Genomic DNA, 121,896 nt, shown 5'->3' with positions numbered 1-121,896 from the left:
ATTCCAGGTCACTGGGGTGGGTCAGGGAGCAGGGCCCTGCCCTCCCCCCCTCTGCTCCCTGAGTGCCTTAATGGGCCTGGAGAAAGGAGCAGGGACAGGGGAGAAGCAGGAGAGAGAAAAGAAAACATGTTAATGCAGACCCAGACACAAACAGATCAACATTCCCATTGTGGGTTGGGAATCCGAGCCCGGGAACAGGCCCCCAGTGAAAACAGGTATTGCTGAGGCTCTGACAGGACTCATGTTTCCCTGGCCAGGGGTGGGATGGAAAAGCTCCTTTTTTTTTCTCCCCCCTCTTTCAGCTGGAGCTGAAAAAAGAGCTGCAAGAATAACACAGGGTTAGTTTTCTCCTGAGGAGGTATCACCAACTTATTCCTCCTCTTCCAAAGCCCTTGTGCCACCCTACAAAGCCTTGTGTGGGGAGGAGGGGGGAAAAAAAACAAACCAGAAAACCACCACACACACACACACATTTTTGGGTTGCCACAACCAGATTTCAAAGGAGGGAAGAGCTGATTTTGCAAACTCGTTTTCCACTGGGTAGTTCAAGCACCCAAAGCACAGAGGAGCTGGAAATCCAGGGATTTTGGGTTTGGCACTTGGCTGAGTGCTGTTGAAAATCTGCCTCTCGCTGTGCCTTGAGCCCTTAAAGCAATTAAAGGCACCCAGGAATCTGTCAACCTCAATCTGGGAAACACAGCTGTGGAGTGCCACAAAAAGTGACACTGTGCAAGAAAATATCCACACCCCAAAGGCTCATAGAAATCCCACTTTTAATCAGGGACGAATTTACTTTCAAGTAAAATTAACGGTTTTTAAATAAAATATAAATTAACAGATCAGAGGACTCGGAGAAAGAAAGACACTGTGCATGAAACAAAAAGTTTTTCCAGTTCTCTTCCCCTTCCTGGAGTCTCTGGGAGATCTCTGCATGATTATGGAAGAGAAATAAAGGATTAAAAAGCAGTGGCTCGTGCCACCATGAGGATAAAGCTTCCAAGAGAAAGGGGGGAAGTGTCACAATGGAACAAAACTGACTGAAGCAGGTTTTTGTTTTTTGGAAGCACAGCTTTGGGTGCAAGAGGTTTTTCTTCTCCGTCACAGGACTGAATCCAGAAGGGAAAAAAAATCAGAGAAAACTGTCCTAAAAGGGGGTTTTCTTTCTGCTTCTGAAAACCCTACACTTCCTTTCCTTTGACTGAGACTCAGGATTGAGAAGTCGAGCGACGCCAATCCTGGAATCTGGAAAAGGAAACCCAGGCAGGCCTCGCTCATCCCGGGATTTCCCAGCCTCTCCCAGAGGGGGAGGACTCACATTCACTCTGCTCTCAAGCTTGAGCTCGTCCCACGACACACAAAAGTGCAATAGTCAAATAAAAGTCATTTTTGGCAGGAACTGTCTGGTGAGACCAAACCACGGGACTCCGTTTTCCCGCGTTTCCTTCGGCTTCTCCAACGGTTTCGAGGGACAAAAAAAGGGAGGAACCCTGAGGCAAAAATGGCTTTTTTTGTGTAACAAGTCCAAGAAAAAAACCCAAAAAAATCTCTCCATCCCAGCATCTCACAAGGGCCCTGCCATCTTCTGTGGTGGGAGGCCTTCCTCGATCCAGAGGGAGGGAGAGGAGCCGTTGCGGAGCATCCGCCTGTGGATGCGCCGGAGCCGGAGCAGGTAGAGCAGGATGGAGAGCAGGACAACCAGGAAACAGGCAAAGAACAGGTAGTGATTGTAAACGAAGGAGAAGCTTCTCCAGTGGGAGTGACTTCCACGGAAGTTTTCTTGCTGGATGTCTCTGGAAAGCAGCAGAAGGGACACCCCGGGAATAACTCGGGAGGCAAAATTCCACGTGCGACTTCTCTCCCCGCAGGAATGGGAGCCCATTTTAATGGCACAGTGTTTAGAAAGCACAATTTGAGGTCCCACCACGCTCTTCCCCACCCCAAAACTCCCACCCCAAAGGGCTCTTCCCAAGTATTTGAGGGAAGAAGAGGTACCTTAGAGGGAGGAAGCGTGTTCGGTACAGGATGGCCCCCAGGGTCCACTGCACCTCCTTGTCATAAACCTGCAGGGCTGTTTTCAGGTTGCTGTAACCCACAGGGAAGGAGAAGCCACTGTGGAACACCTCGTACATCCAGGCTGACTTAAAGCACTGGTACCTGCAGCAGGGAGAGCAGGATGGGGTCAGGAACAGTCAGGAACAGCGGGATAAGCTCAGGGGAGCAGTTACAGCGCCCCGGGGGCACCGGGGAGCACAGTCAGCCCCGCAATTATCAGGGCTTTTTAAAGGCTTTATTGGCACTTGCAGTGATTTATTCTTGCCCTCCAGGGCTGGCCTGGCAGCTCTGCAGGAGGGAGTTTGCTGGGCAAACACAAAACACTCACTTCAGCCTGTGCAGGTCGGCGTGAGAGGCGTAGAGACCACGGTCGAAGCGCTCCCGGAGGACAGACCACTTAGTGGCACAATAATCCTGCAAGGGAAAGCAAAAAAAAGAGGCAAAGAAAATCAACATTTCAACGGTGCTTCTGCCTCCAAGAGGACAGACCAGTTAGTGGCACAATAATCCTGCAAGAGAAACAAAAAAAAGGCGAAGAAAATCAACATTTCAACAGCGCTTTTGCCTCCACGAGGTTAAAAAATGCCACGGGGTGAGATGCTCTGAAACACCTGAACAGCTTCCCTGGCACAGATCACAAATTTCAGGAGTATTTTCTTTAAATTTGTAACCCAGAGTTTGGGGTTAAATTAATGTTCAGTACCACTTAAGCACTTTGGAGGTGGAAAACAGACAAGCTGTTTTTAAGGCCTCAGATAATTGTCTTATTCCTCTGCTTTATGTTGTAGTGTTACCTGTCCCCAGCAGATTGATCCCTTTGGGAATAACACCTGGAAAACTGGCACAAAAGGTATAAAGCAGGAGGAAAAGGATCTTTTTTTTTAATGATTAAGGCATTCCTAAAAAGAAGCAAGGACGGATTTTCCCATTATCAGCAATTCTGCTGGAACTTGATACCACAAATCCCATTCCCTGTAAAGTCAATTTTACTATTGTGACTTAAAATAAATCTTCTAAAAGAAAACCCAACCATGGAATCCTGGAATGGATTTGGGTTGGAAGGGACCTTGAAATCATCCAGTTCCACCCCCTGCCACGGGCAGGGACACCTTCCACCAGACCAGGAAGCTCCAAGCCCCGTCCAACTTTGGATGAGGAATTAAGAGCCCTGTGAGGGTTCACTGCAGGGAAAAAAAAAAAAGGATTTGGGATCTTTGAAGGAAAAAGTTTTGTTGCAAGACTTTTGGACCAAAATTCTCCTCGAGGGTGGATGTTTTGAATTAAGAAAACTAAAAATGATCTCCGGCACATTTTACCTTGGCAGCTTTAGTGAATTTAGCAGCGTTGTAATCTCCTCCCATCCTCAGCACATCCTCTGTGCAGTAGTAGAACTCAGAGAATCCATAGAATTCGCTGTTCTGGAAGTGCACAGCAGGCTGGTAAACCCCGTTCAGGGAGGTCTGGGTCTCGTTGGTCTTGTTCATGAAGGGCTGGATCAGCTCCCGGCACAGGTGGAAATCTCCCGTTCCCCGCAGGTGCAGGGACTGCCCGTTCTGCTGGATCTCATCCTGAGCATCCAGGGGCAGGCAGGGATCCAGCACTGGGGAATCAGAGCTCAGGCCAGTCTGTCTGCCCAGCAGCCTGTGGGCAAGAGCAAAGGGCAGGTCAGAGAGATGGAGCTCTGAGACCCAACAACAGCACCGACCAAACACCCCCTGAGCAAGGAAACCTCAGGGTGGGAATTCAGCTTTGTGTCACTGGTGAGCCCAGAACCCTCATCCCAGAATGGTCTGGGCTGCAAGGGACCTGAAAATCACCCAGTGCCACCCCCTGCCATGGGCAGGGACACCTTCCACTAGCCCAGGTTGCTCCAAGCTGACCTTGGACACTTCCAGGGATGGGGCAGCCACCCCCTGCCAGGGTCAATCCCCCAGGTACCTGTTTTTAAGCACTGTGCTGGCAAACAGACTGTCCTCGTATCTCTGCCGGGCTGCATTCCCTCCAAATCCAAGGAATGTGGCCACGTAGACCCTGTACACGTGCTCTGTCTGATGGGCATCACAGCCCAGGTTGAACTCTGCCAGGAGGTTCTTGGCCACTTCCTCCTGCAGCAACACAAGCACCAGGATTAGGGGTGAACAGGGTGAAAAGCAGGACCTAAAACGAGTTCTTTGCACAACTGGGGGTCTGGGACATCTTTTGACTTCACCCCTCACTCATCTGTTCTGCTTCTCCCAGGTCAACAGAGAATCCCAGGGAATTAAGGTGGGAAAAGACCTTTAAGATCATCAACCCACCACCGTGTTCACCACTAAGCCACGTCCCCAGGTGCCACATCCACATATTTCTAACACTTCCAGGGATTAGGACTCCATCACTGTCCTGGACAACCCTTTACAACCCCAATATTTCCAGACTTTTCCTCAGGGATGATCATCTCCCCCCTCATTTGTACCAAACCAAGGGAATCACCTTCTGCTTCACAGGGAAAGCAAAATATTAATTGCAGAGAACTGCACTGGCACTCCTGGCACTCCAGGAACTCCAAAGAGCAGGAACAGCTCCCAAGGACCCTGAAGTATCTTCTCCCATAAAAAAAAATGTGTGTTGTGGCCACTAAACTCAGTGTTCCCACCCCAGAGTGAGTCCCCCCTTTGCACTGACTGCCAGGACAGGTTTAATGACCAAAACACCCATTTTATAGCAGTTTATGTTCAGACAGAGCCATCAATAGTCACCAAATTCCCAGCTCATCTTTGCCTGCTCTGGATCTAAACACTGAACAGCCCCAGTTCTTTGTTACACCACCTGTCTGGAGTTATTAAAACCTGGAACCACGAAAACACATCATTTCACAGGGAGGCTTCAAAAAATCAATATACAGATCATTACAACAGTGCACTGAGAGCCAAAACACGGGGCTTTTCTGCTGCTATCACTTTTTAACTCTCAGTTAATTTAATGGGAGGTTCAACCTTAAAAATTCAGGATTTGCTTAGAACTCAGTGGAGCTGGAGCAATTTACATTCAATTTGAGACTTGTAACAAAGCAATTTGCTTCCTGCAAGAGCTGAACTGTGCTGAGGGTGTGGGTGATATTTAAACAAACCTGTCACCCCCGTGTCCTGTGACTTCAGTCTCTCCCAACACAACTTGAAGGACAAAGTCACTCTTATATAAGCTCTTACATAAGAGCCACCACATATTTTTGGTTCCTGAGCTCCAGAATACCAGTTTTTTTACTGCCTAACAGATTTAAAACTAAGCATGCACACACACACAAAGAATAAAACTCCAAAATGAGTGGCAGATTATGGGAGTGGAAGGGTGAACAAAACACAAATGAGTTCTTAGCTGGTGGAGGATTCCCGTCATCGCCTCTGGCCTTGCCTGGGGAATGTGATGGGATGGAGGACTCAAAAAAACGAAGAAAACAAAGAGGAATATGCATTAAAATAACTTCCAAAGGCAAAGAGGAAAGTTGCACAGATAATAACCTGCTGTGAGGAGGCAAAGCTTACAGTTTTAGGGACTTCGTACGCGATCTGGGTGGACACTCCGCCCATGTCCAGGATACCCACAGTCCTCTTACGGAATATGGACTCCTGGTGCTCACTGCCTGGGATGTGAACCTCCACCATGGCCTCCTCCTCTGCAGGGAACAGGGAAAAATCAGAGGGATGCAGCTGGAGAGGGCCCAGAGCTGGAGCTGCTGCTGGGGAGCTGCTCGGAGGGAGGGCGGGGAAGGGGCACGTGGGAGTCGAGGCAACGCGGCACCCGCACGTGGGGTAGGGACAAACAGCTGGATGGGAACAGCCCAGGGACAAACAGCTGGATGGGAACAGCCCAGGGACAAACAGCTGGATGGGAACAGTCACTACAGCTGGCTGGGAACAGCCCAGGGACAAACAGCTGGCTGGGAACAGCCCAGGGACAAACAGCTGGCTGGAAACAGTCCCAACATCCAGCTGAAAACACCCCAGGGACAAACATCTGGCTGGAAACAGTCCCAACATCCAGCTGAAAACACCCCAGGGACAAATATCTGGCTGGAAACAGTCCCAACATCTGGTTGGGAACACCCCAGGGACCAACAGCTGGCTGGGAACACCCCAGGGACAAACAGCTGGCTGGAAACAGTCCCAACATCTGGCTGAAAAGACCTAAGGACAAACAGCTGGCTGGGAACAGGCCAGGGACAAACAGCTGGATGGGAACAGCCCAGGGACAAACAGCTGGATGGGAACAGTCACTACATCTGGCTGGACATCCCCCAGGGACAAACAGCTGGCTGGAAACAGTCACCAACATCTGTCTGGAAACACCCCAGGGACAAACAGCTGGCTGGGAACACCCCAGGGACCAACATCTGGCTGGAAACAGTCCCAACATCTGGCTGGAAATACCTTGGGACAAACAGCTGGCTGGGAACAGTCCCAACATCCAGCTGAAAACACCCCAGGGACAAATATCTGGCTGGAAACAGTCACCAACATCTGGCTGAAAACACCCCAGGGACAAACAGCTGGCTGGGAACAGTCACCAACATCTGGCTGAAACCACACCAGTCACCAGAATTTGTCTAAAAGCAGTCACCAACATGTCTGAAAACACCCCAGTCCCCAGACTCTGTCCAAAAAATCATCCCCTAAAGCACAGGACTTGACCTCAAGTCCCTCCCAGATCCCCCACCCAGAATTCAGACACTCACCATCATCTGTGTGTTCAAACCTTCCCAGGACAAAGTTGATGCCAATCCATGCATAGACCCCTGCATGTACAAGGAAAGATATTGGGATATTACAGGAATAGCTGGAATATCAACTTAAAAATAAAGAGGTTTTTTTTTCCTATATAAGTTAAGACCTATTACTGCTCACATTTTATTTCATACAACACTTAGAAGTTAAACCTGCCTGAGAAATTTTTAATTCCTGACAAGTTACTCTACTCTTCTGCAAGGCTATGATAATAATCTTAACTGAATGTATTTAAGATAGTTTGATGGCTTAATTTTAAAAGAAGTTAAGCATGTGGGCTTTTAAAGTGATTTTAAGCCTTCAGTGAGCTGCTCACATCAACATCTCTCCCTTAGAAATCACTTCACCCTGAAAAGCTTCTTCCAGCAAGAATGTTGTGCTTTCTCCTTCTTTCTCCCTCCCTAAGAAAATGGATGAAATTCCTGCTAAACCCAGCCAAGTTATTTTCACTGTTCCTCAGAAAACATTTAGAAGATCCCAGAGGCTGAGCAGCTCCACGCTCCATACATTGCTAGTGAGGAAAAAGGGCTCCCAAGCAAAGCAAAATTCAAAAAAAGTAAAAAAAAAAAGCAGCCAAACTACCTTGAAAGCAGTAAATATTTTAAAGATAACCTTGGGAAAGTTCACTTACCTTCCTGCTTGCCTGAAATCACCTCTGCATGCGAGTCAGAGAACAGGAAATCAAACTGCACGGGGATATCAGTGAGCAGGTCTTCAAGGATGGCCTTTTGCTGGCTGCAAAATCCCATTGGGAAGGGTTAAAACCAGCCAGAGCCACCAGGATGGGAGCTCCAAATCCCCAAAAAAATAAGGCAGGCACCCACCTCTCGGGCAGGATCCTCATGCCTGCAGTGCACAGGATGTACAGAGGGGTCTCCTTGTGCTTGGCACGGGGCACGTGCTCGGCAGCGAAGCTCAGGAGCGGAGAGATGTAATCGCTGACCTTCTCAGGAGAGCTGGCAAACTCCGAGATCCCTGGGGAAAAATGGAACATGGAAGGGAAGCAACTCAAGTTTGGGGCATTGCCTGGGAAATCCTGAACACCACCAGGCAGAGAAATGAATAACTCAGCCTGTAACCCCAAGAATCGGTCTGAAAACCCCAAGCGAAAAGTGGGGAATCAACTCTAGGAAAATCAGAATGAAATTCATCCTTAACCATCCTCTAAACAACAAATAAAAGTGTAATAATAGAGATACAACACCTTTTTCTATAATTATTTAGGTAACTGGTTCAAACAGCTTTACAGGAAGGCAGTGATTTATTCACTCAATAAAAAGGAATAAAGTGAAATGACAACTGAACCAGCAGCTGGTTTGTCCACGGAGAAACCTCTCCCCCGGCCCTGTTTCAGGTTTTAAAGCTCAACAAAAACCCCCTGCAAACCAAACCCAAAGAAATCTGGAGGAGTTCCACCCTCACAACCTGCAACTCTCCTTCCTCCAGGCACTGGGAGGGTTGAAAAGCAGAAGTTAGGAGAGGAAACCCTGTAGGAAATCCCATTCCACTGAATTTTTTTCCATACCTGGCTTGATTTTCATGACCACGGGTTTCCTGTTCCTGTCCCTCATCTGCTTGATGTCCAGCAGGTCGTGGGGGTTCCCATTGTGCCTGGGCCAGCAGTACACAAAGATCCTGGAGCCACTGCTGCCACAGTCCACCACGATGCCATAGTTCAGGTTGGGGTTGGCCGTGTCCGTGGCTTCCGTGTCCGTCACCCGGGCGAGATACCTGGGAAAGAACTGGGAATTACTCCAGGGCAACTCGGCTCAAAATCAGACTCAAAACGGGACAATCATTTCCATCAGAGGATCTCAGGATGCTTTGGGTTGGGAGGGAGCTTGAAATCATCCCATTCCACCCCCTTTCCGTGGGCAGGGGCACCTCCCACTAGCCCAGGTTGCTCCAAGCTGGCCTTGGGCACTTCCAGGGATGGAGCAGCCACAGCTTCTCTGGGAATTCCATCCCAGCCCCTGCCCACCCTCCCAGGGAGGAAGAATTCTTTCCCAATATCCCATCTAAAGCAGCACATGGAATCATGGAATGGTTTGGGTTGGAAGGCACCCTCAGGATCATCCAGGTCCACCCCTTTCCATGGGCAGGGACACCTTCCACTAGATCAGGCATATTTTATAAACATTATATATTAATACATGATGTATTAATATATATTAAGTATTAATACACATTAAGTATTAATACACAATGTTGTTAATATATATCATATACATTACTTATACACTATATTAATATATAGTATATACATTGATGTATTATATTATACATTAAAATATATTTTATCTATTACATATTATCTATTAATACATATTATTAATATAAATATATATAGTGCCCATGACTTATATACTATATTAATATATAGTGTATATTAATGTATCATAATATACATTAAAATATATTTCATCTATTATATATTCATCTCTATATATATACTATTATTGTTATATATTATTAATACATATATTATTATTAATACTATTAATAATAATATATATAGTGCCCATGACTTATATACTCATGGCTAGGCTTATATACTATATTTATAGTATATATAAATGTATTTTATTATACATTAGAATATACTTTATCTATTACATATTATCTATTGTATATTATCTATTATACATACTAGAAAATATATTATACATACCATATAATATATTTGATACATATATATACATAATATGTATATACATACATATACATAATAGATACATAGTATATAGTATATTATACATACTATATATTATATACATATATATACATATATATACATATATATTATATACATATATATACATAATATGTATATACATAATATATACATAATATATACATAATATACAGTATATTATACATACTGTATAATATATAATTATATACTGTATATATATTATATACATATATATACATATATATATAATATGCATATATATACATATATATATAATATGCATATATATACATATATATATTATATACATATATATACATATATATACATAATATATACATAATATATACATAATATATACATAATATATACATAATACATACATAATATATACATAATATATACATAATATATACATAATATATTACCCATAATATATTCTATTTATTACCCACAATATATTCTACATACTACACATAATATATTCCATATATTACACACCAACATTTATGAATATTTTATTGATATATTATTTGCTCACACAACGAAAGCATTTACCCAAACACTTATCAAATATTTACTCTGATACTATTGAAACACAAGAACACAACATTCAAACAGCCGAACGCAGCGGCACAACGAGGAATTAAATAAAAATAATCAAGAAAAAAACTAACAATTCCCCCAACCCCAACAAAGAGCGTTCTCCCGGCGGATCCTCGCGCCGGGAATGCGCCGGGAATGCCGCTGCTCACCTGTGGAAGGTCCTGGCGCGGCCGTAGCGGGAGCGCAGCAGGAGGAGGGAGCAGTAGAGCAGCGCCACGGCCGCGCCCCCCGCCAGCAGCAGCTGCCGCAGCGACGGGTGCGGGAGCCGCGGGCACCCCACGGGGGCCAGGCTGAAGTGCCACGAGGCCGGCAGCAGGCACGAGATGCTCAGCCTGCAACGCCAAACAGGCCTTGCCGTTAGTTCCCCAGGTAACAATTCCCAGAATTCCCTTCTACGACTTTAATTCTGCTCTCGAATCCCTCAGCCTTCCCTCTTCGGTTCGATCCCTGCAGCGGCTCTGCCGGTTTTCACCGTTGGTTTTTCCTACTTAAAGGCTTCTGTTAATTGGTAAGAAAACCCCCCCGGACTGATTAACTAATAAAATCTTATATCCAACACATCTTCATGGAGTGTAGTGCTGTGCAGAGCTGGAGGTTTGCCTTTCCCAGACTCCTTGGGATAGCACAGCTAATTGAAATTGCAGGGTTTATATATTTATATTAATATTTATTTCTATATTTATAAATATTTCTATATGTTTCTATATTTCCACATATTTCTATATATTTCTCTATATATCTATATTTCTCTATATATCTATATTTCTCTATATATCTATATTTCTCTATATATCTATTTCTGTATTTTCATATGTTTCTATATATCTCTATGTTTCTATATATCTCTATGTTTCTATATATCTCTATGTTTCTATATATCTCTATGTTTCTATATATCTCTATGTTTCTATATATCTCTATGTTTCTATATATCTCTATATTTCTATATATCTCTATATTTCTATATATCTCTATATTTCTGCATTTCCATATGTTTCTATATATTTCTATGTTTCTATATATTTCTATGTTTCTATACATTTCTATATTTCTATACATTTCTATATTTCCATATTTCCATATATTTCTGTATAGTTCTCTATTTCCCTATATTTCTATATACTTCTATGTATTTCTATATATTTCTAGGTATTTCCATATTTATACATTTCTCTATATTTATATATTTATATATATATATGGCTGGGTTAACAAAGTACAGCACATCACCTGTAAGGGTGATGGAATTCCCAGAGCATCTGTGGCTGCCCCATCCCTGGAAGTGTCCCAGGCTGGGTTGGAGCACCCTGGGATAGTGGGAGCTGTCCCTGCCCATGGAACTGGATGATTTTAAGGTCCCTTCCAACCCAGAGCATCCCAGGATTCTGGGATCCTGTTTTCCCAGCCCTCTGTGGGTGCTGGAGGAACAGCCCTGGGCACTGGGAGTTTGCTGGGCAGGAGGACCAGGACACAGGGAATGGCTTCCCACTGCCAGAGGGCAGGGTTAGGTGGGATATTGGGAAGAAATTCCTGGCTCTGAGGGTGGGGAGGCCCTGGAATGGAATTCCCAGAGAAGCTGTGGCTGCCCCTGGATCCCTGGAAGTGTCCAAGGCCAGCTTGGAGCAACCTGGGCTGGTGGGAGGTGTCCCTGCCCGCGGCAGGGGGTGGAACGGGATGATTTGAAAGCCCTTCCAACCCAAACCACCCCGGGATTCCACGATGTCCTGCCCTTCTCCCACCCCCGAATTCCCGATCACCCTTCGCTCCGAAGCCATCCCGACCTAACGCGGCGGTTCCTGCGGGATTCTCACCTGCCCATCCTGGGATCAGGCCAGGCCCGAGCAGCGGCGGGAGCTCAGCCGGTGAGCGCGGACGGACACGGCGCATCCATCGGCCCCGGAGCCGCCTCCGCCCTGCGCCGCGGGAGAGACACAGCGGGGGTCATTCCCTGCGCGGCACCGGGCACATCCCACGGGATGGGATGGGATGGGATGGGATGGCACGGGATACGATGGGATCCTTCCCGCCCCCCTCCCAGCACTGCTGCACGTGGGGCCAGTTCGGGGCTCCCCAGGACAAGGAATTCGGGGACCGAACGGGGCCAGACGATGAAAGCACTGGAGCACGAGGAGGGTTAGGTGGGATACCGGGATGATTCCTTTCCCACCCCTATTCCTATTCCCACCCCCGTTCCCGTTCCCATTCCCACCTCCTTTCCCACCCCTACTCCCGTCCCCATTCCCAGCCCCACTCCCGTCCCTATTCCAATCCCACCCCCATTCCCATTCCCGTTCCCACCCCCATTCCCATCCCTACTCCCGTTCCCATTCCCAGCCCCATTCCCGTCCCTATTCCAATCCCACCCCCATTCCCATTCCCATTCTCCCCCCCATTCCTGTTCCCATTCCATTCCCACCCCTATTCACGTCCCTATTCCCATTCCCACCCCCTTTTCCCACCCCCATTCCCATTCTCACCCCCATTCCCTTCTCAGCCCCTTTCCCACCCCCATTCCCGTCCCTATTCCCAATCCCACCCCCATTCCCGGTGTTTTTCCCTCCCCACGTCACCTCCCGGGCCCCTCCATGGCAACCCGCCCTCCCCCGGCGCCACTTCCGGGTGCGGACCGGACGTGACGCAAGCACGCGGTGACGTCGCCCCGGCAAGGGGAAAGGGATTCCCCGGGGGCGTGGCCTCGTTGGGGAGGCGTGGTCACATCTGAGGGGCGTGGCCACGGGGGGCGTGGCCAAGAGGCGCCCGCGGAAAAACGGGCAAAAATCGGTAAAAACCGGGGATTTAAGCGTGGAAATGGGAACGTACGGCTAAAAGTGCGTCGATATTTCGAAATAGATAAAATTTATGGCTATAAGTGCGCACTGTTTTGAAACATATTAAATTCATATATATTTATGTAAATAAATATATGTCAATATTCTGTTATATGTGTTTATTGCTATAAATGTGCCAGTGTCTTAAAGTATATTAAATTTATAGCTGCGGGTGTGTCAATATTTTCAAATATAAAAATTTATGGCCATAAATAATTCAAATAAATTTATAGCCGTGAATATGTGAATATTTTGGAAAATATAAACCAGTGTAGAAATATAAATATATAAATAGAAAGGTATAAATATAAGCCCAATATTAAATATAGCTATATAGAAAATACATGTATATATAGGAATATAAACCCAGTGTACCAACACAGAAAAAGCAAATTATAGCCATAAAAACAACAATATTTTGGAATAGACCGTTATAAATATACAGTGATGTTGCAGCAGCTGGAATTAATATATAAATATTTAATAAGTAAGGAATAAATAAATGAATAGGATTAAAAATAAACAAGGAAAAGCCTCTCCTTGCCTGGAAATCCTCGGGCCAAGGGAGAAACCTCCCGTGTGTTGCCACTGAGTGGCAGCACAACTTGTGCCCACGCGGCTCCAGGATTCCTTTGGAGGACAGGGAAAGTTTATCCCGGCGATGACAATGGGAAATAACGGGCGCTGGATTTTGCGCGCTGGGATTTGGGAAAGGGAAAGGAAAAGGGGAAAAGGAGAAAGGGAAAGGAAAGAGCCATCAATCTAGCTGCCCTGAGGGGATGTTTTCCCGGGGGTTTTGTGTCCCCAGAGCTCTGCCCAGGCTGGGCTGGGGGTCAAAAATATTGGAAAACAGGGAAAAGTTTCCGAGCTGCTGCTAAACGCTCTTGCTGGCAGAGCGTGCGGGCGGCACGGGACGGGAACCGGCCGGGAATGTGCGGTGGGTTTTGTGCGGGAAAAACGGGGGTTGGTGGGAATTTTTCCCTCCCGTCATCACCGGCGGGAGTAAAACCTTCCCACCGGCTGCCGGATTCCGGCTGGGCTGCTCCGAGGAGCGCGGCAGGAAGGTTTTTTCCAAGCGCTCTGGAGGAAGCCGGGATGAAACGGCGCTGCCGAAATCACCGGGAGCAACCGGAGGCGGAGAAGGACCGGCAGCGGGATTTGGGAATCGGGCCTTTTCCAAGGGGGAAAGCACCTCTGGGACACCCCGGAGAGGCCGGGCAAGGTGTGCGGGGGGGGCTGGCCCCTATCTCGGGGGAGCACCGCGCCCACCCACCGCGCCCTGCCCGCTATCGCCGGGCACCGGGATGCGCCGATACGGGACCGGCCGCGGCTGCCGCTGCTGATCGGGGGGGGAACAGCCCCGGCGGGGACCGGGATGGTGTCAGGGGGGACGTGGAGGAGCAGGCAGAGCTGGGCTGTGCCTCCCAGCTGGCCTTTCCTTCGTGCCTTTCTGTGTTTATTTGTTCAAAGGCCCCGATTCCCACTCCAAGGGAGCCCCGCGCTGGATTTAGGGGGGATAAAGCTGGTTTGTTTTTTTTCCTCTACCTGCACAGACTACCCAGCAGCCCCAGCCTCATCTGCAGAGCCCTCATTCAGGCCTTTTTTTTCTCTTTTAATCACATTTATTTGCCCACGAGAAGTGGTGAAGCTCGTCACAGTTAAACAATTTGACCAAGGCCATGAGAGGGGGCAGTGGCAGAGCAGGATCATGGAATCCTGGAATGGTTTGGGTTGGAAGGGGCTGTAAGATCATCCAGTTCCACCCCCTGCTATAGGCAGGGACACCTTCCACTGTTCCAGGTTGCTCCAAGCCCCATCCAGTCTGGCCTTGGACACTTCCAGGGATCCAGGAGCAGCCACAGCTTCTCTGGGAATTCCATCCCAGTCCCTCACCACCCTCACAGGGAGGAATTCCTTCCCAATATCCAACCCAATTTCCCTTCTTTCAGTGGGAAGCCATTCCCCCTTGTCCTGTCCCTCCAGGCCCTTCTCCAAGTCCCTCTCCAGTTCCCTTGGAGCCCCTTTAGGCACTGGAAGGCTGCTCTGAGGACTCCACACAACCTTCTCTTTCCCAGGATCATCCCCAAATTTACATTCCCTGAACCACAAGCCGGGCTTTTCCCCTTTTTTTTTTTTTTTTCCCTGGATCTGACTGCTAGAAACAAAGCCAGAAAACAAAAGGACACCCATTCCCAAACCCAGCAAACCCTGTGGGATCCTCCCAGCCCGCTCTGCCCAGTGCCACCAGTCCACCCTGGGAGCACCACCAGCGTGGGGCTGCACCTTCCCATTGTTTCCTCAGGGCTTCAAACCAGAAAGGCAAGTTGGAGAGGAGAAAAAAAAAAAAAAAAATTGGTCCAGGAAATAATCCAAAAGCACCTTTAATTACACACACACTGGGCCTCTCCCTGTCCCACTAATCCAGCGAGCTCGGGAATGGTAAATTAGGTCAGATTATGTGAGCGCTGAAATAAAACCCAGAGGCCAAATTCCTGGAGTCCACACCTTCACCTCCGAGGCTGCAGAAGTGCCAAGGGGGCTGGAGCTGTTTGGGTGGCTCTGGGGGAGCTGCAGTGCTGGGTTTTCCCATTTGGGCAGTTTTGGGGATGGAATAACCCCCCCTGGAGCCCCAGCAGGGCTCAGTTCTCTCTAATTTTCTTTGCTGGTGGCCCTCCCTGGCATCAGCCCCGTGCCCTGTGGTGCTGTCACGTGTAGACCTGGCTGTGAAACCAATTCCTTGGTGATTCATGGCAAAAAGGAGGCAGGAATGTGTTTTAAAGTTGGGGATGATCCTGTTTTAAAGTTGGGGATGATCCTGTTTTAAAGCTGGGGATGATCCTGCTCTGCCACCTCCTCCTCAAAACAGTCAAGTTGGTTTATCCTGATGGGCTTCCCCACTTTTAACCCCCCACATTAATCCCTGCTCTGATTAATATTTCCTTGATTAATATTTCCTCTGATTAATATTCCCCTTCAAACCCGGGGGTGCCCTGTGCTGGTGCTCCCATAAGTGGGTCACTACACCCCGAAGACAAAACAAGTTTGTTTGCTTATTTTCCTGGTGTTTGCTGAGCTGGAGATAAACAAAATAACTGGAACAGATGATGTTTCCGAGCAGATGATGTTTCCCCGTGGCTCTCCATTCCCAGGGGCATCACAAATTGCAGCCAGGTGGGCAGGAAAACCCAGGCTGGTGCCTGAGGACCCTTTTCCAGGGAATCTCCTGAGGCTGATGCTGCCTTGGAGCTCAGGATGGCTCTGGGAGTGAGGTCCAGACTCGCTGTTTAAATTGTATTTTGAGGCCTTGAGCGTCTCTAAGGAAGGATGGAGTTGGGATATGCTGGGAAGAGGGATGTGGGATGGGGAATTTTGCCCTGGGATGTGCAGTTCCCACATGAAAACTGCTTTTTTTCTCCTGCAAAAGGATCTGGCACCAAAGCTGGCAAAAAAAAAAAAAAATAATGGCCGTGGGGGTATAAAGTTCAGGCTGGTTGTTCTGCAAATAAGATTAAAAACATATTAACCACATCCATTTGCTCTGATCCCTCTCTTAAAGGCTTTCTACAAGGCCATAAAACGATGCCTTTTCCTTTCCACAATTAAAAATCGTGGAATCCCAGAGTGGTTTGGGTTGGAAGGGAACTTAAAACCATCTCATTCCACCCCCTGCCACGGGCAGGGACACCTTCACTAGCCCAGGTTACTCCAAGCTGGCCTTGGACACCTCCAGGGATGCAGGGGCAGCCACAGCTTCTCTGGGCAACCTGTGCCAGGGCCTCCCCACCCTCCAGGGGAAGGAAAAACCCCATTATCTGGTGCTGAATCTGTCAATTAAACTAAAATGTCTCGCAATTTGCACAGAGAAGGCGGTGGCACCTCGTGGAAAGGACAAAACCCTCCCTCCAGCAAAGTGCTGCTCAGCTGTTACAGAGGTTTGTAGGTTTGAAAACTGGGGGGAAAAAAATTCAAATGTAACCTGGTGGGTGGTGGAGATAAAGCCCCAGGTCCTGTGCCCACCTCCCAGCTGGACCCTCCTGCCTTATCTGGGTGGGTCCAGCAGCTCCTGCCCCTGAAGGGGCACGATAAGCCAGCCCAGGGCCCTGTAATCAGCTGGGGGTGCCAGGCAGATGCTCCAGGGGGCTGTGGGCACCTGCTGTGGGCAGGGACTGGGGAAAGCAGGAGCCTTGCACCGGTGTCTTCACTTCTTGTGCTGCATTTGGGCTGTTTTGGGGCTGTGATCCCTCCGTGGGGCTGATTCATCTCTTCCTTTGGCTGCCCACGGTGATGCAACGTGGCTGCAGATTGCAGGGGGGGGTTTGCCACAGACTTGGGGGTGTGTAAATCATGGAATCGTGCAATGGGTTGGGTTGGGAGGGATCTGAAAGGTCACCCAGTCCCACCCCCTGCCACAGGCAGGGACACCTTCCACTGTCCCCATTGGTCTTGCACACTTCCAGAGACCCAGGAGCAGCCACAGCTTCTCTGGGAATTCCGTCCCAGCCCCTCCCCACCCTCACAGGGAGGAATTTCTTCCCAATATCCAACCTAAATTTCCCCTCTTTCAGTGGGAACCCATTCCCCTTGTCCTGTCACTCCAATTCCTGAGGAAGAACCCCCCTCTGCTTTCCTTTTAGATCCTTCCTTCCCTTCGGATCCGGAAGGTGCTGTGAGGTCTCCACACAACCTTCTCTTCTCCAGGATCATCCCCATCTCTCCCACCTCCTGGGACACCTCCCTTTCTCCCAGGTTGCTCCAAGCCCTGTCCAGCCTGGCCTTGGACACTTCCAGGCTGAGCTTGTTGCAGCCAAAATGCTCTTTTAGCAGCACAAAGATATTTTCCCTTCGCTGTTTCCCTGCTCCGACGGAGTTTGGAGCTCGTGGAGATTCCCAAGGCACCTGCTGAGCCCAGGGATCTCCAGGATGGGATTCACCAAGCAGGGGCTGTGCCCTTGGGAAGGGAACAGCAAGGGAATCACTGCACAGGACCTTTTCCAAGGAAGGTTTTGCAGATAAATTTGAGTTCACTCTGTCCATGACTCTCCTTTGCCGGGCTGGGGTGGAAAGGAATCATCCAGACACACAAACTGCCCCTTTTCCTGAAAACATGGAACACAACAAGCCCAGAACCCAGAGCAGCCTCTCTGCCTCACTTTCCTTGCACTAACAACGAATAATTTCATCCCTTCTTGGTGAACACGGGGAAAATCCTCAGCCTGTGCTTTTTCTTGGGCATCCGAGGCTGGAGGAGCTGCCCCGGGAGCAGGAGCAGAAAGGATTCCTCATGTCACTGCTGCAGGGTTAAAATATAACCTGTTCCTACCTGGGAGCAGCACCTATTCCACACTGATCCATGTCATTATCAGGGAGCAGGACCCAAGGCTGCAGGGAAAGGGCTCATTAGGGTAAGTGACACTTTAATTCCCCCTCCCTGCCCTGCCAAAGGCACGGGGAGGAGATTAAAGCACCTTTGATTCTCGTTTATGGAGGAGAAAACCCAGATAACCTGTGGAGCAATAGTGGAAAATGTTCCCCTGCGAGTTTTATTTCAGGCATTTCCTTGAGTCACAGAAGGGGAAGTTTCTGGTGGCCACGTTTGGTTCGTGTGTGGCAGACCCAGGGCGAGCTGTCTGCTGGGATTCCAGGGGGGGACACAGCTCTAAAATGTCCCTTGGGCTGGAAAAAACAGTGTCAGACCTGTCAGCAGCCCGGATTTAGCCTCCTCGGGACGAAACAAAGGTGTGATAATCCCGTGGCTTCTACCAGGGGGGAAAGGAAGGGGAGGTTTAGCAATTCCTGGGTTAAATTTGGTGTTGGCCAAGGGTTCTGGAGTCTCTGCTTTCTCCAGGTGGGTGATTCCCGGTCTCAGGGATGGTGGGATGGCCAGGTCTCAGCTCCAGCTCTCCCACCTCCTGCACAAAGCCCGCTTTGGGTGCAGAAAGCACTGCCAGGAACCCAAAATCAGTCAGGCGTGGCCATGTCATTGTTGTTGTCATTGTTGTTTTCTCCAGCTGCTCCATGTTCCCGCCGGGAACAGAGGCTTCCCAGCACAACCATGGGAATGAGGGAGCAGGACAGCACGTGCAGAATCTCTCCAGGTCCCTCCTGGGAGGTGAGGGCAGGAGCAGACCCGGATTTTCTCACCTAATTTCATGGATGGGAAAAAAACCCACTTTGTTGTCCTGCTTTTTTTCTGGGCTCTGAGGGTGCTTTTCTTCCTCCCCGAGGCTCGTTCAGCAATAAATTGCTTCGCATTATCGTGGAAATGGTTAACCTTGATTTCAGCTCATGCCACAAACACCTCCTTCCCTGCAAGGTCGAATTCCAAATAATCCTTTGAGGAGGAATGAAATAAAGTCAGGGCTGTTCCCGGCGCCCTGGGCCACGAAGACTTTGCCTCCTGCTCTCTGAGAGGGTCAAATTGAACTGCTTTGGGCTGATTGCACGGTGGAACAGAGAAATAATAATATAAAAGATATAAATAATAAATTAGAAATGCGTAATATGAAATAATGAAAATAGTAAAACAAGAAAACATTAATATGTAAAATAATATTATTTTATTTATTTTTATTATTTTATTTTGTTTATTTTTATTACTTTATTTTGTTTATTTTATTATGTTGTTTTATTTATATTAATATTTTTATTTTATTTATTAATTATTTTATTTATGATTTTTATTATTTTACTTATTATAGATTCTTATATATAAGATAAGATGCTTATCTTACTTATTATTATTTTATTTCTTATTTTTTTCTTATTTTATTTTATTTCTTACATTTATTTATTTATTACTTTATTACTTTATTTCCTCCTGAGGACACTACACCTATGCCACCCACATGTCTGACACCGCGTTCTCCATCCTAAACCACGCTTTGGAGCCGGAGCGCCGCATCCTCCCGCGCAAATCCAGCGCAATTCCAGCGCAGGACCCGCACCCTCCCCAGCCCCGCCCTCAGCCGGACTTTAGGACCGCGCGTCCCCCTCACCGAGCCCGCCCCCCAACAGCGCAGCCAATCGTCACTCTTCATTCCGTCACCTCTCTTTACCATTCGGTCTCCGTGCTGCCAATCTCGTGACGTTACAGAAAGCCAGCCAATCAGTGCGTCGGGGCGGGGCGGGGCGCGGCTTTAAAGGGGGGCGGTGGCGCCGCGCGGTCCCTGTGCCCGCCCGGCCCCGCCGTGTCCCCGCGTTGTCCCCCCGCGTCCCCCCGCGCATGGAGCTGAGCTGCGCCCCCGCAGCGCCCCCGGGGCCGGGGCCGCCCCCCGGCCCCGCCGTGGCGGAGGGGGACGAATACGAGAGCCTGCCCAGCGGCGCCGCGCTCGGCACGCACATGGTGGCCGGGGCGGTGGCGGGAATCATGGAGCACACGGTCATGTACCCCGTGGACTCGGTCAAGGTGCCCGCGGGGGGACACGGGGGGCATCCCCGGGGGTGCGGGAGTCGGGGGTGCTCGGGGTGTAGCGGGAATGCGGGTACCGCGGCACCCCGGGATGCTCCGGGGGGTGCGGGGATCGGGGGTGCTCGCGATGCTCCGGGGGGACCTGCCCGGGGTACCGGGGAGGGGGTCGGGGGGTACCGGCGGTGTACGGGGGTCTGGGGTGCCCCGGGGGTACGTGTATGGGGGTCTGGGGGCCGGGATCTGCGCTGGTGCCAGTGGGAGAACACGCGTGGGGTGCTGGGGGTGTGTAAGGGGCGTGCAAAGGGGGCTGGGGTGCGAGAAGAGAGGGGGCGTGTAAGGGTGTGCAAAGGGGTGCGAAGGGTGTTTAGGGTGCAAGAAGTGTTGGGGTGCAGGGAGGGAGGAGTGTATAAAGGGGGTGCAGAGGGTTGTTGGGGTGCAAGAAGAGGGGGGAGTGTGCAAGGGGTGCAAGGGGCTGTTGGGGTGCAAGAAGAGGGGGGAGTGTACAGGGGGTGCAAAGGGTTCTTGGTGTGCAAGAAGAGGAGGGAGTGTGCAAGGGGTGCAAGGGGCTGTTGGGGTACATGGGGTGTAAATAGGGGAGGTGTGCAAGGGGTGCTGGGGTGCTGGAAAGCAGGGTGGGTGTTGGGGTGCAGGGTGGGTAGTGTGGGAGAGGTGTTGGGGTGCAGGTGGACAGTGTATAAGGAGTGTTGGGGTGCAGGGTGTAAGAGATGTTGGGGTGCAGGGTGGACAGTGTAGGAGGGGTGTTGGGGTGGAGGGTGTAAGGGGTGTTGGGGTGTAGTGTTTAAGGGATATTGGGGTGCAGGGTGTAAGATGTTGGGGTGCAGGGTGGACAGTGTGGGAGGGGTGTTGGGATGCAGGGTGTAAGGGCTGTTGGGGTGTAGTGTATAAGGGGTGTTGGGGTGCAGGGTGTAAGGGCTGTTAGGGTGTAGTGTATAAGGGGTGTTGGGGTGCAGAGTGTAAGAGATGTTGGGGTGCCAAGTAGGGAAAGTGTGCGGGGAGTGTTGGGGTGCAGGGAGGGGACAGTGTCTGACAGGTGATGGGATGTGTGGGGGGGGAAAGGGTGCAGGGGGTTGTTGGGGGTGTGAGGGGTGTTGGGGTGCAGGGAGGGGCTCAATGTGTAAGGGGGGTCGAGGTACATGGGGTGTAAATATGGAAAGTGTGCAGGGGGTGTTGGGGTGCAAGGGAGAGAAGTGTGCAGGGAATGTTGGGGTGCAGGAAAGGCAGGAGTGTCCGAGGAGCTTTGGGGTGCAAGCAGCAGGGGAGTGTGTGAAGGGTGTCGGGGTCTGAGAGGGGGAACTTGTGCCAGGGATGTTGGGGTGCACGTAGGGAGGGTGTGCAGGGGAATGTTGGGGTGCACAGGGCCCCCCCAGGGCAGGGAATGCCCCTGGCAGGGAGCAGAGTTGCACCAGGCTGTGGGAGCAGGCACGAGGTGCTGGGGTGTGCAGGGAGCAGGTCCCTGAGGTGTCACCCCAAAATGTCCCGTGGACCTGGAGCTGTGCCCCTCAAAATGTCCCGTGGACCTGGAGCTGTGCCCTCCCCCTGGACCCATCCTGAGCTTTGCACACCCAGGGGTGCAAAGGTGAAGCCCCAGTGCTGCTCCCTGGCATGGGAGATGCCACCAGTTCCCTCTTGGCCTGGGTCAGGAGCCCTCTGGGCAGCTTTTCCCTCCCACAGTGTTGGAATTCCAGCCCAGCTGGTGGGACAGGGTGGTGTGGCCACACCAGGGTGGCACAAACCCCATTTCGTGTCACAGCAGAGGTGGCTTTGTTGGGGTCAGGGCTTGTAAAGGGGCTGCTGGGTGAGTTTTGGTGTGGATGAGTCTGCAAGGGAAGGCTTCCCAGCGTGGGAGGAAGCAGCAGGAATGGGATTCCCTCCCTCTGCCCTGCCACTTTGCTGCTCTGGGCCCTTAAAAAAGAGGAAAAACTGGGAAAACCCAACTCCCCTGTGTGCTGTATTGCTGGTGTGGATGGATCCTCTGTGTTCAGCAGGAAAGATGCTCTAAATCCTCCTCTTTTCCATGCAGAGCTCCCTGAAAGAGTAGAAAGAGGAGAGGAGAGGAATTGCCTTGGGTTTGGGGTGCTGCAGGTGTTGCCAGTGTGCAGGGATAAGCACTCAAAGGAAAATATTCCCTGTTTTTTTTGCTGTGTTATCCCTCTGGGTCTGTCTGTCCCTGCTGAACCTGGATGGTAAATTTGGGTTGTTACCCTTGGGATGTGACAGGGGGGGACGGGGACACCTGAGTGTGGAACCAGCTCTTCACACAAACCAACCTGGGGTTTTCTGCCCCATCCCTGAGGAATTGTGGAGCTGTTTGAGGGATCTGGGGAACTGCTCGAGGGGCCGTGGGGCTGCTCGAGGGGCCGTGGGGCTGCTCGAGGGGCCGTGGGGCTGCTCGAGGGGCCGTGGGGCTGCTCGAGGGGCCGTGGGGCTGCTCGAGGAGTTGTGGGGCTGCTCGAGGAGTTGTGGGGCTGCTCGAGGAGTTGTGGGGCTGCTCGAGGAGTTGTGGGGCTGCTCGAGGAGTTGTGGGGCTGCTCGAGGAGTTGTGGGGCTGCTCGAGGAGTTGTGGGGCTGCTCAAGGAGTTGTGGGGCTGCTCGAGGAGTTGTGGGGCTGCTCGAGGAGTTGTGGGGCTGCTCGAGGAGTTGTGGGGCTGCTCGAGGACATTTCCTCTGCGGGAGGGAAAGGGGAGGGAGAAAACGAAAGTGGTTGTCCCCATTTCCCGAAGCAGGAGGTGCTTTGGAGGAAAAGCCAAGCCCTGATGATTGCACCGGGCTGTGAATTCCCTGGCTGTGCCCCGGGCTGGCAATAATCCAGCTCAGCAAAGTGCCTTGGAGTGTTTGGGAGCAGATAAAATGCTCTGGGCTGCGGGAAAACTCCCGTGGAGCCCGGCCAAGGCCACTCCATGTGTGTGAGGCACTGAAATCCCGAGCTCCAGGCTCGGGTCCTGCTCCCACTGCTGTGGGAAAAGGGGAGATGTGACCCTGAAAAAGGGCTTTGTTTTGTTTTGTTTCGGTTTTTGTGACCCCCAAAAGGGTTTTTCTGCTTGTGATGGGAGCGACCAGCTCAGGTTGTAAAAGCAGCTCCTCCACTTGCCCAGGAGAGCTGTGCCACCCTCCAGGAAAGCTCCTTCCTCCTGGAGAACAGTTCCTGGGCTTGGGAATGGCAGAGCAGGGGCTGGAGGAGGTTGGGGGGGTTGTTGGATGTTGCAGAAAGAGCCGTTTCAGGCACCTGGGGAGATCCTGCTGGGAAGGGAATGTTTTGGTTCCAGCGAGTCATTTCCTCTGAAAGAGAAACTGGAAACGCTGGAATTTGGGGGATTGTTGCTTCAGACACTTGCACAACTTCCGAGGTCGTGGAATCCCGGAGCGGTTTGGGCGGGAAGGGACCTTAAACCATCCCAATTCCACGCCCTGCCATGGGCAGGGACACCTTCCACCATCCCGGGTGGCCTTGGACACTTCCCAGACGGATGCTCTGGGAATTCCATCCCAGCCCCTGCCCACCCTCACAGGGAGGAATTCCTCCCCAGCATCCCATCTAAATTTACCCCGTTTTCCATCATTAGCTAAAACACCGAATGATAAATGGTATTTTTTTTTACCCTCGGGTAAAGCCCCCCTGGAGCTCCAGCCTCACCCACCCCTGTAATCCTCTGTCTTTCCCCCCGAACACTGCTGGTGTTGCCACCCTGGCCTGGATTTGGGATTTTAGCTGGGTGCTGGTGGTGTTTTGCTTGTTCTCACAGTGCTGGGGCTTGTTTTGCTTGGACAGCTGGCCTGGGAAGGCTGATCCATCTCCAGGTTTATTGGAGGGAGCTCAGTGTGTCGAGGACTCCCGAAGGGAGTTTGTGGAGGATTCCCCTGGAGCCTCTCCCCGAAGCCACTGGGTGATCTCTCTGCTGGAGCTGATTTCCCACAGGCTGTGAAAACATCCCTGGAGGATGTGAAGGAAGTTTTCCTCCCCTGGGGACTAATTGGTGATGGGAGAGAGCTCAGGGAGAAGCTGGAGGCGTCGCAGGGCTGGAACCTCCCTTCTTGCAGTGGCACTGGGGGCAAAAGCTCCTTCTCCAGGAGAACCTGACCTGCTCCTGACCCAGCTGGGCCACAGGGGGTCTGCAAGCTGATTTTTCCTGTGGTTTTGCATGGTCCTGACAGGCACAGGAGGTTCTGTGCTGTCACACAGGGCTGAAGGTGGGAGAAACATCTCCCTCTACCCCTGTGATGCCAGAGAGGGGAAGGAGGACGAGTTCAGAGCTTGGTGGGAGGGATGGGGTGAGGATTTCAGTGGTTCAGTCAGACTTTGGAGCTTCTCTGCCTGTCCCTGAGATCCTGAGAGCCCACCAGGTGACCTGGGAGCTGTGTGACTGTGGTTTATTCAGGCTCTGTGGTTATTTAGGCTTTTAGTGGTGGCAGGTTCTGCAGCTCCAGGAGGAGCAGCTCCTCTTGTTCCAGCTCAGAGATGGTGTTAGGGTGCTGGAAAGTCAGGGCTGAGCTGTTTTCCAGACACAACTGGGTTCCACAAGCTCACCTGGGAGCTGTTCCAGCTGATAAACCCCCTGAAAACGGGGATTCAGAGCTTGTGCCTCCTCCAGCTGGCAGGATCTGCTGCAGAAACGCTGCTGATTTCCTGGTGAAGGCATATTGTGTTCTCTGGGCTGGTTGTGTCATGTGAACTTGGGGGGGGGGGGAAGCGTGTTGTGTTCAGGAGGAGGAAAAAAAAAGAGAAAAAAAAGAGAGAAAAACAAAGCCAAGTGAAGTCTGGGTGTGTTTGTCCAGTGCCACGTCCAAGCAGTGACCCCCCCCTTGGGCAGGAGCTGCAAAACCCAGCCCTGACTCGTGGTGGGGAAACAACTGTGGGGAGAAAACCACCCTGGATATTCCCAAAAAGGTCACCCAGGGAGCAGAGCTCGTCCACAGGCAGCAGCTCACCTGTTTGAGGGGGCTGTGGAGCTGCTTGAGGAATTATGGAGGTGCTTGAGGAATTACCAAAATAGCCCCAGCCTGGCACTTTGGGTGACAGAGGGGTTTTTTTATGCCCAAGCTTTGGAACTAGGACTAGCAGGGCCTGTGAGCTCCTGCCTTATGCAACAGGGATTAATTGAAGTAGGTGGAGAAGTATTTCTTGGCTGCTTATCAGGGGGGTGAGGCTCCCAGAGCAGCTTGTTGGCTGCAGATAGGTGACAGGAGGAGCTGGGAGGGGTGAGGGCTGCCCTGCTCAGGGCACATCTCCAGCTTCACACCTGAGAAACTGCAGCCTTTGGGCTGTTTGTCCTATTTAATTTTGGGTTTTTTGGCTACTCTTTGGGCTGCTTGCTTATTAAATCCTGATTTTTGGTTATTCCTTGGGCTGCCTGTCCTGTTGAATTCTGGTTTTGGTCATTCCTTGGGCTGTCTGTCCTGGTTTTGGTTATTCCTTGGGCTGTTAGTCCTGGGTTTGGTTATTCCTTGGGCTGTCTGTCCTGGTTTTTGTTATTCCTTGGGCTGTCTGTCCTGGTTTTTGTTATTCCTTGGGCTGTCTGTCCTGGTTTTTGTTATTCCTTGGGCTGTCTGTCCTGGTTTTTGTTATTCCTTGGGCTGTTAGTCCTGGTTTTGGTCATTCCTTGGGCTGTCTGTCCTGGTTTTGGTCATTCCTTGGGCTGTTAGTCCTGGTTTTGGTTATTCCTTGGGCTGTTAGTCCTGGTTTTGGTTATCCCTTAGGCTGTTAGTCCTGGGTTTGGTTATTCCTTGGGCTGTTAGTCCTGGTTTTTGTTATCCCTTGGGCTGTTAGTCCTGGTTTTGGTCATTCCTTGGGCTGTTAGTCCTGGGTTTGGTTATTCCTTGGGCTGTTAGTCCTGGTTTTTGTTATCCCTTGGGCTGTCTGTCCTGGTTTCTCCACAGGCCCAGCTGCAGAGCAGGCTGTGCTGGTGGTGATTCAAACTGTGTGGGTTACTCTGGGCTATGGTGTGAGTTTTGAAAACCCCTTTAGGGTGGCTCAGATCACCCCAAAAATTAAATTGGTGTTTTGATGCGAGGGAAGCCTCCCCACGTTACATCCCTGCTCCATGAAAACCTGCCCTGCTCCCAGCCAGGCTGGGGCACAGGGGGTCTGTAAATTGATTTTCCTGTGGCTCTGTGGGGTTTTAGGAGGTTCAGGAGGGTCCTGTGCTGTCATGGGAGCTCCTGGGGTGAAGTGGGAGAAACTGGGCCCTCGGTGAGGGTGGAAATACTTGGGGTTAGTTCCCAACAACACCCAAATATAAACGGTGTTTGCTGCTTCCCAGTGACAGACTGGGCTGAGACTGGGATCTGCTGGGTCAGGGCGATGCCTTCAAGTTCAAACTGGCAGAGAAATGAAAACTGGAGCCCAAACCCCAGGTGGAAGCAGCTTGGCAGAGGTGGCTCCTGCTGAGTCACGCTGACAGCGAGCGGGGTTTTCTCCGGGGCACCACAAAAATCCAGCCCTTCCCGAGGAGCATCCGTGGCCTGGGAAGGTGCAGGAACCCAGGAGGGGGTTGCTCTGTGACAGGTTTAAAACCTGGTTTTAAATTCCCAGCTAATTCAGGTCCTTGCTGCCTTCCCAGGAGGGTTTTTGGGAGGCTTTGGGTTTATTTTCAGCTCCATTCCAGGGCACGGAGGGCTGTGGAACAGGAAGCTTTGCTGGAGGCTGCCAAATTCCCTGGTGTGGGGTGATGCCTTTGGGCAGTGGCAGCTGCTGCTGGAGTCTGGAATTCTGCTGGCTGCTGAGCCAAGGCCCCTTTGCAGAGAATTCCTGGGGGATTTTTTTTTTTTTTTTTGCAGAGTATTTGCTGCAGATCCAGTGATTTGCTTGGCTTGGCCTCGTGTAAACCCACCTTGGGTTAAAGTCCTGAACTCGGCTCTGATCCCTTCCTTGGTCTAACCCAGGGTGTGTGTGAAAGTGCTTTGTGGTTTCTGGTGCCTTGGGTGGTTTTAGAGAATCGAGACTTCAGACCTGAAAACGCTTTTATTGACTTCTGCCTTGGAAGCTGAGCTGCAGCTAATTACCAGAGGGCCTTGATGAGCTTGGAGGGATGTGTCCCCCAAGGAAGGGATCCTCCCTGTCACCTTCTGCTGCAGTTCTGGAGCTTCCCCTTGGAAAAGCATCCACTGCACGGGGTTGCAGGTTGCTCAGCGCCCGTTTCCCAGGGCTGTGGCTTTCCCAGGAGCCCAGTGTTTGTGTTTCCAGGCGTGAGGCTGCACCAAGGGCTGTGTATCCCTTCATCTGGTTTCGGTGGGATGGGGGTGGATCAGCCACAAGAGCCCTCCCAGAGCACCCAGTCCAACCTGTGCCCCATCCGAGTGCCACATCCAGTCCTTCCTTGGGCACCTCCAGGGATGGAGACTCCACCTCTTCCCTGGGCAGCCCCTTCCAGTGGTGCAGGTGGGAAGGATTTAGGGGTATCCCAATGTCAGGATTTGCTGGGATGGCTGTGGAGGTTCAGTCTTCACCAGTGTCTCTCCCATCCCTGCTGGGAGGGAGTTCACTGGAGTCTGTGCCCTGCAAGGTCATTGTCACCCCCAGGGCTCAGAGCCCCGGGGTGTGATGGCATCTGCAGAGCCCTGGAATGAGCTGAAAGGCATTTTCCCCATGGGAGAACTGGATAAGGAAGCCATGGCAGTGGGTTTGGGTGCCAGGAGCTCAACTGGCCTAAAAATCCCTGGGAGAAAAATCCACTGAAGACCGATGGGCAGCAGCGGCACTTGGTGGGTGCAGAGCACCAGGAGCTGGGGGGGCAAACAGGGTGAAGGGCCCTCCAGACTGCTGGGGGACAGTGTCACCCTCTGGCTCTGCCTTCCCTCCTCCTGGGGGAGGTTCCTGGGCCTTCCCAGCTCCCTCAGGTCGCCCTTCTAGGAACCCTGTTGCCCAACGGAGTGTCACAAGCTGCTGAGCAACTGCAGGCCAGACAAGCTGGGGCAGAGTCAGGGGTGTTGTTAAGCAAGAGGCAATTACAGACCTAACTGTATTTCTTCACTTGGAACAACCACACACCAGCTTAATTCCTTGGACTTTCCATGGATAAACAAGAGCAGAGGTTACACTTCCCTCCTCTGGTGTCGCAATGGATTTGATCTGGCCTCGGTGTGGGGACTGAACCCACCCCTCTAAAGCTCTTGGAAGTCTTTCAGGAAGGACATTGAGGTCCTGGAGCAGGTCCAGAGGAGAGCAACAAGGCTGGGGAAGGGACTGGGGCACAAGTGCTGTGAGGAGAGGCTGAGGGAGCTGGGGCTGTTCAGCCTGGAGAAGAGGAGACTCAGGGGAGACCTCCTCACTCTGTGCAACTCCCTGACAGGAGGGGGGAGCCAGCTGGGGGTTGGTCTCTTTGCCCACCCAACCATCAGCAAGACAAGAGGGCTCGGGCTTCAGCTGTGCCAGGGGAGGGTTAGGTTGGAGATTAGGAAGAATTTCTTTGCAGAGAGGGTGCTCAGCCCTTGGAATGGGCTGCCCAGGGAAGGGGTGGATTCTCCATCCCTGGAGGTTTTTAAGGTGAGCCTGGATGTGGCATCAGTGCCATGGGCTGGGAACCACGGCGGGGTTGGATCAAGGGTTGGACTGGATGATCTCGGAGGTCCCTTCCAACCCAGCTGATTCTGGGATTCTATGAACTCGTGGATTTTGTGCTTGTTGAGTTGAGTGAAAAGCTGGGTAACCAAGGCCTCTCCCTCCGTGTGCTTTGTTGCAGACAAGGATGCAGAGCTTGCAGCCGGACCCCAAAGCCCAGTACAGGAGCGTGTACGAAGCTCTGAAGAAGATTGTCCTCACTGAGGGGCTCTGGAGGCCTTTACGTGGGATTAATGTCACCATGCTGGGGGCTGGCCCTGCCCACGCCATGTACTTTGCCTGCTATGAGAAAATGAAAAAGTCCCTCAGTGACACTCTGCAGCAGGGAGGAAACAGCCACCTGGCCAATGGTATTTTGGGGGGTTTGTCACCCCAAAAAAAACACCCCCCACCCCACTTGAGGTTTTATCGCTTGCTTCCCGCCTTCCCTGTGCTCTGCTCCTGGAATATCTGCTCCAGGCAGCCAAATAATCCCCCTGGGAGGAGGCAGGAGGCAAAGAGGTGGCACCTGCCCCTGGGTTGAGCCCTTCTTGGTGGTCACCTTGTTCCTCTGACACCCCTGGGCTGCCCTGGCACTGGGCAGTGCTTGGCAGGTCTCTCTTCCAAGAGGGTAGAGGAGGCTGGGCTGGGAGTCAGCAGTGGAGTAGAGAAGCCCTTCCTGACCTCGTGGCACTCGTGTTTGCCCTCCAAATTCAGTCTGGTTTAGGTTCCTACACTGCTCTTTAACCTCCAAATATCCCAGCACGAGTCCTCAGTGCAGTGGGCAAGAGGTGTTCAGGTGCAGTTGTGCTGTTTCTGTGTTATCACAGAACCATTAAAGTTGGAAAAGGCCTTCAGGAGCATCAAGTCCAGCCTTTGAAGGTGTCCCCTAAAGGTATAACCTTGTGTTGAAGGCATCACTCCAACCTCTGGGAGGTTTGGAGTTCAGGTTGTTCCAGCTGTCCCTGGGAGCCCTAACATGAAGTGCCCTCCTCCATCCTCTGTGTGCTCAATTTGGCTTTTATCAGGAATATTTTGCTTTTCAGCCCAGAAATGCCTCTGTAACAGCAGAAACCCTTTAAATGAACAGCCAGGGTGTTAGAAAAAGGTTTGTGCAGGAGACCTGACGTGGTGTCAGAGCAGGAATCTGCCATGGACTCACTTCCCTCAGTTCAGGGAGTAAAACATCTTTCTTCTTGCTGCTTTTTGCCAGGAATACCTTTCCCATGTTTGCCTTTCAAGTAGCTACAGGCTTTTTGGTACCAGCAGGAAAACTGGAGCTCTGGGTTAATGAGAAATGACCAAAAGTCATTTGGGCAAGAGAGAATTCGAGGTGGGAACCCAGATCAAAGGGGAAGGTGTGGCTGGAGAGAGGCCCTTCCTGGAGCCAACTGCGGGATCGTTCATGGCTGGTTGGACTTGGCAGAATGTGGGCAATTAGTGTTTGAAAAGGAAAGGGCTGAGTAAAGGGCTGAAAACACCTAATTATGGATGTGCTGAGTTGGTTGCAAACATTGCTCATGTCTCAGTCATTCTGGGGGGGGGGGGGTTGTGGTGTGGACAAAACCCTGGGAGTCGTTGGGAATGGTGGCTGTGAGTGGATCTTGGTGTCCGTGGGGCTGCTCTGGGTGGCTTTTCCTGCCCTGGGAGTCACTGCAGTGTCCCTGGGCGCTCCCCCAGCTGCCTCCATGGGTGGCAGTGCCCGGGCAAGCCCTGGCTCCTGTTTGCCTTTCTCAAGGCTGCTCTTGCCCTGCAGGGATAGCCGGGAGCGTGGCCACGCTGCTCCACGACGCCGTGATGAATCCTGCCGAAGGTAAGCCCTGGGAAGGGCAGGGCTGCTCCCCCCGGGGTCAGTCTTAAAAAATACACAGTCTGGTTCCAAGCAGCAAGGCCAGGAGAGGGATAGAACAGCACAGGGTGTTTGTTGAAACAGATCTCTGACATTTATACTCCTCGGTGTAACATACGTGTTGCTTTATAATTGGTGTTCCTTTATAAACATACCTTAGGATGCCCTGGAGCAAACTCACCATAATTTAGCATTTGTGGTGACAGATTCCCCCTTTTTTTTTGTTTTTAAATTGAAAAACGAGGTTTGGGAGAAACTCTGACTGATTACTCCTTGAACACGAGATATCAGGCAGGGGACACGCAGTAAAATGCACAAAACTTCAAATAATGTGCAATGAGCATCTTCTCAAATTTAGCACTAACATTAAAAACATTTAACCTGTCAAAAAAGACTATCAGATAAACATTTGTTAGATATAGGAAGGTAAACAAGGAACAAAAGAAAGAATTTTGGACAATGTTAGGCTAAATAACCGTGGATCAATATAAAACATGTTTAGTTGGCTTAAAGAAACAACTTATTCCCATTATTCTCTATCAGAAATTAATTTTATTTAAGTTATCCTTTTAGTTAGCTTAAAGAAACTACTTAACTTATTCCCATCATTCTCTATCAGAAATTAATTTTATTTCAGTTATCCTTTTAACACTTTATTAAAACCGACTTATAATTAGATAGTTTTGAACTCAGTGAAATGAGGCCCCTCGGTGTAAAATGCAGCTAAAATGACAATTCTCTGGCCTGCAGCTCCTCACTGCACTCCTGAGCTGGCCCAGAGTCAGGTTTTTCTGAGGGAAGAAATCTCTGGTGTATCAAATCCTTTTAATTATGCCCTGATGAAGTGAATTAAATTAATTGGCCTTTTGCTTGAGTCAGTGGAAGCTGCTCCAGTCAGTGGGGCTGGAGGTGGGTCTGTTCCCCTTCCCAGGTGAGGGACAGTGATTAATTCACTTTTCTAGGACTAAAGAGTCATTAGTTAAGCTAGAAGGTCATTAATTAAGCTGGAGGAGAGGAGTTCATTAGCCCGTGGGAGTGCAGAGCTGGGGCTGAGCTCTGACCTGCTCCCCTCCCTGTGTTGAGTCTTTTGGGGGCACTGGGAAGTTTGGGGGGCTCAGTTTGGGACTGGAAGGGGAGGTTGGCTCTGACTCAGTTTGGATGTGGAAGGTGAAGTTGGGTCTGGAGTTTGGGCCTGGGAGACTTGGTTGGGTCTGGATGGGCTTGAAAGGGGAGGTTGGGTCTGGGTGGCTCAGTTTGGGGGGTGTGGATGGAGATGTTGGGTCTGGGTGGCTCAGTTTGGATGTGGAAGGAGATGTTGGGTGTGGGTGGCTCAGTTTGGGGGGTGTGGAAGGAGATGTTGGGTCTGGGTGGCTCAGTCTGGATTTGGAAGGAGATGTTGGCTCTGGGTGGCTCAGTCTCAATTTGGAAGGAGATGTTGGCTCTGGGTGACTCAGTCTGGATGTGGAAGGAGATGTTGGGTCTGGTGGCTCAGTTTGGGGGGTGTGGCAGGAGATGTTGGGTCTGGGTGGCTCAATCTGGATTTGGAAGGGGAGGTTGGCTCTGGGTGGCTCAGTTTGGACATGGAAGGATATGTTGGGTCTGGGTGGCTCAGTCTCAATTTGGAAGGAGATGTTGGCTCTGGGTGGCTCTGTTTGGATTTAAAAGGAGATGTTGGGTCTGGGTGGCTCAGTCTGGATTTGGAAGGAGATGTTGGGTCTGGGTGGCTCAGTTTGGAGGGTGTGGGAGGATATGTTGGGTCTGGTGGCTCAGTCTGGATTTGGAAGGTGAGGTTGGCTCTGGGTGGCTCAGTCTGGATTTGGAAGGTGACGTTGGCTCTGGATGGCTCAGTTTGGACATGGAAAGATATGTTGGGTCTGGGTGGCTCAGTCTCAATTTGGAAGGAGATGTTGGCTCTGGGTGGCTCTGTTTGGATGTAGAAGGAGATGTTGGGTCTGGTGGCTCAGTTTGGGGGGTGTGGCAGGAGATGTTGGGTGTGGGTGGCTCAGTCTGGATTTGGAAGGTGAGGTTGGCTCTGGGTGGCTCAGTTTGGGTGTACAAGGCAAGGCTGGCTCTGGGTGTCTGTGGCTGGGGCAGGGCTCAGCGTGGGCGCTGAGCTGACCAGCCCAGCTGTGCTGGAGCTCACAGCCCTCTCCCCCCACCCTCCCCGTGCCCCCGCAGTGGTGAAGCAGCGGATGCAGATGTTCAACTCGCCCTACAAGTCGGTGCTGTCCTGCGTGAGGACCGTGCAGAGGACCGAGGGCTTCGGGGCCTTCTACCGCAGCTACACCACCCAGCTGACCATGAACGTGCCCTTCCAGGCCATCCACTTCATCACCTACGAGTTCATGCAGGAGCACATCAACCCCCGGCGCGAGTACCACCCCCGCTCCCACATCGTGGCCGGGGCCGTGGCGGGCGCCGTGGCCGCCGCCGCCACCACCCCGCTGGACGTCTGCAAAACCCTCCTGAACACGCAGGAGAACACGGCCCTGAGCTCCCTCAACATCAGCGGCCACCTCTCGGGCATGCTGAACGCCTTCAGGACCGTCTACCAGCTGGGGGGGCTGCCTGGCTTCTTCAGGGGGGTCCAAGCTCGGGTCATCTACCAGATGCCCTCGACGGCCATCGCGTGGTCGGTGTACGAGTTCTTCAAGTACTTCCTCACAAAGCACAAGCTGGAGAAAAGAACGTCCTTGTGAAGGTGGCACAGGAGCCTCGGTGGCCCCTCTGGGGGTGTGTGTCACCCCCCCCCCCAGCCAGCTCTGGGACACACATCCCACTGGAGGAACATGTGTTTCTGGAGGATTCCCATCCCCGACATCCACACCTCCCTCCTCGAGGGGAGGTCCCGGGTCCTCCTGGCTTTAAACAAAAAGTTTATAAAGACTTCTAATAATATATATATATATATATATTTAATAACTTTATTTTTGGAGGAGCCGACTTGCCAACTGCTATTTTTTTTTTCTTCTGGATAAGATTGAAGGTGTAGTTTCCTCCTTCCCTTAGGTTGGACAAAACCTAAGCTGGGTGGGTTGTTTGGGATTTTTTTTTTTTTGGGGTTTTGTTGTTTTGTTTTTGTTTTTTTTATACAGCAAAGAAGCAGAATATCCTGTCACAGAACTTAACTTTTATAGAAATATAAAAGAGGTGGATAATGTTTATCCTTTATTTTTCTATGGAAGCATTTGGGTTGTTTTCTAAAAATGCTTATTACAGCTGGATGTGAAGCTGTTTAAAAAGGGCTGAACTCTTCCATCCCATGGGAGGAAGACACAAAAGCATTTATTTTTATAGCCAGATTGGCTTTAATTTTACAGCATTTAACCCCCCAAATGGTGACCTGGATTCTCACCTGGGTGTCAGGTACTTGGTGGCCCCTTGAGACTTGTTGGGATGGGGGGGGGAGAAGGAATTTTGGGGAGCACCCTGAAATCCCTGGTCACTTTGGGGGTTGGGGGGTGGAAAAAGGGGAAAACTCCTTTCCATTTTTTACAAGGAGACTCTTTAAGATGTAGATTTTTACAGTACTTATTTTGCAGACTCTCTTATTTTTAAAGGTACATTTTTATGGCGTGTGACAGCTGAGCAACCTTCATCCTCCCTTAATTTATTCCCAGTTTTCTCCCTAAAGCCCTGATCCTGCTGCCAGGAGCCACCTGGGCTCCAAGTGGGTCCATGGAGCTGCTCTGCTCCCAGGAAAAGGGGGGCACCTGGAGCTTCTGTTTACAGTTTGGCCCCTGAATTGCAGGGGTCACATCCTGGCAGTTCCCAAACCAGCAGCAGAAACCTTGGGAAAGCCTTAGGGAAGAACCAAAGCCACCTCCCAGCTTGTGTTTGTTGAGGAGGGGGAAAAAAACCCACCCTGGGGGCAGAAAAATCCACCCTAGGGGAGGAAATCCTACCCTGGGGGAGGAAAATCCACCATGGGAAGGCAAAAAATCCACCCTGGGGAGGCAAAAAATCCACCCTGGGGGGAGAAAAATCCACCCTGGGGAGGCAAAAAATCCACCCTGGGGAGGCAAAAAATCCACCCTGGGGAGGCAAAAAATCCACCCTGGGGAGGCAAAAAATCCACCCTGGGGAGGCAAAAAATCCACCCTGGGGAGGCAAAAATCCACCCTGGGGAGGCAAAAAATCCACCCTGGGGAGGCAAAAAATCCACCCTGGGGAGGCAAAAAATCCACCCTGGGGGGAGAAAAATCCACCCTGGGGGGAGAAAAATCCACCCTGGGGGGGAAAATCCACCCTGGGGGAGGAAAAATCCACCCTGGGGAGGCAAAAAATCCACCCTGGGGGGGAAAAAATCAATGCTGGGGGGAGGAAAACCCACCCTGGGGAGGTTCCTCGTGCCCTGGGTTTGGTTTTCCTGCTGTGGGAATGCTGGGCTTTGGGGCAGGGTGGCAGCCTCCCTGTGTGCCCTGCTCCTCTTGGGAAGGGCTCTCCCAAACCCCCAAATCCCCCCCCCTTTTAGCCCCTTGGGGTGATCCAGGAGGGATTTGAGGAGCCTGGATGTGCAACCAGAAGTTCCAGGGCACCAGCTGGTCCATCCCCACCCTCCCTGGGACTTGCCCTGCTCTGCACCCTGGGATGTGGCTTTGGGAGCAGCTTTAGGGCTGGGATGTGTCCCTGGAATATCCCACCAGCCAGTTGTGTCCCTTAGGATGACACTAATCCCATCTAATCCCTTTGCTCTGGGTTTTTGGGGTTTTTTTTTTTTGGAGAAGGTGAATCCCAGAGCTCCTCTCTGTGCCTTGTGTAAACGAACCTCGTGGGGAAACGAGCTTTGCTCGATGCTTTAATTTTTTTGTCTTTAAAGGAACTAATCACTGTGTCAGACTCACCCTGTGTCTTAAAAGTGGCGAAGTTCAGCTGGTTTTGCACTGAGTGTTTCCAGGGAGGTGAAATTTTGGGGTCACTTTGATGCTGAAGAGGCAAATTGTAGCATCCCCGGGGGGTGGTGGCAGCTTTTTTAGTGCCAGTTCAGGAGTGGTGCCTCCTGCATCATCCCCTTCCTCTGGCTGCTGCTTTGATATTCCTGCCCTTTTGGGGTTCTGGGAGAGCCTCATCTCCTGCTTGGAGCCTGGATTTGCCTGTGGAGAAGTCGGGATGTTGGTTGAGTTTTTGGCCAGCTGAGCATCTCCTCGGAGAGGGGAGAGCAGGGGAACCTCCGGGGTGTTGAGCACCAGTAATTAGTAATTATCAACAAATAATTATTAAGGAAACCCCAGATTTTCTTGGGAATTTGCTCTTCCTTGAGCAGGGAAGGGATTTAACAATCCGAACCCAGCTTTTCTTGGGAGTTTGCTCTTCCTCGAGCTGGGAGTGGATAAAGGAGCACTTGGACATTTATCAGGCTCTCCCTGGATTTCTGGCTCTCCCATAAAACCAGCCCAGCTGGGGTAATAACTGCAGAGCTCTCTTCCCTCCAGCAGGAAGCGTTTCCTGATGCTGGATCCCCCTTCCCAAAGCCCCTCCTCTCTCCTAGTTTGCATTTGAAAGCCGAGCTTTGAGCCTGAAGTTTGATTTATTTTTTTTTAGCCTGGTCTGTGAAACATGTTCTGCTGCTTCCTCTGCAAGAAACGCACATCATTTAAGGGGAGGAGGAGGAACTTTGCAGTTCTTCAGTTGTATTTGTTTTTTTGGGATTGAAAAAAAAAAAGTGTTCTCTTAAATGTGTATTTAACAATGCAGGAGTTCTTTTGTGAGATGCTGCTACAGTTGTTATCACTGGAGCTCAAGGAAATAAAATATCCCGATTTTTGTGCTGGTGGGGCTCGTGTTTGGGGGGTTTTCCTCGGGAGTTGAGGGCGGGGAAGGCTCTGCCAGGCTGATCCCTGAGGGAATGGTGCCTTCTAGTGTCGCCGGAGCACTTGGCAGGCTCGGCTCCTCCAACCCTTTCCCGTCATCACTGGAGGAGGAAAATCCTTCTGGGAGGGGTTTCCCAGCCTGGCAGGAGCTGCCAACTCTCCTGAAAGGGGCTCACCCTCCTCTAGGAGCCGCTGGAGAGTTTTGGAACGGGATCCTCTTGGCGAGGAATTGCTGCTGGGATTTCCAAACCCAGCCCCCAGACTGTGGCTCGTGCAGCAAATTCCCAAATTGCAGGTTTTCTTCCCCCCACCCCTCCTTGGATAAAGTGGAGGCCCTGGGGAGCTGCAGTTGCTGAGGTTTCACTTGTTCTGCTGCAGAATTGGAAGGGAAAACCCCAGAAGACTTGAATAAAAAGGGAAAAAACCCCACATTTCTCGGTGCAGGTTCTGAGGGAGAAACAGTTCCCTGGGAACTGGGCTGAGCAGCATCCTGATAATCTGAGGGATAAACCTCTCCCTGTGGCAAATGGGAATCCCCAGGGCTTGGCCAAGGTGGGCTCTAAAGGTGGAAAAAATGGGAATTTTAACCAGAACATCAACATGATAAAATCTCCACTGGGGGGGGAAATTGTTTCAGCTCCAGGTGGGAAACATTCCTGGCTCATCCCAGGGATTTGTGGGGCCTGAGCAGCCTGGTTTGGACCACAGGATTCCTGAGGCTGGAGCAGGTGCATGAGAAGGAATTCCTCATCTTTTTGGGGGTTATTTTTTGGCCCCAGTTTGGTCTTTTTTTGGTCTCTCCAAAGCCTACCTGATTTCTCAGGCAGCGCCAAGATGTTCTGCCAGGACTGTTAGAGGTGGGAAGGAGGGGAAAAAAGAGGGATTAGGGAGGAAAAGGACCTGGAAGACCCCCCAGATCCTGCTGATGATGCTGGGAAGAGTAAAAATGAGGAATCCTGGTCCTGGGAAACTTTGGGGATGGCTCCTGATCCTGGGAAACTTTGGGGATGGCTCCTTATCCTGTGAAACTTCGGGGATGGCTCCTAATCCTGGGAGAGTTTGGGGATGGCTCCTGATTTCCTGAAACTTTGGGGATGTCTCCTGATCCTGGGAAACTTTGGGGATGGCTCCTAATCCTGGGAGACTTTGGGGATGTCTCCTAATCCTGGGAGACTTTGGGGATGGCTCCTGATTTCCTGAAACTTTGAGGATGGCTCCTGATTCCCTGAAACTTTGGGTATGGTTCTTGATTCCCTGAAACTTTGGGGGTGGCTCCTGATCCTGTGAGACTTTGGGGATGTCTCCTGATCCTGGGAAACTTTGGGGATGGATCCTGATCCTGGGAAACTTTGGGGATTCCCAGGGAAACTTTGGGGTTCCTCTGGAACCAGGACAGATTGTTGTGTAAATCTCTCTGGGCAGGGGTGTGTTTTTAATGTGATTTATTTATGGGACAGACCCTGATGACTCCTTAAACTTGCAGGATTTCCTGCAGTGAAGATCTGGAGGACAAAATTCCCACCTGGAGTGTGATCCTGGGGGATCTGTAAGTGAACAAGACAAGCAGAAGAAAGGAGAGGAAAGAATTAAGTAGTAACTGTGATATCTTAGAGCTTGGAGGGAGAAATCATGGAATGCTGGGATGGTTTGGGTTGGAAAGGACCTTAAATACGATCCCACGGGCAGGGACACCTTCCACTGTCCCAGGGTGCTCCAACCTGGCCTTGGACACTTCCAGGGATCCAAGAAATTCTCCAGGCAAAGAACAGCTCCAGGGGGTGCCCCCAGGGTGGGATGTGGCATTCCTGATCCATTCCCTGACCCCCTCAGAGACATTCCTGATCCATTCCCTGGTCTATTCCCTAATCCCAGCATAGACATTCCCTGATCCATTCCCTGATCCATTCCTGACCCCAGCACAGATATTCCTGATCCATTCCCTGACCCCAGCACAGATATTCCTGACCCATTCCCTGGTCCATTCCTGACCCCAGCACAGACATTCCTGATCCATTCCGTGGTCTATTCCCTGACCCCATCAGAGACATTCCTGATCCATTCCCTGCCCCATTCCCTGATCCATTCCCTGATCTATTCCCTGCCCCATTCCCGATCCATTCCCTGCCCCATTCCCAACCCGCCGGCTGCTCCAGGAGCTCGCAGCCCTTACCTGTGTCCTCTTCCCGGGCTGTCCCCGTGCCGTGGGATGCTCCCGTGGGATGGGGGCTCCCGGGGTGGTTGCCGGGGTCGGAGCCGCCCTCCCTCCCCTGGGCCGGGGCCGCTCCGCTCTCCCCATTCCCGGCGCTGCCAACCCCTCTGCTCCTGCCCCTGTCCAGCCGCGCTCCGCGCTCCGCCCCATCCCAGAGGATGTCTTGGATGAGGAAGGACGTCCTGGGCCTGGAGGAGGCCGGGATGGGCTGCTGGGGGGCCGAAGGGGGGGGGGGTCCGCTCATCGCTGCTGTGGGAGCTGTGCCAAAACCCCCGGGGCCGGGATTTCCGAGCCCTTCGGCTAATCCAGGATCCGGGCCGTGTTTGTTCGCCGCATCCGATCGTTATCTTTTGTTTCTCCTCAAATATTGTCTCAGTTCTAAAAGGGGAACGGACATGAAGGCAAACATCTCACCTTTTTCCCCTCCCCAAATTTTCACTAAGCTGCCTTGTTTGCCTTGGAGGACACGGCACAGCCCGGGCAGGGGAAGGTTTTCCGGCCCCACCTTCCCCCCTCCCGTGTCTCGATTCTCGCCACAATTGGCCACAAAGGCAATAAAAACATTTGCATTCAGCCGCGGGATTTAATTCCTTTCACCAGCCTGTTGATGGGTCGGGGGAACAGGTAAGTGTTTTCTGCAGGTGTAAAAGCTGCTCTGGAGTGGGGTGGGGTGGCCAAGCCCTGGCTGGGGAGGAGCTGGATGGAATTCCAGCCCCAAACGGAATGAGCTCCACCCAGGCTGTGTTTGCAGAGGGACTTGTGCTGATCCCTTCGCTTCCCGGGCTGCTCCGAGCAGGACTCCGGGGCTGGGCTGGGCTGGGAGGCCCAAGGATGGTGGAAAAGTACCCTGGGAGGCTTTTCCAGAGAGCCCAGATCCCTGATTTTCCCTCCTCTCAGGAGCAGGGGCTCTGCAGGACAGGGTCATTTCCTTGGGAGAGTGTTCCTTTCCCTGGATGGGATCCCTTGCCCAGGACAGGGTCTCTTCCTTAGGACAGAGTTCCTTTCTCAGGATAGGGTCCCTTCCTCAGGATAATGTCCCTTTCTCAGGATGGGATCACTTTTTCAGGATGGGATCCCTTCCTCAGGACAGTGTCCCTTTCTCAGGAGTGTTCCTTCCTCAGGATGGGTGGGATCCCTTCTCCAGGAAAAGGTCCCTTTCTCAGGATGGAATCCCATCCTGAGGGATGTGTGAGGGATTCCTTCCTCAGGAAAAAGTCCCTTTCTCAGGATGGGATCCCTTTCTCAGGATAGGTGCTCTTCCTTGGGATAATGTCCCTTTCTCAGGATGGAATCCCTTCTTCAGGACAGTGTCTCTTCCCCAAGACAGTGTCCCTCAGGATGGGATCCTTTCCTCAGGAAAAGTCTCTTCCTCAGGAAGGGATCCCTTCCTCAGGATTGGAACCCTTCCTCAGGATGGAATCCCTTCCTCAGGATAATGTCCCTTTCTCAGGATTGGAACCCTACCTGAGGATGGAATCCCTTCCTCAGGATAATGTCCCTTTCTCAGGATGGGATCCCTTCCTCAGGATGGAATCCCTTCCTTAGGAAAAGTCTGTTTCTCAGGATGGGATCCCTTCCCCAGGAAAAGGTTCCTTTCTCAGGATGGGATCCCTCCCTCAGGACAGGATCCCTTTCCCCTTCTCCGAGGTCCCTGATCCAACCCTACCAGGTTTGGGTGACCCCAACTGTTCCCTGCACAGGGTGTAAAATCCAACTGTATTGGAAACACTCTTAAAAACCTTGGAATGTCCCTCTGGGAGGCTCGGGATTGATGGTCCAGGGGGGACAGGCCTTAGCTCTGAGGTTCCACCACCTGCTTTTCTGGGACTGTGCTTGTCCCAAAAGGCTCTGGATGGAAGGAATTCCTGGGGGAGACCGTGCAAGGCTGGTGCCTCTTGGAAATCCTAAAATTAGTGCTGGGAAAAGCCCTCAGTGGGAACAGCACTGGGAAAAAACCAACAACTCCAGCTCTGTGAGCATCCTCCCCCACTGCCTCTGCTGGTCCTCCCCTGCTCCAGCAGCATCCAGAGGGAATGTCCCTGGAGCCTCCCTCGTGTCCTTGCTGGCCCTGCCAGCTCTGGGGGCAGAGGGAGAGCCCAACTCCCCCGGGTAGCAGGAGGATCAGAGGGATTCAACTCTCCCTGTGGAAAACGGGACCCCCGGGGCTCGGCCAAGGTGGGCAAAAAAAAAAAGGGATTTTCGGCCAAAATGCTTCAATTATGAACTCTCCACCCCATTCCACGGGCAGGGACACCTTCCAGTAAAACAGATATATTTTATATACAGATATATTTTATATACAGATATATTTTATATACAGATACATTTTATATGCAGATATATTTTATATACATTATATATCAATATATGGAATTATAATATAATTCCAACTTCCAGGGATGGGGTGTTTTTATGGCTCCACTCACCCCTCTCCTCGGGAATCACCCACACATCCCAAACGATTCTCCTGGCTGACTTTTCCTGCTCTTCTCCCCGGGAATCCTCCCCACCTTCCCCGCGGGCACGGGGGGGGGGGTTTGTCCTCGCCTTTCCCACCCCCCTCCTTCAACTCCCCGCCGCCCTTTCCCACTGCTCGGAGCTTCAAACCCCGTGTAGGGTCAAGCAGAAGCTTTTCCTTGGCTCCCAACCCTCCTTTTCCTTGCCAAGAATGCGGTTTATTGCGTGCAAATGTTAGTCAACAGTTACATTATCCGCACTCAGCCTTCTTTCTCTTTTTTCTTCCCCCCTCTCTTTTATTTTTTTTTCTCTTTCCCTTCGAGCTCTAAAGCAGCGATTTGGCAGCGAGCGGAGTTGTGGACACTTTTTAATCCCGCTGGATGCGTTGGCGGCGGAGCGCGACACTAATTGACGGACATTCCCCGGTTCTGCCTCGTTAATTCCGATTAAAACCCGCCGCGCCCGCCGGGGGCATTTTCTTTTTCCCCTTCTCCATTAATCAAGGGGATATTGTGTTTTTACGAGGGATTAATGCCCCCGGCGCTCCCCCCCTCCCCCCCCCCCCCCGCGGGATTTGTTTCTCCAAACGGGTTTTGTGCTCGGGGAATTAAAAAAAAAAATAAGGAAAACCCAACTGGAAGTGTGGGTTGTGTCCGTGAAAACCAGCTTGGAGTTGGGAAGGAGAGGAGGGAGGGTGGGAAGGGGGGGTCAGGGTGGGTCAGGCCTGTGTCTGTCCCAGGATTTTATTTTAAATTTATATTATTTATTATAATAACGCATAATAACCTTATTTATTGTAATGATTAACAACTATAGTTATAATAATTATATTAACCGTGTATTAACAATAATGTAATCATTATAGCAGTAATTTAAAATATAAATAAATAGAATATAAATATATATTTATACCATATAATATTTATATTATATAAAATATTTATACTATATATAATATTTATAGAATAATATTTATACATAATATTATTTATATAATGATATTTTATATATAATATGTATATATTTAATATATAAAATATAATATTTATATAATATATAGTGTTTATATAATATATAATATTTATATTTTATATAATATTTGTATTATATATATTTATTATATTATACGGTATATAAAATATAATATAAATATGAACTGGGAATGGTGGCAGGGATTGCAGCTCCTTTTCCATTTGGGAAGAGCTGCCAGGAGAAAGAAGGGACGGGAGTGTGTGGATGGGCAGCTGGGACCAAGGTCAGTCCCTCTCCACCTCTGTCCAAGGGGGAATGTTCACACCAACAGCTCCCAGAATAAATTCCCTTTATTATGATCCCAAAGAGCCCAAATGACCCTAAGTGGGATTTTGGGATTGGAAGGCAGGGGCAGGAAAAACTGGGACAGCTTCTTGTGGTGCAAAACCCTGGGGGGCCACTGGGATTGGGCTTAAATTGGGGGGGATAAAGAAAATACTTCGCTTTTAAGCTCTTCCTTTTGGGAAATACTCACCTGCATCCTGAGAAATAGGATTGGAATGGGATTGGGGGGGTGCTGGATGAGGGATGGGGCGGGATTTGGGGGCTGAGCACCTAAAATTAGGGCTGGGTGATGGTTTTCCACCTGCAGAACCGCCTGAGGTGGTGCTTTTTGGGGGGGAATATTTTACACCAAACTCACCCCCCACACACACACACGGTGAGTTGTGGCGAGATGTTCAGAAAAGAAACCCCCAAAACCCCACAGAGACAAAAACCCACGGAGATAAAACCCCACAGAGATAAAAACCCACGGAGGCAGCCGGGATTTTTAGCAAAGATTCCGCTCTCTTTATTCCAAAGGGTCACAAACCAGCAGCAGATAAAACAGTATCAAAAAAAAAATATGTACAAAAATAGCGACTATTTGCGCTGGAGCAGCGAAAGTTTGGGATCCAGAGCACGGGGAGGATTTTTTGGCTGCTTGGAAACCGTCAGCAAAGGGGAAAAAAAAAAAAGAGCTCTGCCACAAGCATTTTCCCAAAGAAGCATCCAAGAAATTCGGTTTCTATCTAATTTTCAGCTTCTATCTGATTTTCAGAGTTTATATGTCATTTTCAGCGTTTATATCTCGTTTTCCCAGCCCAGCTGAGTCTTTCCCAGTGTAGGATTCCCGTCCCTGTCCGTGCAAAGGACACGGGGATCCCTCTCCAGGGGATGCTCAGAGGTGTTTTCCAGTGGATTTAGTGCAAATATCACGGATTTAAGCGGCATCCCGAGGGTCTGGATGTGGGAATTCCGCGGGAGGTGCTCTCGGGGGGGGTGTTTGTGCCCGGCTTTGAGGTCATAAAGAGCTTTTTGTTGTTGCAAGGAGGGGGGAAAGCGGATAAAGGAGCGGGGTTTGAAACATTGCAACAGTGGAGGGGAGATGTCCTTCCCCCCTAAAAACCCGGGCAGCGTCTGGGAGGAAAAATGTTATCTGGGAGATATTAAGAGTTACTTTGAGGCAATTAAGTGTCCTCCAAACTCAGAGAGAAGCTTTTGATAGCGGGAGAAAATTCGTATCTCCTGCAAAGGGCTCCAGCTCGTGTGTTCTCCTCTCCCTGAACTCCCTTCCCTGGAATTTGCCTTTGGAGCAGCTTTGCCTTTGCTGTGGGAGCTGCGAGATCCACAGCAGTTCCCCCCTCCCAAAAAAAAAAGCTGTGAAAAGGGACAAATCCAAGAGATTTCTTAAAAAAACCCTGTGAAAAGGGACAAATCCAAGGGATTTCTTTCTGTATTTCCCTGTTGCAGGAGGGAGTCGGGGCCCTGAGATTATTAATTCCCCTCTTGGAAAAAAAAAAGAGGCACCACAGGAACGTTTTGGGAGGTTCACAGGGGAAGAAACCTCCTCGTATTTTTATTTCAGAGGGTTCGATTTGTTCCAGCAGAGCTCTGCTTTTTTTTTTTTTCTTTTTTTTTGTGGTGTCTCCTCTCTTGGAAACCTCCTTTATTTCTGCGGGTTTTTCCCGTGGAATTAGAGGAGTTTTAAGGATGATTAGTTATTAAAAAAAAATAAAATAAAATAAAAATCGTTGCCGTTTTGCTAATTGCAAAGAGTTTGCTCCCTAAAAAGTGACTTGCAGGAGTTTGTGCACCAACAAATGGCTTTCAGGAGTTTATGCACCAACAAATGGCTTGTAGGAGTTTGTTCACCAAAAAATGACTTGTAGGAGTTCATTCAGCAAAAAGTGACTTGTGGGAGTTCGTTTACCAAAAAATGACTTGCAGGGTTTTATGCACCAAAAAAATGACTTGCAGGAGTTTATTCAGCAAAAAATGACTTGCAGGAGTTTATTCACTAAAAAATGACTTGCAGGAGTTTATTCAGCAAAAAATGACTTGTAGGATCATCCTCTTGAATCTTGATCCCACAGAACCCTGGAGTGCTTTGGGCTGGAAGGGGCCTTAAAACCCACGGGATTCCAACCCCTGGGACCAGGGAATTCTCTGCTGGGAGAGCTGAACTCCTGGAGCTGCTGCTGCTGCTTTAAACAGGGAATGTTCCAGCAGGGCCAACACCCGGATATGCAAAACTCGTCTGTCAGTGCCCCATTGTCCCTGTCCCTGCTCCTCGGGCTTCTCACGGAGGCACCAACAGCCCTGGCACCGTGGGCACAGGGCCGGGTTTGGGTGGGGACAACCCGCCCCAACCTCGTGCCCCCCAAAAAATCCGGCTGCCCCGGCAGCATCAGGCCCTTCGTGTTGCACAAAGAAGCCGAATTCTGCCCCAAAAACACGTGTATTGCCCCGGGCGGGGGCTGTGGAGCTTCCCCCCTGCACAGGGGAGCTCGGAGGTCAGTAGTATTAATGCTGTTAATGGCAGAAATGAGATTTTTTTTGGCCTTTTTACTAATTTTTAAGCCTGGTTTTTAGCTCGTCCAGCCCAGCACCAGCAGTTTGCTTTTTTGCCCTGAGCAAAGGGGCAAAGGGAGGTGGTTTGCAAAGGGGCAGAGAGGGACAGTCGCTGTCTCTGGGGCTGGACCAGCCCTTTCTGCCCCCGAAAGCTGCAGATTAGGGAATCCTGGAATGGTTTGGCTTGGAAAGGGGCCTTAAACCATCCCATTCCACCCCCTGCCATGGGCAGGGACACCTCCCACCAGCCCGGGTTGCTCCGAGCTGGCCTTGGACACTTCCAGGGGTGGGGCAGCAATAAAACAAGATGAATTTAATGCTCACACACTTAAAGTCTCGAGCTTTTTTTGGCTTCTTTTTTTTGATGGTTATTTTACCGTCAGCGACAAGGGGTTTGTGCAGAAGACACTGATCGATCGTTACTGCGAATCCCTCCTCTAATTAGCACTAGAAAGGGCAGGGACACCTTCCACCAGCCCGGGTTGCTCCAACCCGTCCTTGGACACTTCCAGGGGTGGGGCAGCCACAGCTGGGCGAGCCCAGAGCGTTGCAATAAATCAATTTAATTGAATTTAAAATTAAATTTAATTTCGTGCTTTAATTTAATGCTCAAACACTTAAAGTCTTGGGCTTTTTTCTTTGGCTTCTTTTTTTGATGGGTATTTTTCTGTCATCTTGTCAGTGACAAGAGGTTCGTGCAGAAGACACCGATTGTTGCTGCAAATCCCTCCCCTAATTAGCACTGGAAAGGGCAGAGACACCTTCCACCAGCCCGGGTTGCTCCAACCCGTCCTTGGACACTTCCAGGGATGGGGCAGCAATAAAACAAGATGAATTTAATGCTCAAGCACTTAAAGTCTGGGGCTTTTTTTTTTTTTTTTTTTGATGATTGTTTTACTGTCAGCGACAAGATGCTCGTGCAGAAGTCATCGATAGTTACTGCGAATCCCTCCCCTAATTAGCACTAGAAAGGGCGACGCCGCGCCCGGGATTTAAAGCAAAAAAAACCCGATGTTTTCTGCTTAAAAAAAAAAAAAAAAAAGGGGGAGAAAAAAAAAAAAAAAAAAAAAAAAAAAAAAAAAAGAACAAAAGCTGTTGCTACCAGGAGGGGCTCCAGCCGTGCAGGTAGTAGAGGCAGGGCAGGTAGGGCCAGGTGGCCCTGAGGGCGAGCAGCGATGCCCCCGGCAGCTCCGGGGGCCCCTTGTGCCCGGCCAGGGCAGTGTCCGAGCGCGCCAGCTCCGCCGTCACCTGTTTCCTCTTGGTCTTGTACCTGCGGTTCTGGAACCAGATCTTCACCTGCGTCTCGGTGAGCTGCAGGTTCCGGGCCAGGTGGGCTCTCTCGGGGGCCGACAGGTATTTCTGGTGGCTGAATTTCCTCTCCAGCTCGATGACCTGGCTGTGAGAGAAGGCGGCCCGGGAGCGCTTGGGGGGCTTGGGGGGGCGAGGGGAGGCGGGCGGGGGGGGGTCACACCCCGCCAGGTAACTCTGCACCGGGGCGTCTGTGGAGAGAAGAGAGAGTTAACTCCAAAATCCCGGCGAGTTACCCCCAAAATCCCGGAGAGTTACCCCTCAAAATCCTGAAGAGTTACTCCCAAAATCCTTCAGAGTTACCCCCAAAATCCCAGAGAATTACCCCCAAAATCCCGCAGAGTTAGCCTCCAAAATCCCACAGAGTTACTCCCAAAATCCCAGAGTTAGCCACAAAATCCCAGAGAGTTATCCCTCAAAATCCTGAAGAGTTACCCCCAAAATCCCAGAGAGTTAACCCCAAAATCCTGCAGAGTTACCCCCCAAAAATCCAGAGAATTACACCCAAAATCCCGCAGAGTTACCCCCAAAATCCCGCAGAGTTACCCCCAAAATCCCGCAGAGTTACTCCCAAAATCCCGGAGAGCAAAAGGTTCATTTTGTCCCGGGAATGTTTTGGTGGATTTGATTGATTTGTTCAATGTGGGGGGTTTGGGAGTCACTGGAAAGGGAGGGGTTTGTGTTCCTGGATCAGAGGGGTTTGTGTTCCTGGATCAGAGGGGTTCATCCCAGAGATTCAAGGAATGGGTGGGATGGGATAGGGTAGGGGTAGGAATGGGATAGGATAGGGCAGGATAGGATAGGATAGGATAGGGATGGATAAGGATAGGGATAGGACAAGGAATAAGACAAGGAGTAGGGCAAGGAATAGGACAGGGAATAGGACAGGGAATAGGACAAGGAATAGGACAAGGAATAGGACAAGGAATAGGACAAGGAATAGGACAGGGAATAGGACAGGGAATAGGACAGGGAATAGGACAGGGAATAGGACAAGGATAGAAGGCAATAATATCCCTGGAATGTAATACATTTCAGTGCTGGTGGAGGTTCTCCCCAAACCCCCAAGGTTCTGTTGTGTCCCGTGTGGGATCAAAGGCTCTTGAGATTTTTAATGCAGAATTCACATTTTTAGGCATTTTTTTTTTTTTTAAAAATACCCTCCTGTGCCCAGAGGAAAATCCTGATTCCCTGATTCCCAACCTGAGAACAAGTCCTGCTCCAGAGGATGGCTCAGGAGTGGGGAATCAGAGCCTGATTCCCAAAGAATCCCAAAGAAAGTCCTCAGGCTCCAGAGGGTGGCTCAGGAGCGGGGGATCACAGCAGCTCGGAGCAGACTGCAGGTGGAAAGCACTGAAAACCAACCCCTCCCTTTTCCATCCCACAACTCCAAGAAATTTTAGGGCAGTTTGGAACCTTCAGGCCTGGCTTTCCACCTGGAGCTGCGGAGCTGGCCCTGGATCCCGGTGTTTGCCTCCGGATTATCCCTCGTGGCACCGATGGATCACCGGAGTCACGGCCCAGAGCTCCTGGGAAGTGTCACCTGGAGCTCCTGAAGCTTCTCAATTCCCTTTGTTTGTGCAGTTAATTCCTTTCTGTGCATTGTCAGGATGGAAACGAGCCAATGTTTGTTTGCCTTCGGTGGTTTTTTTAAAGCGTATTTTCTCAAGGTGTGAGTACAACGCTCGAGGTGGAAACAACAGCTCCCAGCTGGTGGAAATCCTGGTTGTCCCCCTGGAATGCCAGGGCTGGGCTCATTTACACTTCCTGGGAGATTTGGGGGGGCTTTTAGTGATTTTATTTGGATTAATCAGCCCGAGGGCTGTCTCTGAACTTGCTTTTATGTAGGAACTTCTTTTAATAGAATCGAGATGCAAAGCCAAGATTCCCCTGGCAGGGGCTGTTGGAGGGAGCAGGATCTGCTCACCAGGGAGTTCAAAATTGCTTTTTTGGCTGTTTTAGCTCAGGGAAAGGCTGAATCCCACCCTCCAAGCCCTGGATGGGCTTGTGCTGCAGCAGGGACAGGGACACCAGACACAAAAACTCGTGTTTTGGGATGTTGGGACCTGCATTCCGCCTTTCCCGGGATCTTCTGCATCAAAAGGGAATTTGTTTCCCAAGGGATTGTAGAAATGCATCGAATGGGAGTTTTTAAACATCATTTTAGGCAGGTTCAGACCTTGGAGTTGTTTGAGGCACCTGGAAAGGTTTTCACATAGTCCCTAAACCCCCTCCTCTGCCCCTGCCCAGATGCTCCAGGGGTTTGATCCAAGTGTGCCTGATCCAGCAGCCAGGGCTGGATCCTGTCCCTGGGCTGAGCCAGGCACAGACATTCCTGATCCATTCCCTGATCCAAGCACAGACATTCCTGATCCATTCCTGACCCCAGAACAGCCATTCCTGATCCATTCTCTGATCCCAGCACAGCCATTCCTGATCCATTCCCTGACCCCAGCACAGACATTCCTGATCCATTCCCTGATCCAAGCACAGACATTCCTGATCCATTCCTGACCCCAGCACAGACATTCCTGATCCATTCCCTGATCCATTCCCTGACCCCAGCACATACATTCCTGATCCAGTCTCTGACCCCAGCACAGACATTCCTGATCCATTCCTGACCCCAGCAGAGACTCCTGATCCATTCCCTGACCCATTCCCTGACCCCATCAGAGACATTCCTGATCCATTCCCTGATCCATTCCCTGATCCATTCCCTGACCCATTCCCTGACCCATTCCCTGACCCCATCAGAGACATTCCTGATCCATTCCCTGATCCATTCCCGATCCATTCCCTGCCCCATTCCCAGCCCGCCGGCTCCTCCAGGAGCTCGCAGCCCTTACCTGTGTCCTCTTCCCGGGCTGTCCCCGTGCCGTGGGATGCTCCCGTGGGATGAGGGCTCCCGGGGTGGTTGCCGGGGTCGGAGCCGCCCTCCCTCCCCTGGGCCGGGGCCGCTCCGCTCTCCCCATTCCCGGCGCTGCCAACCCCTCTGCTCCTGCCCCTGTCCAGCCGCGCTCCGCGCTCCGCCCCATCCCAGAGGATGTCTTGGATGAGGAAGGACGTCCTGGGCCTGGAGGAGGCCGGGATGGGCTGCTGGGGGGCCGGGGGGCTCCGGCTCATCGCTGCCGGGGCGCTGCTGGGGGAGCTGTGCCTCCCTCCCGGGAGCACCCCGGCGCTCATCCTCCTCCTCCTCCTCCTCCTCCTCCTCCTCCTTCTCCTCCTCCCGCTGGCCCTGCCCGGAGCTTCGCTGCCTTCCCACCCTCCCGGCTCTGGATTTATCCCGGAGGCAGCCAAGCCTCCCGGGGCTGATTGGAGAGCCCCGGCGGTGTCTACGCCCTTCCCTCGTGTCTTGGCTCCCGACACATTTTTGGCTCCTGGCTTCTCCCTCTTGCTCCGGACGCGGATCCTTCCCCAGCGACCCAGAGCCTCCCCTGCTGTAAAACCACCCCCTGGCTTTTAGGACCAGGAGAAGGATGGGAGTTTTGGGATCAAAACGCTTCCAGACTGAGGTATTTTTGGGAGAGGAGAGAGACAGAGCTCTGCTCCCTCCTCCTTATGGGAATGATTTCTATCCCTGAGCTCTTTGGGAAAACGCCGCTTTCAGGGGGGAAAAGTGAAGACCTGAAAGGGTTGGGTGGGTTTTTAGTTTATTTGGAGGGGTTTGTCTTCCCTCTGATTCACTTCCAGTGTGTTGGAGAACAGGGGGAAAACATCAAAGAGCTTTTCACCCGCTTTGCCAAGCTGAAGAAGAAGATGGAACACAGAGGGGGAGCAGCTCCAGAGGCAAATCCTCACATGGAAAAGGGCTGAGGGTTCACAGGAAGGTTTAAGCCTAAAGCTCAGCCTAATTCCTTGCCCAGCTGTGGGATGGGACAGCGTTGATTTAAGAAGCTTCAGGACCTTTACACACCATCCTGCAAGGCCTGGGGCACCCAAAAGGAGTAAAGCCTTCCCAAACCCAAGGAAACCCATGAGTGTTATAACAGATTATTTTCCTCAGGATCTACTTTATTTGTAGCTGTTCTTCTTGCAAATATCTCAATATATCTCAATATATCATGACCTCCCATAGCTCTGGTGACTCCAGAGTCCTTTTGCTGGTGGAATGAGCACTGGTCAACCCTTTTATTCCCAAAACTTGCCCAAACCCAGCTTTTCCCCTCAGCTGAAAAGCCTGGGCGTGTGTTTTTTTTTTTTTAACCTCAAAAAGGGGGACAATAGATTTCCTTGCAATCCCCTGAGGACTTTGTTGATTTTACAGGAGGGTGTTTGGTTACAGCAGCCCAAAGCCTGGAGCAGGTTGTGCAAACTCAGTCCCAAACTCTGCTTTATCCTGCCCTTTTTCCCCCTCCTTCTTCAACCTTCTGGCCTGGAAAATATCTCCCTGTATCCGCTGCATGCTCGGAAAACCTCAGCAGCTTCAATAATTCAGTCAGAGAACGGGAATTTGGGAAGATTTAGGGAGGAATTGCAGCCCAAGGGTTTTATTGTGACTCTCCAACCCCCAAATTTTGGTTCTGGAGAGCGAATTAGGAGTTGGGGAAAGTGCTGCTGGAGGGTGGGGTGGTTCCAAAGGGTCCCTGCTGGATTTAGGGGACAGTTTTCCCACCTCAGAGCCCCTTCCTTTGCACCCACAGGGGTTCAGCCAATTGTCCATCCACAACCATTCCAGGCTCCAGACCCAGCAGAAGGGCTTCTCTTCCCACAGGGAATTCCTTTCCTTCCAGAGGGATCCTTTCATTCCAGTTTATCATCTCCGAAACCATAATGGAGGGGAATAAATGGTGCCTTCCCAGAATGTCCAGAGTTGTTGGATCCCAAAGGATCCTGGAGTCCAGCTCCTGGCCCTGCCCAGGACAGCCCCAACCACCCCACCAGTGCTGTCCAAACACTCCCCCTGCACTCATAATTCCCCTTTCCAACCCTTTTTATCCTCAGTTGGCAAGGGAAGCGATTTCCTTCCTCGATTTCTGTGTGGATTTGGGGGAGTTTCCTGTGATTTGCCTCGTTCTGCTACTGAAGCTCCAAGGAAAACCTCTCAGGAGAAGCCCCTGCACTGGGATGCTGCCCTTTGCCAGGGCTTTTCCCAGTGCCAGCAGCAATTCCCAGTGCAAGGACCCCGTGGATTCTTCCCCTGGGACAGAGCCCCGAGCCCCAGCTGATTCCAGGAGATATCCCTGAGTGAGTGTGGATGGATGAAGGGGAGGAGAAGGGGCAGGATCCGGGCGTTTCCAGGGGCTCCGTGTGCTCCAGAGCCTGGGAGCAGCAGGAAGAGGAGTTATCTCCCCCCGAGGGATTTTCTGGTTTGATCTGGGTGTCAGGGATGTCCCATTTGGGAAGTGATGGGGCTGAGCGGGATTACAGATAAAAGCTTAATTGCCTCCTGCAAGTCTTTTCGGGAGGATAAGAAGCCCTTGGGAATGAGGTGGGAAGAGGGAACAGGGATGGAGAGGGGGAGATTTCCCCTGTCCTGTGTGGTGGTGACTCTGTGTCTCTGGGACATCCAGCTCTCCTGCATTTAATAAATACATTTATTAATAAATATATTTATTCATATTTATTAATATTAATATATCAACAACATTTATTAAATGCATTAATGCCTATCCCTATTTATTAATAAATTTAATAAATAGGGACAGACATATAAATATACATTATAATAATATATATTATAATATATACAATTATATATACTGCAATATATATACTATAATATCTATAATATCATAATAATATATATAAGAAATATTATATAAATCTAATCAATACATAAATATAATCAAGGTATTTGATGCTGGATCCTGATTTAGGAATCCTGGACCTCTTGGTTGCTCAGGGATGGTGTTGGGATAATTCAGGTGACACCAACCCCCAGTGGGATCCTGGGAACTGCCCCATAATGTACCTACAAACCCATTTTAGCAGTAAAGAAAAACCAGGAGAGCCGAAAACACTTGTCAGGAGTTAAGGAGAGGGATAAACCTTGGAGAGGGAAAAACCTTGGAGAGGGAAAAACCTTGGAGAGGGATAAACCTTGGAGAGGGGGTTAAACCTTCAGAGCTCCCCGAGCTTGGACTACAAGGTGATTATCTTTCTGCATTAATTATTAGCATTTAATTAGAGTTTAATTTTTTTTCGATGTGAGCCAGGTTTTTGATGCTCAGGTGCCAAAACTACGGATGGAAAAATTCCAAATACAAAGTGAGGGGAAGGCGAGAGTGAAAACACCATTTTACCAATTGGGGGTTTTATTTGCAAACAATTAATAATAATAATAATAATAATAATAATAATAACAATAATATAAAGACAGAAATGGACACCTGTGCTGGGAGATATTAAGACATATAAATCAGAAATATATTTCAAAATATTAGAGGCAGTCAAAGCGCTCAGTGCTGTCCACAAAAGACCACAGTGGTGTGTGTTTTCCAGTTGTCCTTAGGAAGAAATCCGGTGCTCACACCTTCCCGATGGAGCAAATCCCGGAGGAGCAAATCCTCTGGGAGCTGGGAGGGGCCCAGACTCCAAATCCTCGTGTTTAATAATAAATAACAGAGTCCTTGGCTCCCCAAAGTCTCAGCGCTGGGGTGGCAGCGTCCCTTTTCCAGGGAGCTTTTCCCCGAGCTTTTTCCAGGGAGCTTTTCCCGAGCTTTTCCCTCTGCTGAAAGGGTGCTGGAGTCGTCCCGCTGCCCGGGCTGGCGGGAATCCTTTGGATTTGCCTCCTGGCTCGTCCTCACCTCCACCTGCCAGCCCTGAGTCCCCCCCTGAGGGCCGGGGGTGGGAGCTGGGCAGCTCCGGCCATTCCCACGCTCCCGGCGGTGGCCCCGGGGGGGACCCCGGGATAACCCCCCCCAAATCCAGCCCCGCAGGAGCCGTAGCAGGAGCCGCAGGAATAAGGGCCGGCGGCCAGGCTGGCAAAGGCTGGGTAGGGCCGGGCACCCCCCAGGCAGGGTTTGCCATCCCTGACCAGCACTGGCACCGCCACCCTGCGCGGGGGGGGCGGGGGGCGGGCGGCCAATTCCAGGGATTTGTCCTGGCGCTGCCTCTTGCTCTTGTAGCGCCGGTTCTGGAACCAGATCTTCACCTGCGTGGGGCTGAGCTGGAGCAGCCGCGCCAGCTCCTCCCGCTCCGGGGCCGACAGGTATTTCTGCCGCTGGAATCGCTGCTCCAGCTGGAAAACCTGCGCCTGGGAGAACAGGACGCGCGGCTTCCTCCTCTGCCGAGGCCGCGGGGGGCTTTTCTTCTCCTCCTCCCCCTCCAAGGGACGGGCGAGGGAACATTTCCCTGCAGAGAAGCAAAAAAAAACGCGGCGGAGTGAGCCCCAAATCCATCCCCGTTCCCATTCCACCGGGAACGGCATCCCTCGGGAATCAGGTGAAGCGAGGCTGATACAGGGGATGAATTAATAAATCAATAAATTAAAGTTTCATAGCCGGTAAATTTAAGGCTGATGGTTGATAAACTGATAAATTAACAAATTTAAGGCTGGTAGTTGAGAAATGAAGAAATGAATAAATTTAAGACCGAGAGTCTATAAATTAATAAATGGAAGGCTGGTAGTCGATAAATTTAAGGCTGATGGTTGATAAACTGATAAATTAATAAATTTAAGGCTGATGGTTGATAAACTGATAAATTAATAAATTTAAGGCTGATAGTTGAGAAATCAATAAATTGATAAGTTAATAAATTTAAGGTTGGTAGTTGATAAACTGATAAATTGATAAATTAATAAATTTAAGGCTGATGGTCGATAAACTGGTAAATTAACAAACTGAAGGCTGGTAGTCGATTAATTTAAGGCCGATTGTTGATAAATTAATACATTAATAAATTGAAGGCTGAGAGTTTATAAATTAAGAAATTAATAAATTGAAGGCTGGTAGTCGATAAATTTAAGGCTGATAGTTGATAAACCGATTAACAAATTAATAAATTTAAAGCTGATAGTTGATAAATCAATAAATTGATAAATCAATAAATTGATAAATTAATAAATTTAAGGCTGATAGTTGATAAATTAATATGAACTTTCCTGTGATGTTTAACGGGAATTTAAGGAAATTCCCGCCCCCCCTCCTTTTTTTTGGATAGAATTAGGTTGTTCCATTAATTCTGGATAGCGGCTGCTTTTGGTGCCTCCTAAGGATTCCTGGGATATTTTGGGATTGCCGCCCTGGGCAGCTCCAGCCTGAGGGGCACGGGGAAAGTGGGGCACGGGAGGGATGGAAACCAGACCTCCAGGACGCAGGGAAAGGGGGATCCCACATCCCTGCGAATTCCAGCAAAACAAAAAAACCCCGAGGGAGCTGGGAACGAAGGAGGAAAACCTGCTGGCTCTGGGAGAAGACTCCAAGGAGTCGCTGGTTCGGGGTTTTTTCGGGATTTGCTGGGATTTCGCGTGGCACGCGAGGAGCCGGGATCATTCCCGGCAGCCGCTTCCCGGCTCTTGGGATGCGCTCGGGTTCCCCGGCTGGCAATTCCCAGTATTCCTACGGGAATTCCAGGGGATTCTGCGGGGAAACGGGGGATCGGAGGGCTCGGAACGCAGGTGCGGAGCGGGCAGAGCCCACCCCGGGCTTCTCTCGCCCTCTCCCGCTCTCTCCCGCTGGATCCCAGTGCCGCCCAGTGCTCGCGCTCTGCTCCTGCTGGTTTCGCCTTTCCTCCGCTCCGCGGCCGCCGGGAATTGGGGAAACACGAGCGAAGGAAGCTTTGCGGGATTTTGGCAGCGGGGAGAAGGGGGGACACGCCCAATCCCCCCTCGGGCACCGCTCCGGAGCATCCCCGGGAGCGCCTCGGCGTCCCCGGCGGGGACAATCCACTGAGCATCGGCACGGGGGGGTTTGGCATCGGAAACGGTGGCGGGGGGCGATTTGGGGCAGAAAAAGCCCCAGTTCTATCCTATATCCATCCCCTTCCAGCTGTATCCACCTCCCGGGCCGTTCCGCTCCCCCGGGGCAGCCGGAGCGCCGGGGGCGCACGGGGGATGCGCTGGGGCGCGGGGCTCACCGGGATGCCCCGAAAATACCCTGAATAACCCCCCCCCAAACATATCACAGGGAAAAAAAGGGGAAAAAAGGGGGAAAATGAGGAAACTGGCCCGGGGACCACCGGGAGCGGCGGGAAGGGGCGTGCGAGGATGCAACGAGGGGGCTCCGCTGCTCTCGGTTTTCCGCTCCAGGGGAACGAAAGCAGCTCCGTGGGGTCCTCCCGGTCTCTCTGTCCCTCTCTTTCGCGGGGTCCCCCCCGCCCCGCCGCCCCCCCGGCCCCCGAGGGTCACTCACGCGGCGGCTGCTCGTCCTCCCCGTCGGGGCTGCGGGCGCTGCGGGGTCCGGAGGGGGCGCGGGGGCCCCCGGCAGCCTCCGGCCGCTCCAGGTTGAGGATGTCCTTCACCGAGAAGGGGGTGGGCAGCATCTCCCGGGGCCGGGGGGCGCGGGGGTGCCGGAGCCACCGAGCGCTCCCAGCCCCGCTCCCGCCTCGGACCCTCCCGCAGCCGCTGGGCCGGGCACCACCCCCGGCCCCCGCCGGCCCACCGGGCTCGGGGGGATCCCCGGGGGTCGCAGGGAGGGTCCCCGGGGGTCGCAGGGAGCAGGGGAAGGAGGGACAGTCCCCCGGAGGGCTCTCCCTGCAGCCCGGGATGCTCCGGCTCCCCACTCGCTGCCCCCCCCGAGCTCCGAGGAAGGAGCAGCCCCTTCCCTCCGTGTTTCCAAAACAAGGGAAGAGGGAAGGGGGGGGGTTGGAAAGGGCTGTTGGGGTTTGGGCTAAGCCACAATAAAACAAATCGAGTCGATTTAGCTCCATTAAGGTCACATTAGCGAGCGGCTTCGGGAGATAAGGGCTGATAAGGAGCGCAGACCACCAAGCTCCTGCGGGCGGTGGGGGGGGACGCTGGAGGAGCCCTCGCGACGCGGGGACAGCTCCAGGCCACAGTTCTCTCCCAGTTCCCTCCCAGTTCCTTCCCAGGACGTCCCAGTGCTGCCTCGGGCGGGCACCGAGCCAGCAGCCCCGTGCCAGGGCACGGAGCGGGGCCAGGGCACCCCGCGGGAGTTTGGGGAGCGGGGCGGGCTCGTGGTCCCCCGTGGGGTGATGCCGGGCCTTATCTGGGCCCAGGGACCGGCGATTTCAATTAAAATTCCTGGCCGGCCTCAGGCGCTGGTGTTTGCTGACAGCCCTGACAGAGCCAGGGCTCGTTTGTGTCTGGGCTGGGTCGGTATCTCCCGCAGCACCGGAGCGGCCAAACCGGGCTGGGAGGGGGGGCTGAATAAATAAACCACCCAAATGCAGGCGAGGAAGTGAGGGGCTGGGACGGCAGGGAAAATAAATACGGTGGCTCGGCCACAAAAGGGCCCAGAAGCGCCGCTTTTAGGAAGAAAATGGGGCGATCAGCCCTTGGAATGGGCTACCCAGGGAGGGGGGGGGAGTCCTCGTCCCTGGAGGGGTTTAAGCAGAGCCTGGATGTGGCATCAGTGCCATGGGCTGGGTGACAGGGTGGGGTCGGGTCACAGGGTGGACTCGATGGTCTCAGAGGTCTTTTCCAAGCTCAGTGACTCTGTGATTCTGTGGTTCAGAGCCCCCCCAGGTCGGCCCTAATTCCTGTGGAACACCCGGGTTCATTCCCAGCCCCTGTGCTCCCTGATTTTACCCCCACGTGCACTCACCCCCACGGGACATCCCTGCACGCGGGGGTGGCCTTTAAGGTCCCTTTCCATGATCTCACAATCCCTGTTCTCCGGCGTAAAGTGGGAATTACGACGGAACACCACCTGGGAAACCCCGAGCCCACCTCCCTGGGAGGGTTTGGCAGCGGGAGGGGATGAATTTTTTGGGCTCGTGGTGCAACATCCCTTCAGCATCTGCTGGATCCCTTCGGGGGGGACAAAGCCCAGGCTCTGCTCTGGGGGTTCTGCCCTGTGGAGAACACCCACTCTCCTCTCAGATGGCTTTTATTGCCTTTTATGGGTTGTTGCACTTGCTTCCCAGACCCCAAAATTCCTGATCCAGCAGAGGAGAGATGCTGCAGCTCATGGAACCAGCCCGGGCTGGAGCCTCCTGCCCACCCAGCCCTTCCCGGGCAGTTCCCTCCCCGACAAACCACGGCCTGAAATGATCCTGCCCCACAAAAACCCTTCAAAGTCCGGGTTGGGGGTTTCCTTTCTCCCCCAGGTGCTAAAAATCGAGCCCCAAACGAAGGAGTAAACGCCAGGAGGACTCTCCAGCACAGGAATCGCAGCGCTGGAATTCAAGTTTTCCTTCACTTCAAGTGAAGTCCTTCAAAAAGAACTAAGGTGCTAATTGGGTTGTTTGAGGGGTATTGTTATTTATAATTATTATTATTTTATTTTATTTTGGCATGTTACTTATATTATTTTCTATATATTATTAGTTCTGATTACTTACGGTGTTATTGTATAATTAAGTTACCAGCCCGGGGCTGCGTCCCACTTCCCAATTCCCGGCTGGATTCATTGCCACGTCTAAATGGCTCGCTGGGGGCTGGAAGCACCGCAAGGAAGGAGCAAACAGGCGGTAACTTTACACCTCGTCGCTGGCGGGAGGCGGCGGCGCCGAGGCGAAATGCTTGGCTGGGATCGAGACGAGCAGGAAGGAATTGGGGTAAGTACCTTTATCCTCCCCTGATGACTCCGAGATTAATGGCGAGGCTGGGTTTGGCTCTCAGGACCCGCGGAGGGAGCAGCGCGGGGTGGGTTGAGCGGGAGAGCGGAGGGAAATGGATTTTAGCAGGATTAATTCAGTTTATTAACTTCGAGTCTTTAACAGATTATTTTCTATTCATGACATTTATCATTAATTATTATATATTTAGCACTATGCATAACGTAGCAAATATTTTATTAATTCTCTTTTATTTTTTAATATAATAATAAAATACAACAATACGATGATATATAATAATATATCATACTATATAACAGGTAGTGACTAATAAAATTATTGATGAATTAATAAAATGATTAAGGAATAAAATTAAATGATTAATTCAGATCAGTGACCATCCTGGGTCTCACCCAGCCCTCCCTTGCTGCCAGAGCAGCCTCGGAAGCATCCAGAGGTTGGGATGAGGCTCCAAAATCGCCCCCACAGCTTCTCCCTTGCCAAAACCTGCTCCTCTGAGCCTCAGCTCTGCTCCTTGCCCTGTGTCCAGGAGCTTTCCCGGGCATCCAGGAGGGCTCAGGCCCTTCCTGCGGGGCTGGGCATGGACACGTTTGGGAGCTGCCCCTTGGGAATTCCCGGGAAGGAGACGGGGAGGATCCATCGCGAGCCACCATCGATGCCCGGCTGCTCTGGGAGCGGGGAGTTAATGCGGTTAAAGCTCTGCAGGGACATTACTGCTCCTCCTAACCGGGTTAGGGGAAACCAGGAGAAAGCTGCTCCCAGCCGCCGGCGGGGTTGAACGGCGGGATTTCCGTGGGTATCTGATTTCTGGGATGCATCAAGATCCCGATGAGATGTCGGAGGAGCATCCGAAGCCCTGGAAACCCGACTCTGCCTGCCAGGGGCAGGATGGGGCAGCCAACCCCCCCCCTCCAGCGCTCCTGTCCTGCCGGGAGGTTTCGTTCTTAAAGGGCTCAAATAATGAGAATATTTACTCCGGGAATAATTGGGATATAACGGGAATAAAGGGAGTAACGAGCGAGGTGGAGGCAGGAGGTGTTGCAAGCACGGAGCACACGTACAGACACCTCTAAGGAGTTCGTGAATGCTTTCATGCAGCTGGAGCTGAACTTAAAAGGGTTTTCTACATCCTCTGCTTTTCCCCCAGCTGCTTTCTGTCCTTTTTCATCAGCGGAACAAAACAAAAGGCAGAGAAAATGGAACTGGTGGCAGAGAGTGAACTCTGGAGGGTGAGGGGAGCAGATTCCCTCTCCGAGGCTTCCTAATAATCGTGGGGGGGAAGGGGGTGGGAAAGCAGGAAAAGGTGCTTTGTTTCAGAATCCGCGGGATGGAAATATAAAAATATGAAAAGATGAAATTAAACTTGAGGGAGTTTTGATGAAGAACCCTCTTTGTGACTCTGGGATGGAGCCGGGGGTGGGCAGGGTGGAAGGACATGGGGATGGGACAAGTGCAAGGAGCAGGGTCACAAGGCTGAGCCCCCCAAAGCGGGGCAGGCTGGCACCTCCTGGGCTCGATTTATCTATATTTATCTCCTTCCCCCCCCATTTTATCCATTTCGAGCCAAGCCAGCCCTTCCCTGGTGCTCTGTGTCACTGTTCTCTTCAACTGGGGTGTATCACCATTTTTAACCTGTTACTCCTGGTATTTTGGGAATTAAGTGGAAAGGTTGCAACCGGGGGGATTAAATGGAAAGGTGGTTTCTGTTTCTCGGCTGCTGCTGCAGCGATATCCACTAAGGCAGAGGTTTGCTGTGCCAGCAGGACTTTAGGATTGACTTAAACCCCTGAGCCCCGGCTCGAATCCTGAGCCAGCAGTGCCCTCTGCTTGGACAGCCGAGATGTGCAGCTCCGTTTCTCCTCCGAACTCCAAACCCGAGGCTTGAAAGGGTGAAAAAATCCCCCTCTCTGCGCTCCCACAGCCCCGCGGTTCCGGAGCAGTGGGCGGGCAGGAACCTCTGATTTTTAGGGCTTTGCTGTGTCACAGCCGGGAGACAAAAATACTGCTCGGGGTTAAAAGTGCTCCGGGCGCCTTTGGAGTAGAGGAGTTATTTTTAGACGGGATTATTCTGGCGAAGAGTCATGAATAATTCAGTGTCCCCCGGTGCTGGCAGATGGAGGGCATTGGGACTCAGAAAATCGCGTTCTCTGGGCTTGCCTGTCGCTGTTTCGAGGAGGCAGCTGGAGGAGCATCCCTGCTCCTTCCCATCCAGTTCCCATGGGAAGGAGGGAATCCAGCGGGTTTGCTGGAGGTCGAGTTTCTAACTCTGTGCACGTTGCAGCATCGCTGTGCTGGGGTGTACTGGGGTGTACTGGGGTGTACTGGGCTGTACTGGGCTGTACTGGGCTGTACTGGGGCATACTGGGATATACAGGGTGGTACTGGGCAGTGTTGGGCTGTACTGGGGTGTACTGGGCTGCACTGGGATGTACTGGGCTATATTGGGCTGCACTGGGGGGTACTGGGGTGTACTGGGCTTTGCTGGGCTTTGCTGAGCTGTACTGGGATGTGCTGGGGTGTACTGGGATGTGCTGGGCTGCACTGGGGTGTGCTGGGCTGTACTGGGCTGTGCTGGGCTGCACTGGGCTGTGCTGGGCTGTGCTGGGCTGTACTGGGCTGTGCTGGGCTGTACTGGGGTGTACTGGGCTGTGCTGGGATGTACTGGGCTGTGCTGGGATGTACTGGGCTGTGCTGGGCTGTGTTGGGGTGTACTGGGCTGTGTTGGGGTGTACTGGGCTGTGCTGGGCTGTGTTGGGGTGTACTGGGCTGTGTTGGGGTGTACTGGGCTTTGCTAGGGTGTACTGGGATGGACTGGGCTGTACTGGGCAGTGCTGTGCTGTGTTGGGGTTTACTGGGCAGTACTGGGGTGTACTGGGCTGTGCTGGGCTGTGCTGGGCAGTGTTGGGCTGTGCTGGGCTGTACTGGGATGTACTGGGTCATACTGGGCTGCACTGGGATGTACTGGGCTGCACTGGGCAGTGTTGGGATGTACTGGGCAGTGCTGGGCAGTGCTGGGCTGTACTGGGATGTACTGGGCTGCACTGGGCAGTGCTGGGCTGTACTGGGCTGTGCTGGGCTGTGCTGATCTGGATCTTCCCATGGAGAGATTCCTGCTGAGCAGCCCCTTCCCATCACTGGGACCCGGACTGTCGGATTTCAGTCCGTAATTGCCGATTTAAAGGTCTTTTCCAGCCTGGAATGTCCCGGGATCCCACACCGGGATGTTCCGGTCGGAGCCTTCCCCATTCCACCCTCTTTCCCCCCAGACCCCAGCTCTGAAACCCGCGGGGTTCAGCCTTTCCCCACCCTCCAGGGGTGACCAAGGAGCTGGATTTTCCCATCTTTTAGCTTTCTGGAGTTCATCCCAATTCCCGGGGAGGATTTTCCGGCCCCGGGGGGGAGCGGGAGGTGAGGGAAGGAGGGACCCGGGGGGTGCTGGGTGTGGTGGGAGCCTTCGGTCAGCAGGTGGCACAAGAGCTGCTGGAAACAAAATTAATTGGGAATAAACCGATCCGGCAGAACCCCCTGCAGGGAGCTGAGAGCTGGAGGTGCCTTTCCAGCCTCCCCCCTGCAGCTCCCAGACATTCCCAGCGGGATAAGGGGCTGCCATCTCTCCCACTGGCAGGGTTGGAGCATCCCAAATTCGTATATATGGGAAAAAACCCTGGTTCTACCCCACTCAGAGGATGGGGAGGCCCTGGGACGGAATTCCCAGAGAAGCTGTGGCTGCCCCTGGATCCCTGGAAGTGTCCAAGGCCAGGTTGGAGCAACCCGGGACAGTGGGAGGTGTCCCTGCCCGTGGCAGGGGGTGGAATTAAATGAGCTTTAAGCTCCCTTCCCAGCTGCACAGGGAAGGGGATTTAAAAGTGATCTCTTGGAAAAGGTCCCATAAAACCTTTCCAAATACTTTTAAAAAGCCCCCCCACCCCTCAATTCCACCTCTCTGGACCCCAAACTGCAACATTCTCACTTAAAAAAAAAAGGGGGGGCTCCTCCTGCACCCCTTTCTCTCCGTGCATCCCCACTGGCAGCTGCTCCATGATTTTCAGGGATCCAGCCCTGCCCAAGTTGCTCTGTGGTCCTGGTTTTTACTGGGAAAGCCCTGGCACACGTGCTGGGGTTTAATTCCTGCTTTGGGTTTGGGCTTTGCTTTGGTTTGCTCTTGTTTTGTTTTGTTTTGTTTTAAACGGGAGACGTTTATTTAGACTGAAGAGAAAAGATCTCTTGGAAGCTGGTCTGAAAATGTAACTTAAAATATCCGCCTTAAATAAGCTCTAAAACCCCAGAATTGCTGAATTTTCTGCCTCTCTGATGTCATCTGTGGCTGCCCCCACGTCGCAATCCCAGGCAGGACAAGGCTCAAAATAAAAGCCAGCCCCGAATAATTCGCAGGGCAGGGGGGGGAAATGCATCATGTGTTATCAGCTCTGACATGTCCTAAATTTCCTATTTGTCAACCTCCCCACCCTTAAAACACATAAACTGGCTGTGAGCAACTTCCTGAGCGGGGCTGGGAGACGTGCAGGAGCAGCTGGAGTTGCTTCTCACCCAGAGCAGCCCCTTTTTGGTGCTGGGGGTTGTGACGTCCTTTTTTTTTTTTTTTTGGAGTTTATTTAAAAAAAAAAAACAAACCTAAAAACTCCTGCTGAGCCGGGATTTTCTGCTTCCAGCTGAAGGGCTGCCAAGAGGAATAACCTCCTTCAGAGCCCAAGTGTGTGGATGGAGTGTGTTAAGGGTCAGGAACGTCCCCCTGGTGCCCGGGAGAGCGGGATTATCCCAATTCCAGTCCCGAAACTGGGGCTGTGTCTCCCTGTCCCAGAGGGAGATTCCTTCCATGGGCACAAATCCCAAGCATTTACACCATCCAGCCTCTATTCCCACAGGGAATAACCCTTCTTGTGCTCCCATGGGATTTGCCCTGGCTGATTTTCATGGCACAGCGACAGATTTTGCCCTGTTTTGGGGTTTGGGAGTAAAAACACACCTCGGGCACCTCCTGTGAACAACCACGGGCACCTGGGTGTTCTTCACACACAGGGGGAGGCCCTGGCACAGGTGCCCCATCCCTGGAAGGGTCCAAGGCCACATTGGATGGTGCTTGGAGCAACCTGGCATAGTGGGAGATGGTCCCTGCCCATGGCAGGGCATGGGACTGGATGAATTTTAATGTCCATGCAACCCAAACCATTCTGTGACTCCATGTGCTGGTTTAGATGGGATATTGGGAAGAAAATCCTCCCTGGGAGGGTGGGGAGGGGCTGGCACAGGTTACCCAGAGAAGCTGTGGCTGCCCCTGGATCCCTGGAATTGTCCAAGGCCAGGTTGGAGTGACCTGGGCTGGTGGGAGGTGTCTCTGCCCGTGGCAGGGGGTTTGGAACTAAATGATCTCTAAAGTCCCTTCCCACCCAACCCAGTCAGAGATTCCATGCTCATCCCAGCACCTCTGCAGGGCCAGGGCAGTGCTCTGGTTCCCAAATCCAGCCCCTTTTGCCCCAGGTGCCACGTGGACACTCACTGCCCATAAAAATGGGATTTAGGGGGTACCCCCAGCCCTGAGCAGTGCCGGGAGGAGCCCAAGCTGTGCTGGAGGGTTCATTGCCAGGCTGAGCAGCCCAGCTGAGGTTTCACCCCATTATTCAGCCACGAGGGAGATGATGTTTCTAGGCAGAGGGTGCCAGGGGTACCAGGGTGGGATCCTCCTCCTGCCCAAAGAGGACCCCTCCCAACAGGCCCTGCTTGTGCCAGGGTGCCCAGATGTGGGATCAGCAGCTGCACAGCTGGCTCCTGCCACCCTGCTCCCACCACAGGGCTGAGGGTCTGGGGGGTGTCAGAGTGTGGGAGACCCCAGAACAACCCCACAGGCCCCCAGGGATGGGTTTGCTCTGCCCAGAGCTACTCTGGGCACCTCTCTGTGTTTTCCTGGCACTGACCAGGCTCCCCAGGGTTTGGTCACAGCCCCAGGGCTGCCAGAGCTCCAGGAGAGTTTGGGCAGGGACAGGGTGGGGTTGTTGGGGTGTCTGTGCAGGGCCAGGAGTTGGATTTGCTGATCCCTGTGGATCCAGCTCAGGATATTCTGTGATTCCTTGAAAGCAGCTCTGCCAGTGGTTTTTTTTTTTGGGGGGGGGGGGAGAGATCACTGCTCTAAGGTGGCCCAGCAGCACCCAGGGGGGTTGGAAAACCCTTTCCCCTTCCTCAGACCTACCCCCACTGTCCCTTGGGGGTGGAGAAGGGACAGAGCAGTGTCCTGGCCCCTGACAGAGGGCAGAGCAGCCCTTGAGCCAGCAGGTGACAAAAAGGGACCCTCCAGGGCCAAGCCATGCCCTGGGTGCTTGGAGTGTGTGTGTGTGTGCCAGAGCAGAGGAGGGGGAGCTCTGCTCACTTAAAAGGCTTTTAAAAATACACCGAAGTTTCTTTCTTTATTTAAAAGCCTCTCTCAAGAGCAGCTGCCTCCTATTAATACAGCCGGGGCCGATAATCTCTGCTGGGATCTATCTTTAGAGCTCTGCCAGCAGCAGTGGGAGCCGGGGGAGGGACAGCCCGGGGTGATGTCGGGCTGTGCCCCGGCCCGGGGGGCGAAGGGACCAGCTGAGAACACAGCGGAGCCTCCCGGGAGGAGCCTCCCAGGGAGGGGAGCGGATAATCCCGCCGGCTTTTTGGGACGGTTGGGAGAAACCAACCCTTGGGTTGCCTCGTTGCTCTGAAACGCGGAGTTTTTGTGACACCGGAGGGTGTTTTTTTTGGGAGGGGTGAGGGGTTTTTTTTGGCGGATGTGGGTCAGGATGAGCTTTGAAGTGTCCCGAGATTTTTTTGGGGGGGGGGAAGTTATGGCCCAGCTTCGTGTTTCTGGCTGCCCAGTGCCATCCCAGTGCCAGCTCTGGGGCTGAGCAAAGCTCTCAAGGGTGGGCAGAGGCTCTGCCCCAAATCACCCCCAACCCTCCCCGCCTGGAATCCGGGCTGGAATCGAGGCGATTCCTGGAATCCGGGCTGGAATCCAGGCGATCCCTCCTTTTCGGGTGCCATCCTTTGACGCAAGAGCGGCTTCCAAGGGGACCCTGAGTAATCGCCGAGGGGGAAGAGGGGGAGCGGGGTCGGGGCTCTTTGACTCGCTTTTGTTTCCTTTGCTTTCTTAATCACTTCCTGGCAGCCCCGGAGCTGCCTGAGAAATCCTGCGGAGCGATGCCGGGCCGGCGCTGACGAAGCTCTAACCCCGTTCCCAGCGGCTCAGCCAGGTGGGAATTCTGTAGGAATGAACACTGAACCCAAATTCGTGACGTTTCAACAGTAATTGTCTCTAAATCAAGTTGCAGCTGAGCTGGGAGGCCGAAATTCTTCACCAAAGAGGAGCATCTCCGAAGTTTTATTCCCTTCAACCAAATCCATCCCTAGTTGGGCTCAGTTTGGCTTCTCCCAGGATATTTTGGGAGCTCCCATCTGAGCTGAGCTGGGGTGTTGAAGGTGGCCTAAAGCTGGGATTGTTGGTTTGCTTCATTTGAGGCACTTGGGGGGCAACGAATGTGATGTGAGAGAATATTACAGCATTAAAACAACATTTCCAGCCTCAGTGAGGGGCTGTGACAGGCAGCCAGAGCACTTGGAGTTTGGAAACGTCCCTGTATTATTCATCCAACCGTATCAGGCCCATCAGGGGGTGCTGAAAAAAACTCCTGTGTGTCTTGCCAGAGCCTGGACACACCACGGCATGTGCTGCTCCCAGGCTTTTGTTGGTGTCTGCTGAGCTAATTCCTGGAAATGCAGGATATAAGGAAAATGTATGAGCTTTTTCCAGCAGAAATATCTGAGCAGAGGGTTATTTGCTATTCCTGCTGTCCTGTGTCAGTGGGATCGGGGTTGGGATGGCCATTCCTGTGTCAGTGGGATCAGGGCTGGGGTGGCCATTCCTGCTGTTCTGTGTCAGTGGGATCAGGGCTGGAATGGCCATTCCTGCTGTCCTGTGTCAGTGGGATCAGGGCTGGGATGGCCATTCCTGCTGTTCTGTGTCAGTGGGATCAGGGCTGGGATGACCATTCCTGTGTCAGTGGGATCAGAGCTGGAATGGCCATTCCTGCTGTTCTGTATTATGGAATCAGGGCTGGGATGGCCATTCCTGTGTCAGTGGGATCAGGGCTGGGATGACCATTCCTGCTGTTCTGTATCAGTGGGATCAGGGCTGGGATGGCCATTCCTGTGTCAGTGGGATCAGGGCTGGGATGACCATTCCCACCTTCCCGCTGACGAGGAGGAAAACGCTCCTGCGTCGTTGGGATGTGCCTGACTCAGCCCTGGCAGCTCCACCTCTCCAGGAGGTGACTGGAATCTCATCCAGGACCCTCAGCCTCCTCCTTCCTTCCTCCTGCCAGCAGTTGGCTTTGCCCAGAGGAAGGAAAGATTCCCCTCAGGCAGGAGGGGAATAAATATCCCATGGATGCGCGGCAGGATCCGACGGGAAGGTCCTTGGAGCAGGGAGCTGAGTGATGCTGGTGGAAACCTGGGGTCACACCAAACATAACAAAGCCAAGGAAACATCTGTGCTCTCCTCTGCTGGTTCAGATGGAGTTTTTTGATTTTCATGGAATTCTGGAGTGATTTGGCTTGGAAGGCACCCCCAGGACCACCTCATTCCGACCCCCCTGCCGAGCGTTTTCCATGCCCGTGGTTTCTCCAGGAGTGCCCTGGGAGGGGGGTCCTGCTGCTCTCCAGGCCTGCAGGAATAAAGGCACGACTTGGGAGGGATCCAAGGCACCTTTCCCAGATAATTCACCTCCAATGTGAACTCCATCCCGCAGCTGGACACCTCATCCCCAGGGAAAACTGGATACCTCATCCCCAGGGAAACCTGGACACCTCATCCCCATGGAAATCGTGGCCAGCCAGGAGAAGGGAATCCTAAGGAACAACATGGGAGGCACTTCAGCCTCACAACAGTTCAGAAAATGGTGAAAATGGGCTTTTTATTTATTTATTTATTTATTTATTTTTAAGTCCTGGAATAAGTTTCCGGGTTTAATTATCAGCACAGGGATCAAAATAAATAAATAGCAAAATAAATAGCAAAATAAATAGCAGAATAAATAGCAGAATAAATAGCAAAATAAATGGCTCTTTTCTGCTGGATGGGCCACTCAGAATTCCCCACGGGAGAGCTGAATTTGGGCCTGCTGGAGTTTGGGCCCCAGGCTGGGGATGGCTGATGATTTTATGGAGCTGGGGGGTCCCTCCAAGCCAAAACAGCCCATCCAGGGATTTGTTTTTGCAGCACAAAACCCTCCCAGCCTGCAGCTGAAAAATAGCCCTGAAGGAAACCCGATGGAAGCAAGTGGGATTTGCTCCACAGGGAACAGTATTTTCCATAAAAATGATTTTTTTAATGGAAAATAACCAGTAGGGCCAGTTTGGGTTGGTGTGTTGGGACTCAAATCAGCCCATCCAGAGCAGGGGAAAGGCTGGAGGGGGGAATTGGGAAGGGACAGGGAACAAGGATCATCCTGGGTTATCCCAGAGTTTTGCTCTACTTCAGAATAAAAAACAAAGAGAGGGGGGAAAAAAAAAGAAGAAAAAAAAAAAAGAGAGAAAAAAAAAATCCTGTCTGTGTGAAAATAATGACATTCCCCCCACATGAGCTCATACAGGTTTTACTGGTTTTTCCAGCTGGTGTCTGGAATAAAACTCCTCTGTCTCTCCCAGGTATTTTCTGCCCAAGGTTCTGCAGCCTCTCCGTGGCTGAGACAAGGGGGGGTCGCAGCAAAATCTCTCTGCTGCTCCTTTTAACACCGATTTTGGCCTCTTTTGGGGGGGAGGAACCGGTGAAACACAGGTCTGTGCTCTGTGAGGGAGAAAGGAAGGGCTTGGAAAGGTGGATTTGTTGGAAAAAGTCGTATTTTGTGAGGGCCTCGTGCTGTTGAACGTTGTAAGTGGAATGTCCTTCCCTCTGAGCAGACCATGAACGAGGCAGGGGGTTGGAACTAAATGATCTTCAAGGTGCTTTCCAAGCCAACCCATTCCAGGATTCCCTGGTTAAGAAGGATTTCAAGCCTAAATCCACCAGATTAATTTGGCCACTTCTTCACCCTGAACTACATATAATAAATATATATATATATATATATATATATTACATTTTATAGCTGTGACTGTGAATTCCTTGATTTCCAACCTACAAAACCTGCATCCATTTGCATTCCTGCTGCCTTTCCCTCTGCCTCTCACCCCCCTCCAAGACCTTTCCTGGTGGGAACCACCCCCCTGAGGCAATTTGTTTGCACTTGGATTATATTTTTAACCTCCTGCTTCACTTCTTTTAACTCCTTCCACAATTCCCACCTGGAGTGGCTGAATCACAACAGCAGGAGACAATGTCCTTTATTATTATTATTATTATTATTATTGTCCTTTATTATTATTATTATTGTTCTTTATTATTATTATTGTCTTTTATTATTATTTTTTTTGTTCCTCCTCCCTGCTTTTCATTTTTATATTATTTATATTATTTTTATATATTATTTTCTATTATATTTTCTATTATTATATTTATTTGTATATTATACCTATGCAGGTAGGAAGGGAAAAGGCTGTTCCCAAATTTCATTCCCAGTTGTTTTTCTCTCGGGGATCACACTCCTCCTCTCCTGCTCTCCCACTCAGGAAGGGTGAGGACCAGGAAAATAGGAATTTATTATTAAAAAAAAATGATAATGTCAATAATAATGCCAACAATAATGTCAATAATGAAAGACCCAGACACTAAAACCCCTTAAATTCGACATTTTATTTCGTTGCAGAAGAAAAATCCAACATAGGCCTCGTTATGTTACACATCTTTAATTATAAAAATAAGCAAAGAAAATAACTTGCATCTTTCTCATTACTATGATATGTTTCAAATAACCTCTTGTACGAACACACTGAGCTTTAAAAATGTAATTTAAACAATAAATAATGACATATACCAGATATGCTCACTGTTTATTCCAGTACTCAGCAAAAAAAAACAAAACAAAAAAAAAATCAAAACGAAAAAAAACCCCAAAGTCTCTCTCTCCCTTCTAGGCATCTTTAAATTATAAATACAATAAAATGCAAATTTATTAATGGCACAAAACGTTCTAAAGTGCAAACAAATCACGAGGAGACTCATGCAAAACGTTTCTAGAGAAGCCCCTCCCCTGCCCCCCCCCCCCCCGCCCCGAGAGAAGAAAAAAAACCCCAAAATCACTTTTGCCATGAAAAGGAAATTAAAAAAATAAAGATTAAACAGTGAAATCGCCGGACTTGGGATGGAGGATCCATACCGGGGGGGGGCTCTCCCACCTCATCCCAAACTTTCCCAGGGCATGGGGAGATCCTCTCCCACCTGCCCTGGTTAGGAGGGAGTTTAAGCCCAGCTTAGTTAGGGCGAGGTGACCCCCAGGCCTGCTCGGGGGGGGGGGGGGGGGACAAAAGTGCCGCCTCAAATCGGCCCCAAAACCCGACCAGTGGGACCCAGCAGAGTTTGGGGGGCACAGGGGGGGTTTCCCTGTGGCACCACAGCAATTCCAGCCGGGAGGGGGAGGATTTTCCCGCCGAATTCCCAACTTTATTAAGGGCACGAGTTTAAAGCGCTGCCGGGAAAGAGGAATTTTGGCGTGACCCCCCCAAAAAAAGATCGGCTTGGGGGGGATCTCATGCTCCTCCCCAGCCCCAAATCGGCTTTATCCGCCTTCTCTGGGGTTTCCTGGGAATGGAGAAGCCACTTTTCCATGAGGAACATCCCCATGGAAGGGCGGGGCTGGCAGGGAGAGGCTTTGGGAACCCCTGGAGCACCAGGGGGTTGTTTGGACCCCGTCCCGAGCCAGGTAAAGAACCTCTTTTGTAACTATTTCCATGGATTTGGAGCAGAATTCCCTGTCTCCCAGCTGGGATACCCTGGGGGTGGGAATCCCACAACCCTGGGATCAAAGTTCCTGCTCAACCCCCGACTTTTAAGGGCGGGATACTCGAGGAGCCTTTGGTTTTTTCACCTCGCAAAACTTCTCCTCGTTGGCCTCTCTGTCCCTGACTGACTGAAGAAGGAACAATATTGCATCTTCCTTACCCTACAATTCAGAGTCTTCAAAACAAAACAAAAAAAATTAAAATAACAACCCTCCACCGTCAGCAACCTTTTTTTTTTCTCTTTTTTTCCTTTTTTTTTTTTGCTGCTTCCGATTTTCTCACAGCACTTTGGGGCTACACTGAACGGAGGCAGCAACATCAGAAACGCTGCCACTGCATCTGGTTTCCATATATTAGCAGCAAGTTATTGTTTAAAGGCTTCGTGGTTTGGTTTTTTTTTTTTTTTTGTCTTTTTTTTTTTTTTATTATTTATTTAAAAAAAAAAAAGGAAAGCAAAACAAAACCGAAAAAAAAAAAAAGTTATATTGCTTTAGGTTTCGAAAAGGAAAATAGATCCCTCCTTTATTAGCTGGCTAAGCAGCTGAGGAAGAGCCATCCACTCTGCAGATGGACTCGGAGGGGATGGATTTGGAGCTGGCCTGGCTGATCCTGCTTTTTTTTTTGGCTCCCCCCGAGCGATTTGGGAGCGGGTTTGGGGGACCCCCAGCACGGGACCCTCTGCTCCTCTTCCCAGAGCCCGCTGAGGAGGAGGAGGGTGGGAGGAAAGGCAGCTCCCAGAGCGTGGATCCCTGTGTCCTCAGCTTCACTGCTGAAGCTTCAGAGGGTGTCGGGATTTTTCCTGCCTTTCCCAGCACTCGGCATTCCCAGGGAATTCCCAAAGCATCTGATAATTCCTACAGGAGCCCCCCAGCAGCACTGGGGTCTGAGGGGGTCTCACAGCAGCTCTGGGGGGACAGGACTGGCCAGGCTGAACTCCTCTTTGTTTTAATTTGTTGTTTGTTTTTTTTTTTCCCCTCCACTTTAGCCATTTCTGGCCCTGCAATTCCCATCCTGAACCATTTTTTTCCTCCTCTTCCATTATTTAAAAAAGGCCACGGAGTAGAATGTGAGCTCTTTAAATATGACAGAGATACTGTTTCCAGGAAAAAAGGAAAAAAAAAAATAAAATAAGAAACGAAAGAGCTAAATTACAAAACTAAGTTTAGGCAATAAAGTTATTATATTCTGCTCCTTTCAAGCAGACTCTCGTGGAATTTATGTACAGTACATGACAGATTTTAAAACTATTTATACCACAGTTAGAGCAAGACCTTTAATACTCTACTCTTAAGACAGGGTTTGTTTCTGTTAGGTTTCTTTTAAAGCTTTAGACAGTTAAATACAGTACATAGATGTTAGCTTTTAAATACAATGCAAGATTATGGAACCTTCTGACCAGCTTTCAGCCTCAGACTGGCAGCTCTTTGAATCATGTCTGGGGTACAAAACGTCCCTTTCCTGATTTTGGGGGGGGTGAGGGGGTGGGTTTAACTCATTTTGCACCGCGGTGCCAGGTCACGGGGACCAAACTCACCCCCGGCCAGTTTGGTGAATCCAGGGGTTACCAGAGCTCTGGTGGCAGGATCAGGACTGTAGGACACTAAGAGACCAGGAACCTGACATTCATATTCGTCCATGGCCAGCACAGATTCATAACACGAACTCCCCTGACACCTTTTTGGGGTGTGCAACAAGTTTTTAGTGCATCTCTTGTCCCCTAAGCTCGGGCAGGAGGGACGAGCTCCTCTCCTGGGGGCCCGATCCTCAGACTCCAGTGGCGTCAGCACTACAGTACTTTTAGATTTGGTGTCTGAAGGCCTGACCACTTAAGACTAAGACCTTTTAGGACATGATTTTTTTTTTTTTTGGGGGGGGAAGAAAAAGAGATGGAGACGTTTCGCTGGCGGGAAAAGCCGAGACGCCGAACGCTGAACCCACGCGGAGAAGTTTTGTTCGGGGCTGACGGAAGGCGGGGGGGACAGAAAACATCAACGACTAAACAAACCTAACCCCAGGTTTCCTAGGTGCTGTTCAAAGGAGCTACAGCACCCTCGGGCTGGGTGCATTTGCTCTGGAGCTTTGGTAGCAGTGCTTGGCATCCCCTCGGGGCCCCCGGGGCGGCCGTCACCTCTCACGCGCTCTCGGCCGAGGAGGAGCCGCGCTTGCCGTGGGCCGGGGCCGAGCCCTCACCTCGCAGGTTCCTGAAGTAGAGCTTGAGCTTCTGGGGCTCCGAGAGCCTCCTCCTGGAGAAGTCGGCGCGGGGGTGGCCCTGGGCGCAGTGGTCGGCCTGCAGCAGGTGGAAGAGGCTGGCCATGTTGGGCCCGATCTTCTCCATCAGGCTGTCCTTGATGGTGCTCACGGTCTCCTCGTCGCACTCCAGCAGGCTCCTCACCAGCTTGTTGTAGTATCTGCACCAGAGGCACCAACGTTACCCCAGCAAGGACCAGCAAAACAGCCCAAGAGGCAAAACAGCCCAAGAGGCAAAACAGCCCAAGAGCAGGTCCAGAGGAGAGCAACAAGGCTGGGGAAGGGACTGGAGCACAAGTGCTGTGAGGAGAGGCTGAGGGAGCTGGGGCTGTTCAGCCTGGAGAAGAGGAGGCTCAGGGGAGACCTCCTCACTCTGTGCAACTCCCTGACAGGAGGGGGGAGCCAGCTGGGGGTTGGTCTCTTTGCCCACCCAACCATCAGCAAGACAAGAGGGCTCGGGCTTCAGCTGTGCCAGGGGAGGGTCAGGTTGGAGATTAGGAAGAATTTCTTTGCAGAGAGGGTGCTCAGCCCTTGGAATGGGCTGCCCAGGGAAGGGGTGGATTCTCCATCCCTGGAGGTTTTTAAGGTGAGACTGGATGTGGCATCAGTGCCATGGGCTGGGAACCACGGCGGGGTTGGATCAAGGGTTGGACTGGATGATCTCAGAGGTCCCTTCCAACCCAGCTGATTCTGTGATTCTATGATTCAGAGTTTTTAAGTCCCTCATCCTGACAGTGCACAATGGACACGTCACCACAGGGTCCTTAAGGCCAGAAAAGAACTCCAAGATCAAGACCAAGCCTGTTGTCACTGCACCTAACAAACCCCCTGGACGTGGAGATGCTGTGCCCATGACACAGGGATGGAACACAACCACCAAAATTCGGATTTAATTGTCCTAAACCTGCTCCCACAGTCACCTGACTGGGCTCTGATGAGCCAAAAAAAAAGCCACGTTGTGGCACAGGATCAGCCAGGCCAATTCCAAATCCACCCAGAGCTGCTGCAGCTCTGGAAGGTGAGGATATAAGCACAGTGGGGTTGTTGTTATCCTGGTGGATTGGGAAGAAGGTAAAACCAAGGAGCTAAGGGCTGTACTAATTGGCTTAAGGGTGTGGTTTACTCTCCACTAAAGAATCCAAGTTTCTGGAGCTTTAGGAAGAAAAATAATCGCTCTTTCTACCAGCAGGTGCTGCCCATCCCCAGCCAGGAGCTGAGACTAAACTGAGCCCTGCTCTGAGCCAGAACAACCCTTCTGGGAACTGATCCATCCCTGTGGCTCCATCTCCTCCTGTCCCTCTGCCTTCCCCTGCCTTTCCAGGGCACCACAAGAGGGAGCAGCCAGTCACTCCAAGCCTGAGAGATGCTCGTATTCCCTCGGGGCAGATCTTTAGGACACACAGTTGTCACTTCCATGCATTAAATCCCAAGTGAGGACCTTGTGCTTCCCCCTGCTACGAGCCTGTCTCCCTAAAGCTTCATTTTCCTCTTCCAGCAGCCCTGAGCACGTATTCCTTGCTCCAGGAGGAGCCAGGAAATTGTGCTGATCCGTTTTCCCAGCCCTGTGAGAACAGTGATCCTGGGAATGATCCTCCATGGGGAGAAGGCAGAGCCAGCACAGCCCCACCAGCAGGGGCTGTCACAGCAGAGCTGGCACCTCACTGGACCAAGGAACACCTTCCCAGGGAGAAAGAGTTGGGAAAAAGAGGAGCAGCCCCACATTTGCTGCCTGAAAGGACGTCGGGGAACTTATTTTAAGCCTTTAAGGTCACCGTGACATTTTTCCACAGGAGCAGAGAAGAGAATAACCTGCAGGTGGAGGAGGGGAAGGAAGAGGGAAATGAGAGCTCACATCCAAACTCCTTTCCCAACTCTCAGCTCTGGCCTTTGGAGCAGCCAGGGGAGGTCAGCTGAGGTCAAAGTTTGTGCTGCACTTGAAGCACAAAAGGCCCAGGCTTTGGCTGGGTGTGAGCTCAGCCCAGCAGGGCTGGGACTGAGGGTTCAAGTGAGCCCAGCAGCTGATGGTGAACGAGCCACACTCCAGTTTAAATCAGTCCCAGCCTAACGGGACAGGAGGGGCAGATCCCAGCCAGCCTTGGTGCTTTCCATGGCTGGAGCTGCAATCCCAGAGCTTGGCAGTGCCTTCAGCAGCTCAGCTGTGAGCAGAGGCAGCAGGACTTTCCTCTCCTGCTGCTCCTGCCACGAGATTAAATCACAGGAAGGTGCTATGACCTTTAACTACTTCCTCTCAGCAGCCCAGGCCAAGTGGCACATTCTTATTCCGTGGCTATGTTGGGACAGGGGCTGGGAAAGCAGGATGCTTTAGGAGCCCTCAGTGTAAACTATTAGCTGGGAAATCCTGCTGCTTTTGTTACTCAACATGTCATAATATCCTCTGGCTCTGGCAGGGGCTGGCAGCTGTGGGGGAGGAGTTCCCTCCTGCTCGGGAGACAGAGGATCCAGCCCTGGCTTGGTCCTCTGGGAGGAACATCCCCAGCACTGCCCAAGTGTCCACACGTCCCCTGCTCACCCCAACCCCCCTCCAGCCCCACCAAGGGCTCTTTAATTCTACAGTCTATCATTTTAACTCTACAATCCATCCATTTAACTCTACAATCCATCCATTTAACTCTACAATCCATCCCTTTAACTCCACAACCCACCAGTTCAACCTGGGAATGCTCCTTGTCCCAGCCCTCAGGGAACACCAAAGCAAATCCCTTCCAACTTTCCTTGGGGAAAGAGGGGAAAGACACACAAACATCATTTTTGCCTTCCCCTCCCAGTATAGTTCTGCCTTCCCACAAATGTCATTTCCTGATTTAATATCTACACTAGAGTTCTGTATAACAGGACAAGGACTTCAGTGATCCTTGTTTGTCCCTTCCAGCTCAGGATATTCTGTGATTCTGTGGATAAATCCATGCTGGGCAGAGATGTAACATCTGTTTATCTGTTTATCACTTGCAGACCTGTCCTAGGGTAGGTCTGGAGGCTTCAGGTGCTTCTAGATCAAGCCAAGCAGCCACCCCAGAGGAGCTGAGGGGTTTGCCACGACCAGCCACTGCAGCTCACCCTGCTTGCACTCCAATTCTGGAGCATATTTACTCCAAAAGATCCCTTTTATCCCGATCACAAGGCTCAGCACTGATTGTTCCAGGCTTCAGGGGAAGCAATGCCTGCCCTTGCAGCGTGACTGAGCAGAATGCAGCACTCCCTGAAGGTGTCCCTTGTCCTTGCAGGAGGGGACGGGGCAGTTCTGGGCTCACATCAAGGTGCCAGCCCCGTGATGTGCCCGTTCCTGTGCCACCAGAGGGAACAGGGCTGGAGACAACCCTAAACCAGACCAGGGCTTGAGACAACCCTAAACCAGACCGGGGCTGGAGACAACCCTAAACCAGACCGGGGCTGGAGACAACCCTAAACCAGACCAGGGCTTGAGACAACCCTAAACCAGACCAGGGCTTGAGACAACCCTAAACCAGACCATTCAGGAGCCCAGAGCATCCCTAGAAATACGAACCACCAGGTTATGGCAGAATAAGGTGATAGAGGATCAGGTTTGCTGGTTCCCTTTAGCTTTTCCTGGTTTTTCCTGGTAAGGCAGAGGGCAAGGACTCGTTTTCCAAGTGCCATTTAAACCCAAGGGAGGGGGTGGCTGCAGTCTGGAGAAGGCAGTGAAGTTGGAGTGGGTTGAGAAGGGTTGGATGGAGCTCTGAGCATCCTGGTCCAGAGGAAGGTGTCCCTGCCCATGGCAGGGGGTGGAAGGAGATAAGCTTTGAGATCCCTTCCAACCCAAACCATTCCAGGATTCTATGTTTCTACTCCATGAAGCGCTCAGTATTCCAGGGATGCTGAATGAATGGATCTGGTTTGGGATTTAAAAGCCCTGTTCACCATCACACTGCCCTCCCACCCAAAGAATTAACACTTAAACAAGCTCCAGGCTTTGAAGTAACCCATGTCCAGTTAATTTTATTCTCTGGAGGTGTTTCTAAGTGTGTTTACCAAAAAGAGAAGCAGAAGAACGCTGGTAAAACTCGCCAAGGAGTTGAAGAGGCAGAAAGCAGGGCTGGGCTGAGCTGCACTGGGATTTTAGGGTTCAGTCAGCTCGGCCCTGCTCTTTTCACCCCATTCCTGTATTTTAGCCCCACGTACCTGTTTGAGAACTGGTTTGGGAGCTGCACGACCTCTGTGATGGCCTCAGGGTTCCGTTTGGCGATGCCACACATGTCCAGCTTGCTGTAACACTCCTCCTGCACCTCGGAGATCATCCTCTGGAAGGTGGAGCACCTGCGGATGGCCAGGAACACCTTGGACGTCACCCCGTTGGCAATGCACTTCAGGCTTTCCTTCACAAAAGCTTTTCCCTGCAAGCACAGGAGAAAAAGGGATTTTTTTTTTTTTTCCAGGGATTTCCAGGGAATCCAACAGAAAGGGAAGCACTGCAGGTGCTCCACTCTGCCTGGCTGCTGTTAATGACCCTCCCTGCAATTAGAGGCCTGCTGGAGGTCCCTTCCCAGGACTCTGATCCTCACAATTACTGCAGAAACATCACCCACAGCAGTTGGGATGCACACAGCCCACAGCTCCTGTTGCCAAAGGATTGAGGCAATGGGAGTCTTTGCATGAACAGACCTGGAAGTGCCAGGACTAGAGATGGGCCAATTCTGCCCCCTCTCTCCAGGAGGGGGTGGGATTGATTTAACCATCAATTTAATGCCAGAGGTTTAACACCTCTGGTTCACCACAACTCAAGATGCTTGAAGTGCTCTGAAGCTTGTCCTTGGGAGCAGGAGCACAGGGAACATGGGGCATGTTAGGAGGAAAACTCCAAGGAAAAGTGCCCTTGGCAGAGCTGCAGCCCTCCAATATTATCCCATTTATCCCGACTGCTGCTCTGGAGAGGCTGAGCTGGCCCTGCATTCCCAGCCCCAAAGTCTTCCAACCCAAACCCCAGCCCCGTGCCAGGTCACACAGTCAGAAGCCTTATTTTGTTAGAAGGACATTTCTATTTCCTCCTGGAGAGGAAACTTCTCCCTCCAGCCCAGTGAGCCCTCCCTGCCAAGTCCTCACACGGAGCAGGGAACGTGTGGAAACTGCCCCAGAGAAAACAGCCCCCAAGGATGTGTCTGTGGAGCCAAAACCCCGTGGCTGAGAGGAGCAGGAAGGGCTGCAAGACAGGGAGGGTTAAGCCTGCCCAAAGCCCAGCTCTAGAAGGAGGAGTTAAAGCCTCTGTTCAGCTCAGCACGTGCTCTGGTGCTGCAGGACTCGTAAAAGCCCTTTATTGAGCGCATGGAAAGGTTTTCTCCTGAGGGTTTATCCCGGAGAAAACAGCCCCCAAGGATGTGTCTGTGGAGCCAAAAACCCGTGGCTGAGAGGAACAAGACAGGGAGGGTTAAGCCTGCCCAAAGCCCAGCTCTAGAAGGAGTTAAAGCCTCTGTTCAGCTCTGGTGCCGCAGGACTTGTAAAAGCCCTTTATTGAGTGCATGGAAAGGTTTTATCCCAAGGGTTTATCCCGGAGAAAACAGCCCCCAAGGATGTGTCTGTGGAGCCAAAAACCCGTGGCTGAGAGGAACAAGACAGGCTGCAAGACAGGGAGGGTTAAGCCTGCCCAAAGCCCAGCTTTGGAGGACTTAAAGCCTCTGTTCAGCTCTGGTGCCGCAGGACTCGTAAAAGCCCTTTATTGAGCCGGAGCTCAATGGAAAGGTTTTATCCCAAGGGTTTATCCCGGAGAAAACAGCCCCCAAGGAGCTGTGCCTGTGGAGGGCTGTGTCTGTGCCTGTGAAGGGCTGCAAGACAGGGAGGGTTGAGCCTGCCCAAAGCCCAGCTCTAGAAGGAGGAGTTAAAGCCTCCTCAGTTCAGCTCAGCACGTGCTCCGGTGCCCCATAAAAGCTCTTTATCGAGCCGGGGCATGGAAAGGTTTTATCCCAAGGGTTTTTCCCGCTCCCCTCCGTGCTGGGGCCGTACCTGAGTGTCGAATTTAGCAGCGCTGTAGAGGAAGGACTTGCAGATGTCGTACATCCCGTCCGTGTCACACGTGGAGTTCTCCAGGCAGGCGAAGGCCCCGCAGCCCACCTGGAGGGCCCCGTTGAGGCACCGAACCACCTCTGCTGCAGGGAGAGCCACGGGGAGCATCAGCACACGGACACGGCTCCCCAGGGCCACAGAACCCTCCCTCAGAACCACAAACCCCTGCCCCAGAGCCAGGGTGAGCCGTGCTGGGCTGCAGGCGAGCAGCTCCTGGGGGCTGGGGGGAGAGGGGATGAGGAGAAACCAAAGGGAAGGTGCTCCCAAGGCTGGAGCTCCTCCGCTCTGGAGGCAGGCTGGGGGTGTCCACCTGGAAAAGGGAGACCCTTGAGCCCCTTCCAGTGCTTAAAAGGGGGTTATAAAAAGAGGGAGAGTGACTTTTTATAAGGATAGGAGAAGGGGGAAGGGTTTTAAGCTAAAAGAGGAGAGAATGAGGTGGGATATTGGGAAGAAATTCTTTGCTCAGATGGAGGGGAGGTTGCCAGGAGAAGATGTGGCTGTGCCAGCCCTGGAAGTGTCCAAGGCCAGTTTGGGCAGGTGGAAGGTGTCCCTGCCCATGGCAGGGGGTTGGAGCTGGATGAGCTTTAAGGTCCCTTCCAACCCAGACCATTCCAGGATTCCATAATTCCAGCATTCCATGAACTGAAGGTGTGACCCAGCGAACCGAGGAACAGAAAATGCAGCTCCCAACACCTTCCCACGTGGATTAAAAGAGGGACAACACCTGAGAGTCCTTGGCTAGATAGATCTGTCCCAAACAAATCCTGATTCCAGGCATTCCCAGCTTCATTCCAACTCCCTCTGGAGAAGGGATGGGCCCAGGAAGAGCACCAGGTGCTCAGATCCTCTCCAGAGGCTCAGTTCCCAAACCTATGGCTTTGTGAAAACAGGACTGAAGCGATGGGGATTGCCAAGGAGATGCCACGAAATTTGCACTCCCTGGGATGTATTTGTGCTTCCCTAAAAAGCCTGAAGCCTCAAGAAATCAGATTTTAGCCCGTGAGTCCATTATTAGCACTAAAAAGGACTTGGTGCTAAACCCTGACCCGGTGGTTTGCAAGCACAGCCAAGAAAGGTCATTTTTTGCTGAAGATTTTGTGAGGAGAAGGGGCATTTGGGCAGAGAAAGTTGAGGTAAATGGAGCTGACCATGGATAATTAAAATCCTGCAGGCAGTAGTTAGGCTGGGCAGGAGGGTATCCATGTCATCCCAGCTTTTCTCGTGCAGATCCCGTGCCTTCTAACAATGAATCAGCACTATTGCCACATGATTGCCCTGAAATTAGGAGGGATTAACCTTTTTTGGTGAGATGAACATCTGCCCCCTTATGTGTCTGGGCAAGGCATATTCATTACTTTTGCAGCTCGTGTTACCAGACATTCTTTCAGGCAGAAATGCAAAGCCATGGAGCTGGGAGGTGTGGGAAAAGTGAGGCTTTGGTGGAAGAGAACACACCTTATCAAGAGCTGAGTTGTAGCCTAAAGCCAATTCTTTACAACTGGGATTTTTTTTTTTTTTTACAGAAAAGAAAAGGAGAAATAACATTAAATAATAATAATTAAAAAATAAAAACCCAAACAGTGAACTCCTCCTCATTCTTGCTTCCGTGCCTGAAGGGAGAAATATTTGGTCAACTCATCCTCTCCCCGGTTCACAACCTCCCCAGTGCAGGGGTCACCCCCACGATTCTGCTTCCACAGGTTCAAATTCTAACTTTGCTCTGCAGCAGACTTAAGGAGGAATTAAGCTTTTATTGTTTTAGGCACGGTGCAAGAGTGAGACCCCACGTTTCTATAGCAACCAAATACAAAAGGAACTCGAGCAAACACCCCGCTCTAATGCTGCAGAGCCTTGCAGATCTAAAATAAGGCAGCTGTTAATGAGCTCTGAATTAGAGCCTTAATATCTTTCCAGTACAGTAGAAGAGAGATTTTTAATTCCCATTGTTCGAGACAATGTCTCCAACTTATCTAAAGCATCAAAGTGGAGACATCCAGAGCTGACTTGCCAGTGATTTTTTTTTTTTTTGCCTCCATTGTAAAAGCAAGTTTGTTAAATGTCACAACCGTATTTTTATCGTCCCAGCTCGCTGATAGCAATCAGTTTGGGGAAATAAAGGCGAGCAGGGGACAGTTTCTAGGTTACTGCATTCTCCAAAGTCGCAGCTCTCTCTCTCTCTCTCCTCCTCTTGGAATGAGCAGATGTTTGGCAGAACAATGGTTCAGGCCAATTTCCACGGATTTTTATCAACTTCCTAAAAAGCGAGGGATTTAACACCAAAGTGGGGCTGCGGTTGGAGAGGGGAGGGAGGTACATGCAGGTAGGGAAAATAATAATAATAATAATAATAATAATAATAATAATCAAAAGTACATGGAACTCATTTAGGAGCTGGAGGAGGAGGAGAGAGGCTGGATTTTTGCATCCCTGCCCCAGCTCCTGAAGGAGATTCCTTCTCCAGCTCTGCACCAACACCCTCCTGTCAGACCCTCACGTTAATATTTGTGCCTTAACCAGCCCCTAAGTTTATAAGGGGGGGGGGGGAAAAGGGGGGGAAAAAGGGGGAAAGAAAGGAGGGGGGGAAAAAGGGGGGGAAAAAAGGGGAGAAAAAAGGGGGGGGGGGAAGGGGAGAAAAAGGGGGGAAAAAGGGGAGAAAAAGGGGGGAAAAAGGGGAGAAAAAAGGATGAAGGGGAAAGAGGGAAAAAAAAGGGGGGAAAAAGAAGGGGAGAAAAAGGGAGAAAAAAGAGGGGAAAAAGGGGGGGGAAGAAAAAAGGGGGGAAAAGGGGGGAAAAAGGGGGCAAAAAGGGTGGGGGGAAGAGGGGTGAGAAAAGGGGGAGAAAAAGGGGGGAAAACGGGGGAAAAAGGGAAAAAAGGGGGAAAGAAAAAGGGGGGGGGGAAACAAGGAAAAGATAAAAAAGGGAAAGATAAAAAAGGAAAAAGAAGAAGGAAGGGAAAAAGAAAAAGAGGGAAAAGAAGGGGGAAAGGAAAAAGAAGGAAAAAGGAGAAAAAAGGAAAAAGGAGAAAAAAGGGAAAAAGGAGAAAAAAGGAAAAAGAAGGAAAAAAAGGAAAAAGAAGGAAAAAAAGAAAAGAAAAAAAAAAGAATAAAAATCAGCAGCAGAGCAATCTGAGACAGTTCAAGACACGAGGGCTGAGCTCCAAGCCCTCCTTGCTGGGTGTTACCTGAGTTCTGGGCTGCCACCCTGGGCTTCCTGGGGCTCACAGAGTCATTCTGCTCGGCTTCGTAGGATGCGGACGCACTGATCGCCAGCAGCAGGAGAAAACCAGGCTTTAGGAGCATTCTCTGACAAGTTTCCGCTAAGTGTGGGGGGTTTTTTTGGGTGGTTTTTTTTTTTTTTTGGTGGCTCTGTGTGTGTGTGCGTGTGTGTGTCTCCTCTTCCACTCCGGCTCGAGCGAAGATGTGGATCTGGATACGCGAGAGACACAGAGAGAGGGGAGAGGCTGCGGAGCTCGGGGGATGTTCGGGATGCGCTGGATGTGCCGCAGGATCCGTGCGGCCCCTCTGGCTCCTGCTCGTCGGGGGACCAGGAGCAGCCCAGGGCTTTTATAGCCGCCCTTATCGGTCCCCCCCCCGGGCTGCGGAGCCAATCGGCGGCGCTGGGCAGAGCCAGGGGAGGACTGGACTCATTCAAGCCCCACGAAAACTGCAACTTCACAGGAAGGATGTTTTCCAGCCAATTAAAAGTACCTGCCAAAGCAACAATAACCGAAAAGTTAATCTGCTCGTGGAGGAGCGCTGGGAAAAGGGAGGAGAAGTGGGGAAAGGGGGAGGGGGGGGGGGGGAGGGCTTCCTATGGATAATTGAGCTCGAGGAAATGACAGCGCTGTCCTAAATGTTCCCCCACCCCGCAAGACAAGCACCTGCCCCGGCTGGAGAGCTGTTTTCCCACCCGAGCAGCTTTGGCAGGGATCCTTGGAACAGGCTTCCCCCTTCCCCCCGAGGTGAGCGCAGGTACCGGTGCGTTCGTGCTGCTGGGGAGGCATCGCTGCTGCCAGAGCACGTGTGTGCCGAGCTGAGCCCGCGGACTCACACTCTGCACCTCACGTAGGCACATGCAAATCCCCCCCTCCCTGCCCAAAACCCGAGTCCTCGGGTGCTGCCTCCTTATCTCCCCCTCACCTGCACAACTCCCGGAGTAAAGTCGTGGATTCACACCTCGCCCTGGCTTTTATTCCTTCCCGGCGAAGCTCAATAAGCGATTTTTTTTAGGTGTTTGGTGCTTTCCTTTCCTCCCCCCCTGCCCCCAACCCACTCCAATCCTGTTTTTCAGATTTCATAACGGGAGGAGGCACCCTAATGCCTGATTTAATCTTCATTTTAATAGGCACATAATGAGGATTAACACAGCAGAGGACTGATTATCCTGTGTCCCAGAGACAATTTAAAGCTCGCTGCGTTCGAGGGATGAAAGTACAAGTAGGGGTATTAAGCCTTGGAGCTGAAAGGAAATCGGGAAGGTGCGTGGAGGAAGATTTAGAGATAAAAAGTTACAAGTCCCTGCAGCTTAGAATGAGCCAAGAGATTTAGATATCAGGTATTGCTGATCAGGGGGGAGATTGGAGCTTGAGTGTGTTCGGGGCTCGCTCTGCTCTCCCCGGGATCTTTTTTGGGGGAAGGAAAAATATTCCTGCCCGGGAAAAAAGGAAAACATAAAAAAAAAAGGGAAAAGATAAAAAAGGAAAAAGAGAAAGGAAAGGGAAAAGATAAAAAAGGAAAAAGAGAAAGGAAAGGAGAAAGAAAAAGAGGAAAAAGAAAAAGGGGAAAAAGAAGGAGGAAGAAGGAAAAGGAGAAAAGAAGGAAAAAGGAGGAAAAAGAAGGAAAAAGAAGGAAAAAGGGAAAAGAAGGAAGCTGCCAGGCAAGGAAACCCAGCTTGAGGAGATCCATGGATCCATCCATGGATAGAAATTCCATTTGATGAATCAATTCTACACTTCAGTGAAGTGAAGGTGCAAAACCTGCGGGAATTTATTCAGGTTTAGGGGCAGCTGAATTTCAAAGTCCATAAGAATGTCAAGAGGAGCAGGAGAAGGCTCTTCATGGAGCTCCAAAGCTGTGTCACTGCTTTACCTCACTCCTGCCTCATTTTTTTTCCCCCCCTGGAAAATGGGACCCCTCCGGATCCCCCCCCATCCCCGTGCTCCCATCCCAGTCTGGGCAGCACTGCCCCAGCTCCCCTTGGCATCCTGGGTGTCGGCTTCCAGTGGAATAGGAACAGGAGTGAGGCTGTGCTCCTGCCTTGGGGTCAAAATAACAGCTGTGCCAGATGTTCCAAGAGCAGTCAGAAAGCTCTGGGAGACAGGAGGGTTTCGGGTTTCGGCTCCGCTTTGGGACACGGAGCCAAATTCGTTAAAGGAGAATAAAAAAAAAATTAAAAAAAATTAAAGAAAAAGCAGCAGCAGCCCCGCAAAGGGTTGTGGTTTCTCTACTTGATAGATCCAGTCCAGTTTGCAAGTGAGAATAATCCCACAGGGTTTGATTGTGATTAAATCAAAAGCAACTCTGGCAGGGACTTCAATGGGGGATGAATCACGGCTCCATCCAAGGCCTATTTGGAGGGGAAACGTTGCATTTTCCACACAATTGAATTGCAAACTCCAAGGCCTGATTCCTCCACCCCTTCACCCCCAAAGGTGAACATTCCTACTTGTCTTTTTTTAATGTTTCCAGCTGAACTGCACAGGAGTTTGCAAAGCAAAGCAGGTTGTCCTGGCCCTCTGAGCACGTTTGCATCCAGCTGGGAGTCCGAGTGCAAGGAGACACTCCAATTATTCCAGCACGTTTCCTATTCTTTCCATCGTTATTCCAGGGCTGATTGACTGATTTTTATTTAGGAGTTGTACCTGCTGCGTATTTTAATTACAAACAGCAGTAACAGGAGATCAAATGTAAGACGAGGCTGAGTTTGGGGACACGGCACTGTGGGATGGATTCTGGATTCTGTGTCCTGGATCAGGACACAGGCAAATAGTGGGACACCAGGACAACTTTATTGAACCTCCAAAAAAGACCCTGTGGAAGCAGAACTTTTATTACTGCTTTAAAACAGCGATTTTAAACTTATTTCAGGAGTGCAGGAGCTCACGCTGAGCCGCTGTCAAATTTGGCAGGAGACTTGTACAAGCAAATTTCTGCCTGAGACATCAGAGTCCTTCGGTTCCAGAGCCTCCTTGCATTATTTATTTTGCATCCTGAAGGAAACAAGGACTGTAAAATACCCCAGAAACTTCCATCCTGCCCTCGCTGTAGGGAGCTGGATGCCAGAGGAGTTTGGCTTCTCTCCTGTACCCGAGTTTTAAAGGGGAAAAGAAACAACCAGCACGGGGATCAGGACTGTCCAAAGATCATGGTTTGCCCGTTCCAGGGTCATGCTTTTAAGACTGTTTAGGGATACAGGATTATGGGATAAGGTTTTCCCCCCAAAATCTCCCTTGCTCCTGATCCCAGGTGGTCGCTGGTCTGTGGCACAAAGAGCTCACCAGATGAGAAAAAAAAAAACAAACCCAAAAATAAAAATACAAAGTTTCAGTATTTGGGACTAAAAGCTCAGCATAAGCTGTTGGAAGACTTTTCCCTTCCCTCACAGGTTAAATGTTGGAGGGTTTCTTTCCTGGCTGGTTCGTGGAAAGAGAAAAAAGAAAGGCACTGTTAGCCCTGAGAGAATCATCCCCTTCTTTCCATTCCCATTCAGGAGACCCTATTAAATTGCACAGGCCAGGCTATTGTACCACTGTTAGGCTATTCCCAAGGTGTTAAGATTTTTATCCAACCTCAATAATAAAAAAAAAAAAAAAATAGAGGGGGAGAAGAAAAGAAGAAAAAGAGAAGGGGGGGGGACCCAAAGTCAATAACTCCCCCCCCCCGCCCTGCTCTGTGCTCAGCTGCTCCCTGGCTGGGAATGCTGCGAGGGCAATTGTGTAACTGGATCCCTGCCCACCTTTCAGCCCCCCTTCCCCAGCCAGGACCCCTCCATTCGCTGCGCTCCGGAGGGACGTGAGCAACTGCACCTCGGCGGGAGAGAGTTAGAAACGCTCCGCTGCCCCGGCCCGGCTGCTCCTCCCAGAAAACCACCCTCTGCTCCCTCCTGAACCGACCTTCCCTGCTCCTCCCCAAAAACCAGCCCCTGCTCCCTCCTGAACCGACCTTCCCTGCTCCTCCCCAAAAACCAGCCCCTGCTCCCTCCTGAACCGACCTTCCCTGCTCCTCCCAGAAAACCACTCTCTGCTCCCTCTTAGACAACCCTCTGCTCCTTCCTGAACCAACCTTCCCTTCTCCTCCCAGAAAACTAGACCCTGCTCCCTCCTGAACCCACCTTCCCTGCTCCTTCCTAAACCAATCTTCCCTTCTCCTCCCTGAAAACCAGCCCCTGCTCCCTGTTGAACCCACCCTCCCTGCTCCTTCCTGAACCAACCTTCCCTGCTCCTTCCCAAACCAGCCCCTGCTCCCTCCTGAACCTTCCCTGCTCCTCCCAGAAAACCACCCTCTGCTCCCTCTTAAACCACCCTCTGCTCCTTCCTGAACCCACCTTCCCTGCTCCTCCCAGAAAACCAGCCCCTGCTCCCTCCTAAACCACTCTCTTCTCCCTTATGAACCAGCCTTCTCTGCTCCTCCCAGAAAACCAGCCCCTGCTCCTTCCTAAACCACCCTCTGCTCCTTCCTAAACCAGCCCCTGCTCCCTCCTGAACCCACCTTCCCTGCTCCTTCCTAAACCAGTCTTCCTTGCTCCTCCCAGAAAACCAACCCCTGCTCCCTCCTAAACCAGCCTTCTCTGCTCCTTAAACCACCCTCCTCTGCTCCCTCTCCAACCACCTCTGCTCCCTCTCCACCCTCCTCCTCTCCCTCCCAAACCTCCTCCCTTCCCTCCCACCCTCCTCTCTCCCCGGTGACACTTTGTCCCCCACGTCCACACTCACCCCGCCCTCCCCTCGTGGCTCCACAAGGCTCTGGACGTGCTGAAAGGCTGGTTGGAGAATCCCCACAGGGCACGGGGGGTCATGGAATGGTTTGGGATGGAAGGGATTTTAAAGCCCGTCCAGCCCCACCCCCTGCCATGGGCAGGGACACCTTCCACCAGCCCAGGTGGCTCCAAGCTGGTCTTGGACACTTCCAGGGGTCCAGGGGCAGCCACAGCTTCTCTGGGCAACCCGTGCCAGGGCCTCCCCACCTGCACAGGGAAGAATTCCTTCCCAACATCCCATCTAATCCTGCTCTCTTTCAGTTCGAGTGGGAAAAGCCTGGGGGTGGAACCTGGAACCATTCATAGTTGACCTTAAAGCCCATCCAGTCCCACCCCCCATGGGCAGGGACACCTTCCACCAGCCCAGGTTGCTCCAAGGCCCATCCAACCTGCCCTTGGACACTCCAGGAACGGGGAATCCACGCCCTCCCTGGGCTCTCCCCGCCGTCCATCGAGGGCTCGCAGCACGGCCCCTCCTCGCCGCCAACAGAAGGTGTTTTAAAGCCTCCTGGGAAACATTCCCTGATTTCCAGGGATCAAACCGAGCTGTCTGGAGGCCTTGGCCCCCGGCCAGCCCCCGCAGGCCCCGCTGGAGCAGCTCCTCAGCAGGTGCACATTAGTGAAACCACGGATTCCATCCCCCCTTCCCCTCCGCCATGGCTCCCGTGCGGCTCCACACGCTGCCTCGGGAGGCAATTCCCCCCTCCCGGAGCTGGGGAGCAGGAGCTGCCTCAATTACACTGACAGAGTAAGGGAGAGGCAAAGCAGAACCTTTTAATTTGCTTAGCCCAGCTGAATAACCCCGGCTGCACCGGGGCAGTGATGTCAGAACTTGTTCCAAGAGGCAGGATGCAATTTAAGAGTTACCCGGGTGTCTGCCCCGACAGAGCCACTTGGATCTGGCTACAGGCTCCATAAACCTGGCAACAGCAGCAACAAAAACCTGCTGAAAAATCTTATTATTAAAGGGGTTTAATATCTCTGCTTCACGTGCAGAAAGTCAGGCTGGGTTTGATTGTGTGGGGGGAAGGTGCAGTTGGTTAATGCTCAGTATAAGGTGGCAACTGTCGGTAGGAAAAGGGGAAGAAGGCCTCAAACTCTGCCAGGTTGGACATCAGGAAGAATTCCTTCGTGGAAAGGGCTGTCAGGCCTTGGAAAGGGCTGCCCTGGAGGTGGTGGAGTCCCACCCCTGGATGTGTCCAGGGAAGGCCTGGACGTGGCTCAAGGTGGGGATCAGTCACAGGCTGGACTCAGTTGTCTGTGAGGGCTTTTCCAACCTTGAGGATTCCATGAACTATCATCTTCTACGGTGTCTGAGTTCACTCACCACAGAAATGAAGGCCAGTTAAAGGTTTTCTCATATTATTACGCTCCACGACTGATTCACTCCGCACAATTCCATTTTTTTTAATCAAAGCAATGGTATATTTTAGCCTCTTTCTGCTGGGACTGCTCTGGATCTTGTAAAGGCAATGCCTGACGAAAAGTGATTACTAATAATAACCCAGAATTACTTGTAATCCCGTGCTCTAAATCCCAGTGCCTGTTTCAATGGGATTTTGATTCAAACCAAATGTGCATTCACGTAGGAGATACATAAAGAACTTTCAGCACTCCTGGTACCTCAGGCAGTGAAAACACTCCTCTGTGGAAGGGGAAAGAGTCCTTTAAAGGCATTGCTGAAAGCTTTGCTGCACTCTGTCCAAGCACAGGGATCACTGGTTTGGGCTGGATCTGGACCTGACAAGCAGAGTTTTTCATCCCTCCCTGCAGCAGGTGGATGTTTCAGCCCCAGAGGGGAGGTGCAGGGGCAGGACGTGGCCCTTGGGGGTGGGAAAGTTGCATTTCCCAGAGGGAAATGGGCTTTGACAAGTCATACCTGCTGCTGAGGGAGGGATCTGGAGACACAGGTTGTGTGCAGGGACAGAGCTGGTCACCTGAAGGGAGAGCAACCAGAGCCCAGAGAGACTGGAAGAGATGAAGAGAGGGAGGAAGACCCCTGGAATTCCAGAGGGGTTGGGCATCCATCCCACCTCCTTCCCAGCAGCCCATCCAAAATCCCTGGCAGGAGTCAATCCCAAACCCGATTTTGAGTTAATCCCAACCCCATCCACAATCCCTGGCAGGAGTTAATCCCAAACCCATCCACAATCCTTGGCAGGAGTCAATCCCAAACCCAATTTTGAGGGGCTCTGGGTAAGACCCTTCCTCAGGGACTCCCCCCTCCAGCTTGTACCCCAGAGACACCCCCAAAATCCCAGCCAGCCTTTCCCTGCCCCGCTCCAGAGCCTGATGACACCGGCAAATTATCCAAATAGTTTCTTGCAAAGGCTTGCCTTGAACAGGGGAGAGGATCCCTCATTAAAGCATAAAATGAAACACTTCAGAACAAAGATATTGGCACATTAATATGGAGATTCTGCCTCCCCCCTCATCAAGATGCAGCAGCCCTTGGTGTGCAATTTGCATTGGAAAGCGGAGGAGCCACAGAGCATTAACAGCTGTGAAATTGGTGTCATTCTTAAAGGTTAAAATAAACCCAGCTATTCTCTCAAGCTGCCAAGCATTTCTTTGCAAGATCTATGGCCAGAGCCTTCATGAATCATGAATTTGCCTTTTTTTTTTTTTTTTAATGGAGTGTGTGGAAGGATCCTTGGGAAGATCTTTCCCCCCTGCTCAGCTCCTTCCCCCAGCACTAGGGGTGAGTGAGGCAAGCAGGAATCAGGCAGGATTATGCACTTCACTTTGCACAGCAGCTCTTTAAATTAAAAAAAAAAAAAAATTAAATTAAAGAAAAAAAAAAAAAAAACAACCAGGGAATGACATGGCAACCTCCTCACTCCACTCTTGAGAAAGTCCCTTCGAACTTTTCTAGCCAATAGTTACTGGAATTTGTTTTGCAAGAGTGGCAATTTGTGCTTGGTTTCTTTTTTTAATTTCTATTAAAGTAACAAGCCACAGGTCCTAAGGTTGGTATAATAAAAATTCTGGGCACTGTGCTGGACAAAAAACCCCTTTGACACGAGAATCCTTCTTTGCCTGTGATTTTTTTCAGAAGGTAGGAAGATCATTGTCAGGGAAAAACTGTTAATTGCCAAGGCCTAAATTAGCACAGAGTGAGTAGAGCATCATTAAAATATAGAGAAGGAACTGGGAAAGCTCAAGTCTCAGGTCTGGTGGAACCCCAGAACTGCAGAGGCTGAAGGTCCCTGGGAATCTTTGTAGCTCCTGGATTTTGGGCTGCCACTGGGAACCTCTTGTGCCAGTCCCCACCCCAAACCCCCCTGGGTGGGACCTGTTTGTCCCAGGAAAACAAGGACAGGGTGTTTTTAGGGGAAGAGAAGCAGGGAAGTTTTCCATGTTTCTCTGACAGTAATGCAGCCATTCTCCTCCTTTTGGGGCTCCTGATAATCCCAGAAAATCCCAGAATAGGATCATGGAGGGGCCTCGAGGATCATCTTGTTCTACACCTTCCACCAGCCCAGGTTGCTCAGAAGAAAAGACACCCCCTCCACATCATCCCCCCCATGAACTCAACCACCCCATTTGTGCTTCTTTGCTCTGGAAAATTCAGGATTTAATATTTATGACTCTGCCTGGAGGGAAAGGCAGCAGCTCCCACCTCTCCACCTCTCCCAGCCTGGACAGGTGATGCTTCCCCTGCCAAGTGTGACCCCTGAGGAGTCCTTTGGAGACCCAAACCCAGGGGAGGGTCCAGGGCCGGGGCTGAGCAGGGTGTTTGTTCCTCCCAGTTCAGCTGGGAGGGGAAATCCAAGCGGGAAGAGCCTGGAACTCCTTGTTCCCAGCCCTGCTCCACTCCCCATCTGCTGCTCCGGGTGTCAGACCCCGGGCAGGCTCAGGAAGGGGAGTTGTGGGGAATTGTGGGGGGAGTTCCCTGTGGATTGGCCTCCGAGGGAGAGGATGATTAACCCCACGGAGAGGAAGGTTTGGAGGGAAGCAAACCAGCACCTCCAGCCCTCCACTTCCCACCTCCTTCCTCAGGTTCAGTTCCAAGTGCACCTCACACCTCCCTCCTTCCTCAGAGGAGCAGGGGAGCCCTGAATTTCCAAGCTCAATTCTTCCTTTTTTCTTTCTTTCTTTCCCCTCTCCCTGCACCCTCTTTTTTGATCCAAACTGAACTTAAAATAGAAGAGGAAAAGGGCTGGCAGAAATATCTGCCAGCTGCTCCGAGCTCTCTCACCAGTTAAAAAACCTGTTTTTTTAGCTTAGTCAGAAGACCTTTTTCCATCCATTCATTAAGAAAAGAGGCAGGAGAGGGTGTCATCATCAAAGCAGCCAGCCAAGGGAGGTCTGGGGATGGGAGTAAAAGAAAGAAACTGGAATGCAGGGAGTGGATCAAACAAAAAGGATAAAGGACACTGGGGGTGACAATGAAGCAGCAACTCCGAGCTGTCCTCTACATCCAAGGAGACTTTCTGTGTTTGCCAGGGAAATTTCGCCTCCACCTGTTTCCTGACAGCTCCAGGATCCACATTTTTAAAGCAGGCTTTTGCCTTTTTCACCGAAAGCAGGAGAAAAGCAGATTTTACAGAGCAGAGTTTTGGGTTATTCAAACCACGTCCAGGCAAACAGGTGATTTTTAGGGAGCTTGCAAAGGGAAAGGGAGAAGAGCAATGGTTCTCCCACAGCAGCAGTCGTGGTTTGGGTTAAAAGGGATTTTAAAGACCTCCCAGTGCCACCCCCTGCCATGGGCAGGGACACCTTCCACCAGCCCAGGCTGCTCCCACCCAGCCTTGGATAATTCCAGGGGGTCCCAGCATCCCAAAGCTCCATTTAATTCTTCCCAGCAGCTCCCTCTGAAGCAGCTGCAGGAAAATAGAGCCATCACCAAGCAGGACAAGCGATTTCCATGGCTGTTTTATCTCCCTTTGTAGTCCCAAATTAAGATTTGTTTCCCAGATTTGCTGCTGCATCAGATGGAAACTAAACAGGGATTGATTGTCTGTTCTAATTGCCACTGATCTGGTGATCAGCCCTAAGAGTCAGCAGCTCAAAGGCCTCGTGTGAACTGGGAATTTGACCCAGTTCAAGCCCCTGGAAGATTTGGCTGAAGGTTTCTCTTTGAGCCAGAGCTGGATGTCACAGCCACCTAAACACCAAGGGGCTGTTGTTTGGGAAACTCCATTGCTTCAGCTCCCAGTTTGAATTTTAAACACAATAAAGGAGATCTTTTGGAGATCTTCTGGAGATCTTTTATCCAGAAACTGATACAGAGACTTTAAGGCCTGATCCACAAGTGGATCCAATAGCAACAAATTGACATTTCAGCCAGATCAGAACCCAAAAACCAGGACTTTGGTCCTGCTCTGCCTGTCCTAAGCAAGTCAGGATAATGGTCCCAGTCCTCTTTTCAAGATTAGTAGAATTTAATCTTGCCTGTTTTTTCAGCCAAAAATTCCAGGCTGGGCTCCACACAAAATAAAAAATCCCAGCCCATAAAACATCCCAACCCCCCAAACCTTCAAACCACCAAGTGAACTAAAACCCAACTGAGTTTGTGAAGCCTGCCACGGTTTTTAAGCCCATTCTTAGTTGGTTTATCCTGATGTAACAAGGTGACATCTCTCCAAACACGAGTTGTGCACATTTCTGATGGTTTGAGTTCTCTGGGCACCTTCAGCTGCATTTGCTGGGGTCACAAATGCCTCAGAGCTCCCCGAGCCCTTTGCCAAAAGCCAAATTGTTAGAAGACAACCCTAAACCCACTCCACTCGAAGCCCACATCACCCCACCACCCCTCACTGGACACCAGGGGGGAAGAAGTGGGAATGTCAAACACCCCCAGTTGTGGGAAAAGCTTCAACTGTGCTGAACAATTGCCCACAAGGCACGAATGTGTGGGAAACCAGGCTCTGTTAATCCCTGGGCTCAAGGAAATACTGATTCCTACCCCGAGGAAGGGGCCTGTTTCCTGCCAGCTGCCTTCCCACCCAGGGGAGCTGGGGGTGCCTCCAGCCAGGGCTGCTCAGGACCCTTGGACACAGCACTAATCCCTCAGGTCAGGCCTCAATATTTCAGACCTGGCTGGACGAGCCCCAGGAGTAATTTGAATCCCTCGTGATATTTAAGCCAGGGCTGGACAAAGCCTGGGAAAACTGGAACCCAACCTGGCTTAGGGACACAGGAGGGGTTGCAGCATCATTTTGTGCTCACTCTTCCAATTCCACTCAGGTTTTGGCCGCTTTGTTTGGAAATTCCTGCTCTCCCCCCCCCCCAAAAATAAACCCAGTCCTTCACTGCAGGAGCCACGTGGCAAAGCTTTGGTGCCTCAGATGCTGCAGGGAACTCTCAGTGGGGCTCCAGGACAATTTGGCTGCTGGTCAGTGCCCCCCAAATCAAGGGACCTGCTCCTTAGTGGCCACTGTCACACCCACCAAAGAGCTGATCCCACCCTGCAGAGCTCCTGACAATCTCACACCGGGAATTCCTGATTTCTCAGCTCTTCCCATGGCTCAGGACAGGTAGCAGCAGGTATTATTCCCAGGGATTTCAGGGTGATGCTGAAAGCCTCCTGCTTACCAGGCAGGGCTCGTGAGAGAGAGAGAGAGAAAAGGGGCTGGAATAATCCCTGAAAAAATTGCCTAGATCTTTCCCAAAGAAAAATTTCCACTTGCCAAATTAAAAATTTCCAATCCGGGCTTGCCAAGGCCTGGATTTGGGCTAGCAAATATCTCCAAGGATGGAGGCTGGCTAATTAACAGCACTTAATAGCTGGCTAGAGGAGGTATGGCCACAAAAATGAAATTAAGGAGTTCACATCACAGAAACTGAGGTGGTTTTTTTTTTTTTCTCTCTGGGGCAGGTGAGGCTTGGGGGCCACTCCTGGAATGACAGCACAGCCCAAAGCAGTGAACAATAAGCAGGGGGAGGCAGGGAAATCAAGGCAGGAAGCTTCTGAGAATGCTCTGGCACTAAAAATAGCCAGGAGTTTTGGTTATTTTCGGGTACAGTGCCAGCAGGCAGCAAAATCTGCAACATCATTCCCTCCGCTCCCCAGCACGGCTTCCCGGGAATAACAGGGCAAATTTGGGCAAGGATGCGAAGAACAGCGAGTTGTTCAGCTCCTCTGGTGCTGAGGAGCAGGGAAAGGCCCTAATAGAGGCACAGGATCCCAGCTAAATATACAGAGGGATGCTGAGAATAGCCTGGGACAGCTCCAGGCTCTGGGAAGCCTCCCCTGCCTCCAGCAGGGCTGGGTCGTGCCCTGGCCGTGCTGGGGCTGCTTAAATTGGCTTCTCAGCAGCCCTTTTCCACCCAGAGCCCCCCAGGACCCCTTTGGCTTTGCAGAGGCTCAAATCAGGATTTGGAATAAAAGAATCAAAGGGCAGTTTGGCCCCAAAATGGGGGAGCAGAGCTATTTTGGGGTTGGATTCACGCGGGGACTTTCTGGAGCATCAGCTGGACACGGGCACTGGGAGTGAATCAGCAGCCTGGGGACCAACTGGGAACTGGGGAGGGGCACATATATCAATCATATCGTGTCTAATGGTTAAATAAATTTCTGTTGCTGACCCAAAGGACTTGCCAGCCCTGCCCCTGCCTTCCCATCCCCCTTCCCGGAGCTTTGGAGCCTCAGATCCTCATTAAAGTGGCTGAATAGAGGCTGCACTTGTTACACAGCTCTGCCTGCAAAGGCTGCACCAATCTCAGAGTCCAAATCCACCCCCAGGATTGATTCACCTGCTGGGTAGGTCCAGGAAAAGGGGCTGGGAGGGTGGAGTGGGGGGCTGTCACCAGCAATAACCCACCTGTGGGCACCTCTGACCATCCCCACCCCGATTAAACAGTGTAAAATCTCCACAGTCACATTCCCTGCCTGTTTTTTGGTGGGAATCGCACCAGTGATCCCAGTGATCCCCCACAGAGCGACTCTCAGGGTGCTCCCTGGGTCACCCCTCCCCTCCCAGTTCACACACTCACTTCCACAAGTCATCCCATAAAACAAGTTTCCCCTGCACAGCCACCATCAGGAACGAGAAGCCCCAGCCCAGGCTGGGAATTTCTGCCTCCCAACAAGTTTTTTTCCTTGCAGTATATGATGGAGCTGCCCGAGGCCTCCGTGGGATATATTAGAGCCCAAGACAGTTGTCTGACAAATTCCTGATAAACAAAGGAGACAAAGCTGGAACTCGAGCTATGTGCGAGTCTATTTATGTTTGTTAGTTGCCATTTACTTCTTTAGTAAACGTTTCCTGTTTAAGAAACACAGATTTTTAAAGCCTGCAAGGAAATTCCCAGTGCCCCCAGTCAGAAAAAAAGCCAGGTTGTGCTGGGCAGATCCAGCCCTTCTCATATGAGAGCTTTTAAAATGCACCTTCAAGAGGTTCTGTCAGCTTGTTTTAACCAAAAAAGGCCTGACCAGGAGTCCCTGCACCGAAGAGGTTTCCAAAAAATTGAGGCATTCAACACTGCAAAGTTAATCTCCCCAAGCAGAGCCCACTTCCAATTAAGTTATTATATAAATGCACACTAAGCAGCTACCTGAACACACCTAAGCTATAGGATATGGTGAGCACATGTTCCTGCTGAACACGCACTAAAATGTGATTTTCCCCTACTTGCACTCATGTGTTGCCTCAGTTTGCCTTTTTATTTCCAAGAGGATAATCACGAGCCCAGCTGATGGTTCATCTTCACCACACAGGGAACAATCTGGGTGAACAGGGAATATTTTCTCCCTCTGATGCTCAATTTACTCCATGAATGACGTCCCATGAGCTTTTCCCCTCTGTCCTCATTCTCCAGAGCAGAGAACTGATGCAGAGATGGAATGGGAATAAGATGAGGTCACAGGGAACCTGACCCTCAACTGGACACCAGGGGATCCAAACTCTTTCCCAGAGCCCCATTCCAAGTCTGACCTATTTAATCACTGCATTCCCAGTTCTTCCAAAGCAGGAACAGCCCTTTGGCATCCCAATTTCTGCTCTCCTTCCCCCAGCATTTCTCTGGGAAGCTCCAGCTGCCTCAGCAATCCCAAAATCCCTTAGCAATCCCAAAGTCATTGCCATGGGCAGGGCCCCCTCACCTTCACAGGGAAGAATTTTTCCCCAATGTCTCACCTAAACCCGACCTCTTCCACCCCAAATCTGAGCATCACCAGGCAATGTCTCAGCCTGGGCTGTGTCACCAGCACTTGGGGGTCCAGGAGGGCGAGTTGGGGGTCCCACACAATTCCTAAGGAAGCAAGGAGAGATATAAGAAGCTGTGGCTGCCCCTGGATCCCTGGAAGTGTCCAAGGCCAGCTTGGAGTGACCTGGGCTGGTGGGAGGTGTCTCTGCCCGTGGCAGGGGGTTTGGAACTAAATGATCTCTAAAGTCCCTTCCCACCCAACCCAGTCAGAGATTCCATGCTCATCCCAGCACCTCTGCAGGGCCAGGGCAGTGCTCTGGTTCCCAAATCCAGCCCCTTTTGCCCCAGGTGCCATGTGGACACTCACTGCCCATAAAAATGGGATTTAGGGGGTACCCCCAGCCCTGAGCAGTGCCGGGAGGAGCCCAAGCTGTGCTGGAGGGTTCATTGCCAGGCTGAGCAGCCCAGCTGAGGTTTCACCCCATTATTCAGCCACCAGGGAGATGATGTTTCTGAGCAGAGGGTGCCAGGGGTACCAGGGTGGGATCCTCCTCCTGCCTCCATCAAAGGGGACCCCTCCCAGCAGGCCCTGCCTGTGCCAGGGTGCCCAGATGTGGGATCAGCAGCTGCACAGCTGGCTCCTGCCACAGGGCTGAGGGTCTGGGGGGTGTCAGAGTGTGGGAGACCCCAGAACAACCCCACGGGCCCCCAGGGATGGGTTTGCTCTGCCCAGAGCTACTCTGGGCACCTCTCTGTGTTTTCCTGGCACTGACCAGGCAGGGGGTGGGATTGGATGATTTAAGGTTCTCCCAACCCAACGCATTCCACGACACTCTGGAAGCACCGCGTGCAGCAGCCCCACAACCCTCCCCGCCCGAGGCTGCCGATGCTCCGGGGCGCGGTGACACCTCCCCGCTCCCACCCTCTTCCCAAACCCGGCTCTGGAGAGGGCTGGAGCCGCTCGCTCCCAATAGATGGCAGCAGTGCCCGGACACACGGGAGCGGCTCCAGGTGAGCCGGGATGCTCCTGCCGCTGGACCACCCTGCCTTCCCTCCCTCTCCATCCCTTCTTCGTCCCCCTGAATGCAGCAGCTCCCTCCCTCCCCCCCAGGCTTCCCCTCTCCCTCCCCGGCCCGTCCTCCCCTACTTTTGTCCGGGACACGGCACTGGATGTTCCCTGAAAATAGCACCCTGTCAATGGAGAGGAGGGTTTTGTTACCCTGCGTGTCCCTGATCGAACCCTTTGTGACTTAATCACGCTTTTGGCAGCGGCGTAAGAAACGAGCCATGAATCGAGCTATTGTATTGCCGGGATTTTCCTCTGCCATTGTCGTGTGCGACCCCGGAGAATATCCACGGCTTCCCCTGCTTCATTCCCCCTCCAAGCCCGGCCAAAAGGGGCTTTTTTTTTTTGGTTTTGCTAACGCTGTGTAATGATTTATAACGGTTTAAAACCCTCATCTAGGAGGGTTAAACCTCTGCACGGAGGAAGGGAGGACGGAAAGGGCTCAGACACAGTCAGGGAAACCGGGGGGAAAGAAAAAGCAGCAAGAAGTTGCTTTACAAATGCAGGCCTCCTACTTTGTTAACACATTTAAGTAATGTTAATTGCAGTGCACCCGCGGGATAAAGAGGCATTTGTAATTGATTAATCTATGTTTGCCATTTTCTAATTAAAGAGAAAAGAAACCCTAATTATCCCACTCTGTCCCGGGTCATTATGGAATAAGCAATTTTCCCTCCTCGCACACACTGGGCTCCCCTATTCTCCCACGTTACATAAAACCCTGAGCACACAAGGCAGGGCCTGCAGGGCCCAGTTCAGCTCGTTAGGCACGACCAGCAGAGCTGGGCTGCTCAGAATCCCTCGTGGGGACTCGCTGAGAGCTTCAGTCCGAGCCCCAGACCTCGCAGAGCAGCTCTGGGGGAGCTCTCCCAGCACTCCCCAAACCCCTGGAAAATATCGTCATCATCATCATGGCTGAACGAAGATTTGGGAAGGGCTCTCCCCACGTTTGTCACAAGTGTGCTGGTGGCTAAAAAGGCCAATTTGGGATAGACAAGTCTGGTTGCAAAAGGCACAGCAGAAAGACTCCTTAGGTGGTAAATTCTGCAGGACACGATTCTTTCTGCGTTGTCTTTTCTCCTCAAGGGTGATCCTGCTGCATTCTCAAAGGCATCAGCAGTGTTATAGATGGGGTGTCTCCAGACCTCCCAGCTGGAGGCCAGAGTAGACCAGTGATGGTGATCAATGTGGCCAAGGCTGAGATGTTGTTTCAGGGAGTCCTTGTATCTCCTCTTCGGGGCTCCTCTCTTGCAAGTTCCCCATAAAGCAGGATGGTATCTACATTTGATACCATACTGATGGAAGCCTCTTCAACCTAAGGCATCTGAAGGCCCACACCAAGACCTTAAACCACCTTGTCCAGGAGCTGCTCTATGCTGATGACGCCGCCCTTGTTGCCCACACAGAAGCAGCTCTGCAGCGTTTGACATCCTGCCTTGCTGAGGCTGCTGAGCTCTTTGGGCTGGAAGTCAGCTTAGAGAAGACAGAAGTTCTCTATCAACCTGCACCTCAGGAAGTCTTCCATCATCCCCATATCACCATTGGTGAACCAGAGCTCAGATCAGCCCAGCAGTTTAATTCCCCAGGCAGCCTCATCTCCTCGGATGGTGAGATTGATGGGGAGATGGACAACAGGTTAGCAAAGGCATGGAGAGCTTTGGGAAAACTCCATAAAAGACTTTGGTGAAATAAACACTTGAAGAAAAGCACCAAGATCAGTGTTTACAGAGCCATAGTGCTGTCTACTCTCTCATGTGGGTCTGAATCCTGGGTCATCCACCGCCACCACCTGCGACTCCTGGAACGCTTCCATCAGCGCTGCCTCCGAACAATCCTGAACATCCACTGGTCAGATGATGTGACCAATCCATCTGTTCTAGAACAGGCAGCACTCACAAGCATTGAGGCCATGGTGCTGGGAACACAGCTGTGCTGGGCAGGGCACGGCTCCAGGATGAAGGACCAACCACCCCCTCCCTAAGGTCCTGCTTTATGGGGAACTTGCCCCCGGAAAATAAGTCTGGAGAAAAAGATGAACTTGGTGACTTCATCTCATCAGGTAGAAGACAAGGAGGTTGTTGGAAAAGGATTAAAAAAAGCCCTAAGAGGTAAAAGAGATGACACCTGAGCTGCTGCTGCTGGTTCTTTCCGTGTCCCCTGAAGGTCAGGGAAGGGCAGAGGGAGCATTTGATCCACAGGCTGCAGTCCAGGGCTTGGATTCAGCCCCAGCTGCTGCTGCAGCTCCTGAAATCCTCTCAAGGAAGAAGAACATCCAGCCTGACCCCTCTGAAAGGTTCCACACCCTCTGCCATCTCCTCCTCCATGCCCCAGGCCACTGCAACCCCCCACCACCACCTTGCTGGGAGAAGGCAGCTCGTGGCCCAAGAGGAGGAGAAATGGGAAAAGCCTCCAACGGTGCTGGAGAGAATCCTGGAATCCCAGAAGGATTTGGGTTACAAGGGATTTTAAAGCCCATCCAATCCCACCCCCTGCCATGGGCAGGGACACCTCCCACTAGCCCAGGTCGCTCCAAGCTGGCTTTGGACACTTCCAGGGATCCAGGGGCAGCCACAGCAGCTCTGGGAATTCCATCCCAGCCCCTCCCCATCCTCACAAGGAGGAATTCCTTCCCAATATCCCATCTCTCCCTGACCTCTGGCAGTGGGAAGCCATTCCCTGTGTCCTGTCATTCCATCTCTCATCCCAAGTCCCTCTCCAGCTCTTGGAGCCCCTTTAGGCCCTGGAAAGGGCTCTCAGGTCTCCCTGGATCCTTCTTTTCTCCAGGTGAACCCCCCCAGCTCTCCCAGCCTGGCTCCAGAGGGGCTCCAGCCCTTGGAGCACCTTCCAGAGGGGCCAAGTCTCTGCTCCCTGGAAAGTTAATGTTCACAATAAAGCTGAACAGGACAAATCCAGAACTCAGTAAATTTATTTAGTGGCTGAATAAGAAAGCTGCAAGGAAAACAGGCTCCCCTTTCCCTGGCTTAAATGAGGCAGGATGGAATGTTTTTCCCTTCAGTTTGGAGGCTGTGCTGGTGACAAGGATCCTGCTGATAAATCCCACTCTGGAACGGGGAAAAACTAAAGGACACTGCTCTGCTCCAACACATTTCACTCCAGAGGGAAGGAGTTTCCTCCAGAAACAGTTAAACTGCAGCTAAACTTAAAAACGAGAGTTCAGGGCAGGTGATGCCACTCCCTGATTTTATTCCAGTGCCCGGTTTCTCTCCCTGGTTTCTGCAGAGGAGCAGAAGGGGATGAGCTGCTGGGAGAGGATGCTGCTGCTCCCACCACCCCCCTCCAGCCAGGGAAGGGGTTGCAGCTCTTGCTCAGTGGCCTTGGGTTGTAACTATCCCACTTTTCATGGCTGAGAAAGAAAAAAATAGCTCTGAGAGTAAAAAAAAAATAAAATATTTCATAATTAGGCTCCTTATTGCAAGATATTGCTGAAGGAGGATTTTTAAGGAGGGCTCAGAAGTGAATAAAGAGAAAGAATGTGCAGTTTTTAAGCCAGGAAAGGGTTTAAAAGAGAACATGCTTCAAATTGAGACTCATTTTTAATAACTGGGGGTTGAGAGGGGGATTATTTCCCACCAATATGCTCCTCCCTGTACTGGGAGAAGAAAGTTGTTCTTAATCTTGCCTGGAATTATCATTCCCAGCCCCTAAGGCAGCCCAGTGGCATCACTGATGTTACACAGAAACAGTGGAAGGGACACAATGGGAGGGTTTAAAGGAAAACCCCTTTGAGGGGAGGGGAATAAAACGTGGTGAGACTTCGTTTCTGCCCCTTGGCTGAAGCAGATCCTGAAAAAAAATGAAACTTCGGAGACTCCAGAGGTGCAGGGAGAGGATGAGGATGGACCAGCACAGCTGAAATGCTCCTTTAATAATAATAATAATAATAATAATAATAATAATAATAATAATAATAATAATAATAATAACAGCCCCAGATAATTGCAGGGATCTGTGTCTGAGGTGCTGCACAACCCCCCCAGCCACTGTTAATAAGATTATTTTGGTGTTTATTACGAGATAAAGCTCGGAGTGGCCAATTCGCACCCAGCCAGTTGGGAGCTCCACGGATCCATACATGTGGCTTCAATTTGAAGCACGAGTAATCCCTTAAATCCCAGACTTTCAGGAACCAGTCATGCTTAAAATTAAGCCCACATGTGGGTGTTTGCAGGGTCAGGTCTGGAAGATCATTTGCCTGGGTTTCCACCTGTTAGGGGAGAGTCTCTTTTCACGTTGCCATTATTCCCTTTTTTTTTTTCCCACCCAGGCCTGTGTTTGGCACAGGAATTTAAAGGACATTCTGGTCTTTCCACTGAGACCTTGAGAGTTTTCCTTGATAAAATTAATCCATTATCAGGAATCTCCTGAAGAAGCCAAAAAAAAAAAATAACCTTGTCCATGCCCTAAATATAAAATATAACCTCTGCCCTTCATATCCAGTGCCAGGGGAGCTCAGAGGTGAGCAGGGTGTTTTTAAACCTCTGGACAAAATGTTTCTGGGTATTTTTAGAAGTGAAGGCTGATTTCCTTCATCCCAGGGTTGTGCCAGAGCTGGAAGTGTTGGGATGTGTGATGGGAATTCATCCTTGCTCCTGCTTCTGGTTTGTCTCTGCTGGCAACAGGGGAATCTCTGCCTGTCCTTGCCTTATCTCCCACTAAAGATAAGGGGAATGAAGGGGGGGAAATAAGGGAATTAATGTGTTTTTAGTGATTTGGAGGGAGAGCTGAGCTGCTGAAATCCTCTGTTAAGCAGGTGATTCATCCCAAATCCGCCAGCACTTTAAATTTCAGGAGGATTTTCTCCTCCCTGGGTTTCTGTTCCATCCCATGACCTGATGTTCCCCCTGAGCAGGTGTAACCCCCAGGTATGGCTTGGGAGCAGCTGCTCCCAGCAGGACCTGCTGTGATTCCCTTTCCCAGTGCTGGAATGTCACCAAACACAGCTCTGGGCAGAGGGAACCGACTGAGGGAAACCACCAAGAATTTGGCTCCACCTCATCCCCCAAATCGCTGGGAAATGATCTCCTTTGTTTGAAGAAAGGAGCAGTTGGAGCAAAGGAAGAGGAGGGAGTTCATCCAAACCCCTTGATCTGAATCCCCTTTGGGCACCATAAAACCCCCAGTTCTGTCTTTCTGCTCCTTTCTGGGTTGGAGGTAATGAAAGCTCCACGTTCCCCAGCCCTGCACAGGGTTTGGCCTCTCACAGCACAGAGGGGATCTGGGGCTTTTGGGGAAGAAAAACTGCCAGGGTTAGGAGCTGTCTGCAGCTCTGACACCATTATTGATGGGCCTTCCGTGGGTGTGGGCTGGAAAAACGAGCCAGAGTGGGAAATGAGGGGGGAAAAAAAGGCAATGAAGCTCAGCAGGCTTCTTTTTGATAATCAAGAGCCCCACAAAATAAAGGGGATGCTGAGAATCCACAGCAAGGGTTTAAATCTGCAGAGATGGGGCAACATTTGGGGAGTGATGGATCCACGTTGTCCCTGTTTTGGTGCAGTCTGAGGGTTGCTCTGGCCAACACCACCTTTGTTAGGCTGTTCTGGGGCAGTGCAGTGGGTCTGAGCAGTGGCAGGGCTGGAAGGGGGCAGACACAGGCACGGGCTGTTCTGCTCCCAAAAATGCGGAGGGAATGGCTCCAAACCAGCAGCAGGAAGCTTCCCATGGTCTCCCAGCATGGTGGTGGTGGAGGAACAGTTTAAAACATCAGGTTTGTGGCCTCTGCTCCTGCAGCTCTTTGGGGACTCCCTGGGGAGTCCCAGGCAAATTCTTCCTGGGCTCCTGGGGAGTGCTCAGAGCAGCCTCGTGTGTCATCCCAACGTGGAATCCCGGGATGGTTTGGGCTGGGAGGGACCTCAAAGCCCATTTCAGCCCACCCTTCCACCTTCCACCATCCCAGGTTACTCCAACCTGGCCCTGGGCACTTCCAGGGATGGGGTGTGGAGGATCCATCAGTGGCAGAAGCTGAGGTGGCTCTGGATGAGACCCTCAGATCCTCCAGGGAAGGTGGGGCTGGGAGTCCTCCCAGAGAACCCCCAAGGCTTTGGCCAGACAAACACACAGTGGTTATTCCTTCCAAACATGGAATCCCAGGATGGTTTGGGCTGGGAGGGACCTTAAAGCCCATTTCATCCCACCCCCTGCCATGGGCAGGGATGCCTTCCACCATCCCAGCTTGCTCCAACCTGGCCCTGGGCACTTCCAGGGATGGGGTGTGGAGGATCCATCAGTGGCAGAAGCTGAGGTGGCTCTGGATGAGACTCTCAGATCCTCCAGGGAAGGTGGGGCTGGGAGTCCTCCCAGAGAACCCCCAAGGCTTTGGCCAGACAAACACACAGTGGTTATTCCTTCCAAACATGGAATCCCAGGATGGTTTGGGCTGGGAGGGACCTTAAAGCCCATTTCATCCCACCCCCTGCCATGGGCAGGGATGCCTTCCACCATCCCAGCTTGCTCCAACCTGGCCCTGGGCACTTCCAGGGATGGGGTGTGGAGGATCCATCAGTGACAGAAGCTGAGGTGGCTCTGGATGAGACCCTCAGATCCTCCAGAGAACCCCCAAGGCTTTGGCCAGACAAACACACAGTGGTTATTCCCTTCCTGGGAGAGCCTCCAATGGCTTCAGGAGTTTTCTCCTGGCTCCACAAACAGCCTCATCACCCAGAGCTCACCTCTGTGTCAAACTGAGCTTTCTCCTCCCCCTCCAGCGCGTTGAAAGGAGAAGCAAAAAGGTGACACATTTATCTCATTCCTCCCCCTCCCGGGACTTGTCTTTGCTTTTCTCCCATTTCCTCAGCTCAGGGGGAGAGAGAGGGAGAGGGAGAGAGAAGGGAAGAGCAGGGAGCTGCCCGGGGAGGATTGAGCCGAGCAGGATTCCTCGGCTCTTCCGTCCTCTCCGGGCTCTCTCCCCCGCACAGCCTGTGGCTCCCACTCCTGCTCTGTGTCAGCTTTGATAAGAGCCCCCGTGTAATCAGTGCAGCTCCAGCTATCCGGCTCCAGAGCTGGATGATTTCCTCCTGTGGCTTCTTCATTCCTGTTTATAATTAAAGGAGGACTTCTCGCCATGCCAAGGGCTATAGAAAAATAAGGAATAAGTAATAAAGTGGTGGCAGAGAGCCAGGGACTCGTTGCTGCTGCTGCTGCTGCTGCTGCTGCTGCTGCTTCGATTCTTGCAAGGTTTGGGTGTCTGGTTCAACTGTTTGCATTTTCAGCAGGATGCAGCCTGAAGGGCTGATGTGGTTTAGAATTACTGGATATTTCAGCTTTATATTTAGGACAAAATAAGCTGATTCCTTTGGGGTTTTGCTGCGTTCACGCTGCTGCAATCAAGCTGGCCTGGAGTCACCAGCAGGGCAGGTGCTTGGGAGCTCAGCCCTGGAGCCAGGGCTTGTTCCATCCCCGGGTTATTTGTGTTGGATGATCAGCAGGAGCCCTCTGGAAGTGGTGGCCCCGTTGTGTAAACAGTGACGGTGCCCCCAGGAGCTGCGGGTGGGACAATGGGCAGATCAGGTCACCCAGAGCCAGCAGTCCCACCCCAGCTTCCCATTTTCCAGGACAAGCTGTTCTCTTCATTAGCCCACGAGGCTCCCAAGGGCCCCAAATCACAGCCCCACACGAAGGAATTCCTCCTTTCCCTCTCAGTGCCTTCACTCCCTGTCCCTCGGGCACGGGGACACAGGGACACAGGGACACAGGGACACAGGGACACAGGGACACGGGGGCACAGGGACACAGGGACATGGGGACACAGGGACACAGGGACATAGAGACACAGGGACACAGGGAAATGGGGGCATAGGGACGCAGGGACCCAGGGACATGTGGGCATAGGGACACGGGGACACAGGGACACAGGGACATGGGGACACAGGGACATGGGGACATGGGGACACGGGGGCACAGGGACATGGGGACACAGGGACATGGGGACACAGGGACACAGGGACACAGGGACACAGGGACACGGGGGCACAGGGACATGGGGACACAGGGACATGGGGACATGGGGACACGGGGGCACAGGGACATGGGGACACAGGGACATGGGGACACAGGGACATGGGGACACAGGGACACAGGGACACAGAGACACAGGGACATGGGGACACAGGGACATGGGAACACAGGGACATGGGGACATGCACAAGGTCTCTTGGGTCACTGTTTCTCTTCCTTGCTGGTGGAGGAGCCCCCCTGAGCCGTGCAGGGGGATCAGAGGGGGCTCCCAGGGGTTCTAGTGGGCAAGTGGGGGGTTCTGTCATCCAGTGGGGGCACAATGAGGTGCATGGAGCTGCTTAGGCTGGGGCCATGGGCTGAGCTCTAACATTCAGCCTCAAAGATAAAGCTCTGCCTCTGTCCTGACTCTGGCACAGTCAGAGCAGCTGAATCAGTAGCCCAGTGGCAGTGGCAGTGCACACTGGTCCTTGAGCACTGCCCTGGGCTGTTTTTTGCTGTCTCCTGCACAAACCAACCCCCCCTGCCCTGCTGCATGGGGGAGAGGAATCCTCTGCCCAAGCAGGCCCGTATGTGGGGTGGAACTATGGACCAGCATGTTGGGGTTTATTCTTTGTTCTGGAGTAACTTGGGGCAGGCTCAGTGAGCCCAGCACTGGGGCTGCAGACACCCTGCAGGGGGATGAGGGCGTGGGGTGGAAGGGCTGCAGTCACAGAATCCCAGAATCAGCTGGGTTGGAAGGGACCTCTGAGATCATCAAGTCCAACCCTTGATCCAACCCCGCCGTGGTTCCCAGCCCATGGCACTGATGCCACATCCAGTCTCACCTTAAAAACCTCCAGGGATGGAGAATCCACCCCTTCCCTGGGCAGCCCATTCCAATGGCTGAGCACCCTCTCTGCAAAGAAATTCTTCCCAATCTCCAACCTAACCCTCCCCTGGCACAGCTGAAGCCCGAGCCCTCTTGTCTTGCTGATGGTTGGGTGGGCAAAGAGACCAACCCCCAGCTGGCTCCCCCCTCCTGTCAGGGAGTTGCAGAGAGTGAGGAGGTCTCCCCTGAGCCTCCTCTTCTCCAGGCTGAACAGCCCCAGCTCCCTCAGCCTCTCCTCACAGCACTTGTGCTCCAGTCCCTTCCCCAGCCTCGTTGCTCTTCTCTGCACCTGCTCCAGCCCCTCAATGTCCTTCCTGAGCTGAGGGCCCAGAGCTGGGCACAGCACTCCAGGGGTGGAGCAGAGCTGAGCACAGACACAGCAGCTCCACCCCACTGTTCCCAAACCCCAGAGTTTCAAAGTCAGGGGGGTTTCTTCACCTGCCTCGGAGATGTTTTGCCCACTGACCTCGCTGGGCTGAACTCACCCAGGGAGTTGCAAAAGTTCTCAGACAAAGGCTCCTTCCCATCCTGGATCACACACACAAACACTGCTCCCTGTCACTCTGAGTCACTCCTGAGCTCTGAGCCAAGCCCAGCCAAACCCAGCCAGCCCAGCAGCCTGGGGAGGGTCTCCCTGCCTTTGATGTCCTTGGCTAAAACAGCCAGAACCTTCCTTCCACCTGAGAAAACATTGGGCAAAGGACCTGCTTTCCCTTCCCCCTGCTGTTGTCTCCCACAACCTCTTCTCTTCCTTCCCTTCATCTGCTTTCCTCGGTGAGAAGGTAAAGGAGGTTCTGCTGTGGGACCCTGGGCACCTCAAAACACTTAATGAGGATGGATCAATTAAACAGACAAGCCTGGAGGAGGTAGAGAAGCACGAAAGGGCTTCTTGGAGACTCCTTTTGGTCTGAAAAAGCCATTTCTCCCGAGCTTTAGGCATTATGGGGTTTATGGAGAGCCCTCAGATGGGACTGCCCCATTCCCTGGAAGTGTCCAAGGCCACATTGGAGCATCCTGGGATAGTGGAAGATGTCTGTGCCCATGGCAGGACTGGATGATTTCAAGGTCCCTTTCAAGCCAAATAACTCTGTGATTCTCTGATATGATTCTGTCCCACCTCAACTGACCTTAATTCCCTCCCCTCCTGAAGTGTCTCTTTTTTTGGAGCAACTCCTCTGGAATTTGGGGTGTGCAACCCCCTCAGAAAATCCTCACATTTCTTTCCTAGTGTTTCAAATGACCAGCACAAAAATAACCAAACCCAAAAACAACCCAAAAAAAGGTACTTTCCAGGTAAATCTCCCCATCCAAAGGAGTTGCAGTCACCCAGGGTGAACAGCAGGCAGCCCAGACTGGCTGGGGCTGGGAGCAGTTTGGATGGTGCCTTTAGAAGGGCTCTGATTTTATTACCATTATTATCCCTCCACTTCTGTGTTTAGGAGGCTCTGGAGTATCAGGTTGCTCAGAAAAGTTTCCATCATTAGGCCTGATTTTCTACTCATTTGGGGGAGGGCACAGAGCTGAAATCCTTGGAGCTGCCCAGTCCCTCTGGAAATGCAGCTCCCAGCCCGTGGTGGTCAGGGCTGAGTGACCTCGGGCAGCCCTGAGGTGTGGGGGGAATCTGCCCTTGGAAACCCCATTTGGCAACTTGCTTTTCATGTCCTCGGTCCATCCTGTGTGATTAAATCTCCCAGCACCTCCCAAACCATCCCTGTGCTGGTGGCCAGGGCTGGGCCAGGGGCTGCCCTCCCAGCCAGGCTTTCTGCTCCAGTACACCCAGTCTGGGCTGGGAAGTGGGATCTCTGTCAACCACAGAGCCTCCTTCATGTGGCTTCCTGAATGCTTTGGTTTGGGGCTAGTTTTCCCCCTTCCCCCCTCCGTGGATGGAATGATATCCCAAAGATCTGGAGCTCTCCGGAGCACTCTTGTTAAACCATCCAAGGGCTTTTGGTGGAGCACAACAGGCACTTCCAGGCTTGACTGAAGTTTTCCCATCCAAAACCTGCCACAAATTCACTCTCCCAGGAGAGTGATCCCAACAAGGGATCCCAACACGTGGGTTTGACCACCGAACATCCCGGGTTTTATCTGCTTTTTTTTTAACCAGCTATTTTATTCCATCTCACACTTTAACCTTGAGAGTCCCACACATCCTTCCAAGAGGTTATTTAATGAAAAATCACAGCCCAAAGCTGCAGGTTTTATCTGTCAGGTGGACTTACAGACACGCCTCTGGACTGATGAGAAGGAGTTTAGACCAAGCAAGAGGTGAAGATTTGTCCTTGTCTTTGTGGTTCCTTCAAGTCCCATCCAGCTGGGCAGATAACGGTGATTTATGGAGCATTTCATTTCTGATCTCACTCATCTCATATCCCAAGGGATGTTCCCATGTTGTCTCCAGGCTTTTTTCATCCCTGGTCTCCACATCTTTCAGACAGAGGAGCTGGTGAGGAGGCTGAGAGGGATTTGGGCAGTGGGTACCTGGCTCAGGGAAGCACAGAAAACACAGGGCTGAGGCTGCAGGTTTGCACTTCCATTTAAATGAGATATATTTTAGTAAAAAAATTGGGAATTGCCCACAATGAGAAGAGCAAATGGGTTTGTCACCCCTTGCACTTCTCAGTAAGAGGAGCTCAGGAAGATCAGAGGCTGGATTTCCCTCAGAGAACCAGAAAATCAGCAAGGCTGGGAAAGATCTCTGGGATCATCAAGTCCAGCCTTTGACCAAAAAAATGACCCATTAAAACAGGTCAGAAAGTGCCTCAACTACTCAGATTTTTAACATTTCCAGGGAATTTGTCATGAAACCCCTTCCAGGTAACCCTGCCTTGACCAACAATGTTTTCAGTGATGATAAAACCAAGTGTCAGTGAGCAGAGGAAACCCAGGGATTATGGAGCAGGACAATCCTCTCTGGCTTTTGCACAGGTAGGAGTCAAACCTGAACCTCTGCTGCATCAACCCTGAGCTCTTCCAGATCAGCCACACTCCCATCTTGCTCTAGAACTGGGATAAAGGGAGACATCACCCAAAACTGACTCTTCAACAGGCCCAGAAAGGCCTGCTTAATTATTTCCTATAAAACATGAAGCAAAATGCCACTTATAGATCACACTGACAGCAGTTAATTACAGCTTTCTGCAGCACAACCAGCATGTAAATCACAGCAAGGTCCCAGCTTACAAAGCAACTTTATGTTTGGTGTGTGATGCTACAAATTACTTCAAGTGCTGGGATGTTGGTGGTGATTAATTTGATGAGTTTAAATTGCACTCTGTGGAGGAAGACACCGTGTTCCAACCATCAGAAATTTTATATACTGTCCCCTATGGGGGGAAAAAAAAAACAAATAAAGAAACCTCTGGTGGTGTCTGGCTTTGATTATTTATTGAACAATGCTCCATTGAGTCCCAGCTCCCCTCAGACAGCCCAGAAACAAAGGCCTGCAGTGCAAAGTTTAGACAAGGACAAAGATTTCTGAACTCTGGAACACAGCACGAAGCCCTGGGACTGCCCCACACCGGGAGGAATGGCCAGAGCTGGGACTGACAAGGGGAGAAATGCAAGAAATGCAAAGAAACTTCGCTGAAGGGAGAAGATTCCTGTGAAAACTCCACTTTCCATGGCTTTTCCCTCCACAACGGGACTTTGGGAACACTTGTTCCCGAAATGTTTCTCCTGAACTCGTTAACTACTGGGTTCCTCCAGAACTTCTTGCCCCAAAGAACACCCAGAATATTTATCTGGGGGAGGGCACACATTTATTTATTTGGGGAGGGCACACATTTACTTGGGGAGGGCACACATTTATTTGGGGAGGGCACACATTTATTTGGGAAGGCACACATTTATTATTTGGGAAGGTACACATTTATTTGGGGAGGGCACACATTTATTATTTGGGGAGGGCACACATTTATTTGGAAGGGCACACATTTATTTGGGGAGGGCACACATTTATTATCTGGGGAGGGTACACATTTATTTGGGGAGGGCACACATTTATTATTTGGGGGGCACACATTTATTTGGGAAGGGCACACATTTATTTGAAGAAGACACACATTTGTTTTGGGCAATGCACACATTTTTCTCAGGCCTTTGGTTGAAAGCTCTACCTGGTTAAAACACACATTGAGAGGGAGGGTTTCGTGTAGTTTGGGATTTAGTGGTTTATATAAGAAGGTCACAGTTAGAATCACGGAATCACAGAATGATTTGGGTTGGAAGGGAGCTCAAAATCACCTCATTCCACCCCCTGCCAAGGGCAGGGACACCTCCTAAGGGAGCTTAAAATCATCCCATTCCACCCCCTGCCATGGGCAGGGACACCTCCCACTAGCCCAGGTTGCTCCAACCTGGCCTTGGACACTTCCAGGGATCCAGGGGCAGCCAGAGCTTCTCTGGGAATTCCATCCCAACCCCTCCCCACCCTCCCAGGGAAGGATTTAATCCCGATATCCCATCTATATCTACCCTCCTTCACTTCCCTGGGGCTGCACCTCCCTGTCTCCAAGGGGCTTTAAAAAAAAAACCCCAAACCATCTCTCCCAACTTGTTGCTTGAATCCAGGATTCCCACAGACCCCACGGAGCATCCCATAAATTGGCTCAGCTGCCTGGCAGCTCGTCCAGCTCCCAAAACCCTCCGTGGCCGTCCCATCTCCCCCTGTCCAGCTGGAAAAATCATTCAGGGGAGGTGAGAGCCACGCTCGGCTCTCTCCCGTTCCCGTCACTTCCCACGTAAGCAGCGGCTGGAGCTCGGTCTTTCCAGGAGAAAGGAGAGAGGTGGGGTCCGTGGGATCGTGTTCCCGGCACAGAATCCCGGCGTTCAAACCTCTCCCACCCTCGGGAAGGGGCTGAGAACTCCCTGACCCCCCGAGCGAGGCTTTCCGGGGCTGCCCCGGGGGCTCCCGGTGTTATTCCAGGCACTTCTCTCTCTCCTCTTGATCCCTGACTCTCGTTTTTTTTGCTGACGATTTGTCGGTTCTAATCCTTTTGGCAACACACCCAGCTCAGGAACAAAAATTAAAAAAAAAATAAAAAGAGGAAAAAAAAGAAAACCGACAAAAAACCCCAAAACAAATCAGCGGAAAAGTTCCTCGGAGTTGGCTGAACCTCCCAGTTACCCCATTCCCAGGGCTACCAGTGCTCCCAGTTACCCACAGGCTCTGCAGCAGGTCCTGGATGATCCCCCAGAGTCCCCCTCCCCATTCCCAGTGTTCCCAGTGCTCCCAGTTACCCACAGGCTCTGCAGCAGGTCCTGGATGACCCCCCAGAGTCCCCCTCCCCATTCCCAGTGCTCCCAGTCCTGGATGATCCTCTGGTGTCCCCAGGTACCTCTCCCAGTGCTCCCAGTGCTCCCAGTTACCCACAGGCTCTGCAGCAGGTCCTGGACAATTCCCCAGTGTCCCCAGTTACCCCTTCCCAGTGCTCCCACCGCTTTTGGGGTGAAAAATGGGTGTTTGGGGTGAAAAATGCCTTCCTCAGCTTAACGGTAGAGATTTCAGATGCCACAATTAAGACTTAAAATTGCGAGTTTTCCTGCTGTGCCACTGATATTTCCTGCCTTGTTTCTCTTCCAGCCTGAGTGTTTCACCCTCTGGGGTCACCTTGGCACCTTCTCAGCTGGTGGGAGGGGACACAGAGCCACCAGCTCCCACCTCGAGCCCCTGCCTGGCACACCCACAGCTCCTGCTCTGGGCACTGAGGAGAATTCACTTTAATTACTCCCTTGCACAAGTTTCCTACGTCTGCTCTGGGCTTTTAATTAGAAGCAAATTCGTTCCCTTTGAAACCTCGGAGTTCCTGTGAAATGCAGAAGGACCCCAAACCTTCCCAGGGCCACCTTCATTTCCAGCCAGTGTTACCCCCTCACGTGGGTTTGGGAGCAGCAGCAGCATCATTTCATGCCCCCCAAAAACCCCCCAGAAGGTTTTTCTGTGAAGCCTTCAGGACCAAAGATTTCTTCCCTGCCACCAGTGTGTGATGACATTTGAACCCAGAGCATCCACTCCATCTCCTTTCCAACGGAAAATGGGCTGTGGTTTTATCCACAATTGATGCAATTAGAAAAACTTCCTCGTTTAACATGATCGTGCCTCCCTTTGCAAATGCTTTTGGTCCCATTTCCATCCTCCAACTCGGCATATCCCGGTTTTCCAGCTGAAAACTCTGCTGCCAAATCCTACCAGAGACTCCAGAATTCCCGTTGGCACCCGGGTTGTGGTTTTGGCTTTTTGTTTTTTTTTTTTCCGTAAAAAAAAGAGCCAGTGAGAGCTGGGAGGAGAAGGAAAACCCTTGGGGCTCATCTCTTGCTTCCAGACAACGAAATCACGTCATAAAATAGGGGAAAACTGTGGGATTCAGCAGGAAAGTTGGGAGAAAGAGCAGGAGCACAAGGGTGAGGAGGAGCAGAGGGAGCTGAGGGTTAAATCCCCTGGAGGGATTGGACACCCCTGTGGACGTGGCACTTGGGGACAGGGCTCAGTGGTGGCCCTGCAGTGACAACCTTGAAGGTCTTTTCCACCCTGAACAACTCTGTGATTCCACAATATCGTTTTTAAGGAGCTCTGGATGGATTTTCAGGTTGCTGCCTGAAGCTTTTCCTTAGGAGGATCCTCTTCCAGGGTGCAGGATCAAAGCTGGAGTTGCTAAACCCCTGGGGTGGAACTAGAACGGGAAAATGTTTTCTATTCTCACGTCTATTTATTTATTTATCTTGGTGGAAAATAAACTGGTTTATTTCCAGTTTGCGACTGGAAACTGAGTGTTTGGGGGTTTTTTTGTTTTTGTTTTTGTTTTTAAGATTTCCTTTCAGAAAGTAAAGAAGGAGCTCAAAGGAACCAAATATTTCAGTGACACGGTTAAACTGCCCCCTCCTAAAGCTGCAAGAGGGGAATTCTCTCCTCAGGGATAAACCACAGCACGTTTGGGAGTTAAAACATTGGGAAAACAGTATGTCCCAGCAGCTCCTGGTGAGGACAAGGTTCCAAACCCCTGACAAACAGCTTCCTTGGACGAGGGAACAGGAGGAGGGACAGGAGGGGTGTTGTAGAACAAACTGCATTGTCATCAGGCAAGAGAAATGAAAGGCTCCCAGTTGAGGGATCTGGCTGTTCCTGTCACTGGGACACGCTGTGCAAATCCCAATCCCTTCACCAGATGCCTGGGAATGGCTCCTGTGGGAACATCTGGAGCCCCTGTGTGGTGTAAGAGAGGGTTTGCTCTCTGCCCCTCCATCCAGAGGGGGCTGGGACACCTTCAGCCAGGAACATTTCTCTCCTAACACGGAGAATTCCCTGTCTCCCACCTCCTGCTTCCTGCTCCTCTTCCCAACCATCGTTTCTACCTCTGTGCAGCTGAAATCCCAGAGTTTCCATCTACCCCTGTGTAGGTGTAAGAGGGGGTTTGCTCTCTTTGCCCTCCATCCAGAGGGGGCTGGGACACCTCCAGCCAGGAACATTCCTCTCCTAACACAGAGGATTCCCCGTCTCCCAGCTCCTGCTTCCTGCTCCTCTTCCCAACCATCTGCTCCTCCCTCCCAACCTGAGCCAGCCTGGGGCTCGTTATCGACCCCCTGTCATGTCAAACCTCCCCAAAATAACCCCCATTTCCACAGGAGGCTTTTGGGACTGAACCTTTCCCAGGCACTGAATCCAAAAGAGCAACTTTGCCCCTTTCACCTTTCTGGAGGCAGAACCGGTTAAGAATCTCCTCAGTGCACATCAGAACTCGCTTTGGACCTTTCCTTTTCTGCCTCTGTGCAGCTGCAATCCCAGAGTTTCCATCTGCCCTGCTCCCGAGGTGTAATCCCTCTCAGGAGTGATATCCATGGCACAATTCCAGCCCCGTCAGGTGAAATGTATCCCCCATGCAGGGAGCTCAGGGATGAGCCTCTCAAAGCCACGAGGAAAGGAGTTAATTAGGACATCCAGGGCGTGTGTTGACGAGCTGGTTTTAATCCTCCCCAGTGCAGAAAGGAGGAGATGTAATGGGAATTCTTTCGTTTGGTTTCTCTAAAGCTCTGCAAAAATGTTAGAACAACCACGCTGGTTAATGGCATTCCCCAGGCCAACAAAATGTCATCTCCATCCCCACTGCTGGAAGGGAACAATGTGCTGCTGACAGGGAGCTATATTTAGGGGGACAAGCTGTTAGAAGCACTCAGGCAAACGTCTGCCCAGGGAGGAAATTCCCTGAAGGTGGGAAATTTGGGATTTGGTTGCTGCAGGACACACTTTCCTGCAGGGCATCTGCTCCCAGGCCCTGCAGGGGAGAGCTCAGGGGAGCAGCTCCTGCCCCTTTCCCTTCTCTCTTTCTCCCATTTCCCTTCTCTCTTTCCCCCTTTCCCTTCTCTCTTTCCCCCTTTCCCCCTTTCCCTTCTCTTTCTCCCTTTCCCTTCTCTCTTTCCCCCTTTCCCCCTTTCCCCCTTTCCCTTCTCTTTCTCCCTTTCCCTTCTCTCTTTCCCCCTTTCCCCCTTTCCCCCTTTCCCCCTTTCCCTTCTCTTTCTCCCTTTCCCATCTCTCTTTCCCCCTTTCCCTTCTCTTTCTCCCTTTCCCTTCTCTCTTTCTCCCTTTCCCTTCTCTCTTTCTCCCTTTCCCTTCTCTCTTTCTCCCTTTCCCTTCTCTCTTTCTCCCTTTCCCTTCTCTCTTTCTCCCTTTCCCTTCTCTCTTTCTCCCTTTCCCTTCTCTCTTTCTCCCTTTCCCTTCTCTCTTTCTCCCTTTCCCTTCTCTTTCTCCCTTTCCCTTCTCTCTTTCCCCCTTTCCCTTCTCTCTTTCCCCCTTTCCCTTCTCTCTTTCCCCCTTTCCCTTCTCTCTTTCTCCCTTTCCCTCCTCCCTTTCTCCATTTCCCTCCTCCCTTTCCCCATTTCCCTGCTCTCTTTCCCAATTTCCCTGCTCTTTCCCCATTTCCCTTCTCTCTTTCTCCCTTTCCCTTCTCTCTTTCTACCTTTCCCTTCTCTCTTTCCCCCTTTCCCTTCTCTCTTTCTCCCTTTCCCTCCTCCCTTTCTCCATTTCCCTGCTCTATTTCTCCATTTCCTTGCTCTCTTTCCCCATTTCCCCGGAGGTAGAACCAGTTAAGAATCTCCTCAGTGCACATCAATGCCCTCATAACGTGCTTTAAACCTTTCCTTTTTTTCTTTTCCCCATTTTAATTGCATTAGTTGCCATTCTATTTAAAGCCCCCCACAGTCTGGTTGCTCTGATTCCAATCAGGTTTCTGATTCTCCACACTTGGCTGCTGCTTTTCTGCTCTGCTAAACATGGAGCTCATTCCCCTGCAACCTTAAAATCAGCATTAACACCTCGGAAAGGACAAATAGGAGAAGACAAACCCCCTTTTTTCACAACCATCAGGCTTGGTTTTATTCCCACTCCAGCCAAGCAGGTGAGCAACCCCCTTTTTCCCCTTTCCATTTTCATTTCCCTGCCCTTTGGAAGGGTTAATCCAGGCAAGGATAACTCAGCAGGCTGGGAATTAACCCAGCCATCTCTCCTTGCCTCAGCTTCCCACTAAAATCCCTGGATTTTCATCCTGCTGCTCCAACAGTGACACTGGACTCGCTGGAAGAAAATGCAATTAAACAGGATCAGCTGCAATTAAGCAGGATCAAAACAGTTCCCCTCCCATTTAAACAAGCAAATTAAGCCAATTTTTTTTTTTTTTTAGCATGTGCCCATTTATCAGCTGTTTCCATGGCAACACTTGTTTTCCTTAATGCTGTGTTTCATTTGTCTCAGGGTAACACCCTGTAATCCTGGTCCCATTGTCCTGGGTTCCGTGGAAATGAGCAGGAGAGAGTCCTGCACTCAGATTTTCACTCAAACCCACAAAAAGCTCTCCTGGTCACTGTTATTTTGGTGCTTTATCCCAGCACAGGATAAATATTCTCCTTCCTGGCTTGGACTGATCCGAACCGAAGGGGGTTGAGGTGGAAGGATCAATGTTTGCTCAGCAATTTTCAGCCCTTCGAGTCTAAAATCACGACTTGCACAAACCTCTCTCCACTGGAGTGAGGTTGTTCCTCATTGTTAGAAACTTTGGTGGGTTTTGGCCTTGAAATGCTTCTTTTGGTGTTAAATTCCAAAGGATAGAAGGCCCTGTTGCTTTTAGGTGGGTGCTGGTAACAAATATTTGCCTTTGCAGGGCCCCCCCCCTCGTGTCTCATCTGCTGGTTTTCATCATATTCAGGTTTCTGGTTTATGTTACAAACCCCACATTTGCTGCTGGGTTTTGTGGGGTGGGATGGTTGGACCTGGAGATGCTGCAGGGCCTCCTCCCCCAGCAGAAGGTTGAGCAGAGGTTGAGTGTTGTTTTGCCTTTCTGTGACATCCAACTCTCCTGGCTGATCTTGTCCAGTCCCTGGGATCAGGCTTCTTGTCCCCTGAAAAAATTAGGATTTTGCGTGGAGGAAAAGTCTCTGCTGGACTAATATTCTGGTTTTTAAGGTTCAAAAGGACCTGTTGGAACAAGGGCAGAGGAGGCCAGGGAGGTGCTCCAAGGGCTGGAGCCCCTCTGGAGCCAGGCTGGGAGAGTTGGGGGGGTTCACCTGGAGAAGGGAAGGACCCAGGGAGACCTTGGAGCCCCTTCCAGGGCCTGAAGGGGTTCCAGGAGAGCTGGAGAGGGACTGGGGACAAGGGTTGGAGGGACAGGACACAGGGAATGGCTTCCCACTGCCAGAGGGATAGATGGGATGTCAGGAAGGAATTTTTCCCTGGGAGGGTGGTGAGGGGCTGGGATGGAATTCCCAGAGGAGCTGTGGCTGCCCCATCCCTGGAAGTGTCCAAGGCCAGGTTGGAGCAACCTGGGCTAGTGGGAGGTGTCCCTGCCCGTGGAATAGGAAGGGCTTTAAGGTCCCTCCCAACCCAAACCACTTGGTGTCTCCATGATTTCAAAGCTTCCCTGCAGGACACCCTTCCATTCTTTGGGAACATAAATCCACTGATTCCCCCACCCAGCCCACGAGCCAGAAACCACCACCAGCCTTCCCTGGGGGGGTCTCTCAGCCCCTTTGACACGTCCTGAGGACATCAATGAGGACATCAATGCCCCGAGGTGTCTGATCTGCAGGTCGAGGGGGGATCCGAGGCCGCTGTTTCCTGCCGCTGCCTCCCCGAGTGAAACGAATATCCCGACAAAGATTCCACGGGGGCTTTGAGCAGACAATTAATTCCCAGCAGAGGCCAGAAATAGCTCCGTGCTGCTCCTCCTGCTGCTGCCTTTGATCTGCTCCGGGGGAAGGCACAAAAATCTGAGGAGTCACCGACAGAGAAACTTTCCCCCCCCCCCCCCCCGCGAGGTCTGAGCGTCTCCCAGCAAAGTTTTTCGGGCTGAGCAGGGGAAAGATTTGCAGGATCAGGCCCCTGGTGGCCTCTGCTTCATTTGCTGTTATTTGTTTGGCTCCTGGGCTACAGAGGTTTCCTTAGCAACTGCTGTATCCTTTTACAAGGCATTGTTAACTCCAGGCACTGACGTGGGCTGGGGCCGAGGATGCTAAAAACGATGGCACCCAACAAAAATAACCCCGGTGATTGCCCCGTTTCCTTGAGTAAACACCACCATTATCCACCAGGAACCGGCCCCAGGGACTTCTCTTTTTTTTTTGAACAATAATGCAGGTTTGCCTTTAGCATCACCAACCATCAGCCTTTGTGGGGCTGGCAAAGGTCAAGAGGAAAAAAAATCTCTCCTTTTTGTGCCTCATGATAACATTTCCTGGCACAGGGCTGGCAAATGCTCTCTGGGCTCTCTTCTTCTAAAGGCTGAGATCCACTTTCCTGCAGGGAGAAAATCCCACCTTGGTGAGTGAGGGGACCCACTGGTAGCTTTCTCTCCTCGAGGGTCTGAAAATCCAGCAAGTTCAGACTCCCCAAGACAGCCAAACATTGGCTGCTCCTTGTCATAATCCAAGGAAAACCTGTGGTTCAGCTCTTCTGCTGGTTCTCTGCACTGAGGAAGCAGCAGAGAAGAGATTGTGGGCAGAATTAAGCTCCCCAAAGGGGTAAAACCCGTAAATTTTCTTCACCAACTCCACAAAGCACAAAGTCGTGGGATGGTTTGGGTTGGAAGGGATCCGAAAACCATCCCACATCCCACCCCCTGCCATGGGCAGGGACACCTTCCCCGGGACATATCTGCCCCTGAGGGCACAATGGGACATGATTAACTGCTTGGATCACTGAGTTCATCCATGTTTTTGGGAACATATTGGCCAGAGGCAAAGGAAAAGATGGAGCAGAGCCACTGTCCAATGTGGATTTAATAGGAGCTCGTGCATGGAGCTGATTTCTGCTGTAAACACGGGCAGGGGAGTCAATGCCAAGCTGATACAGCCAGTGCTGGACTCTTACTGGTACCAGTTTGAGCTGGTTTAAACCTTGCCTGTATCTCTTTTACTCATCTACAGGGCTGACATACCCTGCCATGGAATTTGGAGGTTTTCCCGTGGAAAATTATGACTTTGCATCAAAAGCCGCTCACTTTCCAGCTTTTGATTGTTATTATTATTATTTTTTGACAGAAAGTCGAGGCCCTTTGTTTACAAATAAAGCTGCATTCGCTGTTTATGGTGAAAAATATGACAAAAAAACCCAACAAACAAAACGAGGCAAAAAAAAAATGCTTTCCGTGAGTGGTTTCAATTTAGCTCTGAAAACCCCACGTTTGTACAAGAAAATGAGAGAAGAAAGTTTCCAGAGGAACTTCTTACCAGTGCCACAGGCTGGAACCCTCTGGTTTAGCACATCCCAGGGGTGGGGGACAGCTGGATTTGGAAGCAGCTCCAGGTTGGGACACCAGGCTGGGCCTCTCCTTGCACTTTTCCCCTCCCCAGCTGGGCTTGCACAGAGCTGGGGTTTGGTTCAGGACCATCTCATTCAGGAGCAGCATTAATGACCCTGAAGAGTGTACAGCTATGGAGAAGCAGGTTCTTGTGGAGGTAAAACCTCCTGGAGGTAAAATCTCCTGAGAGTTGCTGCTCAGCAGGAGATGAAAAAGGTTCTCTAAGTCCTCACATTTTCAGCTCTTACCCGTGGATTTAAAAGCAAACACTTCCCACCGTCTAGAAGTTGTAAGGAAACAAAAATAGGGAGTTATTTCAGCCCAAATACAGATCTAAGCACACAGAGCTGATGGTAACTGAGCTTGGCAGCTGAGCATCTCATGAAAACCCTGCTTGTGGCCCTCTAGCCTTTTAGGGACCATGGTTTTTAAAGTATATAAAGCAATGAAGATGTGCCTGGCTAACAGACCCAACAATCCTGCCCCCCTCTCGCCAGGGGGGAATTTTATTAAAGTAGTTAAAAAAGATGTATAAAAACTCCGTCAGAAAATTCCCTGTTAATTGTAGCAACAACCCCGACTCTGGGGAAGGAGCAAAACCCCCCAAATGTTTAGCCAAAGCCATGACTGGCTGTGTGTGTGTGTGTGCAGGGGGTAAACACCCAGCACAGCAGTGTCAGCACCAGGGGAGATGTTTGCTGGAACAGTTTCAGCCTGAGATCTCTGCACAGGCAGGATTCTTTGGAGGCAGGATGTTTATCCCAACCCCTGACGTTTGTGGCCACGACACATCCCCCTGTCTGTGTCCTGTCCCCAGCTCTGCCTCCCCCTCCTGCTCCTCTGCTGCATCAGCCCCTTGTTCTGGTGTCCCCCCTGTTTAACCTTTGCTTGACCTGCTGCTCTCCCAGCCGTGGGATCCTGGAATGGTTTGGCTTGGGAAGCACCTCAAAGATCAGCTCATTCCCAGCCCAGGGGTGCCACCACTGCTTGGTGCCTCAATCCCCAGCCATGGCTCTTTGTTGGCATGGAACAGGGTGCCCAGAGAAGCTGTGGCTGCCCCTGGATCCCTGGAAGTGTCCAAGGTGGGACTGGGATTGGAGCAGCCTGGCCCAGCAGATCGTCTTGGATTAGATGATCTTTAAGGTCCTTTCCAGCCCAAACCATTCCAGGATTCTCTGTCTGATAAACCAAGCCCTGGCCCACTTGGACCTGCCTCCATTCCTTGGGGTCTCTCTCTTCTCCTCCTTCTTTCCTCCTCCTTTTCTGGCTCTCCCATCACCACGTGGGCCCAATGGCATCAAGGCTTTGGGTTTCGTGCTCCATTGAACTCGATGATCCTTGTGTGTCCCTTCCAACTCAGAATATTCTGTGACTCTCTAAGTATTCGTCTCTGATCCCCCTCTATTTTCCTACCCTCTCCAGGTTTCCACTCTCCTCTCCCCAGAGCTGCTGCCTGTTTCCTCCCCCCTCAGCCCCTGCACTCTCCTTCACCTCAGCCCTTTGCCCCCCTCTGCCTCCTGTTCCACGACTCCAGGCAAACACTGGTGCCTGGTATCCAAAACAGATCCATGAGGAGGGGCAGGAATCCCACTCAGACAGGCTGACCCCAAAGGACTTCCCAGCTGAGTGCTGAGAAAGTGCCTCTGAGCCTTTGACTCAGCCCTCACCCCCCCTGGCTCCTTCCCGGGGGCCTGGGAGTCAGGAGAGGGGGTTCACTGGCCCAGGGCCATGCCAGCAACTCTGGGATTTGGGATGGGGGTTCACTGGCCCAGGGCTATGCCAGCAACTCTGGGATTTGGAATGGGGGGACACTGGCCCAGGGCTATGCCAGCAACTCTGGGATTTGGGATGGGGGTTCACTGGCCCAGGGCCATGCCAGCAACTCTTCAAATTAAACCTCCAGACATTCCCTTGGGGTTGCTCTGCTCCTGATTCCCAGAGGGAAGGGGGAGCCTGCACAGAAAAGGCAGCAGTACTTTGCTTTTCCAGCTTTTCCTTTCGGATTTTTTCCCCCCTTTATTTATTTATTTAGTTATATTTTTATTTTTTGGGTCCCTTTAAACTCTTGTTTTAAGGCAAAGCTTCGCTGCTGCCCTGGGGAGCTGCCCAGGGAGGCAGGAGGGGAGGAGGAAAAGGGCTCTGATTCAGCAGAGCAGGTCTGTGACTCCAAGGGATCCCACTCTTGGGAAGGGCACCGTGACAAGGTTGGAATTCTCAGGGATGAGGAGAGAGAGGGAATCACAGCGGGATAAGGGCAGGAATGCAAACAGCAGAGGAACAGCAGAGCAACCCCCCTGCACCACAGAATCATGGAATCATGCAGCTTGGAAAAGACCTGCTGGATCACCATAGGATCATGGAATCATGGAATCATTCAGCTTGGAAAAGACCTGCTGGATCACCAGAGAATCATGGAATCATTCAGCTTGGAAAAGACCTGCTGGATCATCACAGAATCATGGAATCATTCAGCTTGGAAAAGATCTTCAGGATCACCACAGAATCATGGAATGGTTCAGCTTGGGAAAGACCTGCTGGATCACCACAGAATCATGGAATCATTTAGCTTGGAAAAGACCTACTGGATCACCATAGGATCATGGAATCATGGAATCATTCAGCTTGGAAAAGACCTGCTGGATCACCAGAGAATCATGGAATCATTCAGCTTGGAAAAGACCTGCTGGATCACCACAGAATCATGGAATGGTTCAGCTTGGAAAAGACCTGCTGGATCACCACAGAATCATGTAAAGACCTGCTGGATCACCACAGAATCATGGAATCATTCAGCTTGGAAAAGACCTCCAGGATCACCACAGGATCATGGAATCATTCAGCTTGGAAAAGGCCTCCAGGATCCCCAAGCCCAGCCACCAGCCCAGCCCCACCCTGGTCCCCTCCAAACCACGTCCCCAGATGTCACAACCACACTGAGCAACCTCTGTGTGATCAGAGGAGGAGCCCAGGAGGGAAACGAAACCTTCCTGCAACTTGCCTTGTTTCCACCCTGTTGAGCACCTCAAAAAGCAAATTCAGGTGCAATATTTTGTCGCTCTTCCATAACACTGGTGGCCCACGGGCTTTGTGGCAGCGTCTGCTTTGAACACTTCCAGGGGTGGCGACTCCACGACTTCCTTGGGCGACTCCACCACTTCCCACCCCCTCAGCCCCCTTCTCTGCAGGGCTGTGATGCCAGAAATTGGGAATATGAGCCACCCCTGTAGTCCCAGCCTGGCAGAGCCCTGGGCTCCTCCTGCAGGTCCATCCTGCCACTCAACTCCCATGGGGACAAGAGGACAAGCTGGGACCTTTGCTGGGACTTTTCCTGACCCTCCTGACACAAGGGCACTAAAAATTCCCAGGAACTCCTTCCCCCCTCTGCTGAGGGACCTTGGGGTTCAGGAGCTTCACCAATCTGTTAAATCAGGATTAAAATAACCCACAGCAAAGAGGGAGATGGGACCAATCCTCGGTTCATTGATGCTCTGGGGAAGTGGGGAGCTGGAAGACAATTTTTTGGGGCATGGGACAAGCAGGAATTATGTGGGTTCTACAGGAATTATGGGGGTTCTACAGGAAAGACCCAGCAGCAACTCAGAGGAAGCACCAACGCTCAGTTTGGCTGCTCTCAGTGGTTGATTTTAACCCCAAACTTTTCTTAAACCCCCAAACTTTCTACCACACTGCAAAGCTTTTCACCCAGGGCACTCTGCCAGCAGCCCAGTATTTAATTCAACAGGCTGAGCCACCAGAAAACTGCTTGGAAAATAAAAAATTCTATTAAATTATATTAAAAATCAGAGCCTGAAAATGTCGTAAGGAAAAAAAAAAAACCAACAAAAATCCAAACACAAGGCTGGTTTGTTTTTTTTTTGTGCTCTAAAACTGTACCTGGAAATTTCTCCAAGCA

At 51.4% G+C, this 121,896-nt stretch overlaps 5 protein-coding genes and 1 long non-coding RNA gene across 9 annotated transcripts; 1 reads left to right on the top strand and 5 right to left on the bottom strand.

The window, feature by feature from the left end:
* Positions 1-291: 291 nt before the first annotated feature.
* On the bottom strand, positions 292-12,755 carry ENTPD4 (ectonucleoside triphosphate diphosphohydrolase 4). Of its 3 annotated transcripts, none has more exons than XM_032712558.1 (13): positions 12,684-12,755; positions 11,925-12,026; positions 10,263-10,445; positions 8,338-8,543; positions 7,637-7,787; positions 7,444-7,547; positions 6,764-6,823; positions 5,574-5,704; positions 3,991-4,157; positions 3,369-3,693; positions 2,381-2,466; positions 1,993-2,154; positions 292-1,790 (listed from the first exon to the last, which is right to left on the bottom strand). In XM_032712558.1, the coding sequence occupies exons 2-13, from the start codon at positions 11,930-11,932 to the stop codon at positions 1,562-1,564; spliced, it is 1,812 nt and encodes a 603-aa protein (XP_032568449.1). In that variant the 5' UTR covers positions 11,933-12,026; positions 12,684-12,755; the 3' UTR covers positions 292-1,561. The 3 variants fall into 3 exon arrangements, with proteins under 3 accessions (XP_032568449.1, XP_032568448.1, XP_032568450.1); XM_032712557.1 differs by having other exon boundaries at positions 5,550-5,704; positions 12,684-12,753; XM_032712559.1 differs by lacking the exon at positions 10,263-10,445 and having other exon boundaries at positions 5,550-5,704; positions 12,684-12,750.
* Positions 12,756-20,215: 7,460 nt separating this feature from the next.
* SLC25A37 (solute carrier family 25 member 37) lies at positions 20,216-33,909 on the top strand. Of its 2 annotated transcripts, XM_032712562.1 has the most exons (4): positions 20,216-20,346; positions 29,043-29,271; positions 30,657-30,713; positions 32,928-33,909. In XM_032712562.1, the coding sequence occupies exons 1-4, from the start codon at positions 20,281-20,283 to the stop codon at positions 33,446-33,448; spliced, it is 873 nt and encodes a 290-aa protein (XP_032568453.1). In that variant the 5' UTR covers positions 20,216-20,280; the 3' UTR covers positions 33,449-33,909. The 2 variants fall into 2 exon arrangements, with proteins under 2 accessions (XP_032568453.1, XP_032568455.1); XM_032712564.1 differs by lacking the exon at positions 30,657-30,713 and having other exon boundaries at positions 20,218-20,346.
* A 12,260-nt stretch (positions 33,910-46,169) lies between these two features.
* Positions 46,170-49,640, bottom strand: NKX3-1 (NK3 homeobox 1). The gene is made up of 2 exons (XM_032712566.1): positions 49,250-49,640; positions 46,170-46,591 (listed from the first exon to the last, which is right to left on the bottom strand). The coding sequence occupies exons 1-2, from the start codon at positions 49,584-49,586 to the stop codon at positions 46,191-46,193; spliced, it is 738 nt and encodes a 245-aa protein (XP_032568457.1). The 5' UTR covers positions 49,587-49,640; the 3' UTR covers positions 46,170-46,190.
* A 3,505-nt stretch (positions 49,641-53,145) lies between these two features.
* On the bottom strand, positions 53,146-55,826 carry NKX2-6 (NK2 homeobox 6). The gene is made up of 2 exons (XM_032712428.1): positions 55,697-55,826; positions 53,146-53,696 (listed from the first exon to the last, which is right to left on the bottom strand). The coding sequence occupies exons 1-2, from the start codon at positions 55,824-55,826 to the stop codon at positions 53,146-53,148; spliced, it is 681 nt and encodes a 226-aa protein (XP_032568319.1).
* Positions 55,827-70,206: 14,380 nt separating this feature from the next.
* STC1 (stanniocalcin 1) lies at positions 70,207-81,792 on the bottom strand. The gene is made up of 4 exons (XM_032712565.1): positions 81,414-81,792; positions 78,174-78,316; positions 76,362-76,573; positions 70,207-72,364 (listed from the first exon to the last, which is right to left on the bottom strand). Exons 1-4 carry the CDS (start codon positions 81,529-81,531, stop codon positions 72,088-72,090), a joined length of 750 nt encoding a protein of 249 aa, XP_032568456.1. The 5' UTR covers positions 81,532-81,792; the 3' UTR covers positions 70,207-72,087.
* A 13,015-nt stretch (positions 81,793-94,807) lies between these two features.
* On the bottom strand, positions 94,808-96,477 carry LOC116799431. Its single transcript, XR_004361053.1, has 3 exons — positions 96,447-96,477; positions 95,301-95,452; positions 94,808-94,981 (listed from the first exon to the last, which is right to left on the bottom strand). It is a non-coding gene; the product is annotated as an uncharacterized LOC116799431 (long non-coding RNA).
* Positions 96,478-121,896: the final 25,419 nt, after the last annotated feature.

Source organism: Chiroxiphia lanceolata, chromosome 28 (assembly GCF_009829145.1).
Source record: "Chiroxiphia lanceolata isolate bChiLan1 chromosome 28, bChiLan1.pri, whole genome shotgun sequence".
Classification (NCBI taxonomy): Eukaryota; Metazoa; Chordata; class Aves; order Passeriformes; family Pipridae; genus Chiroxiphia; species Chiroxiphia lanceolata.
This window is presented reverse-complemented; position numbering and strand designations above follow the sequence as displayed.

Excerpts from the sequence above, each read along its gene's own strand:
- SLC25A37 (XM_032712562.1), top strand. The coding sequence starts at position 20,281 with ATGGTGGCCGGGGCGGTGGCGGGAATCATGGAGCACACGGTCATGTAC. Across the intron at positions 20,347-29,042 it reads ACCCCGTGGACTCGGTCAAG|ACAAGGATGCAGAGCTTGCA; the intron begins GTGCCCGCGGGG and ends GCTTTGTTGCAG. Across the intron at positions 30,714-32,927 it reads CGTGATGAATCCTGCCGAAG|TGGTGAAGCAGCGGATGCAG; the intron begins GTAAGCCCTGGG and ends GTGCCCCCGCAG.
- NKX3-1 (XM_032712566.1), bottom strand. The coding sequence starts at position 49,586 with ATGAGCGCCGGGGTGCTCCCGGGAGGGAGGCACAGCTCCCCCAGCAGC. Across the intron at positions 46,592-49,249 it reads AGCCCGGGAAGAGGACACAG|ACGCCCCGGTGCAGAGTTAC; the intron begins GTAAGGGCTGCG and ends TTCTCTCCACAG.
- NKX2-6 (XM_032712428.1), bottom strand. The coding sequence starts at position 55,826 with ATGCTGCCCACCCCCTTCTCGGTGAAGGACATCCTCAACCTGGAGCGG. Across the intron at positions 53,697-55,696 it reads GGAGGACGAGCAGCCGCCGC|GGAAATGTTCCCTCGCCCGT; the intron begins GTGAGTGACCCT and ends GCTTCTCTGCAG.
- STC1 (XM_032712565.1), bottom strand. The coding sequence starts at position 81,531 with ATGCTCCTAAAGCCTGGTTTTCTCCTGCTGCTGGCGATCAGTGCGTCC. Across the intron at positions 78,317-81,413 it reads GGTGGCAGCCCAGAACTCAG|CAGAGGTGGTTCGGTGCCTC; the intron begins GTAACACCCAGC and ends CTCTCCCTGCAG. Across the intron at positions 76,574-78,173 it reads CTGCTAAATTCGACACTCAG|GGAAAAGCTTTTGTGAAGGA; the intron begins GTACGGCCCCAG and ends CTGTGCTTGCAG.
- ENTPD4 (XM_032712557.1), bottom strand. Across the intron at positions 4,158-5,549 it reads GCTTTGCCTCCTCACAGCAG|GAGGAAGTGGCCAAGAACCT; the intron begins GTTATTATCTGT and ends GTGTTGCTGCAG. Across the intron at positions 2,155-2,380 it reads GCCGACCTGCACAGGCTGAA|GTACCAGTGCTTTAAGTCAG; the intron begins GTGAGTGTTTTG and ends TCCCTGCTGCAG.